At 41.6% G+C, this 144179-nt stretch overlaps 9 protein-coding genes across 20 annotated transcripts; 3 read left to right on the top strand and 6 right to left on the bottom strand.

Moving 5' to 3' along the window:
• Positions 1–37050: 37050 nt before the first annotated feature.
• Positions 37051–46077, top strand: trpc2a (transient receptor potential cation channel subfamily C member 2a). Its single transcript, XM_010892865.3, has 13 exons — positions 37051–37065; positions 37317–38009; positions 38760–38951; positions 39049–39213; positions 39291–39465; positions 39713–39913; positions 40066–40228; positions 40372–40464; positions 40562–40754; positions 40857–40984; positions 41078–41147; positions 45332–45464; positions 45773–46077. Exons 1-13 carry the CDS (start codon positions 37051–37053, stop codon positions 46051–46053), a joined length of 2502 nt encoding a protein of 833 aa, XP_010891167.2. The 3' UTR covers positions 46054–46077.
• LOC105023562 (protein sel-1 homolog 3) lies at positions 46064–54191 on the bottom strand. Of its 2 annotated transcripts, none has more exons than XM_020055128.2 (23): positions 53816–54191; positions 53237–53714; positions 52987–53113; positions 52738–52859; positions 52228–52343; positions 52052–52113; positions 51758–51890; positions 51552–51678; positions 51306–51446; positions 50993–51228; positions 50696–50875; positions 50452–50571; positions 50195–50335; positions 49986–50048; positions 49724–49897; positions 49487–49614; positions 49312–49395; positions 48193–48283; positions 47989–48076; positions 47790–47899; positions 47558–47685; positions 47339–47444; positions 46064–47253 (listed from the first exon to the last, which is right to left on the bottom strand). In XM_020055128.2, the coding sequence occupies exons 1-23, from the start codon at positions 53867–53869 to the stop codon at positions 47161–47163; spliced, it is 3102 nt and encodes a 1033-aa protein (XP_019910687.2). In that variant the 5' UTR covers positions 53870–54191; the 3' UTR covers positions 46064–47160. The 2 variants fall into 2 exon arrangements, with proteins under 2 accessions (XP_019910687.2, XP_010891169.3); XM_010892867.4 differs by having other exon boundaries at positions 46065–47253; positions 50993–51204.
• Positions 54192–54600: 409 nt separating this feature from the next.
• On the bottom strand, positions 54601–89343 carry stim1a (stromal interaction molecule 1a). 4 transcript variants are annotated; one of them, XM_034291605.1, is made up of 15 exons: positions 88781–89343; positions 88558–88666; positions 87014–87137; positions 78608–78738; positions 74637–74751; positions 72969–73080; positions 72755–72870; positions 69645–69822; positions 63963–64140; positions 62869–63036; positions 62203–62303; positions 61847–62079; positions 59691–59765; positions 58809–58872; positions 54601–57739 (listed from the first exon to the last, which is right to left on the bottom strand). In XM_034291605.1, the coding sequence occupies exons 3-15, from the start codon at positions 87123–87125 to the stop codon at positions 57214–57216; spliced, it is 2109 nt and encodes a 702-aa protein (XP_034147496.1). In that variant the 5' UTR covers positions 87126–87137; positions 88558–88666; positions 88781–89343; the 3' UTR covers positions 54601–57213. The 4 variants fall into 4 exon arrangements, with proteins under 4 accessions (XP_034147496.1, XP_028978145.2, XP_034147499.1 ...); XM_029122312.2 differs by having other exon boundaries at positions 88558–89343; XM_034291608.1 differs by lacking the exon at positions 88558–88666.
• A 2372-nt stretch (positions 89344–91715) lies between these two features.
• Positions 91716–94937, top strand: LOC105023557 (rho-related GTP-binding protein RhoG). The gene is made up of 2 exons (XM_010892860.3): positions 91716–92082; positions 93180–94937. The coding sequence occupies exon 2, from the start codon at positions 93211–93213 to the stop codon at positions 93784–93786; it is 576 nt and encodes a 191-aa protein (XP_010891162.1). The 5' UTR covers positions 91716–92082; positions 93180–93210; the 3' UTR covers positions 93787–94937.
• A 555-nt stretch (positions 94938–95492) lies between these two features.
• LOC105023556 (post-GPI attachment to proteins factor 2) lies at positions 95493–106362 on the bottom strand. Of its 5 annotated transcripts, none has more exons than XM_010892859.3 (6): positions 106326–106362; positions 104622–104808; positions 104288–104537; positions 103966–104072; positions 101858–101966; positions 95493–96923 (listed from the first exon to the last, which is right to left on the bottom strand). In XM_010892859.3, the coding sequence occupies exons 2-6, from the start codon at positions 104799–104801 to the stop codon at positions 96793–96795; spliced, it is 777 nt and encodes a 258-aa protein (XP_010891161.1). In that variant the 5' UTR covers positions 104802–104808; positions 106326–106362; the 3' UTR covers positions 95493–96792. The 5 variants fall into 5 exon arrangements, 4 of the variants coding, with proteins under 4 accessions (XP_010891161.1, XP_034148804.1, XP_019905255.1 ...); XM_034292913.1 differs by having other exon boundaries at positions 104622–104792; positions 106326–106348; XM_020049696.2 differs by lacking the exon at positions 106326–106362 and adding an exon at positions 105103–106307 and having other exon boundaries at positions 104622–104792.
• A 409-nt stretch (positions 106363–106771) lies between these two features.
• On the top strand, positions 106772–114164 carry chrna10a (cholinergic receptor, nicotinic, alpha 10a). Of its 4 annotated transcripts, XM_010892854.4 has the most exons (6): positions 106772–106958; positions 109363–109508; positions 109596–109750; positions 110268–110514; positions 112513–112798; positions 112943–114164. In XM_010892854.4, the coding sequence occupies exons 1-6, from the start codon at positions 106898–106900 to the stop codon at positions 113668–113670; spliced, it is 1623 nt and encodes a 540-aa protein (XP_010891156.1). In that variant the 5' UTR covers positions 106772–106897; the 3' UTR covers positions 113671–114164. The 4 variants fall into 4 exon arrangements, with proteins under 4 accessions (XP_010891156.1, XP_034145079.1, XP_010891157.1 ...); XM_034289188.1 differs by lacking the exons at positions 109363–109508; positions 109596–109750 and having other exon boundaries at positions 106886–106958; XM_010892855.4 differs by lacking the exons at positions 106772–106958; positions 109596–109750 and having other exon boundaries at positions 109449–109508.
• Positions 114165–115469: 1305 nt separating this feature from the next.
• LOC105023578 (olfactory receptor 2AT4-like) lies at positions 115470–120351 on the bottom strand. The gene is made up of 3 exons (XM_034293429.1): positions 120326–120351; positions 120058–120215; positions 115470–116395 (listed from the first exon to the last, which is right to left on the bottom strand). Exons 1-3 carry the CDS (start codon positions 120349–120351, stop codon positions 115470–115472), a joined length of 1110 nt encoding a protein of 369 aa, XP_034149320.1.
• Positions 120352–120545: 194 nt separating this feature from the next.
• On the bottom strand, positions 120546–128053 carry LOC117594740 (putative olfactory receptor 10D4). The gene is made up of 4 exons (XM_034293426.1): positions 128008–128053; positions 124381–125151; positions 121129–121262; positions 120546–120746 (listed from the first exon to the last, which is right to left on the bottom strand). Exons 1-4 carry the CDS (start codon positions 128051–128053, stop codon positions 120546–120548), a joined length of 1152 nt encoding a protein of 383 aa, XP_034149317.1.
• Positions 128054–140232: 12179 nt separating this feature from the next.
• Positions 140233–141174, bottom strand: LOC114839506 (putative olfactory receptor 10D4). Its single transcript, XM_034293421.1, has one exon. It carries the CDS (start codon positions 141172–141174, stop codon positions 140233–140235), a length of 942 nt encoding a protein of 313 aa, XP_034149312.1.
• Positions 141175–144179: the final 3005 nt, after the last annotated feature.

Raw genomic sequence — 144179 nt, 5'->3', positions numbered from 1 at the left:
AAGCTCAGTGCGGCGGAGAAGAATTACAACGTGGGTGATCGTGAGCTGTTGGCCGTGGTTCGAGCCCTGTTAGTGTGGCTGCACTGGTTAGAGTGGGCCACCGAAACCTGGAGTACATGCAGGTAGCGAAGAGGCTGACCCCTCACCAGGCAAGGTGGGCTACGTTCTTCACCCGGTTTGTTTTTACTCTCAAATACAGGCCGGGGAGCAAGAACATCAGGGCCAACGCGCTGTCCCGTCAGCATGACACGGAGGAGAGGCCAGTGGATGAGGCTCCCGTGCTGCTGGCGTCGTGCATCGTAGCGCCGGTGGTGTGGGACTTGGACGCGGACATCGCTCGAGCACAGCGTGACGAGCCCTCTCCGCCCGCGTGCCCTGAGGGTCGCACGTATGTGCCAGCGTCTGTCCATGACCGACTCATCTACTGGGCGCACACATCTCCCTCCTCCGGTCATCCTGGTATCGGGCCAACGGTGCGTGCCCTGGCTGGTAAGTACTGGTGGCCCACTTTAGCCAAGGGTGTATACGTCTCTTCCTGCTCAGTGTGCACCCAGAGTAAGGTACCCCGACATCTACCTATGGGTAAGTTGCACCCCTTACCCATTCCACAACGACCATGGTCCCACCTGTCCGTCAATTTCCTGACTGATCTCCCCCCTTCACAGGGCCATACCACCATCCTGGTCAGAGCCAGACTGGTACCTCTGCGGTGGACGACTGGTTCCGGCGGGCAGCGGACAGCGAGCCGGAAGAGAGCCTGCACAGCCTCCCACCTTCGCTGACCGCCACCGCAGGGAGGCCCCGGTGTATCGTCCGGGCGACCGGGTCTGGCTCTTGTCCTGCCCTACCGGAAGCTGGGCCCATGGTTTGTGGGGCCCTTTAAAGTCCTGAGGAGAGTCAACAAGGTGACATATTGGTTACGCCTTCCCCTTGACTACCGTATTAACCCCTCATGTGTCTCTCCTCAGGTCGGTGGTGACTGGTCCCCTTCAAGGGTGTGAGGTGCAGGAGGTCCCTCCCCCCCCTCTGGACATCGAGGGGGCCCTGACGTACTCCGTCCGCTCCATCGACTCGAGGCGCCGGGCAGTACCTCTTTGAGTGGGAGGGATCTGGAGGAACAGAGCTGGGTTCCGGTGAGGGACGTCCTGGCTCCCGCCCACCTCCGCGACTTCCATTGCCGTCGCCCTGCTCCACGACCCCAGGGTTGGCCCCGGGGCCGCGCGTCGGGTTGGGGGGGTACTGTGACGACTGCGCCCTCTGCTGCCTCTCCTACCCCTGCAGCAGGCAGGCTCCAGCGGTCGATGTCACCGGTCTTCTAACACCACCGCCCATCTCATTTATTCATTTCACTTGTTGTCTTGTTTAGCGCACCTGGTCCTCATTCTAATCATTCCCCCCAGTATATATGTTCCCTCTGCTTCCCCTGTCTTTGTGTGTTATTGTCTCGCCTGCTAAGAGCATTGTTGGGCTACGCCATTTTTTGAATGATTAAATAATCGTCAATAGTACGGCTTCATCTTCCTGCTCCTCATTTCCACTCGAGCCTGACAGGTGCCTTCTATTCAAAACCTGAAGGCCTAGCCAATGAGCGTTGAGCACAGCTAGATAAATTCTACCAAGACACTACCAAAGAAAAATTCTGATTAGATATTTTTTTTCACTTGGATATTAACTTCTTTTTCCAACATTAACTGAAGAAATTCAATATGGAGATCATTTCAATTAAGACAAAAAAGGTTCAGTCAATGAAAACAAAACTGCAAATTAAAATATAATAAACAATTCAGATTTATATCTATTCTTAGGCCCTCTCTGAGGGTGTAGAGGGCCCTGATGGTTCTCCACTGTGATCTCATAGCTAAAGTTGTTTTGGACATTATGATTAGGTAGCTGTTGAGAACATTTTGATAACATGCCACATAGAAGACATAACTATAAAAGTTCATACTATTTATTAAGCATTGTCACATATTTTACATAAGCTAGGCTAGGTAAAATTACCCTTGCCATAACGTTGTGCCTCTTGTGGTTGGGGCCGGAAAACTGCTGTTTGTTTGAAAATAGCATGTGGTTTCAAAACACATTGTGTTGATATATCTCCACTCATCAGCTCGGTCTGAATATCACTCTAGTAATCTTCCAATGTGAAATGCTGAGTACTTTATGCTGTATATACAGGTGCTGGTCATAAAATTAGAATATAATCAAAAAGTTGATTTATTTCAGTAATTCCATTCAAAAAGTGAAACTTGTTATTATATTCATTCATTACACACAGACTGATACACTCACCTAAAGGATTAATTGGAACACCTGTTCAATTTCTCATTAATGCAATTATCTAATCAACCAATCACATGGCAGTTGATTCAATGCATTTAGGGGTGTGGTCCTGGTCAAGACAATCTCCTGAACTCCAAACTGAATGTCAGAATTGGGAAAGAAAGGTGATTTAAGCAATTTTGAGCGTGGCATGGTTGTTGGTGCCAGACGGGCCGGTCTGAGTATTTCACAGTCTGCTCAGTTACTGGGATTTTCACGCACAACCATTTCTAGGGTTTACAAAGAATGGTGTGAAAAGGGAAAAACATCCAGTATGCGGCAGTCCTGTGGGCGAAAATGCCTTGTTGATGCTAGAGGTCAGAGGAGAATGGGCCGACTGATTCAAGCTGATAGAAGAGCAACTTTGACTGAAATAACCACTTGTTACAACCGAGGTATGTAGCAAAGCATTTGTGAAGCCACAACACGCACAACCTTGAGGCGGATGGGCTACAATAGCAGAAGACCCCACCGGGTACCACTCATCTCCACTACAAATAGGAAAAAGAGGCTACAATTTGCACAAGCTCACCAAAATTGGACAGTTGAAGACTGGAAGAATGTTGCCTGGTCTGATGAGTCTCGATTTCTGTTGAGACATTCAGATGGTAGAGTCAGAATTTGGCGTAAACAGAATGAGAACATGGATCCATCATGCCTTGTTACCACTGTGCAGGTTGGTGGTGGTGGTGTAATGGTGGGGGGATGTTTTCTTGGCACACATTAGGCCCCTTAGTGCCAATTGGGCATCGTTTAAATGCTACGGCCTACCTGAGCATTGTTTCTGACCGTGTCCATCCCTTTATGACCACCATGTATCCATCCTCTGATGGTTACTTCCAGCAGGATAATGCACCATGTCACAAAGCTCAAATCATTTCAAATTGGTTTCTTGAACAATGAGTTCCCTGTACTGAAATGGCCCCCACAGTCACCAGATCTCAACCTAATAGAGCATCTTTGGGATGTGGTGGAACGGGAGCATCGTGCCCTGGATGTGCATCCCACACATCTCCATCAACTGCAAGATACTATCCTATCAATACGGGCCAACATTTCTAAAGAATGCTTTCAGCACCTTGTTGAATCAATGCCACGTAGAATTAAGGCAGTTCTGAAGGCGAAAGGGGGTCAAACACAGTATTAGTATGGTGTTCCTAATAATCCTTTAGATGAGTGTATATTTCAAATGTTTATTTCTTTTAATTATGATGATTATAACTGACAACTAATTAAAATCCCAAATTCAGTATCTCAGAAAATTAGAATATTACTTAAGACCAATACATAAAACTGATTTTTAGAAATGTTGGCCAACTGAAAAGTATGAACATGAAAAGTATGAGCATGTACAGCACTCAATACTTAGTTGGGGCTCCTTTTGCCTGAATTACTGCAGCAATGCGGCGTGGCATGGAGTCGATCAGTCTGTGGCACTGCTCAGGTGTTATGAGAGCCCAGGTTGCTCTGATAGTGGCCTTCAGCTCTTCTGCCTTGTTGGGTCTGGCGTATCACATCTTCCTCTTCACAATACCCCATAGATTTTCTATAGGGTTAAGGTCAGGCGAGATTGCTGGCCAATTAAGAACAGGGATACCATGGTCCTTAAACCAGGTACTGGTAGCTTTGGCACTGTGTGCAGGTGCCAAGTCCTGTTGGAAAATGAAATCTGGTCAGTTTATCTCCATAAAGTTGGTCAGCAGCAGGAGGCATGAAGTGCTCTAAAACTTCCTGGTAGACGGCTGCGTTGACCTTGGACCTCAGAAAACACAGTGGACCAATACCAGCAGATGACATGGCACCCCAAACCATCTCTGACTGTGGAAACTTTACACTGAACTTCAAGCAACGTGGATTCTGTGCCTCTCCTCTCTTCCTCCAGACTCTGGGACCTTGATTTCCAAAGGAAATGCTCAATTTACTTTCATCAGAGAACATAACTTTGGACCACTCAACAACAGTCCAGTCCTTTTTGTCTTTAGCCCAGGCAGGACGCTCCTGACGCTGTGTCTTGTTCAAGAGTGGCTTGACACAAGGAATGCGACAGCTGAAACCCATGTCTTGCATATGTCTGGGCATGGTGGTTCTTGAAGCACTGACTCCAGCTGCAGTCCACTCTTTGTGAATCTCCCCCACATTTTTGAATGGGTTTTGTTTCACAATCCTCTTCAGGTTGCGGTTATCCCTATTGCTTCGCCTCTCTATTAATGTGCTTGGACACAGAGCTCTGTGAACAGCCAGCCTCTTTAGCTATAACCTTTTGTGTCTTGCACTCCTTGTGCAAGGTGTCAATGGTCGTCTTTTGGACAGCTGTCAAGTCAGCAGTCTTCCCCATGATTGTGATGCCTACAGAACTAGACTGAGAGACCATTTAAAGGCCTTTGTAGCTGTTTTGGGTTAATTAGCTGATTAGAGTGTGGCACCAGGTGTCTTCAATATTGAACCTTTAAACAATATTCTAATTTTCTGAGATACTGAATTTGGGGTTTTCATTAGTTGTCAGTTATAATCATCAAAATTAAAAGAAATAACACTTGAAATATATCAGTCTGTGTGGAATTAATGTATACATTATACAAGTTTCACTTTTTGAATGCAATTACAGAAATAAATCAATTTTGTGATGATATTCTAATTTTATGACCAGCACCTGTATAAATACATTTTATTTTTCCCTTTGTAAAGGCTTGGTGAAGTTGGGAATGTGTGTGTGTGTGGGTGAGGTGCCAGCTCTGACAATAACTACATCGACAGTGATACTGTAATCCCTCTGTCATTGCTGAGAAGCTACCATACCCATCTGAGTGTTTGCTACAAATGGACTGGATTACCCAGTTCCCTTAGACGACAAACAGATGTCACAGTACACCTACGCTGTCAATTCCACTAGACAGGTGGGAATTGCTCTCCAATCTGTAGTAAATCAGGTGTTGAGAGTGCATTACATTGAGACAAGCCTATAGGGGGGAAAAACCTGTGCGTTCTGTATTGTCAGACTCATTGGAGGGGTGAAAAAATGGTATCGTTAGAAGACGCTTGGCCACAGTGATTTCACTCCTCACGTTTTAATTGATTCCATCCATCAATTTCACTGCCTACCAAAACGCATGTCTAATCGCAGCTCCACGCTTTCTGGGAAAGGATTTCAGTACTAGAAAATCTGGGAATGTGCAGCCTTCACATCCATGCTTCCAATCCTGTAGGATCCCTTTGCCTCATAGAGCTTGTGGTCCGTTTGTCCATCACCCAAGCCCTGGTCCTCTACATCTCTGTTTCTATCTGACGTCTGCACAACCAGCAACTGGTGTACAGTACCCAAGCCAGAACTCAAGAGATACAAGGGACAGTCCAGCTCAGCTCATGTCCACATCCAAGGCAATGACACACACTTGACCATTGTAACAACTAGAGACTATACATTGCTCTATATGAGGCTGATTAGTCCACTGCTCTTGCATCACCGACAATGTTGGCAGCCCAAACTTCTAAGACAGCTCAGAGAGAAGATAGGAGTGGGAGAGGTGCCAGAACTGGGTTTGGTAAATGAGGGCGTGGCATGCCCCAATGCCAGTCCTGAAAACCTTAACGGAGCTCACCATTTGCAGTCTTGGCTCTTGACAGAAGGGGGAATCTCAACAAAGATAATGACACTATTAACAACTCTGCTCGTATCTCATGAGCCATCGCAATCTGTGAGACTGAGCACAGGCCAAGAAATGTGTGGCATAGTCCTCCGCCCCCCCCCCCCCCCCCACCCCCATTTTTCTGTTTGGCTCAACGTGGCATAAAGGAAAGGCTAATTAAACAATCATTGTACAGCAGGCCCATGGAGTCCCCATCCCCCGTCCTATTGACTTTGTCACAGCGCTCATCCTCTCTCCACAACAAAGCCCCTCGTCTAATGCCAGGCTGGGAGAAGGGTCTTTGTCACACACTGTTTGTCCTCCTATCTCTCCCTCTCTTCTCTCCCGGTGGGAGGAGGGAGTCAACATCAAGGCACACAGTGCAGAACACACGGAGAGACCGAAGAGGAGTTCATTTGCCATTTAGATTGAGTTCAGCCTCACGCTGAGCATAACGTGTCTGATTGTTATTGTGAATAGCACCTGCAAGATAGGGTGTCACCATTTGGAATCATGCCTCCAAGAAGAAAGATGATCAATCTCTTCATAAAGTTTCAGAGCCAGCCAAATGGAACTAGAAATGGCAGCTGTTTGATTCTAATGAGTACCTGTGAAAAAAACAAGCCGGATTTGACAGATTGTCTCCTTGAGGAGGGTACAACAGACACTGATGATAGGAAACAGAGATACAAGTCATTGTAAGATCAAAGGAATGTCAGTTTGGTAAAAATATATTTGTTTAAATGCAACTCAAATGAATTAATAGTTTTGCTTTATTTTATCAGTTGGGACCTCCTTGGCTTATGACTTTAGTGAGACCACGCCCACCTTCATATACCAGTAACCACACCAACCTTCATGTACCAGTAACCATACACATCTTCATATACCAGTAACCACACCAACCTTCATGTACCAGTAACCATACACATCTTTATGTACCAGTAACCACACCCACCGTCATGTACCAGTAACCATACACATCTTCATGTACCAGTAACCACACCCACCGTCATGTACCAGTAACCATACCCATCTTTATGTACCAGTAACCACACCCACCGTCATGTACCAGTAACCATACACATCTTCATGTACCAGTAACCACACCCACCTTCATGTACCAGTAACTACATACATCTTCAAGTACCAGTGACCTCATGAATTTTCATGTACCAGTAACCACACCCACCTTTATGTACCAGTGACCACATCATCATGTATCAGCGACCACAAACAATATTCATGAACAAGTGACCTCACAAATCATAATGTACCAGTAACCACACCCACCTTCATGTACCAGCAACCACACACATCTTCATGTACCAGTGACCTCATGAATCTTCATGTACCAGTTACCACATCTTCATCTACCAGTGACCACACACATCTTCATGTACAAGTAACCTCACAAATCTTCCGGTACAGGTAACCACACCCATCGTCATGTCCCAGTAACTAAACACATCTTCATGTACCAGTAACCATACACATCTTCATGTACCAGCAACCACACACATCTTCATGTACCAGTGACCTCACAAATCTTCATGTACCAGTAACCACACCCACCTTCATATACCAGCAACCACACACATCTTCATGTACCAGTGACCTCACAAATCTTCATGTACCAGTAACCACACCCACCTTCATATACCAGCAACCACACACATCTTCAAGTACCAGTGACAACATCAACCCTAATGTAGCATTGAATACACTCACCATCCTTTACCACTTATCACACCCATCCTTATGTACCAGTTACCACACCCACCCTCATGTACCAGTGACCGCAAAGCAACTTGCACATTTTTCCACTTCACCATTGAGCACGTTGCGAACACACCCAGTCTCCTCCATTGTACATGTGAAAGTGCCAAGCATCAACAGAGGAAAGGACGCAGAGGGAAAAACAGAGGGGCGGTCGCTCAGTCACACCATTCAGGATGGATGTTTCCCATCATGCAGCTCAATCAGCCGCTCAATGATTCATTTCACAGACACTTGGGTAATTATAGGAGTCTGCTCTTCACCTCCAGAATGAATCTGTGTGTGCATGGGAGGGGGGGTGTATGGGGAGCAGGAGATGGAGAGTGACAAGTGACTGAGTAAATGAAGAACATAAAAGACTGATTGAGGAAAGCAGAGACAGAGAAAAGTAAGGCGGGAGAAGATTGAGAAGGTAATGTTTTAAGACGCATTCTCTCAGCTGGCTTCAACTGTCATGCATAAGGGAAACCAGAATTACCAGTTGTCCTGAAATGAAGAGGACCTACTGTTTGTGTGACCTCATTGAAATAATAACAAAACAAGACTAATGTGAGAAATTAAACAAAAGAGAAAATAATCAGCAGAGGGAAAACATAAGGGACAGGGATTAAGACAGAGTGAAAGAAAGATTGTAGGGAAAATGAGAAGGAGAGAAGTGCTTTCAGGAGATAGAAAAGGGAGGAAGAACTGTAGACCGATACTACTGTATGTGAGAGAACTGGAGGGCCAAAGTCATGGCAGGAGTACAAGCGCCCCCTGTTGGCCAAGCAAACACTAAACAGATCTGTTCCCCTTCAGCATTCTAGTGCTTCACCAAGGCTGACAGAGCACACACAACCATAAAAAACACAGACTATATTTTCCCCTTTCAGGATAGCATTCCAACCTAGCTGACATTTAATAGATAACATTTGGTTCTCTCAACATTTTGGTTCTCTCATATTGAAAAAGGACCACATTGAAAAAGGAGAACAAAAATTATAATAGGATTTCATCACATTTTCACAAACTCTGCAGTTGTCAATATGGTCAATGAAAATGTGTAAGGGAACTGAATATTGATTAGGACAACAAACATCTGTTTTTGTGTGGCATAGCCTTCCTGCATATTGCAGAATTAAGCAGTGGCTAGGAGAGTGAAAAAGCAACAATACCAAAGAGTGCACATTGATTTTGTCGTGATTGTTGGTGCGCAGGTGAAATATTCACAGTGGAGGCTTGTTATAGCGTATCAGTTTGAGCTGGCTGGCAAATTCAGTTCACTCAACTGTTTAGCCAATGCGTCATGCTACCACAGAACGAATCATCACAGCCTCAACACACACACTGTAAGAGCAGACTTATATTTATGTTACATTCACCAGCCATAGGGCTGCAATGCGCTCCGACCAACATGGAAGCACATCTGCAGTCTGTGGACCTGCGCATCTTTCCCAAAATGCACCTTCAGATGACACTTTCACAGAAGTAGAAAACCCCCAACACCATTAAACATTTTGGAAGTGTGTTTTAGGCTGGGGAGTCTATGTAAATAATAGCCAAGAGAGTAATTAAACCACGTTTCTCTTCCTGCACCCATGCCTTGTCTTCATCTATCACTCCGCCAGTGTTGTGACTATGCAGAGATGCAACGCTTTGTCGTAGACATTCCGAGGCTGCGGTAAGCAGGTGCCGGGCCCTTGTGACAAGCGCAATTTATGGGCTGCTCCCGAGCAGGAGAACGCATTCAATAATGTGCTGGGAAGATTAATCCATCCCCCACACAGGGCCGGGCAGACGGCACGGGGCACAGAGACAGAGGTAATTTACACATGCAGGTAGCCCAACTCAGCACTTAGAGCAGTCAAAGCTGTAAAACGCCTTTTTATTAGTAGTTCTAATCCATTTAATTACAGTTTAAACTTTCCAGTCTGACATTGTCACTAATTAAATACAAGGGACTGGGAATGTAACCCATGTCCTTTTAAGTGTGGGAGTGGGATAACTTTAGGTTTGCAAGCCAAGGTTGAGTCACCTCGCTGTCCAAGTCACCTCCTTGTACATAGTTTCTGTGCGAGCTCAGCTCTGAGCTAAATGGGCCTCCCCGGGCCCGGATCCACCTTCGGTGGGACCAGAACAATCAGCCAATTATATTCCTGAGCCTTGGGCCACGTGAGACACAATGGCAAATATCAAAATGCTGCATGCCCCAGCATGACACCTGCACAGCAGTTCACCAAAACAAAGCATTGAAAAGAGAAGATTCTCCAGCATGGATGTTTCTAGAATACAGAATTGTGAGCTTTGGAAATGGGAAGCAGGAGGAAACATTTATAAATATAATCGAAGTGTTTGAGATGTTTTAACACCTTTGTTCCGAGGAGGTTTCACCTTAGGGAAAGATTCACCCCGAAACTTAATTTTGGTATTTGTTTCATTAGTACGCGTGACTATACAGTCCCAAAATGCAAGTATCATTTCATAATAGTATTGCTGAAATGTAAATCAAGACTGAAGAATGTTTTTGTAAATAAATGTATTGTGTTTAAGTTCTATTAACATTTGTCACCATTAGTACTTTTTAAGTCACATCTGTAACTGCTTAATGTGATGAGCCAGTTCAGTCGTGCTGCTATGTTGTCCTTTAGATGTCTTTGTCTAAACATGTTTGTGACCTGCTGTATTGTTTTTCATATTTGACTATGTTTTTATCATTATTGCTGTCATGCATTGTCATCATGCTCTATTGTCTGTATTTTCTTTTGTAGTTTAGTGGCGTCTCTCTATGTGCTTGATTGTAATGTCTCTTTTAATACTGTTCTATTGCCATGTGTCTTGTATTTAATTTAATCCCAGAGCCCATTCCCTACAGGAGTCTTTTTCTGCCTCCTGCCAGACAATATGTTCTGAATTGAATTGTTTGGTAAAATAAAAGCAAAAAAATTTACAATTATTATTATAGCAACTGTTTCATTTCTAGATTATAAAGCCATTAATAGGCTGATGTTGTAGGGACCCAATATATCAGAATGGAACCATTTGCCTTACCTGGGACTTCTTCTATAGCTGCAAAAATATAAACACATGGCAGAAATGGCATTTAAACTGTCTTATTAACTATATCAGATAACAACAACAGTCATGCATGGCATAATGTATAAAATGACTTAACCTAAAATATTATGTTTTAAATAGTGCTGTTAAACAATTAAAATAATTGATCGTGATTCATCGCATTATCTTCTGTAGTTAATCGCAACTATAGAATGTATTAAAATTTTGACCATAATACACACTTTTTTGTTTGTTTAGAAAGCAGTGCATTATGGTAAAGACATACTCTATTTTATTGCAAACAATGGACTGTGCTTGACTTGGAATTTTATTGCAAATTATGGACAGTGTTTGACTTGGAATTAAATGAATGCAAGTTGTCAATGCCCTTCATTTAGTTTAATATACATACAATGACAGTCCATAAATAGAATGTTGCCATCTCATATTGTTTTCTTGATTAACACACCAAGGACAATATCTGCTACGTTAGGCTACTTTATAAAACACATATCAGCCCTCTTATCTGGACAGCTACATGTTGTGCAGGCATTTAACCTATTGAATAACACCTAAGCTGGTCAAGGTATTGTCCTTTGATGTTTAGACTGAAATGTGATTAGAATGGGGTTCAAGTGGGTGCCTGTAAACATTAGATTTCCTGAAAGATGTTAGCCACAACCAAATACTTCATGAAGAATCTCTATAACATTTTTCCCAAATTGGTAGGCTACTTGAATAGGCAATGGCATAAGGTAGTCATGGTGGCTAGAAATTGTATAAATAAACATTACATCAGGGTACATCTGTAACTCATGCAGAGCACAGTTCTTTGCTAATTCCACTATGAGAATAGGCTTTGTTGGAAACATTAATTCTTAGATTAGAAAAAATAATCAATAATGACAACTTACCATGGTACAAGCAAAGTGTTAGCAGGTGGATTCATGCAACAGAGCTAGGGGAGCCATGGCTAGTATTCCTGTTTGATGGGTTTTAGTAGTGAGACTCGGGTGCGGGACGCAAGAAGAGATATTCCCATTTCCTCACATCCATTGCACAAACGGATGTGCAGCCTAACTAACGCATTTTTAGGCTGTTGTTGGTCAAGTCAACCGCCAATAAAGTTACTGGTAAACAATAAATGCGTGATAGTTGGGCGATCCTGTCAGCTCCCGCTAAAGTCAAGTTCTTACTGAAGGGTAACGAGGCTAAAAAATTATGACGTTAACGCGTTAACTTTGACAGCCCTAGTTTTTAATAATTAATTCATTTTAGAGTACGTTATCCGTAACGTTATTCAAGAAATTGTTGCTTGCATTAGCTGAATCTTACTTGTTAACTAGCCCTTTTTTTTCAGAAAATGAAAAATATATGGTTTCTTCTTTACATGGTAGAGTTTTAACTTGCATTTGTGGATGCAGCGACATACTGTGTTCACAGACACTAGTTTTCAGAAGTGTTCCTGAGCCCATGCAGTGACTTCCACTACAGAATTGTGTCTGGTTTTAAAGCAGTCCCACCTGAGGGCCCAAAGATCAAGGCCATCCAATATTGTTTTTTGGCCTTGTCCCTTGTATACAGAGATTTCACAGGCATTTATGAATCTTTTAAAGATATTATATACTGTAGATGATGAGATCCCCAAAATCTTAGCAATTTTACATTGAGAAACTTAAATTGTTGCACTACTTGACCACACAGTCTTTCACAGAGTGGTGAACCCCTCCCCATCCTCACTTCTGACAGACCAATCCTCAATGGAAGGATCTTTTTACACCCCATCATATTACTGACCTGTTGCCAATTGACCTAATTAGTTGTGTGATATAACACCAGGTTAAGTTATTTAGTATTTCACTTTTCCAGTCTTTTGTTGCCGTCCAGTCTTTTGTTGCCTTTTGAAATGCGTTGCTGGCATCAAATTCAAAGGGGGCATATAACACTATTAATTTTTCTTAAACCAAATATTTATTTCTGAACTCTTCCTAAGTTAAAACATTAGCATTTTGTTGTTGAAAAATAAATATGAATTTGTTTGCGTCGCATTATTTGAGGTCTTAAAACAATGCATATTTATGTGGTTATTTTGACTGGTTGTTATTTTCTACAAATAAATACTCTAAATAACAAAATTTTTATTTGGGAATAATTTTGTCAGTAGTTTACAGAATAAAACAAAACTGTTCATTTTACTCAAACACATACCCATGAAGAGTAAAACCAGAGAAACTGATAATTTTGCAGTGGTCTCTTAATTATTTCCAGAGCTGTATATTGCAATAAACAATGTCTCAGTTTCAACATTTGATATGTTGTCTTTTTACTATTTTCTATTGAATACAAGGGTTTAAATGATTTGCACATCATTTGCATTCTGTTTTTATTTAAAGTTCATGCAATGTCACAGCTTATTTGGATGCAGGGTTGTACAGTATATGTATCTGTCTGTGTGGTAATACAATTCAGGGAACAAGGAACTTTTCTGTGCTTTTTTCTGTGCAGTTTTGTTCTGGATAAGTTTAGCCATGCATGGCTTCCAATGGCACTGGGTCACTAGTGTTTATTGGTGATGTGACAGAAGACAGAAGCACCTGGATGAATTCTGAAGTGTACAGGGATATATTGTCTCCTCAGATTCAGCCAAATTCAGCAAAGTTGATTCGACAGCGCTTCACTTTACAGATGGACAATGACCCAAAACATACTGCAAAAGCAACCCTGGAGTTTTTTTAAAGCAAAGATGTGGTAAATTCATCATGGGCATCCTGACTGCAGCTACACAGCCCCATATGTAACAAACTGAGATGCACTTTGTGTTCTGACACCTTTCTATCAGTACCAACATTAACTTTTTCAGCAATTTGAACTACAGTAGCTTGTTTGTTGGATCAGACCACACGGGCCAGCCTTCGTTCCCCACCTGCATCAATGAGCCTTGGCCGTCCTTGACCCTGGTTCACCGCTTTTCATTCCTTGGACCACTTTTGATAGTTACTGACCACTGCAGACCGGGAACATCCCACACGGGCTGTCGTTTTGGACATGCTCTGACCCAGTCGTCTAGCCATCACAATTTGGCCCTTGTCAAAAGTCGCAAAGATCCTTATGCTTGCCCATTTTTCCTGCTTCTAACACATCAAATTTGAGGACAGAATGTTCATTTGCTGCCTAATATATCCCACCCACTGACAGGTGACATGATAGCAAGATTAGCAGTGTTATTCATTCACTTCACCAGTGGTCATAATGTTATGGCTGATGGGGGTATAGTGGGGGAAAATCCCACATACACCCAGTAATAATAAAATCATCATTGTCACCTACAATATGGACACTTAAAACGTGTGTCCATATTGTACACACACACACATACACACAAACGTACACACACACACACACACACATACAAACACGCACACACACATGCACACGTGCGCACAAACACACCTGAAGAATCCTCCTGGGGAAAAGTGGATGCAAATTGGTCTTCATCCTCTGACAACATTTAGGAAGACACCTGTGTGGCTGAGGAGGTGGATGGCTCCTCATCCAGGCCAGTGCCAGAGGGTGCTCCAAAATATTTCAGAAGTGACCCTGAATTTGCATTGAAATACATTAAATGAGTCTGACACCCTAAATACATTTATTTTACTGTTAAATATGCATATTATTATGAACAATTTATCAAACTTTCTGGATACAAACATGAACCATACAACCGCCTTGGCTAATTCTAGGCATAAGACACCCCAAACAACTCAATATATAGCATAGTACAGATTCTTAAGTTAGCCTACAGCATTGGAAATTCCCCATACTGAACTCAGGACCTAGTCAATACAATCGTACCTTAATGATGTCACCTCAATGAAATTTAACCAAGTTAATAATGTGCTAGTTAGGTTGTAATCGTTGTGCTGCAGGCTACACACATAATCATGATGAAACTGTGTGAAATTATATCCAATGTTATGTTAGCTAGTTGGACAGAAAACAGAAAAATGTCACCCTATGTGTAATAGCATAGCAAGCAACATAGGCTAAAAAACCTAAGTGTTGTATTAGCCTATTTTATTAGGCTACATGCATAATATTATACTCATAAAGAGATGACATAGCTGCATACCTTTTTCTTTAGTGCGTTTGTCCTCTTCTTCCTTCTTTTTCCTAAACCCTGCACCTGATTGCTTAGACCTTTTCTTATCCATTTGTGTAGTAGTGATGTGCAGTTCGCAAACGATTCGTTCATTATGAGCAAATCTTTTTAGTGACTCAGGACTTGCAAGTCCTTTTTTCTAGTGACTTGTTCAATTGTATTGTTCATTTTAACGTTTGACAGTGGATTTTTACAACACGATCACTTGCTTCATACCCTGTTCTCCAGCCCAGTTCTCCGATCAACGTCTATGTACATTCGCAGAGAAAAATGTATTATGGCGGGAACATCATAAAGACATGTTTATAACTGATAATTGAACGCAGACTATACTAATTGATATAGGTAGTTGATTACTGATCTCATGGAAAAGAAACTGATGAAAACAAGCATGGAGCCGCTTCCTTTGGCCAAGTTAAAAAGGCTTGTGAACGACTGACTCGTTCAGTTTTATCGTTCAATTGAACAGTGTTTCATTCATTTAAATGACTGGCAGTGGAGTTCTACCCATCCACGGAATATGCTGTTTGTTTTAAGTTCACAAATAAAAATAGAGCTTGCATTACTGACTAAACTGAACAGAATAGTTTTAGCAGTTGCTTGTAAAAATTTAACTCTCAAAGAAACATCTTGCTGTCTGTTGCTATCTGCAATAGCAAGTGAAATGATTGCCTCTCTCCTCTCTTTAGAGTTCCTGTCATTAGGTGACTTAAATTGGGATAGGCTAACCCCCTTCTGCTTCAGCTGGACATTTAAGTCATTTTAAAATTGTACAGGCCCCCACTATGTTCAACCCCAAGTCTATAAATAATGCTACTCTTATTATCACTAATCACATTTATTGATTGGATCGGCAACAGTGCTTCAGTTAAAAACCTCCCTCATATTGTTGTCAAACGTCTGTTAAAAACCTTTAATGGGTAGACCTGCATACACCACCTGGCATCTTTACAATGTTCTAGAATCACCTTAATTTTACTAATTGCATTAGTACTGTACAAAGTTAGAGGTGCGCTATCCCTTCTGTTCAGGATGCCAGGTACTGTTCTAAAAACTCTTTCCTCATAGATTTTTATAAACCAGCCCCACAAAAAAAGCTTGCCAATAAAGTGCTACAGCCCCCGGTTTACCTGTGAATTGTTTGAGCTGATCTAGCGTAAAACATTTGCTCTGGTGCATAGCTACAGTCTGTTTAAGCACTTCTGATAGGTAACTTCAGAGAAACAAGGGATCAGCGCACTCCATCAAAAAGGAAAGCAAAGGCAAGGTTTTGACAGCACTCAAATCTGAGAACACAGACAGCACCGACAAAGACAGAATATTTAAGATCTTCAAATGTAGCTTTCTCAGGGCGGGCCACACATTTTAATCTGGCCACTTGCCACTACTGGTGGCCCAGTCCCCTGGAGAATTCTCCCTCAGTGCACCAAATGTTTATCCATTAAGCCAGTGCGGGTGAAAACAGTGTAGAAAAGCAGCAAAATCTGGACCCTTACACATAAGCTGGGCTCAATGCTTTGGGATCTTTTTTTTCTCTCTGCCTCTCATCCTAATTAATAATCAGCAAGCTAGTATTAATCGAAGATGAGTAGTAGCTCTCTAACCATGTACTTACTGGAATTATTGTATGCTTGTTGTGTTTAGATAACAACAGAACAACCGTTTATATCAGTTCATAAGAAATGACATTCATAGGAAGTCATGTTCTATCAAAGCTTGTGACTAATTAGCCAATGAGCTTACAGTACTCTGTTGAATTCTGGGTAGTTACACTCCAATATAAATGAGTGTGTATGACAAAATTTTTACTCTGAAATTCTGAACTGTTCACCGTAAAGACAAATTTGCTGCATTATTCAAATAAATGCTAAATCAATTTTCTCACCTGATTTTCAAACAGGTTGTCTATTATTTAATTACTATACAAACAGCTGATATTTAACATACTGTGTCACATGAGAGCCAGCTCATTACACCTCTTGCTGTAGGTAAAGGAGTTCCACAAGCTTTGATTCATGGGCCAGCCCGATTCTCTGTGTATATAAATACTTTTGCACTTGCAGCAGGTAACTCCCTTATCATCCCTCCACTAAGCTCTTTAAAATAGAAATTACAAAATGTATAATGTAGCTCTTCAATCAGAGCCTACTTAACCCTCCTTGCCCGGTTAAACATCCTCACCCAAATGGTTTTGAGTCTATCTATGTTCAAATCTGTGCTTAATCTGTTAAAATATATGTGAATCTACAATACCAGTCAGGTTTGGACACACCTACCCATTCACATTAAAAGTTAAACAACAAAAAATATAGTGAAGCGAGTACAGACCAACTCTGCTATTATCATATGTGAACTATTTTGAAAGTAATTTCTTCATTCATTAGTTTTGTATTCTTGTGTTTGTGCCTACAGCGTGGGAATCTACAGTATGAAATGTAATCTTTTTTGGTTCCCACATCTGTTAATTCATAGTTTTTATGCCTTTGCAATTATTATTCAAAATAAAAAATACCCTTGAATAAGGAGGTGTGTCAATGTTTGACTGGAACTCTACAGTATATGTTTCTACCTAGCTCTGTTCTTATCCATCCTACTAGCCATTTGTGTTTTGCTTTTGATATGATTCTATATCCAAACAGGCTTCATTGTGGTTGTCCTATATTAGGACTACCAAAAGTGCCTCAACAATGACTGGATGATTATCTTATATGATTTTTGTCAACAGAAGCAAAATGCATCAATGAAACGCTACAGGGGGCAACACATCATACTCTTCATTTTGTCCAGACGGCATTACAAACATGGTATAAACATACTGAGACCAAACAGAGTTGAGCTGGTTCCTTCTCACTGATGATTGTACCAGAAGGACATGTTATACATATATATATATATATATATTTTTTTTTTTTTTTTTTAAATGCCCTATTTTTGGAGACGCTTGTAGCCATATGTATACATGCCGCAGGTCTGTAGCATAATATGTTTAATTTCAAACATGACTCCTGGCTGGCATGCTGCTGGCTCAGGAACATTATGGCTCTGAGATCCAGATCAATCAATCCATTTTATTTATAAAGCCCTTTTTACAACAGCAGTTGTCATAAAGTGCTTTTACAGAGACACCTGGCCTTAAACCTCAAGGAGCAAACAACAGTAGTGTTGAATTTCAGTGGCTAGAAAAAACTCCCTAAGAAGGCTGAATTTTAGGAAGAAACCTAGAGAGGACCCAGGCTCAGAGGGGTGACCAGTCCTCTTCTGGCTGTACCGGGTGAGATATTAAGAGTCCAGTTGGAATAATTAATAAATGTATCTGGGCTAAATCCAGAGTCTATTTAAAATTAGACTAGGTCAGAAGTATGACCAGATGGGCAAGGACAGGGACAGCAACGGGCCCCCCAAACCAGGTACTCCACAGGTGTGGACCAGGACCTCATGTCCTCCTAAAGTTTCAAACGGGAGAAGACTGGGAAAATTCAGAAAATGCATTAATCATATCAACAACGATTTACAGTGGAGAAGGAGAACTTTGTGGGGAAGGAGAACTGACCCTACTCCCCCAGCACAATAGTATAGCAGCATAAGACCTAGGAACTGAGACGAGGGGGTCCGGCGACACTGTGGCCCTACCTGGGGGAGGCCCCGGACAGGGCCCAACAGGCAGGAAATCAATCCACCCACATTGCCAGGCATCAACCAAAGGTACACCCACCAACCGCAACCATCCTGAATTAGGGCAGAGTATTGCCAGCAGAGTACAGACCAAGTGTACAGACAGAGTACAGCACCAGCGTGCAACAGAGAGACAACAACAAGCCGGAGATTCTTCCCCTGAAAGACATTGGAGGGAGGACATCCCAGTGGCGACGAGAACCCACCTGGCAAGACAGCAAGGGTGGACAGTATCAAGCCTACTGGTCACCTTCACGCCCCTGGGCCAGGCTACACCTAATTATAAACTGTGCTGTAGAGATGAGTTTTTAGTATACACTTGAAAGTTTGCACTGAGTTTGCATTTCTAACATTAATTGGCAGATCATTCCACAGTAGTGGAGCTCTATGAGAAAAGGCCCTGCCTCTGGCTGGAAGATGTCTTCTGTCTGTATGGACAAGAGGTAGGGTGTCCTTTATATAGGTGTGGCTGGTGGGTTTCTGTTCATGTACTGTAGTCACTCGTTCTTCAGGGTGACATTTGAGCGCAGGAACTTTCCACCAGATGCATCACAGTCTCATCAAGTGTTACAGGCCTCAGATTAATGGGCCGGGCAGCTGATTATGCAGAGATGTACATCAACCTGCCTGGCTGCCTGCTGTTCTGCCTGCCTGTCAATACTCCGCCCAGACTCTCGAGCCTCCTACACAGTGTCTGAAATACTGTGTAGATCTTGTTAATGTTGTGAATGACTATTTTAATGGAACATTTACGTAGGCGCACAAAGGCCAATTATCAGCAACCATCAGTCCTTATCTGTTCCACTGGCACGTTGTGTTTGCTAATCCAGGTTTATCAATTTAAAGGCTAATTGATCATTAGAACACCCTTTTATTATGTTAGCACTGCTAAAAACTGCTGTGTGCACTGTAGCTTACTGTAGTAGAGTTTTCAATTATTAACTACCTGTGCAATATCATTTTTCTGGATGGTTTTAGTCTGAGTTTAAACTGCAACGGTTAACAAAGATGACAGGTTATTACAGAATAGTCAGACTCAAGCTAGCGTGTGGTAACACATAGGGTGGTTCCATTACCATGCTAACCTCCTAGCCCTAAAAGTATGTAATCCGAGATACTTTTGCTTAAATTCAGTTCACAATGTTTTTGGGGAGAAATGTATCAAAATACCACTAATTTGTTACTAGGAATACATGCATTTTATAGAAAACATTACAGTGCATCCTCATTCGTTATTTGTGTTTTCTGGTGTATATGCATCAAACAATAGGTCTCACCATTGCTAACAGAATCGTATAGGTAACACTGTTGTCCACTTTCCCCAGAGTTGGTGACGCATGTTGCAGACTTGGACTCAAGTCAACAATAAATGTACTTGTGACTTGACTTGTGATCTGTTAAAAGGACTTAAGACTTGACTTGGACTTGTAGTCACTGGATTCGTGACTAGGAATGTAAATATAGAATAACTAAAACTAAGGAAAAAACCTGCCTTCACGCTTTGTTCTCGTCTGGTAGCTCAAGTGATTACATTTGAAAGTCATCTAGGTAACATTAGCGATAGTGCATCTGTTCCCTTCATAATAGTATTTGGCAACAAAGATAAATGATACTTTGCTGTCAAGAATTGGGTCTGTTTCTAATCTTTGCCAACTAATTAGTTACAGTAGCTAATATCTAGCCAACACATAACCATACAGAACACAAAGAGCTGTTAGCTCATGGCTAACCTAAGTAAAAAAGGCTAAATAATGCCCAATAGATAGAATAGGCCGGCCCTATTCTCAACATGATCATATTTAAATTAAACATTCAATGTTACAATTATGTATTAGTGTACTAAATGATCAACTGCTGATTTAAAATAGCCCATAAAATTATAGAAATACCCCACAGATTAACATCTATATTTATAAAAAATTAAAAACAGAAAAAGAGGTCAAAACAGAGATCGCACAAACAGGTAAAAAGATAGATAAAAGATTAAAAAGGATCAATTGATAACAAAATGTTAGATAACCACAGGGTATGATGAAAACCTAAAAAAGATAGAACAAAGACACAGTAACTCAATATATTGTAGCTCTTTTTTGTTTTTTTCAACTTCTGGTTACTGTCCATGGTAAATCAACTGTGATTTAGTAGTCCAAAAATTATGGAAGATTACCTGGCTTGACCATACTGTAAGTCTGAAACTGTTTTGTTACATGCAATATGCTTTATAGACTTTGCTGAACGGATGTTCCTCTCAGGTTTTTTGATGAAACGAACGTGTGGTTGAATTGATTCTGCCACTGTGTGACTGTCTGTGTCTGCCTCATATATCACGGAGACATAAACTAATGGCTTAGAGCAAAACAACACCATTTTACATTAGACCTATACAACATTTTCCTGGCTTAGCTACCCCAGTGGTTTTACCCACCCACTGTCACAGTTATGGGTGGTCCATTTTCTGTGTGGAAAAAGACAATGCAGAGGGTGGAGGGGCTTTTGTTCGTGACTGAGGACGGCACAGAGGAAGTCCTCACCTCCAGAGAGAGGGGAGAAAAGGAGGGGTTGGCGAGGAGAAAGAGCAGGCCTGGATTTCTCTCAAGGGAGGCCAGGCTCACACACAGGCACACAATGCGGGGGTCAGAGAGCACGCTGGGGCTTTTCTTGTGTAATTGTAGCATTTCCCTCAGGATGGGTCAAATCACAGCAACATGTTTCATCATAGCTTGCCGTGTTTATTTTGCAGAGGGAGATGTGATCTCCAATCGCTGTCAAAACATTAAATTAATCTGGGTTTTTGTGCTTGCTCAGGAGGAATCCAAGCTCTTAAGTAAAATACAGATTACTATATATATATAAATATATATATATATATATATATATATATATATATATATATATATATATATATACATACACACACACTCATTTGGATTTACACCAAACACATCCTTTCAGAAATGTTAGCTATTTAAACAACAGAGGTCAAAAGTATAATAATTTGTTCAATAAAACCAGCGCTATCTACATAATAACGTTTCCCCTTCAGTTCATGAGGAGAAAGACGAGGCAGAGGACATGAACTCACGATATTCACTTACAGCAGGAGATCCTGTAAAGCATCTCAGCCAGTTCTCCTCCCTTTACATGGAAACACAGAGCATCATCATTCCTACTGAAAGGAGGCGACGGCAGAGCTGGAAGCATGGGCTCTGTGCTAATGGGCCATGCCCTTTGTTGACAGTCAGTGTCGGGTTGCGGGGCTGTGAGGCTTCGGATAGTGTCCACTGGGGCTTCCCGGCCGTGCTGGACCATGTAAGAGCCATGCTGTTTATGGCCCTCCATAATGTTTCATGAGCCCCTCTATGTCCGGACATGAGGGGGAGAGAGGGAGGGAACCCCTGCTCGGAGACAGGTTTGAGCCCCGCCCCTCCAGTGCACGCCATAGCCATGGAAGTCTGATCGGCGGAAGCAAGCAATTTACCTGCCGTATTTTGGCTGGTTGACAACAAGGTCATCTAAATGAGGAGGCACCCAGGCATACCAAATGAACAGTCTAAATAGTGATTCTCATAAAACGCCTCACTGAAGTTATTTGTGGCTGAGCATTGCGGCGCCCCCCGCCGTGTTATGCCCTTCTTGTGTTTGACTGCAACAGCCCAACCATGCACGGCCATGATAAATCTTTGACGACTTTACTAGAACACAGTGTCTCACAGTCCCACAAGACTAACTGGAACCGGCAAACAACAGACATGAGGTAAACAGAACAACCCCTTCCTCACCGCCTAATGCTGAATCTTTGGATGTTTTCATTTCACAGAAACTTTCATTATGCTTAAAGAAGTGTCATTCTGGTGAAGTTGCCTGTAAGTATTGTGAATACAATAAAATATTCAAGAGCAATGCATCCTGAACCTGGCATTCAGTTTCATCAGTCATGACAACAGGCAAACCCTAGGATATTAAAACAACTCTTCGGCGCAGATCTTGACAATAGAGGGTGATGTTCATCACAAAGCAATAGTGCCATCTAGTGCAGTGTGGGTGTTACTTCACCACGCACTATGAATCCTCTACTATGAATTCCACCACTCCCCCATTAAGGGAAATAAATTAAACCAAGCACTCAGACCATGGACACAGTCTATAATTTAACATCTTGGGATTTATAGAGCAAAGGTATCTAGGAAATCTCCAGCAGTTACAACCAGCCAAATAAAAAAGAAAGATATTTCTTATTGGTGAAAAGTGCAGGTCAGTTCAGTGTTGATCATGTTCATCAGACAGACAAGATCTGTCATTATCTGACGTGATCTGTTGTGAAACTCAATTTAACACGCTATCATAGCCTTAACAAGAAGCACTTGAAAACACGGCACACACAAGTCAATGAGAGACTCCAGCTGTTATGTCCCACAAATCCCACAAGGGGGCCTCAGTTACGAGTGTTTCTCCATTTAAACACCCATATTGCCAGGTACATTCAACCTCAGTTATTGAGATTGACTCACTGAGAGATAATAACAATCTTCAGTATCACTGCAGTGTTCACCTTTTCAGAAAAAAAGGTAGACGTGTATTTGTGAGTCAAACCTACTGTATGAACAGTCCCAAGTGATCATAACACAGGTTTGGATGAGTGACTATGAGACACTCTCTAATGTATGTAGTCTATTGCCAACCATAATGACTCTCTCAATGTCAGAGATAGAAGTCTCTGACAACATCCACTGAGTGAATGTAAAACACTACACCTAATAGAATCAGCTTGGCCATCAAACTGCACTTTATGACACCGGGCTTGGAAACATTAGTGTCTTCATTGCCAGGCTGCTCCGTTACTCACAGATTCAATATCCATTTATTCTTGGTAATAAAAAAATCAATCTGCATGGTGGTTGGCTGGCTTCCACAGGCTTGTAGAAAAAGTAGAACAATATGCAATTTGCAAGGGGTTCTATTTAGATTTTTTCAAAGAACACCCTGTATATGGTTCTGCCTAGAAGCAATCTTCAAAAAGTAATCACAGAACCCTTTATTTAGCCTATAAAATGCTGGGTATCTGTAAAAGCACTTTGTGCCAACTGCTAATGTAAAAAGGGCTTTATAACATAAATTTGATTGATTAATGTTTAGTCCAGTTTTACCCTAACAAAGGGGTTTGAGGAAACTAAGATTTTGGGACATCCCAAGGGGCTGGACCATACCCTCCCTGCTGGTCATGTGACATCAACCTCGAGGGAAGTATAGATGAACGGTCTCGACTAAGGCAGTCCACTATGCCCCAACCTGTGGGACTACACAGAGAAGCCACAGCACGCTGGCGATTGTGCTGCCTGAGGCTTGATAATGTTAGGATTTCTCCGGAGAATTCATCATCCTCTATTGAGTTAATATGACTCATGGCTCCAGCAACGGGCCCTGACCCCCTACCCCTTCAAAAGAGAAAAATAGGATTTAGGGTTAGATGTATAGCGTCTATGAAGCCACCCGGGACACAAAGACTTTGAAGAATATCTCTGTGACGTTCATTTCTCAAAAGCACTCCTCTTTACAAATTGACCCGCGCCGTCTATTGGATGTTGGTCCTGCATTTTTTACTCATGTTTGTTTTGAAATGCTATTGCTCAGCAGCTCCCCTCTCTAATATCAATCAGCCATCCATTTCTTTCTCGGAGATAAAGAAAAAACACCTAATGGACAATCCCAGGCATTCTCAATGATGAATCCTGAAAAATCATCTGAAGATGAGATACTGCAGGGAGGTTAAAACGGAGGCTATGATCGCCAGCCAACAATTGCCATATCAACCAGGGGAATAAAATGTCTGAACATCCACTCACAGAAGACTTCCCCTATAAATATACTCGGAGGGCTATTAGGGAATCACAATTTCAGACCTTTTCAGGTTGAAAATAACTGTCAGTTCTGCCTGAAATTTTTGTTTTTGCTCTCAGACATTAAAGGAGAACAATAGAAAATGTATCTGACTTAGTGGTCTCTCACAGTACACCTGTCCCCCTCCCTGCATACAGCCCTGTGGAATACGGGAAACACACACAAAAAAAGACATCTTCTGTCACAGATAATGTCTTGTGTAATGTCATGTTACTATGTGGTATGTGGTATGTTTGCTGTGACAGAACATCTATATATTTGTGTACATGCTGTTTTCTACAAAATTATATTTAGGACTTCCACTGTGTGAAAATGTTTACCATTTTGACAGACAGTCCAACACGAAGATTTAGGCACATATCTTTTTTTTAAACTGCCATTGTTTCCCTTTATAGTGAATGTCGAAACATCACAGCAATGATCACAGTAAATGGTCACAGTCATATACCACCACACCCCGCCAAAGCAGTATTTTCTGCTGGCCTGACATAGTGTCACTCTCAGTCTCCCTTCTCATCAGCAGTCGGTTCACCTTGACGATGTGCCATACCCCGGGGCGGAACAGGAAGTAAAGAAGGCACAGAGGCTTAAGGGAAGCAGCGAAGCTAATAACCAGATGGCACGGCTGCCAGAAGCCAAGGAGAATCCCCACTGCCAGTCGGAACAGGAATAACAATGCCACCACACAGCACACAGCTCAGAACTGTGCTTTTCCACACTCACTTTGATGAAAATGTGTAACAAGGTCGATATAAAAAAAATGTAAGCATATTTTTTTATGTAATTTACTGCCCCCCCAGTCTAGTTTGGGATGTTGCTGACCAACGTGTCTGGGAGCCCCACATGGCAATATTGTCCGATCGTCACCTCCTTTCTAAACCAGCAAATATGTGTGTCTCTTAAGCAGGGACTTCCTTTACTCATTGCACTCCAACGACTCTCTTAGACTGCCTTGGACACCAGCAAAAGCTGCCTTGTTTCAGTCGAGTGAGCTTGTCCTTAGGTGCTGATGTGACGGACTTCCTGGTTGAATGTCCAGTTGTTTATGACATTTGCTGGTTTAGAACAGGTCTCAGGTGGCTGACAAATTGTTCCATTCTAGCCTGTAGTAGTGTAATAACTATGGTTGTGGATACTAGGTACAGATGGCTATAATAATATTTGGAATTATGTTTAGAAGACATTTAAAATAAGTTAAATGTAAAACTTTTGAATTTCCAACAAATGTCAGTTACAAAAATTATGATAATGCATTTTCAGTAAGAGCCTGTTCGGGAGGAATTTTACTTCAGCACTACTTTGGGATGAAATAATTTAAAATGCTAGGACTGCTGATCTGGGTAAGCCTCTAGAACATTATGTCACTCAAACAGGGTGGTAATGCAAGCTTTAGGAGCCTAAGACACCCAGAGAAAAGATACAAACATTTTCTTACTATAGATATGAGTTATTTCCATTACATATTCACACAGTGATTTATTAGTTAAATACTGATGAAGTAGGAACTCATTGCAAACAGACCATTCAGAAACAGGAACAGATATTCTGGACGGATAAAGTTGACAGGAGCATCCAACCCATTCCCTAAAAGTGTTGAGTTCTCACTAAGTCATCAGCAACCAGTCTCTGGAGACCTCCAACTCACCTAGACAGTATAACCAGCTTGAGAGACAGAAGCCCTGCCTCGTAAGGTGTCGTAAATAAGATGCAGCTGTTGCCTCCAGCACACCTGAGACATACAGTACTGTGTTTGTGTGTCTGCGTGTGTGTGTGTTGGTGCTCAGTACGTGGCTGTTGGTACCGGGGAAAGAGCACATCTGTCAGGGCAGCTGTCTTTAGCGCAGTGAGTTGCCGGAGTGTGTCAGATAGATTAATCACATCACACACAGAGCAAGGAGACCCACATTCTACACACAAACTATATTTCCATCCAGTTTGTAGGCAAGTAAAATCATGTTGGCTTAGTGTTATTTTGGATTTTACCATTTTGTGGCAGGATTTTTTGATTTTATAAAATGTATTATACGTGAACTGGCCGTGAAAATGTGCAGAAATATTGATCATATTGAAACATAATCTTGGATTCACAGAAGGGTTAGGCCTATGTAGTCCTCCCATTAAAAGAAGTATGCAGTTATGCTATTAGAGTAAAAAATAAAAAGTAAAAAGACAGAACAACAGCCCCTACACAGCACTGCCTGTACATCACGCTAATGGACATATTCACTGTACATTATAGCTGGATTTTATTGTATAAGCCGAAATAATTTGATTAAATGTCGCCACCACTGAGGGACAGGGATTCGTCTCCGTAATCCTTCGAAGACAACGCTTCAGTTTCTACTTCAAAGGCCGCGTAATCGGTAGCCCAAATTAGTTTTTGCAAATGAATCCCACCCTTGTGACCAAAACTTTGCCCACAGAGGTTGATCACATGTACTCCGCGAGCTCAGCTCCTGACATCGTAGTCTAGCAGAAACAGAAAACGCCAACAGAATACTGGAGCCCAGGCAAAGTTATGTCTATGAATGTAATACGATGAATGTACAACGTGTTTTTACATCAGTATTGGTTGGTGGCCAAGATGTAAAGTCCCTTTGAGTGCATTGATAAATAACTCAGGCCTGTTATCTGCCGGATCCACTAGGAACCTTCAGGGAACGAGGCGATATAGCAAGTGAGAAAGAAGTGTTTCTAGTGCTAGCGGAAATGCAGCATTTTCTAAGGCAAGAGCAAGAGCTTTCATCGCTTACAAGGTTACTGCACGTCTAAGAGGTGAATCCCTAAAAGCTTTGGATTCAACCCTTTCAGGCAGACAGAAGGAGAAGGACCATTGTCACTATGAAGTTTGGCTGGGGTGATTTTGTCCTATCCGACAACACTAGAGGTAATTATCGGGCTTTAGGTTGATGTCCGAAATGACTATTGGCCAGAGAAGGATTTGGTCATCGTAATCCTTTTTCCAAGGGTGCCGAGAGTTCAACAAAGCCACGGGAAGCGAGCCGGACAAGGTAACCAAGATGGATCTGTATAATGCCGTTGGTCCACCAGGCAGCTGCTCCAGCCACTTCAGACGGTGGGATCCATGAGGCTGTTGTTTCGGGAAGAACACAGCTGTCCCTGAACATCCCAGGGGAAGGTCACAAGTCTCATGCCATGTTGTGTCTTCAGATATGACACACCATATCATGCCTGACGATCAGTACAAGACATCCAGAAAAGTCAGAGAATTGAATGAGTGTTTTTTGGCGTATTAACCTCACAGATGGCAGGACAATAAAGGCCTATAACATTATGTGGTGTTTGCCTACCGTCTTCCTGACTCTTTCAGTCCTATTTGCTGCATTAAAAAAAAAAACATTAGAGGCGCGTTTAACATTATATGGCCTTGTCTCTGCCACCCAGACTCAAGCATTCACAGCAATCAACCTTTTGACAAAAGGTTGATTGCTATGAATGATTCTGATCGCTATGCGATCAGTTTGAGCCACAGACATCCCTCCTCTAACAAAGTTTAACAACAAGATTATGGCGCTTTCTTTTTTATCCGGTTGGGCTGGGAATAGCACATTAACCTTATCATGTATGTTATGCTCATGTATAAAATTAAACACAACGATTTGCTTGTGATTTGATATTTCAAACATACTGCTCACAAAATGTCTGCAGCAGTGGAATAAGGAAGATAGAGATGCTCAGAACATGTTGGTAAACCATTAAACAAAGACGACAGAGAACAAGCAGGCATTTGGTGCAGGTGCAGCCCTTAACCTCTAGCCAGCACTAACCACTGAAGATTAGATTAATATTAATGTCTGACAGAATGCCTGTGTTTCCTTATAATATCATTTTCGATGTTTTGTTGCAAAGAGTATGAATAAACGGCATTGGACGTATGATTGCCTCATCCTGCACGTCCAAACCTATGTGTCTAGGGTTTGAAAGGTCTGCCCCCTCCCCCTGGCTCCCTCCATCGTCCCCGCCTGGCCTCCTCTCTCTGGCTGGTATATTTTTCTCTGGCATGTGCCACGGGTGAGTCCCATTAATCAGGCCTCATTGTATGAGAGCTGAATGTTAAAACGCTAACTCCTCACTGCTATTCAACATTAACCTTGTAGCTAGCTGCTTCCTATCCATCTGCACCCCCGTCCACCCCCACCTCATACACACACCTCCCGCAAACTTGGCAATTATTTGGCGCGCGTGCACGCGGGACTGTGTGTGTGATTTTTGTTCATTCACCAGTTAGTGTGGCAGTTCCCAGCATGCTATAAATAAGATTGGCCACAGGGAGAGGTGGGAGCCAGTGGAAGATTCTGACAACATAGGGCACAGTGGCCTTGTCTCCCCGGGGTATGCACATTCATCTGGACCCAAAATCAGCACAGCGTACATGACATCCACGTAAAAAAAAAAAACAAGCACCCAATTACTCCATGCGGTATCTGACCATTACCCCAGGAAGACGCCTGGGTAATGAACCAACAACATTCCGTGACTGAAGACACATTCAAGTTTCTGCAGGAAAGCGGGACAACTGCCAGTGTCCACGTGGAGCCGTGTGGGATTAACGGCGAATGTAATCAGAGTTTTACCTTGACCCTGGGCCTCCGTTGTCTGGAAGCAGAGGAGCAGGAGGAGTTGAAGGACGGGGAGCGGCAGGCCCACTGAAGGACATTTACGTCCCACACTGCCCGGACTGAGGGCCATCGCACCATTGGATTCTGGAAAGGAGAAGGACCAGGAACTGAGACCATAAAGAGCAGAACGCCCCCAAAACACATGATGGGTCGTGCACTTAGTTCAGATGTATAAAAGACATACCATCAATTTCTGGTAGTCATGTCACAAGACAAACCATAAGGTCACCTGTCTAACAAAAAGCAATAAATCCTTTAGACATTGTCAATGGTAACGGTTCTAGTTGGCCCTGAAATATGACAAGGCAAATTAATTCAATATATTTTGAAATCTATAAAACAGTTACAAAAAAGAGCTAAAACATCCTGTAGTCCTGTTATCGCTGGTTAATTGCTCCTGAGGAGACAGTCTGCCATGTGAGACGATACCTAGCCAAGCCTGTTTTAATTCATTGAGTGTAGCGCTGCTAAATAGTCTTTGGCCCAAATGAACCAATCATTAAACACAACGCTTTTATGAACCAACAATTCATCAAATCTTAACGATACATTTGTAACCGTGCATTTCTAGGTTGAAACTTATAGTGCTACAATTATACTTAATGAAGTAGTATTTCTTTATGATCTGGGTGGGACAAAATGTCAGCATATGAACTGCGGAACAAGGAAAAAGCTTGGAATAATGATCTACACTGAATAAGCTAAAAAAGTACTGAACACAAGCAAAACAAGTTTAGACAGTAGATGAACTTTCCCATACAGGCTTAAGTAACACCTAAACGGTCCGGCTTGAGTGCCTGGTTAATGGGAAATAAGACAGTCATCTACCATGTAAAGAGAAACTGTCAAAGGAACACCCCCACAGATAGAAAATCAATTTTCATTTCTAACCAAGGCCTTGTTCGAAGAGGAAGCAGAGGAACTTAACAACCTGACATTTATAAAAAGGACGCTGCCATTTTTCTTCCGGAACTTGCTGAGCTATGTTTTAGTGTTTCTTTGTGGGAATAAAAATGAGCAGTTCTGTGGCTGTGAAACGATGTAAAGACGTGTTGAAAGTGTGCATACATCTATTACAATACCTCAGGCATCTGGGTGAGAGAAATACTGTTTTTCATCTCTATCGAATCCATTCGGAGGAGAGAGATGTTACCGTAGCCCCACTCCCTCACCTGACTGTACTGGCATCCAGAGCTGACACTGGCTTCAGTCTGGTACCAGAACCTAGCCTTTAGCATTCCAAAAGAGCCCAGGCCAGTCCAACACCAATACCGCTAAGTGCCATCAGTCACTCAGACGTCTTACAACAAGCATCCAAAGGATGGAGGAAAATCAATAGCTGTACACTTACATCTCAGACATTTGTTTTCCCATCTAGACACCCCTGAGAGAGATTCATTATCAAGGAAGTGCAATCATTTGCATGCACACCTTCACGATGCCAAACAACACAGTGTTGTTCCAAGGGCAGGATCAGTTCATTCCAGCCTATGCAGAACAGAAGCTCTTCACCTCGAATGGGAGATGTCAAATGCCATCATTTCTCGTCATTGAAATGTCCAGTCATTGCCGGTGAGTGACAGTGTAATTGTCGTTTGATAGGTCAGACAATGTTCAGTTCCACTTCAGAAAGTGAAATGACATTCTCCAAGGTCATCTGCGTGGCGCTAACTCCAGTAATAGAGTATTCAAGAGGAAGTAAGGGACACATCACCAGGACAAAGTGGAGTTCTGGGATCTTAACAAGTTGGTAACCCACTTAGGCCTACTCAATATCTGGTAATGGAATTCTAAAGTGTAGTGCTTTTTAGTATTTATATAATGGAACTGAACAAACAAACAACCATTATGATCCCGTTTTAGCATTCACACATTGCACATCGCCCTTTATCGGTATACGAATAAATCTTCCACGAAGAGACAGTCACTTTTAATTCAGAGGGCAGAGTGGATGGTCAGCGGGATGAGGCTGGACAGAGGCCCCTGTGGAACCAGCCAGGTGGGTTACATCGGTCGGTATGGTAGTACTCAGCCTTCCAGTCTCTTGGAAGATCAACGTATCACAACAAATTAATGCAGCAGCCTGCTAGAGATTACTCCGCCACAGCCCACTTGAAATGGCCCAGCATCATCTGGGACAGCAAGGCTACACAAACAGAAGGATAGGATTACCTTTGTTCTGCTTTTTTAGGAACTGGGAACTGCTAAAAAGAGTGCTTTTTGAGGTCCCAAGTCCACAGTAGCGATGTTAGGGTCCTACTGTGGTCTTGGGTATGGCACAGACAGACCTGCTGTTGGACGTGCTGTCAAAAAGCAATTATGCAGAGGCCACACTGTGCCACAGAGGGGGAAAAAAGGAAAAGCAACTCAACTGAGCTCTGTGCAAAGCATACCGCTGTCACTCTGAGCAAACAATTCATCAAGCTGTCTCACATCTTGTGCCGAAGCACACAATGCCATCATTAAACTATGCAGTAGGGGGTCTGATATATATATATACAGCTTTTAATGGGTAATATAGTCTTAAATCCCATATGGCTTTCTCAGTGAGTAGACTGAAAAGTGCTCTCACTCTCAGCATCAGTATGTAACATTTTACATTGACACCAAATTCAACCTATCTGTACAAAAACGCAATACGGCTATTGATTGTGTAACTGACCTATTAACAGCAAAGAAAACCCATGCAGCTTTTTATCTTACTGTATGAATTGCATGGTAATGCTGAGATATAACATATTGATATACAGTCAAACAATTTGAAAGAACATTTTCTGAAAATGGTATGAAATGGTCGATCCTAAACACGTTGGCAAGCATGAAAATGAGAACCCAAAACATTGCAGAACTGGATGATAATGCCACAAACAGAAAAACTCAAGCATCTAGCAAAATATCTCACACAAAGTACTAATCCTCAACTGGGCACTTCTTCAATAAATCAATATCTAATTCGAGAGGGAAGAAGTGGCTTTTGGGGACGGACAGAGATCCTCTGGCACTGCAACCCTTTGGACATTTCTCCTCCTACACCTGTCCAAAGAGGGTGAACTCTCCACTGGGTAGAGTGGCACACAGAACACTCTCATAAACACACACACTCTGACATGCACACCTTTATCTTACCTGTATCGGTGGGCTCCGTTGTGACACAGCACTCACTCTCACCTCTCTATCCCACAAGACAGAGAGACAGGACTTGCGTTCTGCCCGACAGAGCTTAGAGTTCCTTCTCTCTGCTTCCCTTCCACACACACACATGCACACACAACTGGCAAAGTGCGCCTACTGCCAAAGTACAGCCCATCTGCAAAGAACGAGGGAGGGAGGTAGCGAGAGGGAAAGATGAAGGAGGAGAAGGAGAGGGAAGAATGAGAGGGAGAGAGATTGCCTCGATAATGCAGATTGTCATAGGAGAGTTGCATTCCTGGTAATCCAATATGAGTGCAGTAAAAGCCTGTGTCTTCTCACCAGACTTAATTAAACTAATTTGATTCTACACTCCCTCCATGTAACTGCTTGGCCTTTTAACCATTCATTTATTCAAACGTGGTTTCCCCAGCTCCTGATCACAATTAACCTCCCTGATGTGGTGTTAATGGGAGATATAGTCAAATTATTTATCCAAAAGATCACTGTGCAAATAAAGCTAACATGTGGCACATTACATCATATTGGACAAGAATGTGGATGCCCTGAAAACCAAATCATCCTATATGCATCTTTATGAGTGGTGCTTAGTCACCACCATGACAGATGTGGAGTGGGCCCAGGAGTTTGTTTCAAAACATGTAACACTCACTGAAATACACAGTAATCACAGGATATTGTTGCAGTATTGCTGTACTACGGCTGAACCTGTTGCTGGTTTTTTCTGTAGTCAATATTTCTCTATGACATGGCAAATGTGTCCTGCTGGAGCTGTAAATTGTTAGCGCAGGACAAAAGTAGCGTGATTGCTACAAGCACATGTTTTTTTCTATTATGGTATATTATCAGCAGATTTATAAAGTGAATGAAATGGATACCTGTCAAAGGCTGATGTAGCACCTCTCATTTGAATTGCAAAAGGTAGCGCAGCTCAGCCCAGCCGGCGCTTGGGCTTCCTCGAGGTGCTCTGGAAAGTCCCCTGGAGTCCATCAGCGTAATTAATATGCCGCGCTCCGGAAGACATGCGGTGTACTTCTCAAAATTAGGCCAGAAAAAATTGTCAGAAGGTCACAGTCAATTGATTAATATGGCAGCTGAAGGAAAAAAGGTTTTACCTTCTGTTCAACAGCAAGACAGCTAACCATTCATTTGGTGTCAGAAATGGTAATCCTCAGGAAAGCATTGGTGGGTTTTCTTCCAATTCACAGGGTTTCATTTGAGTAATCCACTGATGTGGGTAAACCAAACTCAAAATGTGGAACTTTCATTTTGACAGAGTTGTAAAATACAGTGCGTCGTTTCTCAAGTGTCTCTCAGTCCTCAGTATCTACGCTGCAGTAGTTTATGCACGGGGGTTTGGGGAAGTTGGTCCAGCCTGGTTTATTTTGACTTATTTTATTGTATATCCGGTTGAATCTTAAGAATGCTCCCTCTAATTCTTCTGTTGTCCTGTTGGATCTTACTGATCCAGTGTCGGTTCTAGGCATAAGCAATACAAGCGGTCACTTAGGGCCTCTGACAACTAAGGGAGAGGGGGCCCGTAATCAAATTCTCCTTAGGGCCCCCTAAAGGCCAGAGCTGGCATTGACTGCCTCATATGATCTGGCCTCCCAACTGAAATGGTTTGGGATGAGTTGGACCACAGAGTGAAGGAAAAGCAGCCAACTAGTTCTCAGCATACGTGGAAACTCCTTCAAGACAGTACAAAAAGCATTTCAGGTGACTACCTTATAAAAATTGTTGAGAGAATGCCAAGAGCTGTCATCAAGGCAAGGGTGGTTATTTTCATGAATCTAAAATATGAATACATTTTGAGTTTTTCAGTCATTTTTTTGTTATTACATGATTCCATATCTATTACTTTTGACAGATTCACTATAATTTCACAATTTGGAAACTAGTAAAAATTAAGAAATACACTTCAATGAGTATGTGTCGAGTACTGTACTGTATATACGTTTTGTACAACCAGAAACAATATGGATTTACACCACAAACACAACCCCTTTGAAATTCAGGCTGATGGAGATTTTATATCTATCTTGCCCTCAATCCTGGCAACAATGTTTCCTATATCTAGCGAAAGAAAAGCATGCCCATAACAGGATGGGTTTCTCAGGAAAATCAGCTTTGCACCACATGTATAGCTTTGCATTTTGGAAAAAAAGCGCAATTTCACTATCATACGACCAGATAATGTATCTTCTACATAGAATATGGCTAAGAATTGTGGAACCCTTGGGAAATAGTTGATATTTTAATAGTTGACATTCTGGCCATAGAACTGAATAGTTAATTCAGAGTTAACATTACATTGGTGGATCTGGAAATGGCTGATTTTCTATGGAATATATATATACAGTCATACAGAGGCCCTTTATCAGCAAAGATTAGTCCTGTGTTGCAATAGCATGTTGTGTTTGCTAATCCAAGTTTATCATTTAAGGCTAACTGATCGTTAGAAAACCCTGCACGGTTGTGCTGATTAAAGATACAATAAAGCTGGCCTTCATCAGACTGCTTCAGTATCTGGAGCATCAGTGTTTGTGGGTTTGATTACAAGCTCTAAGAGGCCAGTAACAAACATATTTCTTCTAAAACTCTGCAGTCTATTCGGTGCAAGAAATTACAGAAGATCTTGTGAAACGGTGTGTACTACTTCCTTCACAGAACAGTGCAAACTGGCTCTAACCAGAATAAAAAGGAGTGGGAGGCTCAGGTGCACAACTGAGCAAGAGGACAAATACATTAGAGTGTCTTGTTTGAGAAACAGACGCCTCACAGGTCCTCAACTACCTGCAAAACATAAGTCTCAACGTCAACAGTGAAGAGGCGACTCCGGGATGCTGGCCTGCTAGGAATCTGTCTTTTTAATGTAATTTTTTATCTATAAAAACATAGCCAACAAGGAATTTGAACATTTACTATTTTAACACAAAATCTGTGTTAAAATAGGCACCCATTAATAATGTTGTATGTTTCGGGACTATGATGTATTGTTGACAAAATTACCGATCAGTCGGGATTGAATTTACTGTTTGGAAGTGCACATATCCCTCATAGCCTTTGTCTGTTAGCATCACAGCAATAGACGGGGCATTATATCAAAGTTTATTAAGCTTAAAGGGATAGTTGACCTTACACTGTAAACAGCCTATGGACATAGTATCACAGGAATAGATGCTTTGGTTTTGTTACCTGGCCATTAGTAATAGCATTTCTGTCACAAATACCATCCAAGACCAGCAACCTGTATTAGCATGGATTCATGTCAAACCTTGTCCACTGACTGCTTACAGGGTAAGGACACTGATGTGCAATTTTGTTATTTGAGTGAACCATCCCTTTAATAGAAGTCTTTCCTCTTGGATCAGTCGTTTTTCAAAGTAACTGAAAACAAGATTTCTAAAAACATAGTCGTTATGGTGGTATTGATTATTTTACAACTTCTTTCAGAGCCATTTCCTAAATTGAAGGACAGGTTGAAAATGTGAAGTATTGGACCTCTAGGACAGGATTTAAAAATTCACTCACTTTCAGACTAATCTTGTTTCCAGGCACGTCCGCTCTGCACAATATCCTGGAGACGAGGTTACCTACAGACTAATTGAACACAGCTTACAATGGGGTTTCCAAACCACCTCTTTGCGCAAGGTTTTTATTTTTCAACTAGATCATTTATTGTATCAGTTGTGCTAGTTTAGCGTGAAATGTCTTGGAGAGGACTGATTAAAACATTGGGAAACAATGGCCTATAACACATCACACAAGCACTCCAAATATTGTATTAAGAGCTCTGCTGTGATTCCATTGGCTGAATTCTCCAGGTCTTATCAAGGGCAATTCGTTTTATTTTTTTTTAACATTTTACATTGTCACAAAGTGCTTATACAGACTATTAATTCCACCAAAATATAACTGTAGACATTTTTAATACATACCACACTTTTTCTTCAAAACAAAGTGAAAATGTAAATTAAAGACCAATCTCTGATTTGAAATGTTATGAATGTAAAATAATTCAGGTCAGGTAAAGATATTTGATCAGATTTGTGAAAGGTCTGGACTGGGCGTAATTGGTGTGGCATTAATGTTCCTTTCGCAGAGATTTCACCTTGTTCTTGATAATCTTTAGGTAACCTGTTTTTTAGCTTGTTTTTTAATAATGGAATGTGAAGTCACATTGGTGCCAGTGTGGGTCCTCATTAGGCAGTGAGCACTTTCCTGAACTGAGGGAAAGGGGAATGATTCCAACTCGGTAAGTAGTTTGGCAGAGAATCCAACTGTATAGAAGTGTAAAATTCAATATCAGCTTTTAAGTTAACAATAAATCATTCCTCTAGGCAGGCCAATTTATTCATGGCCACATGCCCTTTGTATGTTAAGTGCATACATTGTTGATGATGTGGAATTAGCAGCTACACCAATTCCCAGGATTGAGTTTGGAAGTGAAATTATAAATTATATCTTTTTAGAAAGTGAGACCAAATAGGCCCAGGCTGTGGATGTTCTTTTCAACACAATGAGGCGCTGTGATAATGGATTAACGCCTCCTGGGAGGTCCTTATTAATTCTTCTGTGCTCAAGTGGAAATTGCTGGTGTTGATTTCTCTTTACAGGAGAGAAGGTGAAGGCAGAGGCAGGAAGTACCAGAGCCAAATAGTCTCTTTTGAACAAATAAAACGTGTCATTGTATGTTCTGGGACATACATTACACATTTTTGATGAGAGATCTCAACAAAAATAATTTGATTTGCAGTTTCCCTTGCTAACCATCATGGATAAAAATACGGTAAGACTTTTTCTATGCTCAGAAAATGTTGGGCTGTTTTATGTAAAGGAACAATTTGGGTTGACAGTGAATGTTTGAATTACTGATATAATCTGATATATACAGCAAGCTTTCAATATTATACAAAGAATATCTACAGTGCAGTATCTCATATTAAGATCCATTCAGTAGACTGCATATGAAAGCATTTTTAAGCATTTTGGCCAATTGAATGTAATTACTGTACATTAAAACGTGATATTGCCTCTCAGTCTGAAAAATGGCAGGCAATTGTGAACAAAAAACAACATTTCCCTTCGGAGCTGACAGCAGCTATTCAGGAGGACAAATCAGTTCTGGTGGGCAGCCTGCTATCCACGGGGGATGGCATTATCCGCCAACTGGATGAAGCTGAGGACCGTCTGTGGAGAGAAGCTCTGAACCTTTCCATCCGCCTGGGTAGCGAGGACACCTTCTCCACCCTGATGCTGGCTGTCAAGTTTGACTTCAGGCAGATTCACGAGGCGCTGCTGGTGGCTGTGGACACCAACCAGCCCTGGGTGGTCAAGAGGCTATTGGACAGGTTGGATCAGGAAAAGGGTAACAAGATGGATGTTCGCTCCTTCTCCATGGCCATATTTGACCACTCCATTGATGATTCTCAGTTTGCCCCCGGCGTGACCCCGCTGACGCTGGCCTGTCAGAAAGACCTGTATGAGATTGTCACCATGCTGACTACGAGAGGCCATGCCATCCCACTGCCACACTCCATCTCCTGTACCTGCTTGGAGTGTCGCAATGGGAGGCAGTATGATCTGCTGAAGTTCTCCCTGTCGCGTATCAACACCTACCGGGGACTTGCCAGCCGAGCATACCTCTCCATTGCAACAGAGGATCCCATGCTCAGTGCCTTCCGCCTCAGCCGCGAGCTCTGTAAGCTCTCCAAGAAGGAGCCTGAGTTCAAGGTATGAGGGGTTTCATGGTAAAAGTAAAAATATACAGGACTACTCTAAAAAGTTTGGACACACAGCCATTCAAGAGAAGTGTCCATATTTTTGACTGGTCTTACACATACAGGTGTATCTCCAAAAAGTTTGAATATCATGGGAAAGTATTTTTTTCCCCATAATTCAAATAAAAAGGTAACACTTTTTTAAAATGCAGCTGTATATGTAATTGTAGAAAACATATTTGAATTGATTCAGTATATGATTAACATTGCTTTTGGAACCAAATCAACTAATTTCTTTGTTTATTTTTGTTATATCATGTCTTAATTGACATGTGTTTATATGAAACATAATTTATGATTATTAGAATAAATGCTTTTAATGCTTTGAATCTTTTAATATTACATGCAATTGGAAATGATTGAAATACAATTTTCAAAGCAGTATGGTGGTTTAAATTTGCACACAACCTATGGTGAAGGTAGCTTCACCATATAGTGGCTGGGCAATGTGGGCATGGAAGCTCTAGGTACAGCAACAAACACTTCTTTTGACCACACACATACACAAAGTTTTTATTTCTTATGGATGAGCTGGGAGCACGTACAACATGTTGTATAGCCTACCTCAGGCAGAAAGGTAACATCGAACTTAGAGGTCTTATAATTACTAAAATCCAGTACATGATTAAAATGACTAAACAGTGAGGCTGTGGAATAATTGTAAGTTGAAAATCTTCACAATGAAGAACAATGTGTTCTTCAGCCTCAGTACCTGGGCCTGGAGGAGCTGTGTCAGGAGTTTGCAGTGGAGATGCTGGCCATGTGTCGGAACCAGAGTGAGGTCTCAACAATCCTGAACAACTGTGATGGAGATGAGCTGGATGAACAGACCTTTGAGGAGGGGATCCCAACCCTGTCTCGCCTGCGCCTGGCAGTGAATTACAATCAGAAACTGGTAGCGCTCTCTCCTCTACCAACTATTTCACGCTCCAACTAAATTATCCTCCTACTAAAAATGTTTACAACATGTACACTTTTTTCACTTCTACAAGTTTGTGACTCATCCAATATGCCAACAAGTGCTGTCGTCTATTTGGTGTGGAAACATCCCTGGGTGGAGGGGCGGCAAAACCCGTGGCAAACTCATGGTGTCTCTTGGGATCTTCTTCACCATGCCCTTTCTGTGTTTAATCTACTGGACAGCTCCAAAATCTAAGGTGAGCTGAGACAACCTAAAAATGAATTTCCTGACTGTTGCTTTCCAGGTGTGTTCTAAGGATTCTTTTCATTGCAGATTGGAAAGACTTTGAAGATACCAGTCATCAAATTCCTGTTGCACTCTTCCTCCTACCTTTGGTTTATAATTACTCTTCTGACGGAGTCAATCTTCATGGATCTGTATCGGCAGGAGTTTGCATCTCGCCAACAAAACCTCCTCCACAACTCTGTCCATATGATCTGGGTGGTCGGTAGGTCTAGTTGTTGTTGTTAATTTTGCATATGTATTGGAAGAGAAAGCCTTTTCTTAAACACACCTTCACATGCTAACAATGAAAATGTAACCCTAAGCCTAGACTTGGACTAAGATGGCGAGCTTGGTGGAAATGTTACGTTGGATACATTTTGAGTCTAGAAGTAGGGTTGATCTGCATCTGGGAAACTGGCCTTGAATGTTTACCATTGCGATATGGACATAACACTATCCTGCCCCAATAGGTTTCTTCTGGGGTGAATGTAAATGTGTGTGGTCTGAGGGTCTGAGGGGTTATTTCCGTGACTGGTGGAACGTTCTTGACATGATGGCGCTCAGCCTGTACCTAGCCTCCTTCGCTCTAAGAATCCTCATCTTGGCAGTCAGTCACTTTGTTTGTCAGGACCAAAACCGAGTTAAGGAGTGTGCCTACTTTACTCAAACAGGTGAGCCGTTTCAACAGCACATTGGTACTAAAATCTGGCCACAGCAAAATTCATACAACTTAATATCCTGTTACTTTGCTGTCTCTTATCCCATATCATCCTGGATCAAACCTCAATGGATCTTCATGTATGTATTCCCTGGTTTACTGCAGTACGTGATGAATGGTGGCAGGAAGACCCTCAGCTCATCTCAGAGATTCTGTTTGCAGTCACCAGCATGCTGAGCTTCACCCGCCTGGCCTACATCCTACCTACACATGAGTCTCTGGGGACATTGCAGATCTCCATTGGGAAAATGATTGACGACATGGCAAGGTAAGATATCGCCAGAAATCCTCTAGTCAGGACCCAGTATGATGTATTTGGAGATGATGTTACATAAGGTAATGATCAATCATCAAAATGAATATCTAATTAAAATATCTAAAATGCAACACCTGTTCACTGTTTCCCATTAGGTTTATGTTTGTCTTGATGATCATTGGAACAGCTTTTCTCTGTGGGCTTAATAATATCTACGTGCCGTATGTTACATCCCCATATCTTGGGCGGTAAGTCCACGTTCTAAGCTTCTAACCCAAAGCTTATGCCCAAAAATTTACAAAACTTTGTTAAATCTTTCATGTAACACCTTTCCTTTGGTTTTAGCTTCAATGACACCTTCAACTTTCTCTTCTGGACCATGTTTGGTATGGCTAATAAAGGCTATGTGGACATGCCAGAGTTTGTTCTGGCTGAGTTTGTAGGCAGGGTCCTGTACGGGGTCTATACTCTCATCATTGTCATTGTACTGCTCAACATGCTCATCGCCATGATAACAAACTCGTTTCAAAAAATTGAGGTAAGACAAATCTGTCAGTCATATCGACACACAGGCACAGCTGGCTAATAGTAGACCGTATGGATGTTTCTTCTTAAATGCTATCATTTTTATTCCGGTCAGGATGATGCTGATGTTGAATGGAAGTTTGCTCGTTCAAAGCTTTACTTAAGTTACTTCAGAGAGGGCTCCACTGTACCAGTACCCTTCAACCTCATCCCCTCTCCAAAGGCCTTGTTCTACATATTAAGGTAGGACAGGCTACTGACGGACACTTCTCTTCATCGCTTTATCATTATTGGTCATCAAGCCATTTAACAAATGTTTGTTTCTCCTTGTAACAGGGGCCTTTTCTATTGTTGCAACCCAGAACAAAAGAAAAATGAACCAGACTATCCCCCCATTGGCTCCGTGGTGGGTAATATAGACATTTAATCAAACTGACAACAGAAATAATTGGACACTGACACAAGTTTTGTTAGTTTGTCTGTTTACCAAAGTATCTTCAAGTTACAGTTAAATAATTCATATGGGCTTAAAGTGCAGTCTCTCAGCTTCAATTTGAGGGTATTCACAAGTGATTGGACAATTGACTCAAAAGCTGTTTCATGGACAGGTGTGGGCTATTCCTTTCTTATTACTTCATCAATTAAGCAGGTGAAAGGTCTGGAGTTGATTCCAGGTGTGGCATTAAAATTTGGAAGCTGTTGCTGTGAACCCACAACATGTGGTCAAAGGAGCTCTCAATGCAAGTGAAACAGCCCCTCCTCAGGCTGCAAAATAATGCATCAGAGAGATAGCAGGAACATTAGGAGTGACCAAATCAAGTTTGGTACATTCTGAGAAAAAAAGAATGCACCAGTGAGCTCTTAAAGACAAAAAAGCCTGGACAGTGGTGGATGATTGTAGGATCCTTTCCATGGTAAAGAAAAACCCCTTCACAACATCCAGCCAAGTGAAGAACACTTTCCAGTAGGTAGGCATATCATTATTCAAGTCTACCATAAAGAGAAGACTTCACAAGAGCAAATACAGAGGGTTCACCACAAGGCGAAAACCATTCAAAGGCCTCAAGAATAGAAAGAACAGATTATACTAGCCAAAAAACATCAAAAAAGCCAGCCCAGTTCTGGGAAAGTATTCTTTGGACAGATGAAACTAAGATCAACCTGTACCAAAATGATGGAAAGAAAAAAGTATGAAGAAGGCTTGGAACGGCTCATGATCTGAAGCATACCACATCATCTGTAAAACACGGTGGATAAAGCAGTGTGATGGCACTGTGTCACTAGTGTTTACTGATAATGTGACAGGAAACAAAAGCAGCCGGATGAAATTTGAAATGTATAGTGATATATTGTCTGCTCAAATTCTGCCAAATTCAGTAAAGTTGATTGGCCGGCGCTTCACTTTACAGGTGGACAATGACCCAAAGCATACTGTGAAAGCAACCCAGTAGTTTTTTAAGGCAAAGAAGTGGAATATTCGGCAAATGGCTGACTCAATCACCTGATCTCAACCCGATCTAGCATCCATTTCACTCACTAAATTTAAGGCAGAAAGACCCACAAACAAACAACATCTGAAGACAGCTGCAGTAAAGGCCTAGCAAAGCATCACAGAGGAGGAAACCCAGCGTTTGGTGATGTCCATGTTTTCCAGACTTCAAGCAGTCATTGCCTGCAAATGACACTCGACAAGTATTAAAAATGAAAATTCTATTTATGATTGTGTTAATTTGTCCAATTACATTTGAGCCCCTGAAAAAAAGTGGACAGTGAATGAAAATGGTTGCAACTCCTAAACGATTTATATGATATTTTTGTTCAACCCCTTAAATTTTAATTAAGTCTGCACTTCAGTTGCATCTCTGTTGTTTCATTTCAATTTCATTGTGGTGGCATAGAGCCAAATTATGAATATTGTGTCAGTGTCCAAATATTTCTGGACCTAACTGTATATACTAGGGCTGTCAAAGTTAACGCATGTGGATAATGTAAAATACTTAATGCCTTACATTTTTCATTTTTGAGCCTCAGAGACATTCATAGTTAGAGCTTGACTTCGGCCAGTACGGTATGTTTGCAGAGTGCAAGTCGGGGGTGTTACTTAACATGGATGTCCCTGAATATTAAGTTACACCCACAGAATATAAGGTCACGCCCACTGATGTTCAATATTGGTCAGTTTGGGGACATCCTGGGTAGTTTAGAAAGCTGCTGAGTGCAGTTATAATACAGAGACATGCATGCATACACATGCAGTCATACTTGCTATGCTTGCCATGGTCAATTTTTAAGTGGCCCTTGCTTGGTAATGTGATAGAGGGGCATCATTATGAGGTTGATGGTTGAGAATGCTGCTTATTGCAGTTACAATGTACACTTAAATCACACATCGTGTCTCAATGAACAAAATATATTAAAGATCAAAATATTTACTGTGCATTATGTAATTTGTTGAGAACAAAATGACAAAAAAATTGATGGAAACCAAAATCACCAACCGATTTAGGGCTGGATTCAAAATCTAAGTAAACAACTGAAATCACAGGCTGTTCCAACTTGCGTGAATTTCATCACGGCACCTCATAACGTGACTCAGTAGTTCATGTTTTATTTATCAAATCAGCGTCATCCTTTACCATTGGCTAGTTGGTGGAGGTCAGTCCAACCCATCATAGATATGCCTCCCCAGACCATCACTGAACCACCACAAACCGGTTATGCTGGATGATGTTGCAGGCAGCATAATGTTCACCACGGCATCTCCAGACTCTTTCACATCTGTCACATGTGCTCAGTGTGAACCTGCTCTCATCTGTGAAGAGAACGGGGTGCCAATAGTGGACCTACCAATTCTGGTGTTCTTTGGTGAATGCCAATCAAGCTGCACGGTGCTGGGCTGTGAGCACAGGTCCCACTAGAGGACGTTGGGCCCTCATGCCACCCTCGTGGAATTTGTTTCTGACAGTTTGATCAGATATATGTACACCAGTAGCCCACTGGTGTTCACTTTACAGGACTCTGGCAGTGGTCCTCCTGTTCCTCCTCGAACAAAGGAGCAGATACCGGTCCTGCTGCTGGGTTGATTACCTTCTACGGCCCTGTTCAGCTCTTCTCGTGTAACGGCCTGTCTCCTGGTATCTCTTCCATGTTCTTGAAACTGTACTTGGAGACACAGCAAACCTTCTTGCAATGGTACACATGGATGTGCCATCCTGGATGAGCTGGACTGGTGGTGCAACCTGAATGGGCTGCAGGTAAACTAGCAAAATGCAAAACTAGAGAAGAATCAGTCAGGAAGGATAGGGAAAGAGAAATTGTCTGTGTCCATCACCTGCAAAACCATTCCTTTTTCAGGGTTTTCTTGCTGTTGCCTCTCCAGTGCATCTGTTGTCACTTTCATTTACACCTAAACAGGTGACATTTATTCACAATCGCTCATGCTTCCTAACTGGACATATTTGAGCAGTGTAACTGATTTGATCTCTACATGGTACAAAGTGAAACTTGACACACTTTTGCACATGTTTGTAAAGGATTACCATTTATGCATTTTCCATAGATTCAACATATTACACAAATGAACATGCTGTGTAAGGTACACCTATGTACAACTTATTCTGTGTCAGCTAAACTGTTTTGAAGGTCCTTTGCAGAGACCTGCGTGTTCTGCTGTGTAGATCTGACCAGTTGTCATGCAGATCATTGTGATTCTTCTTCTTCCTTTGACTTGCATTGTTCAATTTAACAGCAATGTTCCAGAAAGTTGAAATTGGTAAATGGAAGTGTTGAATTTTCTATAGCCTGTTGTGGAAAGATTCACATTTCATATTGTACCAGTCAGGGCAACATCTGTTAACAGAAATTAATTTATCCAGGGCTGCCTGAAACTGATGTGGTTATGGACTTAAAACATTGTTGGAAGTAATACAAAAGTTTGGGATTGATTATCCGATCATTTTTCCCCTATCTTCAAGTTAATTCAATAGCATAAATTACTAGTAAAACAGGTGCACATTCTAAAATGTTGATTGATCGCGATTAACTACAGACGATTATGCAATTAATTTGATTATAAATTTGACTACTCCTCAACAAAATTCTATCTCAGAGGTTTACCAAGCATTTCTTGGACTTCTTGGCTTGGTTTTTGCTCTGACATGCACTGTGAGGTGTTGAATATCATATCGACAACTCTGCGCCTTTCTAAATCATATCCAATCATTTGAATTTGCCACAGGTGTACTCAAATCAGGTTCTATCCTTGATCATCTCAAGGATTATCAAATGACACAGAATGCATTTGAGCTCGACTTGGACTGTCATCGCAAAGAATCTGAATTTGTATGTACACTTTCATTTTCAATATATAAAAACACGTTTTCGCCTTGGCATATTGTGGTACTGGGTGTAGATTGAAGGCAATATATACAAGTATATTCAATACATAATTAATTAGGTTCATTACTCAACAAAATGTGGAGAAAGTGAAGGAGTCTGAATACTTTCCGAAAGGCACAATATATATATTTTTATTCAGACTCATACCACCAGCCAAGGCTGTTGACGGCTTTTCTGTCTTTTCCCTTCCAGTCTAACAGTACAACAAACACCAGTGGAGCGGAAGGGGAGGATCAGGCGCCATATCGTCTGCAGGTGGTCAAAGTGCTGGTTCAGCGTTACATAGAAGCAGCCCGCCGGGAGTTTAAAGAAGCAAAACGCAAAGGTGAAAGCACTGAATGTGGCCAAAGTCCTGTGGAAGTAACGTGACCTAGTCAGAACACCTAGTGCTATGTTTCTACAGCTCCAGAAAAAATGAAGAGACCACTGCACCTTTTTCTTTCCTTTCCAAAAAAGATGAAAAGGAAAAATTTTGAGTGAGGAGCAGGAGCGTTCAATTTGCAGTGGTCTCTTAAATTTTAACTCTTCTGTTCCTCGCTCAAAACCTTCCTTTTCAACTTTTTTGGAAAGGAAAGGAAAAGGTGCAGTGGTCTGGAGCTGTATATCTCATGGGTGTGTTTTTCTATTGAACAGATGTAGGAAACAGGATCACTGAGCTGAACAGGGTGATGGGGAGTCTTCATTCTGACACAAAGCAGTTCCATCAGAACCTGCTGCACAGAAAAGCCTTCGCTTTAAACAGCCATGGAGGCAACTTCCTGGGCAAGTACATCACAGGAGCAAAGAATAAATTCAAGAACTTTGATAAAAACGAGTCGATGCAGATTATCCGTGCTCCATTCCAAGTCACTATGCACCTCAGGGAGGGGGTGAAGAAAGAGGAAGGGATGAAGGAGGAGAAGAAAGAGGAGTGACAGCCCCAGAGGTGTTAACTGAGGAAATCGCCCACCCCCAAACAACAATGAGAGCTCCCCAGGCATCAGTGCCATGGTGAGCAGGAGTTCCTGGGGAGCGATACTGGGAGTAACAGCACACAGAGCAGTGGAGGAAAACAACACTGTGTAATAATGTTTTCACTCAGCCTTAGTTACAGAGCGCTGGCCAAAAACTGTATAACTTGCTGTAAAGGCTACAAAACAGCCATGCTTTTTTATCGTGTTAGTTGTCATAGTCAAACCTGGGTAACTTTACAAAAACACGTGTTGACTAATTATACATTTAATGAAAATATGGAAATGAGCAAAAACATCTACTGGTTGATTAAGTGAACAAAATAATTGCTCAGATAACCTGATCCTTAGGATAATTTAGTATTACATTTGCTGTGCCTTATGCATGAAAAAAAAATTGCCCATAAAATAAGTACAGTACTGTGGCGTCTGCTAATGAGCGGATGGCAAGAGAATAAATGACATCTTATTGTGACATTACCACATTGTAACAGGAAGCACACAAAATTGTTCTGCCATCATCTCTTGACTCAGTCATTTCGTCTTTCAATTAAAAGATTGACTGTGCTTTCCAGGCTCCAGGGTGTCAGTACAGGTTGCAGCTTGCTGTGTGCCTGCTGTTTGTGCCAGGCAAACTAAACCCCATGGGCCTTACCAGACACTCATTACCAGTGACCCAGAAGCCTCAATGAGCCTGTGAAGGGACTCCGCCTGGAACACCATGGACTTACAGTCAGTCCTAATACAATCCTTTTGGAGCAGAATTTGAATTGGGCAAATTATTTCACTTTATTATACTGCTCAATCATAAAAAAAAATTCATAAGGTTAATAGGAATGATTTAAGATGTTCACTGAGAGTCAAAAGTTTGGATACAGTTACCCATTTGCTAAGTGTGTCCAAACCTTTTAGGACCTTTTTGCTTTTTAATATCAGACGAAACAAAGACAGAAATGTTATGTCAGCTATTAAACAGACTCAATAAATGAGACCTGGGTTAAAGTGCTTTGTGTGAGTAGTTCCCAGTACAGCCGAGTCATGGTCCTCTTAGAGCTGATGGACTTCCTGGCCCTAGTGATGAAAAGACATGATGCCACAACTCCTGATAATACTCAGGATGATAAAAACGATTGGTGGAACTGCCACAGCCACAATTCCAGAGACCTGAGGAATGAAGAGCCCAATATGAACAAACACCAGAAGCACACACGGGCAAACCAATTGGGCCAGGGGTTCGTACACCACGCACCTTGATGGTGGCACCGTAGTCCGTCTGGAAAGACTGCAGATAGGCACTGAATATGGCAAGGCTGCAGGGCAAGTATGAATCTGTGGTGTCGTTCGAGTCTCTGCACCTGTGGTAATGTACAGGAGTTGTACAGTCAGAATGACCTAGCCAATTGACCGTAATAAACTCTAACCCCCTCAGGGTCGGATGCGTGGCATTTTACCGTCCGACAGGACATACCGGCGGTAAAGGGCAGCCGCCAGCTCGGTTTTATCTGCCATGTAATGCTGCGTCAGACCCAGTCCAGACAGCACGTACAGCGGTAACGTCTGCTCCTCTTGAACAAGGACGCCAAGACTGTACCAGCCCTGTAAGGGAAAACCGTGTGGACACACACCCGAGGGTGGAAGAGGGTTACCCGGGTCGGGGTTCACATGACGGGCAGATGAGGCGGACGGCGCAGTGGGCATACCTGTGGGTCATCCCTTAGTGCCGCTTGTTTGTACATTTCTGCGGCTGCCGCAACATCCCTTCGCCTCGACTCACGTCCTTCACGGAGCAGGTCACCCATCCGGATCAGGGCTGGATTGGGGGAAGACCACAGGGGTTCTCATCTACCTTGGGGGCAACGGGAGGGTCAACGCAGACGGTTCACGTCGGAGACAACTTACCGTAAGGATCCGGTTCCTGGGTCTGAACCGTCAGGTTGTAGTATCGCTTCATACACCGGGCGGCAAACATGGCATCCAGAAAACCTCCCTTTGGAAAAGGTCGGTTAGAATAAGGCGCTTTTGCCACACGCCGACGTCGCACGGTAATTAAGCACTTATTTACAACCGCTGACTGTGTAAACAGGTTTCACCGATCCGACTCACCGGATTTTGTTCACATAAATACGCCACGTTGAACTGGGCGACGGCAAATCCAGACTCAGCCGCCATCAGGAAATGTAATAATGCCATTAAGCTGTAAAATAAGAGAGTGACTTTAACCCAACCACAGTCGTGTCAAGTTACGAAGGGTTCCAACCAGGGAACTTCACCTGGTCTCAGAATTTAAATACCTTGGGGTAGTCCTTGATTCAACACTCTGCTTCAAAAGTCATGTAAAAAAAGTAGCAAAGGTTGTCAAATTTAATCTTCTAAATTTTTGGCACATTAATAATTTAACTATGGGTGCTGCTAAAACATATTTTTATTCAATGATTATTTCTCATTTTGATTACTGTTTGACTACCTGGTCTCTTGCCTGCCCCACAACACTTAAAACCATAGAAAGCCTTTATAAAAAGGCATTAAAAACATTAGATAAAAAACCGCTATCCCACCACCACTGTCAAGTTTTAAAAAAACATAGACTATTGAATTTTCTAAATATGATTAATTTAAAAATGGCCTGTTTGATATACAAGGTCCTTCACTCCCTCGCTCCGCCACCTCTGAAGGACTTTATTAAATCTAAAGAAAATTCTTTGAGGATCACGCGAGCCTCTACCAGAGGAGACTTGATAATACCTCACAGGTGTACCACCTTCGGTCAGACGGTCCTGTCTGTCCGGGGTGGGAACCTGTGGAATAGTCTTCCTCTAACATTAAGAGAATGTACTACATATAGCTCTTTTAAAGTCCAGTTGAAGAAATGGCTATGGGAAAATCAAAGTTGCACACATTAGTATATGTTTTATCCTTTTTTAAATTGTTTTACTTTGTAATGTGTATATGGATTAGTGTTTGTGAAGTTGAATGTAGTTTTGTGTGAATATTGTATATAGGATTTAGCAAATTTATGAACTGACTGTAGATGTAAATTTTATTTTGCAATGTTTTTGTGAGCTGTGTGATCTTAGCTCGTGGGACTACGGATGGAAATTAGCCCTTGGCTATAATCCGGCATTTTTACATGCATGTACTCCATGTCTTGTTCATTAACATGCACTGTCCCAATCAAATAAAAGTAAAAAAAACAAAAAAAAAAACAACAACAGAGATGGTCACCTGTCTCCTCGGAAATAAGAATCCAGAGCATTCCTCAGGACCATTCCCAGGTGTCCATTGTGCTCGGCAGCCCACTTTGCCCATCTGGGGTAAAAGGAGAGACTGGTCGGCAAGTGAGGACAAAGTGAAACTTAAAAACAGCCAAAACAAAAGCATGAATAATTGAGTGACTTACAACACGGCATCCGCAGGGCGCCTACTGACTTGGCCGGGAATCCCAGTGGTCCACATGTTAGCCAGTTGAATGGAACCATCCACATTTCCTCTCTGGGCAGACTTAAGATAGTAAGTATAGGCTGTGAACTAAGGAAAGACAAAAGAGTTTATTATTTAAAGCAAGTATATTAGATCACGCTCTGTGCCAAGAAGTTTCTACGGGAATCGCCCTGGGCATATTAACAGTTGACCCGACCTTGTCTGCCGCTTTCCCAGGATACAGGCCTTCGGAGTACATGACACCCAGATTCATTGCAGCATCTGAGCTGCCTTGTTTATCAGCCAGTTCCCAAAGCTCCACTGCCTGCTTGTAGTCTTTCTCAAACTGTTCATAGTACCAGGCGAGGGCATTGATTGCTGGGGTAAAACCCTACGGAAGAGAATACCATGATGGTCTCTGACAAAGCTCCATGGCATCGTGGTCATTCCATACACGCGACAGCTACATCTTGACTAACCTGCTTTACCGCTTTCTTCAGGAAACTGACAGCCTTTGGGACGTCTTTCTTCACTCCTTGACCCTTTAAAGTAAAATAATGAATTCCCACAACAGAAAAACATTGTTGCTGGTCCTAGCCGACAATTGGGTATTTAAAAATTGGACTAAAAAGAGAGAGTTCAAAAAGAACAAATCGTTCGCAAACTCCACATCAGTACTGAGGCAGACCTGCATGAGGACTATGGCATAGTCATACATGGACACTGGGTCCCCCAGGCGGACAGCGCCTCTCTCGTAGTGTCTGACAGCAGTCTGGATGTCTGGAGACACACCCTGCTGGCCCCAGAACAACATTCTGGCCACTGCTTGCTGGGGGGGGGAGCATTTCAATGGTTATTAAGGTCTATTTTGCGCAGAAGACTTCTTGTGGTTATGTTATATGCTCAAAATATATCAATAAATCAGATGCCCGCAGGGCATAGCACCTCGGCGTCTGCAGCTCCGTTCCGGGCCTGGAGTTTTAACCAGTGGAAGATGTCATGGTTTTCATTTGTTTGGAGCCTCAGCACCTCCTCGTTGTTCAGGTAAATATGCTCCACAAATTTCTACAGTTCAGACATAAATGATGTAATTCAGTACTAGCAACTTCCAGACTCATTAAATCAGATGTTTTTGGATTTTACAATAAATGTACAGGCGGAGATTAATTCAAGCCGGACAAAGCAGTACCTGCTGGGGAGATGGGCGTTGCCGGTCGACAGAGGTCTGCTTGGCAATGTTAGAGTAGTAGGCATAGGCCAGGTCAATGTCTGGGGGGAAGCCATGCTCACCTAGCCAGTGCAGGTGCCCAAGACGCAGCAGGGCCAGTCTCCAGTCCTTCTGGGCTGAAAGCAGAGACATGAGCCATGCCTGGAGGACGTGGGGAAGACGAGACATGCAGAGTTTAAATGGGGAGGTTTTTCCTGGCCCGAGTCACTAGTGAAGACGCGCAAGTTCTCCCACTCACTCACTCACTCACCCACCCACCTTATTGGGCTGTCTCTCCACGCCCAGACCTGAGCTGTAGAGCACTGACGACAAGTGTAAAGCTCTGTTGTTCCCCAGACAGCCAGCTTGCAGCAAATGGGGCATTATCCTTCTAACCACTCCAGTTGATCCGCTGTTTGCCCCACTCATCTTACGCACAGACAAGGAGTACAGAGTCCTGCCCACTGATGCTAGATCTACCTTCCTGCTGTCTGAGTATACATTTAAACATACAACTGTGAGAGAACATTTGTCAGATTTGAATGAAATTATTGTGTTAAGTGGTGTAGAAAAACATAAGACCAGCTCTTACCACGCTTCGAGGCCAGGATCTCGGCCAACCTTAATGCATATACTCTTTTATGGGCTGCAGGTGCCTCCCAAGACATACACTGGTGCGTTACAACTAGAAGATCTTTAAAAGTCCATCCAGGATAAGCAACCATACAGTTCTCTAGAAAACAAAAGTTCTCTCATTTCGGACGAAGACACAAGAGTTGCACGCTAGAGGATATTTAATACACCATCATGCCATCTAGTGGAAATTAAAGGTCATTACCTTTCTCTCTGGCTCTCTGTAAATATCCATTCAATTTGACTTGAAGCTCCAACTGAAACTCTTGACAGGATTGTAGCCATCCGGTCAAATTTAGACCCCTAATATGCTCTGGAACGATGACTTCAGACTGTGGGAGAAAAGGGAATACAGGTGTAATATGTTATGTTTAACTAATGGGTTTTAGATGTTTCTGTTCATGGACTTACCGGGCTAACGGCGGGTATTCTGTTACGATAGTACACCAATGGTCCGTAATACCCTTCAATTCCTTCTGTAAATTGACCTCCACCAATCACAAAGTAACCATCGGTATCATCCATGTATAAGGAATCACTGAACCTGTAACAGTTCAACATTAAAAATGGATGTGTTTATATACTGTACGTGCAAAACATTTAAGCAGAATCACTATTTCACCTCAGTTTGTCATTAAATTCCAAGATTGAAAGCGTGTGATTTTAATGACATGGGGAAAAATGCGTCCTTAATCTCTTCCTTACATGCGTTTTGCAGTATGAAACAAACGTTGCTGCCCATATATGCACACCATGTTGATATCCACCTAAAACAAATCCAAAAGAGAGTGGCGTTATTGTTGCAGTAGTATTCTGGTTTGACTGATGGTTTGAGGTTGACACTAATTTCCTTTGTACTATGGGTTTGTGTTATTACTGACCGTTCTGCCACGCAGCTCTACGTTAATGTGGCACCATCGACTGAGCGGCACATAGAATGGACTGAGGAACGCTGAAGACATCCCAGACTCCCAATGCATCTGGACATGCAACTGGCCTATAGAAAGGGAGGGGGTGGAAGAACAAGCTAAAGGTTAGGTACCAGGCTCATTCACTGGGACATCTAATCCATATCATCATGCATTTTGTGATAAATGCACTAAATGTGGCACATATGTATGAACATTTGACACTGAGAAAAATAGACAGAAAAAGGTTGAGTTATGATGCCATGACATATTAGCACAATACTACTAATAATTATGAAGTATAGTTTTCAGATACTTTGAAAACTGTCTGCCTCACCACCCGAGAGCCAAATCTGGGGAGACTCCATATCAAGTTTCTTTCAGGGTACATTAATTTACATACTGACTTTGGTTCTCTTATCACAAAATACATGAGCTTAGCCACCCTAAAAAGTGAGAACAGAAGGTACTGTCTGACTTTACCTGAACTCGTAAGAAACAAAGTGGGTGTGGCATAGTTGTTTTCTGAATCTATATGGTGAAAGATAGAACATACATCTTTCTGGCAGTGATGGTTTAGGAATACCCAGATGGAGAATGTACACCTAGCCACAATAGAGAAAAAAGGTGAAAATGGCATACTATATTAATATAATCCTCCATTAATATCCACCAACATCAAATCCACGACTATCGGAGCACACATACAGAACAGATTAATACTGGCCTTACCATGGAAAAGAAATAGATTTTTGCCGTAACTGCTCCAGGACCTTGCTGCTAAATGAAGTAATGGTTTTGGTGATGCCAAAGTTCTCTCCAGTTGAAGCATACATGGAGGACAGCAAACACACAGTCTCTAAATGGGGAATTATTTTGTATACAAATTAGAAATGCTAGGATGTAAAAAGGTCTACACAATGTTTGTCATAGTTAATAGCGTAAATATATAGGACACCAAATACTGAGATATCTTAATTACCTTGTTCCAAGGGGCATTGTGAGACGGAGGTCCTGTCGGTTAGCCATAGCATTTGTGTAGCCCAAGCCGGGCAGAGCTGATGATGCTTCAGCGGGCGACTGAGTGGTGGTGTGGGATGAAAGATGACCACATCAGTGGCCTGAGCTGACCTGTAACTGTCCTCAGATCCATCCTTGCTGACTGAGGCACGCAGCATTCCACTGAGTACCCACTGAGAGTCCGGGAAAACCCAGTCGGGCCGGTACACCAACCAGTCAGGGAGGCTCATAAGCAGAGTCCTAAGCCGATCCAGACCTGGCTTACAACGCCAATGCCTCTGGAATACCCTAGAAGTTAGTCCAGTGTCATAAGACAGCAGGCACTCCACCCGCACCACAGCCGGTTTGGAACAGGAGTACAACACTTTCAAGGAGTAGCCAGACACAGGTATGGCTGGAGGATTCAGGAACAGTACATTGTCGTCTAAACACCAAACCATCTGTTTGTACGGAACAGAAAAGCCAGCAAGATGCTATGTTAATCTAAAGTATAGCCACATAACTTGACAGGAATTATGAGAATCCATCAAACATATCCTACCTGCAAACTGAGGTGAAACAATAAATACCACTTATCCAGGTTACGTTTGCTCATTGTCCAAGAAAGGTCTGTTAATTTAAGACAGTAAATTAAAAATATGTTTAAGTGCCTTCATTCTGAGAAGTACACAATAGAGATAGATGTTACCAGTAAAAATGCAAATAAAGCAAGCATTGCCAAATATAATAAAGACCAAGATGCATTTCAGTGACTAGAACCCGGACAGATATCCTGTTCTGTCCACAGGTACTTAAGTAAATATTGAAATGCTCATTCAGCTCCACCTGTTAAAATTACTCATTTAGATGTCACATGATGAAAAGATAAACAGTATTGTTTGATAGGCAGGTGTAGTCAAAAAAGCTCAAACTTAATGGCAAATTTCATGGGGAACGCTAAAATGTACACACCTCATGTTACACTTATGGGAGAAGTAGTTCACTACCTACAGTACAATCTACCATATATTAATATGAAATGTATTTCACTGTGAATAATCACTCTTTCCAGTCCAATGACACTAGAAAGTGTCATTTATATCCTATTAAAACATAACTATTTTCAGTTAGAATTAAGTCTGATGCCAAAAAAATAAAACTATCGCCAACTTCACAAAAACGTCCTTTAGTAAAACACTACAAAAACAATGCCAGGCTATAAACCACCAAGCCACTGCAAAATTGTATTAAAATCTTTAAGACCAAACCGCTCGTATTTCTACCACTGCGATGAGAATTGCAGTGCCACCCTTCCCCCCTTTTCACAGCAACACAAAGAAAAAAGTATTTTCATTCAAAATAGTTTATTGCTATCATGCAGGAGTGCCGTAGGTTTAGAGAGAACATCACAGAAAATGCAAAATTAGGTTTCATTTTTTACTTTGTACAAATATATGTATTCATAAATAGAAGCTCAAAAGGGGAAGCCAGGAGTTGGAGGGGTGGATGGGGCGGGGTCATAATGCTCAAGTGGATCTCCTCAAGCCCGTTATTGATGTTACAGCTGTGGACATGCATCAAGAACAACATAGTGCAGTATACTGGCACGCAGAGACCTACACGCACACACGCGCGTGCGTGCGTACATTACAGTTTCATCGTGCAAAAGAGGTACAAATCACACTTTTCAAAAGTACCAGTAGGAAGTTAATGTTTTCAACTGCTAAAAGAAAACATTTCATTTTCACCCATACCATCAATCACACTGTGTGGGGCCTGCATTGGGGGCTGATGGTGTCATTTGCAGCGCTGCTGTGTGTATATTCATACAGAGAGCAGGCTAATCGTTTAGGAATGCAGTGCCATCGCTTTGTATGCCATGTGTGCTCTCTCCAAAATAATTAACAGTAAGTGAGTTAATTACACTGACCTGTAGATAACATTCCTGTTACTGTGTGCTTGACAATATACTATGTGAGCTAAGGTAAAGAGACCCATTTACAATAAAAGAAGAAGCAAACACCAATCCGAAATGCTCTACACACAACTGGAAGGCTAGAGGTATATGAATGCACCCTATGACTCCGTGCTTGAAACTTTGTTGGTGACAGAATGTTAAATTGATCATCCATTTTTGTTTGGGGTCCCCAGATATAAACTGAAGGCAGTGCTACTCATTCTAAAGCTGCCTTTAAATGTTCAACATACAGAACATAGAGCTGTTGAAAAGAATAAAGGCCTCTGACCTGAGTCTTTGGTTTGGCACTTAAAAGATAAGCTTCTCCAGAAATCTACTCCCAGCCCTCATAAGGATTCCTGTGATCCCTCCTAAAACAGTTACAAAGTAGACTGATATGAAGTTTAGCATATTTTGAAGTTCACTCCAATAAACATTTACAGTGACACAAATTCCATATTCTTTAAGTAGTCAATATAACAGCAATATCTTGATAAATTGTCATTATATTAAAGGACTTCAGTCAGGAACTATTACGTTTTGTTCGAATACATAGACGGCATATTTTGTCAAGGCTGCGCGTGTTCTCGGTTTTCAATCAAGTTAGAACCTCTGCTGGCAACGGTGCAATACCCCAGGACAATGTTTGCCTGCTGTGTGTGTGACTGGTCCTGCCATTACACTCAGGGGTTAAATTGGGATATAAAGTATCCTATCCACCTACAGAAAATAGCCCAATATTGATTGGTCCATATTAATCAGTCAGCAATGCTATATAGCAATAAGCATACTAAACTTACAAGAGCACATATCATAGTGTTTATTAACACTCTTCTGTAATCGACAGACAGGCAGTATATGACATTTCTGTTGATGGACTTACTATGATTAAGCCAAAGGCTCTCTCTTAACGATGCACTAGAGATTTTGTCATTTCTCCAAATAGTCGTGAAAGTGGTGCTTATGAGCCAAAAAGGGTCCCCTTTTTTGTATACTACATCATAAAGTAATACATCAAATATTGATATTTGTGTGTTTGTGTAACTCATATGCTACAAACCCAAATGATAACTTATCATCCCCAACTGGTCTGCTTAAGATTCCCGGAATGCATTTTTAAGATGTGTCCTGTGAAGTGACTTAGCATGCATGATTTGCTGTTTGTAGGATTCACCATTTGAATATGCCTTGAGAGGAATGTTTTTTCCCAAAATAGCATGCGACATGCTGAAAAATGTAATAGCTAAGCTAAACTGTATGCTACTATGGGCTTGTCGGACCCCGCTGTGGGTTATTTAAGCCTGTTGTCTCAGAAACAGAGCATGGAATTGGACCCAGCCCAATTTAACCCCTGGTTTTACAGCTAACACTGACATGTAAGACCGCGTATTAGCACAATTGACTCGGGAGGTTTTGAGTTGTTGTTCAGCCCTTTTCAGCCCCCCCCTCACCATTGACCAACACTGGCTACCATAAGCCACTACCTTTAAACGCTATATGTCCATCTGACACAATCTTTTGTCAAAATAAACACAAAGAGGTCGGGGATTAACAGAAAACAACAGCCAAGTTTACGTGTTGTCTAAGCAGAATAGAGTCAAGATCCAAGCAAACATCTAGGAGCATTCAGAGAAGATCAGTCAAACAAAGTTGAATCCATGCAAAACTGTAAAACAAATAAATCCACGCTAGACTCCCATTTCCCTTTGAGACACTGGCACCTTCTCCTGCAGAATAAATAGGGCTTTACATTCCAATATACAATCCCACCCATTCCCAACATATCATTCAACAAAAAAAAAAGGCGAAAAACTATATAATCAAATAGCTGGTTGCTTCCACAATTCCTCAGAAAAAGTACCTACAAAACCATGTAAAAGGCAAAGATTTGCACTTTCGTCTGTGACCAGTGAATAACCCCGAACTTTTCCAAAACGATAACGATAATAATAAAGAGAAGCAGCTTTGACAGCTCTTTGAACAGTCTTTAAAAGCCCTTGTTATCATTTCTTCTGTTTTTTGAAGATCTTAAAGGTATGTTTCTTGCGGCTGGCGATGGAGTCCGTGTCTTCTCCCGTGGAGCCGCTGTCTTCCTCGAGGGGGCTCTTCTTGGAGGACAGCTGGGGGATGCGACTGTTAACCTTGGCCCCTGCAGCCCCCGGCTGTCCCCCGGTGGGGGACGGGGTGTCAGCATCAGTGGAGTTGGGACTGAGGGAGCGTGAAGACTCAGACATGGACAGCCCAACGTCTGTCTCCCCGTGGCTGGACGACTTGTCGACGCCGTACACCTTCTTCATCAGAATGGGGCTGTCTGGCATCGGCTCGGCCTGGACCCCCCCGTCGTGGACGCGGTTCCCCCCGTTAGGGGTGTGGGCATGCGTGAGGGGCTCATCGTAGGTAGAACGGATGGGGGGGCCGTGCAGGAGGGAGGTGGGTTTAACCGGGTGGCCCTTGGAGCTGTAGGCCGACAGTCGATCACCAATCTGGGAGAGGGACAGCGAGGAGTCGGAGTCGGAGCGGTTCAGTTCCCTGCGGATGAATGGAAGTCAGTCAGTGGAGGAAGACTGAGGGACAGTGAGGCCCCGCCCAGAGACAATCTGTCCACCCCCAAGGCGCTTTCAAAAGATCAAAACAACTGGACCGATTCTGCCCACTGATGGATGATGTGGCATTTCCACCACTAGGTGGAACACATACACCTTTGCAGACTTAAGAACTAGAAGGTAAAGCCTTTTGGGGTGCCAATGTGTTTGAAGGCTAGGGATCTTCTCTGGACTGGGTCTGACTAAATGGTGATACAAGCACTACATGCAGGAGATGATGTATACGCCAGTAAAGCCAAGGACACTGTGTGCAATACTCGGAAACAGCAGCTCCACTCCCGTTAAGACGGCAAACAGGAAGGGTTGTGGAGTTATCAGGACATACCAGTTTAGGGAGTGGAGTACAAAATATCAAATATTAAAAGATCACAATGAGTCAGCCGAGCAGATTTTTAAATAAGAAGTAGAAAATAATGTATGAAAGTGTTAGATGATGAAAAAAGGTTTTGTCAAATGGATTATAGTCTGATGAAAATACATCAGATAAAATCACAGCAACTGCAATTCAAAAATCAAAACGTTTTCAACTAAAAACATACATTAGATCGTAAGTAGTTTTAAACATTAGATCGTAAGTAGTTTTTAACATTAGATCGTAAGTAGTTTTTAACATTAGATCGTAAGTAGGGTTTTTGTATGTGGGGGGGGCACACAATCATGAGGTGCCGGATGAGCGAGCAGGGGGGTACCCAAAGCTGCTGCTGCGCCTGAAGTCTGGGATGGTGTCCATGGGCTGGAAATGAGACGAGGGATGTACGTGGGAGGAGTGAGGAGCGGAGCCGTGTAAAGACGTGGAGGACGAGTGGAAGTGGGAGGAGTGGGGCTGACGGCGCGGCAGGGGCGGGGAGAAGGAGGAGAAGAAGACAGAGGGGTGCGAGGCAGTCGAGGACAGGGGAGGCAGGGGGAGAGCCTCGAACTGTCCGAAGGACTGGCTGCGCGACTGGCGGAGGTTGGACCTAGACGTGGGGGGGTGGGAACCCTCCCCCTCTACCAACCTCTGGGAGCCCAGGGCCAACTGGGAGTCCAGGTGACGCTGACGCAGCGACATCATGCTTGGAGCTGCGGACAACACAGAAAAACAGAGAGATTAACAACCCCTCTCTGATTCAACCATATAGACAGGATGGAATCAGACGACGGGGGTTGGTGGGGGGGTCTGGCAGAAGACTCAGGTGTTCATGTTTCCAGTTCAGTAGTGCACTAGTGTTCGTTTTGTGTTGAACATCTCAATACTTTATTAGTGTTGACCTGTGTTACACGGCTCAGTCGCGTACTGGGGTTGACTTCTGTACGGAGCACCTCAGGGCTGTTGGTTTGGTCAAAGAAGCAAGTGATTGACACAGCCGATGGAATGTTGAAACACCTGGGCCTTAGTTGTGCCATAGATGAAAACCACAGGAGGAATTAGAAAGAGGGGGGGAAAGGAGGAAAGGCACAGCCTACAATTGAAAGCCCATAAGTTTAGCTGGTGTTTGCCAGGGGTTTTTGCAGAGAGTGTAAAAAGGAAATATTTCACCTTAATCCACCCAACCCACTTTAAGCCAAAACACTTATTAAATCAGTAAAATCAGACAGTGCCCATTAAGACATTGGAGTAAACACCATTAGATACTGGGGAGTGAAACAAGAAGAGCTTGGGGAAGGGGAAGAGGGGGACGAAGCTGAGGGAGAAGACTGTATCGGACAGCTGTACGGCCAGGGCTAAGTGGACCTTTTCTCTGGCCATGCCCATCTACCGGCCCTGCCCCAGAGAGTGTAACGGCGTGTGCACTGACGGGCTTCAACGGGTGGCGGGGGGTTTAAGCGGAGAGAGGATAAAGAGGAACAGGGAGAGTCCGGGGGTCAGGGAAGAGGGCATTAGTAGCTAACAGGCCAACCAGAGTTCTTCCACAGGGACTGGCTGTCCACGGACCACGGATCACTCCCTCGCTGATCCTTCAGCCATGGTGGGTCTGGGGTTTGACCCCAGCAGCCAAAGACCGAAAGGGAAGGCGTTGGGGGGGGGGAGAGAGAGGGGGGGGGGTGTGGGAGGAGGGGAACGTGTTATTATTGTGGATCAGAAGGCCGCAGTGAGAGAGGACTACAAGTAGACTGCATTACTAGAGCTCAGCTTACCCCTGCAGTTAGTATCAGATCTTCTCTCTGGGGCTGTTATGATGTTCATAACTCAAACACTGCCCGGGAGAGCTACATTAGATCTGGATAACAGGACACCATAACACACGCTAATTTACTTTCCATGATACTATTGTGTTATAACAAAATCATGAATTCAGGCTAAAACAAGGCCAGGAGAATTAGAACTGGAGCATGTCGTTCACATCGTAACGCCTTTCAGAAATCATATCGGTATTAAAAGCCATGACATAATTCTCCATTTAAAAAAAGAACCATACTCCTAAGTTACCAAAACCAGTTGAGAAATGTGTGCCCACAAGGAAATTATTATTATACAGCCCTTCAACCTTCTTCCTGGAAACCTACCCTCTTGTAGGTTTTGACTCCAACCCCGATTGTAATGTAACCCGATTTGGCTTATCAACCAGCAAATTATTAACATCAGGTGTGCTAAATTAGGGTTGGAACAAAAACTCTTAGCACTCCACGAACAGGACTTGGGAGTCCCAACCTAAAACAATAGAAAGTCAGGCTCTATGAAAGTACACAAAACTATGCAGCACTAAACATGAATGCAGGCACTATTGTGACTTCCTCTTCTCTAAATATAGAGCTAAAGCCTGCTAAAGCTTCTTGGGGTATTAGAAGACCGTGGCCTTTGGTAGAAGGTACTATTACTTCAAGTTGAGCTGCAACTTCAGCTATGTCGGGCACATTCCAATGGACATATTAGGAGACAACAGCTAAGAATAGATCAGCACAAAGAGTTGGTGTCATGAAGGATTTCTTCAAAAGTTCATTTTCCACAGCATGGGATATCAGCACAGTGCACATGGTTGTCCTCACCACAGAAAGGACCATCGTGATATCATATCAAAGAAACACAAACAGCCAAAAAGGATGGAAATAAACCAACTGAAAACACGCAGAAAAACCCCAAGATTAAAATACAATTCATGAGGCAAGCTCCATAAATATGTGGATGAAGACACCATTGCTGCTTCGGCTCTGTTCTTCAGCACTTAGGACTTGAAATGATACAACCAAAATGGCTTTGAATGGCTGACTGTCAGCTTTAAATTTATTTCATCCACACAGGCTAACATATTCAATATTAATATAAGTTTTAGCACATTATGTAGTTGTTGGAGGCATTTGCAGTTTCCTGACTATTTAGTGTGCAATAGAGAGTAATGTCATTTTAGAGTTAACTGTATTGCAAATTATATTTCTGAACGCTTCAACATTAATGTAGATGCTACTATGATAAAAGCTTGATGAGCATAAAGCTTAATGAGTAGTGAGCTATGGTGATCGAGAAAGTTAAAGGCAAAGATTGTACTCATCATTGTGAATAATAGTGTGTGGGCATCATATTTACGCCTCTGACTTTCTCACATAATTCACGATTCATTCAGGTTTGTGTAATCATGGTAGGGTCCACAAAAGCATTTCCATTTGAGCAATTCAGCAGACGCTCTTCACCAGAGCAACTTACAATTCTATATTCTTCTCTGATAAGTTGGAAATGGAAAGAAATCTTGTCTTTGCATCACATGTTCATTCTGAATCTGTTTCCTAAAATATAGGACTATGTGCAAAATGTGCTGTCACTTGTAAACAGTTCAATTAATTTGAAAGAAAACAAAGTCTGAAATGTGGCAAAACTTCAGAGACATTTCAGACACAGTCAAAACAAGAAATAAAACCTGTGACTGGCCCACTTTGAACCACATGGTATGTACAAATTTGCAAACACATAACACTCAATTACAGAAATGCCCTGAAAGATCATATATATGGCTGTACCCTAATATTCATTTGAGCGTTGACATTTGGATTTTCCCAGAAGGCCCCTTGGTGTGTTTAGGGGTTCTTTTGCTAGTGGGGCCGAGGGAGTCGGTCAAGTCCTTACATTGTAGAGTCCCGGGCGCTATGATGTCCTCGTCCATGTCGTCCATGTCGTCCGACATTAGGAAATGCTGGGGCGTCGCCCGGCCGCCCATGAGGCTGGGGTCAATGTTCAGGGTGGAGGCGAGGGAGGACAGACCAGGGTTGTTGACAATGGTGAACCCAGTGAGGATCTCAATCTGCTGCCAGCGGTGCAACCTCTCTCTCAGGGCAGCCGTCACCTCACCCAGGGCTTGCCTGAATGGGGCGGGCACAGACAACGAAGATGAGCCCGGAGCACAACGAGCGCACGGAAAGACAACCAAGCAAAAGACATACAGGCTTGACGACAAATGGCAACGCGCAGACCGTTAAACTCACTTGGCGGTCAGAATTTGGTGATCAACGTTATCCAGACAGGAACTGTGGGCCACGTGGAACGTCCCGAAGATGGTGTTCCTTTTCTTCTTTATCTTCTCGGCCTACAGACACACACGGACGGACACACACGGACGGACACACGGACGGACGGACACACGGACGGACACACACACAGACACACACGGACGGACACACACACAGACACACACGGACGGACACACACACAGACACACACGGACGGACACACACACAGACACACACGGACGGACACACACACAGACACACACGGACGGACACACACACAGACACACACGGACGGACACACACACAGACACACACGGACGGACGGACACACAGACACACACGGACGGACGGACACACAGACACACACGGACGGACGGACACACACGGACGGACACACAGACACACACGGACGGACACACAGACACACACGGACGGACACACAGACACACACGGACGGACACACAGACACACACGGACGGACACACAGACACACAGACACACAGACACACAGACACACAGACACACAGACACACAGACACACAGACAGGATAAAACTTTATTCCCAGATTGTCTAACACCACCCTCTTAAAGGGTCCAGTGGTCAACTGACAAGGTCAGGAACATATCGCCGTGGCGTCTCACCCCTTCTTTGGCCACCAGTAGCTGCCTCTCAGCGTTCTGCTTCTTGATGTTGTAATACTGCACCTCCACTTCGTGGGTGAGCTGCAGCCACTTCTGGAGGGATTCCGGCGGGGACCAGCTGCAGCGAGACTCCAGCTCCTTCTCTGCCTTCTTCAGGGCCATGCGTACCTGTGGAGCACCACACATAGTAAGAGGGCGGCCTCGAAGACGGCAACGAGCGTGCGCGCGCGTGTGTCACACTGCGACAGATCTTTCTGCAACGGGGGGGGGGGGGGGGGGGGGGGGGGGGGGGTAAAAGCCAGGACACTGCTTTGTCTCCTGACAGCCTTACTTTGAGCTGGGCCGAATTATTTCAGCTGATACAGGCTGACAGGCCTTAGGACACATTTTAGGACATGACAGTATGGCTTTTTCCTGGGACCTAACGACAGACAAAAGTAACTTTCTAAATCCTCCTTAAAACAAGGCCACGGTTGTATTGCACTACAGGCCCTGAAGCTGTAAATCTAATCGGTATGTCATTCCGAGACAGATTCGACACATTTTGGCAGCTTGTGTGTGAAAACGGATGAAGAATGTTAATGCACTTTTGATGTAAAAAATATTATGAAAAATTCAGCACGCAGTCCCTTTCAAGGAATCAGGCATATTATCCTGCAGATAGAACAGGGTGCTTTCTGAGGCCTATTTAGCAGATTCAACTCCGCATAATCTAGACAGGTCACTTCAGAAATGAGGAGTGACTCTGGCTTCCTCCAGCTGACTGCACCGTGTTCTCACCAGATCACAGCGATACGAGTCGACTGACAACAGAGCATGCTGTGGGAGCCACCTGCTCGGCCGGCCTGCGTGGGCAGACCCCGGCTTGTTCTCCTGCCAATCTCCCATTGAGCCTAGAACTGAGTGGGCGTAATGCCGATCTGCATCTGACACATGGAAACCAATAGCAGCCTCTGGAATATGGAGCGGTTAACAGGGTTTTAGTGGGTTGGTGTCTCCTCTCAGGCTTTACTCTTATAGGGCTGTTACTGGCCTCAACCTTGACAAGTAACCCCCCTCCCACCCCCCTTCTCCAAAGTGGTACAGTCCAGTACCTGGTCTAGCTCCTCCTCTGCGTATTTCTGCCTACTCAGCTCGTTCTCTGTTCCCTCGCGGAGCCCCTTGAGCCGCTGGGCCTCCTGCTTGGCACAGTTGATCTCATCCCGGAGCTTCTGCTCCAGGTTCACCTTCTCCACCTCCACTGTGCGGTGCTCCTCCTGGGCTATCTGCAGCCTGAGGGGAGCAGGAGGGACGGGGAGGAAAGAGAGGAAAGAGAGAGAAGAGATCGTAGGGGGAAATAGTTAAACAGACAATGAAATGCATTAAATGTTATCAGCAAGGACGGGAGGTTTTTCACATGACCTGACCAGGAATCATTTGTAATCATTGACTCAGCAAACAAAAGAAGAGCCTGTTTCTTTTTACTACCAGAAGGAAGGGAGAGACTTGCATGCCTGCATTGTCCTCAAACAACCTGGATTTGTTTTTCAGGGACAGTGTTTATATTTTACATTCAAAGGGACTAGAGCAGGGGTATTAAAACCCATGCCCTACAAGGTCCAGAGGCGGCTGGTTTTCTGTTCTGTCTCATCATTCACTACACCCGCCTGGTGACCCAGGTCTAAATCAGTCACCGATTACTGGGAACATAGTACTTCACAATGGTTTTTTTCATTAGGAGAGGGGAACAATCAGCCAACTGGAAGCTTGGGATGATCCGATGGCCATGATAATATGAGGGACAGACTGGAAATCTAAGCAGGACACGTGGTTACTGTTAACAGCACAGGACTGAGGGCACCCATATAACTTCCCATCAGAAAAACAGCATCCTACGCGGGACAACGTCCCCATCGCTGCACTCGGTCACTGGGATTTGATCTTCACAAGAGGGGAAAACACCCCCTAACTGGGCAGCCAACACTACTTCCAGTAGCATCTGGTCCCCCATCCAGGGACTGACCAGGGCCAAACCCTGCGTAGATTCAGAGGCAAGCCAGCAGCGGGATGCAGTGTGCTATGCTGCTGGCCAAACAGTCACTACACCAGACTTAGCTAGATGGCTAATGTTCTTAAGGGCAGTCTGCGGGTAACATCCATATTCAACACGAAGGCGGTGTTAAAACTGGTACAGTACTGGAAGACACTGCTGCTTTCAAACTATCTTTAAATGAAACAGTTGAACTCAAATGTGCAGTTTCAAAGTTGTTCAGCGAAACAGAAGAGGATGGATTACAGTTAAGCAGCTGCTCTATAAACTGAGCCACAATGCAAGCCCTTGAGCAGTAAGTATGCAAGTCTATTATGATGGAGCAAGTTGGATCAATTGTGTGCAGACAGAAATGACAGCTAAGGTTTAGAGGGCAAAGGGCCTCTGGCAGCTGTCAGGACATGGCCAGACCGGGGAATGGGGGCACAGCGCTGAAGCAGCGCCCAATAACGGGCGGTTTGTGTTAGGATTACAACGCTTCCATTCTCCCACGGCAGAACATGCTGCAGTATCAAAGTGGACACATGGTCTATTAGTGCCTCAGACATGACTATATAAAGACCAATACTGAGGCCATTTGTGGGACTACTGGCTTTGTCATCAGCGACATGCTGGGCTAGAATCGCTTCACGTCCTGCTGTCCTGTGAGTAGACGAATGTTTAAGGAGAAGGGCCCCACAGGGACCGATATAGGACTGGAGCTGAAACATTTCATAGACTGTTAGGCAATGTTTTAAAGACAGCACAACATACGTTTACAAGATTATCAGCGTTTGATCAAAACAGACACCATGAACAGCATTCCAGTACCTTAAAGGAATTTGAATCCATTACGTTTACGCAAGAGAGGGGGAAAAAGTATCTATCCATGTCTGACAACGGACTTTACAGGAAGTGAGGTGAATTTGAGAGGCGGAAGGAAAGAAAGGCGGTGTGATGCTGTTCTCCACCACCAGAGAGCAGCCTCTTCTTTAGAGGAGTTAGAGGCGGTGGCAGAGGGCTGTAGTCGTGCCGGTGACGGGCGGGGGGGACGACGAGGACGACGAGGACGACACACGGGTGCTGAGGAAATGTTGACAGCGGGCCCTCCCACTAACGCTCTCAACCCTGACCTCTGTCAATCGCCGACTAGCTCCGGCAGGACACACCCGGCACGGCACTCCACAGAGAAAAGCCCTCCGACTCCAGGCCGGGCCACACCCACCATAGGGTTCAACAAAGGACTTCACCACCAACCAGCCAACAACACCATCTATTTGCAACACTCGCAGCGCTGGCTAGGTATCTTGGGGGTGGTTTTAGATTTGAATGAATGGCATCTTCGCCGGGTGATGCTCGATTTAAATCAATATCCTTTATGAGCAATGGGAGCAAGGGCACTGGTGCTGTACTGTGGAAGGCTGCACCCAAACAGATGAATGTCAAAGGCCAAAGATAAAGACGTTTGAAGGCCATACCCATCATGGTTGTCATTAAATGTTCCAAACCAGAATGAGAGATGTCCAATATGTCTCTCGACCAATGTGCGGAAGATATCCTGGATTATCTTTCTACCAGCTGCTATCTGGCCACACTTTCAAGGCAGCTCCTGCGGTCAGATCAAGTGTCCCAGCCTGCAACTCAATCCAGTTTTAACAGCTTGGGGACAGGAAGAGGAAAGGAGACCGCTCGCCCAGGAGCTGTATTTCACCCGGCTGTTTGCTTTGGGTGACTTTTACAACAAAGGCCGGTGCTAGGCATGACCTATACACACTTTACACATGTCTGCTCTACCGCCAATCCCATGTGGTTGGAGGCGTGTGGCAAACTGAGTCACCACTAAACAGGAACATTTAATGACATGGGTGCCGGATATGGTCTTCAAACATCATCTTTGCCCTTTGACATTCATCTATGTGGGTGTCCTTTCTTCCACATTACATTGCCGCAGCCCATATTTGGTCTAACAGAACAACATGCAAACTTAGTGAATTTAACACTGAGCTGGGTTCACAGCACTACTTGGGTGACAGAGGGCGGGGTTTGGCATGAGCAGGAAGCAGCCGCAACAGAACAATGTGAAGCAAACATTTCACACTGCCGAGTTGGTTACAAAATAGCTTGTGGTTGAGACATGCCAATATTTAGCAATTTCTATATGAATCAAATTCACTGTGCTGCCTCAAAAGCAGGCATTTCAATGGAAATGTCAATGCTAATATTTTAGAACCAACTCCTAAACAAAGAAACAGTATTCATGTCAGTCAGCTGTTGTAATGTTCTTCTCATTGGGTTCTAAAAGAGGTGGATGATCCATTTTAATACAGTGCATGTGACCCAACTAGGCATTGGTTCCCCTTATCTGAATACCACAGCAGCAGTGGGTGATTTAATCCTAGACAACATAATTTCATGGCGCAAGGAATGGCAGAGATGTCCCACCATCACAGCACCGCTAACCGCTACGTCCAACTGACTGGATGTTACATGAACTGCCTGGGGAGAGGGACGTCCAAAGCCCAGGAAAATCCCACCTAGCAAGGGTCTGGGAAACGCATTCAGAATCTCTGACCTCCCAGCAGCCAGGACATCTGGTGGTGCCTCTTTACAGGGGAGATGGGGAAACCTACGTCAAGGACACTCACCGCACGAGTAGGAGTCGCTAAGTTGTTGTGGGAACGCGAGGCGGCGTGTGTGTATGAGTCAGCATGACGGAGCCGTAGCCCAGCGGAAGGTTGTGAAATGAATCCATCTCCAACCAGCCGCCATATTCAGTGGAGGCCATGCAGGCATCTGGACAGTCAGTCTGCCTGCCTGTCAGGGGAATGAGTTTGACCCTCCAGGCTTGTCACCCTGCCATGGAATGGCCAACGAGCACCGTTTCCACGGACACCCTACACCGAGACCCAAGACATACTTTTCCTTTTCTCTGTCGCCACCCGCTAACGTTTCTCTGTCGCCACCCGCATGTGTGCACGCACGCACGCACGCAAGAACAAGAGGGTTTTTATAGGACTCGACAGAGACTGACGTGGTAATTAACAAGGCAGCAGAGAGGAGGAAGTGGAGGTGCTCTCGTCCATTTTAACCCATTTGGAGAAACCAATGAAAGACTGTACTGAGTGTTGTTGCCAGGTCTGTACACAGAACAATCAGAAATAGGGTTCATTGAGTTGAGCCTCAGAGAAAGGACTCAATATCTTTCTTGTGTTCTAGTGTAAAAACGTCAATAATATCGGGGGAACTGACCATTTCAGGCCAGTTTTCTGATATGTTATGAAACAGAAAAAAAAGCTGCCCTCCCTCCCTATTTGGACACAAAATGTCCCTATCACAACAACATTAATGAACAGGATGATTCATTATTTGAAGAACAGAATAATATGACTGAGCTGCAAACATGCTAGAGCCACAATCCACACCACCAAAAACAACATGGATGGTGCTACGAAATGACAGCGGATAATAGACGGGTTGGTTGGTTAGCAACACCGGGGCAAAACAAACAGGGTGGTTTAGTTGGTTGACAACAAGGGAACTATATTTAGTCTCCAAACACATATTGGAAACAAATACATTTGCTAAATGAGCAGATACGGTCTCAAATAACTAGTTGCAGATGTAAGCTCGTACGCTAGAAATCTGTTTGCCATACTATCACAGAGCTGTCAGCATTAAAGCAGTACAAAACATCTCGGAGACCAAAAGTTTGAAGACATGATGTCAGAGGGACAATAGGGGTCTTTCCTCTCTCTTTTCTGTCCCAGTGACTGAGAGCAGTGAAAGGGGCGTTGCCCTGAGTAGGGGGACGTCTTTAGGATGGGAACATAAACAGGTGTGGTCACTAAAGACCCATTGCACCCTGAATATTTTTATTTTTTAAATCACCTACAAATGTAAATCAGGACAGAAACCGGTTTTATCTATTGATGAGGCATTGTTCAGTCCATCAGTATCTCTCTCTGATGAGTATGGTTAATGACTGCTATAGCTGGAGAATGCCTCTTATGACCAGAAACAGTAGACATTATTCCCAACCAGATGAATACACCCTCTACAAAAAGGCAACTGTGACTTTTACTCAACGACTTGACAACCCACACTGGTTGAGGGTTAACTTCCATGCAATTGCTTCTACACTGAATTCATTCCCCTTCATGGTATCCAGATTTTCTCTCATTCCCTTGGTTTTCCACACGGTTTTGCTCTGGATGAGAGCGTCAGCTAACTGATAAAATTTAAGGATGTGTAAAAGGAGTCACGAAACCAGTAAAAAAAAAATTTAATTAGCTAAAACTCTTTGCTTTACAAGAAAAAAGAGAAATTACATCCAGCCCCCCACCAGCTTTGCCAGAACACTCAAACACTCAAACATTTTAACCCATTTGGAGAAACCAATGAAAGACTGTACTGAGTGTTGTTGCCAGGTCTGTACACAGAACAATCAGAAATAGGGTTCATTGAGTTGAGCCTCAGAGAAAGGACTCAATATCTTTCTGAACCTTTAATCCGCACAATTGTTTGCTATTTATTTCAATCTGAGACTCTTTCCACTACAGTGATTTAGCTGACTTAAGTGAGAAGCGTTGTGCAGAACAACAGCTTCTGCAATCGGATCCTCTTGCACCAACCAGAGTACCCACAGATGTTTTTACAGTTTGCACGTCCTTGGCGGTGTTTAGAACCAAACTCCTTGTGCTGAAAGAACATTCAGTCACGTGGCAAGGGGCAGGGTAGCCAGCGGACAGTGACAGAGACATCGACTCACTTCTTCTGAAGATCAATCAGGCTCTGTTCAGCCCTCTGCAGGCCATCCAGGTCGGTGATCATCTTCTTCATGTGCTCCTTGGAGTAGCGATTCTGGATGTAGGCGAACCAGCAGCCACCTATGCCGATCACTATGGAGACCACCAACATGAAGTCCTTCAGGTGGTTGTGTTTGGTCACTGGAGGGGCAGAAGGAGTTATGTTAAAGAACAGAGTGAGTGCGCTAACAAACAACACAGCAGCCTTGGTCTCGCCCCCATCAGGCCCCTCAGGTGAGAATCTCGGCTTAGAGGTGTGAACGATCTCTGCCATAATGTCGCCATCTTAAGGGACTCAGAACAACCCCATTCCACAATGTCACAGTCAGATGCCAGAGAGCCATGGAAACCTGAGAAATTGAACCGCAATGGGTTTAAAAACATGATCCATCATCATAAAACACTGTCTCTTAAAGCTGTGAAGGACAGCGTCCGCAGGGGCGCAAAAGGGATAAGGTCAGAGCAAAAACAACACTTGGTTCCTGGAGTGAGGCAGTAGAGGAAGTGGAGCCGAGTGTCAGATAAATCCTGGGCCTGGCAGGGCTCTCTATACAACCTCCCAGAGGGCCAGCATGCCAACTAACAAGCCTTCCACACTTGACTAAGCTGTCATGAATGGAACAAAGACCTCCCTTTGCATCACTGAAGAAAAGACCCTCCTCATTCACTCCCTTTGATTTCACCAACGTGGAGTAATGATGTAGTGCTGGGCTGCTCATTAGGGGCAGCAACCTTACCTGCCCCTCAGTCACGCGGCCGTGCCTTCAGTATACTGTCCAGTGGAACGGGGTGGGGGGGTGTCGGACTAGAACACGGTACTAGGAGGGCCGAGCTCAGCTGTTCTGGGTCCACAGTAGACCCCTCTGGCCAGTCATCCATCACCCACCACAGGAAAACTGCCACCATTGGTGTTGTCATCATGACATTTCCATACGGCGTCCTCATGTGCAGGTTTGCCACGGGTCCGCAGAATTTGAATTTGACTCGAAAAACGACGGCAGATTCATTTAGAAGCCCCGGGCTCAACTTTAACACTACATTGTAAGGTTGTACTCTCGTTACGGTGTCATTACAATCATTCACATTTGACACAGTGTAATAGAATCAGTTCCATGCACAAGCATGCTGGCAATTTTACACGTGCTGCACTGCCGCCTTGCAAGAATGCTGAAAAGGAAGTCCAAAAGGACACGCTAAAGATGTTTAATTAACCAATGAATAGGGCATGACTTGGCACGAAAATGAGCCTTAAACAGGCCCGTGAAATGGGTCCACTTTGGTAAATGTGTCAACCATTGAGACCAGTATCCAGCTCTGATAGGACCTAGTGGGAAGTGTCTTAAAATGCTGTTGCCAAGGCCAACCTGTGATTTAGGTCAGCAGGAGCGTTGTGGCTTCCTGGCTGGGGCTGTCATGTCCAGACCCCCCCCTGACACCGTTCCAGCAGAGGCTCTTTGGTAAACACACAATGACAAACGCCAGACACAGACTCCAGTTTTCCGGCTGATGCTCCAAACTCCTTATAAAACAACCTGAATTCTGCTCAGTTTCCGGCCCTGGCCGTTTCAAGTGCCACACTTTCATGTCCCTCCTCCAGACGCATAGTGTGCGTCGCACTCTCATCCTCTAATATGCCCACCAGACAGGACTTCCAGGCCAGAGGACACATTGACATCTCGGTTAACCTGCATAACCTGGTCATGGATTCTCTAGAATACCATTTACTTTAAATAGACAAAAAAACATGTCCTAACCAGGCGCTAATTATTACTGAGTTTCTGCAATGTGGTAAAGCGGCTTGACGTGAGAAAAAGCAGAACTAGCAAGTTGTGGTTACATGATCTATCATCCCGCCGTTAGTCCAGGGCCTTGTTAAGCCGGAAAAAGCACAGAACTAGGCTCCTGTTACCTTCGCTATCTCTCAGTGAAACGCAGCAGCCTGAAGGTGCATTACATTTTACAAACCTTCGCCAGGCTGCAGGGCTAGAGGGAGCACCGGGGAGCCTACCCGGAACATGCGCAGATCTGCTAGCGAGGGTCTACACAAACAACTTCAGCCTCACCCTGAGTCCATAACAACAACTGTGTTAAAAAAGACCACCAAGGACACCAGACCCTAAATGGCCAAGGCCATCACCCTCATCCCGGAAACCCCTGACCCAGTCCAGAGAGGTTCCACTATTCATTCCTCCATCGCAGAGGTTGCAGATTCTTATCGATCCCAAGCTAAACCTCAGTGACCAGGCAACTCTGAACATGGACGGAGTTTAGGTCGTCCCTGTAAACAGCCAAGTCACTGTTGCTGATATCATTTTGTATTAATTCTGTCATTCCTTTCCATGGGATCTCTCCAGTCCCAGGAGGCTGACACTATTTCAGAGGCTGATAGGACACTCATTGCGCCGCTTCACTACATTCAGTTTGTCGCGCCCTGTTCTACTGGAATGGGTGCATGTGGGAACCTGCAAAGTCAACAGACCAGGTGGTTTCCTGTAGTGGGCGGGGTGCTGAGAGAGTGTGGGAAAGGATGGTGCATTTGTTTGTCTCAGCGCCAGAGAGGAGTGCCTAGAATACCGATCAGCTCCGTCGGGTTACCTCTCCCTGTATCTGCTCAGCCTGGCTTTAGGTACGACACACAGAGCACCTAAAAGCCTTTCCTAAAGTGTAGACCCCTATGAAAGTGAGAATATTGTTAGTTATCAAAAGGCATTGTGGCAGAAATGGATTACAACACACAATGGATCAACAGTTCTTTGTGATTCAGGAAGAAGGCTTATTGAAGCTAAATTACTAAATCACTGAACTAAACCCAAAAGACGAATGGCATGATATAGGAAAGTGCAGATTGGAACAGATCTCCCAGCACTAAAAAGTTTCTGCTCAAGACTAATGAGCAGAGGTGGGAGGGTTTTTGACCATCCCCTAATCTCCATTAGGAAAGACCAAGAACACGTTTCCATTCACAAACAGTCCCTCCACTATCCAACTTAAATCTTCACTATGAGTCGGGCTGAAAGATAAACATGGTTAACAAATTGTGTAATGCCAATATAAAAATAGATTCTCTACTTACTGGGAGGGGCGCCGAACAGCACGGTGTCCAGGGCCTTGAGCTGTAACTTCTGGACGTGGCTGCGATCCAGTATCTTCAGGATGGACATGGTCAGAGTGGTGTTCTTCACGGCCAGCCTACGAGAAAAAGATGGTCAAGGTCGCCGGCGAGACGCTACATTCACACGAACAGAGAGGGTTGCTCGCAAGGGGCCGCGTGGATAACCAATACTTACCGGGGCATGACACTCCCATTGAACTGCATCTTGCTGAAGGCCTCCTGATACTGGGGCAGCTCCACGTAGCCAATGAGCCACTTCACCACTTCGTCCACGGTCCAGTTGTACACTACAAAAACACAGCCAGGAGTGTTACCGCCACAGAGCCCTTTCTGACGGGCCTTCGCCGGTGGCCTGCCAACACACACACACACACACACACACACACACACACACACACACACACACACACACACACACACACACACACACACACACACACACACACACACACACACACACACACACACACACACACACACACACACACACACACACTCTGCCATTCTGCTTAATATTGGAGGGGCGTCGTGGTGAGATGGAGCGCTTCCCGGTAAAAAAAACACTTTGACGTATCCTCTGTCATAACACACTTACGCCGGATCACACGCTGGCAATCGGTCAATAAAAGCTAGAGTAAAGGGAGACAGGACTGGCAGGGAGTCAGCAGGGTAGGTGTAGGGCCGTCCGACCAGCTGAGTTAATGGGCTTCTGCAAGCTGCCGACATGAGCACTGTTCTCTGGCTGCCAGCCAAGGGTGCCCCCCCCCATGCAGGGAAGACTGCAACTTGGCCCTGAGGAGTATCAGAACTGGGGTGAGCGATGAGGGGAAGGAAAGAGGAGAAGGGGAAGGGGAAAATGAGTGAAAGATGGGAGGGGGCGGAACACGAGGGATTAAGCGAGAGGGAGACAGTGGGACCAAGAAGTGGAGCGGGAGACAGTGGGACCAAGAAGTGGAGCGGGAGACAGTGGGACCAAGAAGTGGAGCGGGAGACAGTGGGACCAAGAAGTGGAGCGGGAGACAGTGGGACCAAGAAGTGGAGCGGGAGACAGTGGGACCAAGAAGTGGAGCGGGAGACAGTGGGACCAAGAAGTGGAGCGGGAGACAGTGGGACCAAGAAGTGGAGCGGGAGACAGTGGGACCAAGAAGTGGAGCGGGAGACAGTGGGACCAAGAAGTGGAGCGGGAGACAGTGGGACCAAGAAGTGGAGCGGGAGACAGTGGGACCAAGAAGTGGAGCGGGAGACAGTGGGACCAAGAAGTGGAGCGGGAGACAGTGGGACCAAGAAGTGGAGCGGGAGACAGTGGGACCAAGAAGTGGAGCGGGAGACAGTGGGACCAAGAAGTGGAGCGGGAGACAGTAGGACCAAGAAGTGGAGCGGGAGATGAAGGTGGGACCACTGAGGGGTGTACAATAGCGTGACATCAGAGTTGACATCACAAGGGTTATCCCAGGAGGACAAGTGGATGTCGATGATAAATCAGTGGTTGTGGTTGTTCTTCGTGAGGTGAGGACAGGTCTAGTGATGACTCTTCGCCAGGAGGCTTGACCTACTTAGTGGCTGACACTGCAATGCTGACAGACAAACTGATAAGTTTGACTGCTCTGGTTGACGCTGGCAAGGCCGGTCTGATGGACGGCGTGGCTGAGCAAAAACTCACATGCTTTTAAGCTCACCGCCTTAACTCTAAAACACAGCGCAAATTACATATAGTCAAGGAAAGCCAAGTGTTCTTAGGTACAACAGTCCAGCAGGCTTGTTGTTAATTCAGCTGCCTACTAGCATGCAGAGACAGGAGAAGCTCAAATAACAGTACAGTGGTGGGTGAGTGTAGCTCCTGTACCTTCAGAACTCTTCCATGTATTCCACAGGTCTTCCACACTGATGAACTGGTCGTCCCCGTGGAAACTGTTGTGCTTAGCCTTGGGATCGTGGTAGTTCAGGTCCTCCCTCAGGAACTGGATGTAGCCAGCATTATATACATATTAGACATATAGAAAGAGGGAGAGACATTGTTAAAGAGAAAGAGCAAGACATATAATCACTTTCATCAAGGCTGATTTAGACTTATTTAGAGATAGTGAAGTGCAAGCTACCCAGGCAAGGTTAACACTAAAAGTGACCCAAACAAATTATTATGGCCATTCTGTTTGTAGCTGTCCATCAAAATACTACTTGCAATTCTCCAGCCTTTCTACCAATGCATGTTTCTGTCCTAACCAGGTCCCAATCCACTAAGCCATCTTAATGAGAACTTCCCTGTCTGAAAGTGGCACCTATTTAATTGATGCCAATGAATTTGGTTAATAAAAATAATAATGATCCTTAGATGATAGCTGTGGATAAAATATATTAAGTTTAACACACAGTGGCTGACTAGAAAGCTAGAAAGAAGTATGAATCACCTATCTAACCAAATGGCAGCCTCTGCTCCGGGAGATCTCCCAGCCTGCAAATCGAGATGGAGCAATAAAAAAATCCAGAGAGACCAATCCAGATGATATACTCCCTGTTGCCATCTAGGCTGGGTGTTTTTAGCTGGCTAAATAAATAAAATGTCTAGCTCCCAAAACGGTCACGTTGTTGCTGATTTATATTCACTGCCCTCAGTAGCTTAATTGCATTGACATTCCCAGCCTTATTAGATGAGTTTGTGTCCAAAATATTGAATAATTTAAATCAAAACAGTGCATAAAGTCTAATGGCCAGAGGCAGCAAATGTACTGGCATAATTTATAACCTGATACCCATTTCACATCCAAGCAGTATGTTCTTACTTGTTAATTAAACTAATCCTTCTATTAAACTCTAATGTTCATTGATCTCTAGTTGTTTTCTGCCATCAATGCCTCAAATAAAACATTTTTAAAACCTCAAAGAATTCCATAGCATTAACACAATGATGGTTTGTTTGCTTCAAATCTGCAAAGTAGTTAAAGGGTATTCACAGCAAAATCTTCACTTTTACTGAACTTGACATTTGACACTGATGCGGTTATCATTAGTATCACCAAAGTATGACAAACTGATATCATTGCTATGTCTGTAGAGCCTTAAATCTGAAATTCCAATCAGTGAATCCCTCAGTTTTTATTTTACTTGGAAGACCTGATGTCATGTGGTCCCCTCTTTCCCACGGCCATTAAGTTAATGATCCTTGAGGATCATTGTATTGCAGCAAGATTAAAATGGCTGTGCATACACTTTATAAAGCTGCCAGTTCCACAGGTAATAATTATATCTCCTTTTTCTGACAATTATTTTTCTTTTAAACTATCATTTAAGAAAAGGTTGGTCTTTTATTAAAAAATTCCACAGCATCATTGGAGCAAGTAAATGAAGCATTTTTATTGCACTCGATAAAAGATTCCCAAATCTGTGCAACTGTACTCTCATTTGATTGGATTTCAAACAGACAGCTAAACTTACTAGGCTGAAAACTAGGCTCCCATCCTTTACGGTGAGATTCTGCAGTCTTGTTTTACAGCCTTGATACATGATCAGTGTTCATGACAACCTGTATTAGGGTAACCAGCGCGGAACTAATGGAACAGTCCGGAAATTATTCACAAAATAATTTAACTACAATTATTCACACCAAATACTCTGAGAGGGTGCAATAAGCCCATGGCCTTTCAGGACAGAATAACAACAAACAGACATTGTCTGTTCCTGTGAATGATGCTCTATTGGCCTAAGAACATGTTATGGAAAGTACAAACTTATAACACCCTTGAATGGGGGCAAACCATCTGACCAATCACTGAAAGGTTACTAAAGCTTATCCCGGAGCTGTCCTTAAGCAAGAGAGTTAAGCCTCATTGGTGTGTTAGGAACTGTGTCAATGAGCATTCACTTAAGACAACAATACAGTAAAAACACCACCAACGGGTGGAAGGGCAGGGAGATAAAACAATACAGATACAAATCTCTCGCCTACTCTTGTTGAATTCGCTTCATAGACACAGCCCCAGCTGCAGTAATGTCATTTAATGTAGCCAGACACAATCTAATTAAGGCATCGTTGAAACCATCCTACCCCTGTTTTGCTACTACAGTCTTAAAAGCTAAACTTAACACAATATTTAGCAAATTAACCTTTGGCACGTCGCTTGCACTGCCTGAAGGACAAACACCTGATTGTCTATAAAGTAGAGGTACAACCGGAAGTGTCTTTGAGATAGAGTTTGTATGAACAAGAGGCGACATGTACTGCGATACTGTCCAATAATCACATTGAATAGCTCTCTCCCTTGACTCCCGCATGCTTAACTATAGTCACCACTATATGAAAACGCTGATTTCTTAAACTATCAACGATGTTCTCAATATCTTCCAGCCCAAGGTAAACAATAGATCTAATTTGGATTTTGGCACCAAGTCAGCCCTAATTTTCCATTAAATAACCATGCTGCTTGCACAATCACAAGCCTGCTAGAAATAGCAGCAGGCGGACAAGAAATATCCACCATCATAGATCAGACAAAGCCTGTGCTGGAATGTGAAGCTAACTGAAAGCCACTAGCTTTTGAAATCCCTGAATACATCCATCTTCCTACAACCGTCCAGTGTTCCAGCTCCGACTCTGAACTTTACACAAACGCTTCAATCTTCTGAGCCCACTGGAAGTCATGGAGAACATTAAGTGTCTCTGGTTCCCTTAAGCAACAACATACCAGCACAGCGGCAGGGCTTGGATAACATTAGGTTTTCATCCATCTCCTCAGCTCAGCCGTTGAGAGGAATTGTAGCTTGGCTGCTGAACGACACACGCCCCCACAGAGAACAGCACATAGAACATGGGCGCAGAACCAGCCACACTCGTCAGTCTCCTTTTCCACATCTCAGTGTGAGATGTATGCACTAACCGAACTCGAAAGTCTACAGAAACACTTCAAATCAGACAAGAAATTAATGCAGTTTCTTTGAGGCTACAGCCAGATAGGAGTTTGTGTTTTTAACGTGCTTTTTGGTTGCGTCATGGGGTTTTCTTAATCTCAGCTCGTCAGAAAGAACATATTTTTTCCCCCAAGAAGCGACTAGGCAGCAGAGTTGCTATGGTCAGCGAGCTCACTTTTCGGGGGGGGGGGGGGGCTCCCACAGTTTCAGATCTGAGCTAGGACTAAAACAAGAGCTGTGTGTTACATTCGCACACAGGCTGCTTGAGGGACACCTGCAGAGCCAGTGCCTCATCCTTCTCCTGGCTCTACTCAGACGCTACGGAAGGATCCTGTAGCAGAGAGCATTCTGAGGTAGCAATGAGGTAACTGAGGTTGACTGTGGATGCACTGTGAGAGAAGCCATCTGTGGGAAGGGGAGAGCGGGACACACCAGTGTTGTATTACCCTGACCTCTCTCTGGCATCTTTTGTACTGCCCAGTATTCCATGTCACACTATGCCGAGACAAGAAGCGGCTTAGGACAATGGTTATACAGTGAGCGGAGTTGAAGTCCACACCCTCCCAATAAAGTGATTTAATCTTCAATGCTGCTGGAACAGTTGGATTGGTTTATTACAGTTTGGGTAAATTTGGGTAAGTCCCTTCAGATCCCAGTGGTATAACAAGAAAAAGGAAGAGTAAAAAGTCCACCATTTTCTTTAGTTGGAAAGTATAGACTGTCATTTCTAGGCAGCCATTTACTAAAGTAACCCTCTCTGGCCATCTCGGGAAGAAATCCCAGCATGGAATGACTGATACTTTGAGGACTCACATATATTGATACCATCCAGTGCGGAAACTATGTCCTCTCCAACACCACACACAACAAAGACCTTGTATCTACCCAAGTAAAAGAGGACTTGATGGAACTCACCCCGTCCGTCTCGGACACGTCCACATTGCCATTGGCATCGTCGTCCATCTGCTTGTGGATACTGCGGATCGACTCAAAGCTGAGGATGGTGTTCTCATCATGGCAATGTGGCTCGTCGATGCGACACAGCTCTGTGGGGGAAAAGAAGAGTTGTACTCATAGCAGTATGCCTTGTATGAGTGTCAGCTTGTAAAACCTCAGCAAATGGGACAATAAACAGCTAAATTATTTTGTCTGCTGCGAAAACCATGCAGAGCCAATAAGCTTAAATCCTCTTAAACCGAGGAAATGACCAGCAGAAAACCAAGCTTCTCAGTTCTCGAAAGCTAGCTAGCTAAATTCTTTGTTAGTTCTTCAATTAAGCTATCCAGTAGTAGCAAGCAGGCATATTGAGCAAGTTACCCATGTTACCTAAATCTGCTTATCAAGTTACCATGGAGTGCAAAGAGTTGGCTTCAGTATAGTTACGTGTTTGCAAGGGAATCAAATATCGGTAAATAACAAACACAGGAACAATTGAATGCAACTTTCTGAAGAATCAACAAGAATGTCCCCATTCTGTGTGCATTCTATTTTTTATTAAGACTACAAAGACCAAAGGACTCGCTTCAGGCTAAAATCACATTACATTCATATCCATTATGTTACATTTTATGTCATTGTTTACTTAGAAACACGTAAGGCTTTGCTTTTGTAGCAATACATATTGCCCCCCCCCCCCCCCCATTTCCTTGCCTTCAGCTAGTAAACAATGAACATGTTTGAAACAAACAGCAAGTGGACACTAGAAATAATTTAAGAGTCAAGTGTTCTTGCAACATATAATGGGTGAGGTACAAACAAAGTCTGAGGCTCTCCATTATTGTCAGGTGTGTCTCTGTCCTGGCCTGGCTGCCATGCCTGTCATGTCACCACAGCTGTAAGCAGCAAGTCCAGCGTTTAGAACGTTGGGCCAGTAACAGAAAGTTTTGATTCCAATTCTCTAACTGACAAGGTGATCTGTCAATATGCCAATTTCCACAGGGTTGCTGTCAATAAAATCTGATTTCATGCCACTCAGGAAGAAAATGTGAAGTTGACAGGGTGAATAAAGTATAAATAGACCTTTTTCACTCTACAATTCTCTACAAGGCGTTTACAATCCAATGTTAGTGGGCAAGTTGGCGTGATCAATGACCAAAGTGATCTTACTTACACATCTTTGTCCATTTTGAAAGCAAAAGAAATGTTCGACTAAGATGCCACACAGTTTTCAACTAGAGAAGTTGTGTTCAGTTACCCTTTTACAAAACCTAGCAATAGGCTATTAATAGCCAGACTGTGTCCAGCTGTATGGTAACAGTGGAGGGTGGTGAGGGTAGGAGTTCTCTTTCAACAGGGTAACCTGAGCGTTGCCTACAGTCAAAGTAACATGATGACGCAGCAGCACCCAACTGCAAATTTCAAAGGGAAGTACAATGGCAGTGTGGGGGAAGTCAAAAACCAGGGGAAGATGGGCCTACATCCTCATGAATCATTATTCATGACTAGGCCTAACAATTTTTCTTAGTGGACTAGGGACAACAGCCTAGTACTAGGTCTAACTCCGAACAGGTTATTTTAGTGCAACGAAAACAAATGAAGGGCTTGAGAATGTGCAAAGAAGCCCAGATCTGCTGCTATTCATATACGTTGGCATACAGTACTCCTGCTGTGGTCATAGGAGCCTGGTTACTAACATTTGTCGGCATGCTAAGGGCACTTTAGACCTCAGAAAAGCCATATCAGGTTTCTGTGAACAGATCACTTACCAGAAGAAATTAAGTGCAACCTTTAAAGACCGGAACGTAGGTGACCCTCACCCACCCTTGCCAATTCAACAGGGCTTGACCTCAAAAACCCAAGTGTCTCTGTTGCAGCACAGTGAGAGTGGAGTGGATCATCATTCAAAAGGTTGAGACATTAACATATAGACAATCACCTCTAAACGTCGAGCTAAGCTTCTGTATTCTTTCATTTCAGTTGTTTGAAAGAGTGTGTCTGTTGAGGCCTGCAGTCTTCCCCAATCTCTTGGGGGGATTTAAAAACCTCTGCAGCAGATCACGGATAAGGTTTGGGCTTCCACTCACAGAAAAACCTTGTTTGGCCGGAGCTAGTGTGCAGACATTCTTGGCTGTGTGAAGGAGCACGACTGGGGCAGCCTCCCATCTTCAGAAATTTGAAACGTAGCCAAGTGTCATTTGAGAGCATGTCGATACTCAAAAGTTAAAGATAAGACTCAAGACAAAAGAATGTATCAAGATGACTTGGCGTGATGTTTTTTAGCACATTTTATGTCAGACAGGCATCTTCCTGTGTGGTGTAGTCCATCAAAAGCAGACTCACAGGGGTGGGTGGTGTATACACTTCCTGCCTGCTTTCCTATTCTCTGAGCAATGTCTCTACAGTATGTCAAAAGCAAGGCCAATAACCTATGCCAACTGGCCCCTGCCAAGTGCAATATGCAAGAGAAGGCATAGGAGAGCCCAGCATAGCAGACAGTCAAGAGCTTCTCTGGTGTGAGACTTGCTGCGGAGACATTGTTAACACAGACTTAGATATAAGCCAATTACGGCAGGAAGGCTACAAAACTGAATATACATAAAGCTGTTGCATCACAGCAGAAGGCAGAAGGCTAACGGGTAAATGATTAGGCCTAAACACGACTAGATCCACAAAATCCAACATTAACTCCCGCTCCCACCGGTCAATAGTTAGCACTGGTGTCGGAGACATCATATGGGTTACCTACAGTCATATCCCTGAGCATGTGAGCCAAATGTCAGCCTTACAGACAAAGAGGCAAAAAAATGTGTCTCTGTTATAGCGATGGCTGATAAGAATGCAGATGCATATTTTGAGTTTTTACAAACATGTACAGAATGTTTTTACAATACAAATCTGACAGGTTTTTATGCCAGACCATAGCCTGTGTGTTAAAAGAGCTTTGACCATCAATGCCTGCATAAAAGGATTTGTGCAGAGGAGTTTCACTATTAAATGTTTTTTCCATGATGGCAGATCATTCATGGTAGACCTTATGGGTCACGGCGGCACCAGAGCACCTTGGGGAGAGGGTGTTTAACTACTAGTTAAAGCGCCACCATGGGGCCAATGACCAAACATTCAGAAACACCAGATCTCTATGGCAAGACATATCATTCACAAAAAAAAAAAACATTTTGTCTTAGACGACAAGTGAGATACATGTATATACAGTGCGAACAGAGAGTAATCCACAGTAACCCCCCCCCCCCAAAAAAAATAAATGAAAATGAACAAAAGCTCAGGTAGGCTACAACAAGCTGCTATTCCTTCAGCTGCCTTTGTCACATTGTCAGCAGCTACATGTTAAAACATGATAACATTCTCCTTTTCAATACAAACACACACAGAGGCAGCAAACAGAATGTGCTCCTACTGCACTGCAGCAGAAGGTGGGGTGGAGCATTTCTGATCAAAAAGACTAGTTCTTCCATAACTAGGCTAAAGGCTCCAGCTGCAATATAAGGCAGCAAATCTTAAATACAATTTATAGTGATAGTTGGACACAATGAGCAACTGAACAAGTAGCTTGAGCTAAAAGACCTACTACTTTTATACAATAACAATGCATTTGTAAAAAGAAAATCCACACCCTGGCCAACATGACCCACATAAAAAAAGAAATCCATTTGAGGTCAACCTGTTACTTAATTCAACAATCTAACATGAGAAACCTGGCCCGGGGCCTAATCGACCCACGCATGGCAGTGCACTGCTAGTCTATTAGATAGGCTATGACTCGAGAGTGTCTTGGTTGAAAAGGGACTTTATAGGTAGTTGTATTTAAGTGGTTCTACATTTCCGAGCTCCAGGTAACCTAGTGCTTGTTCAGTAAACACTCCCTGATGAGAAAAGAATACAGTTTAGCATCTGTCAGCAGCTCACGCACACGCATGCACACGACTCATTTCATTTGCAAACTTACTGGGGCTGAAGAATAGATATTTACATAAGACTATATTTTGACAAGCTTTAGGTTGTAACCTTCTACTTGTCTGCCTGTAATATGCAATTTTGAAAAAAACTACAAAAATCACAATATACATTAGAAAATCTGGCACGATAATAGCAATATATATTTATTAAAAGAGATTCTGGCATTTCAATGAAAACAATGATGTAATGAGTTGGAAAATATATTTTCACAATATTGTTTTCATAAAAGCATATCCAAAAATGTACGGTGGGGAGAACAAGTATTTGATACACTGCCGAGTTTGCAGGTTTTCCTACTTACAAAGCATGTAGAAGTCTGTAATTTTTATCATAGGTACTCTTCAACTGTGAGTGATGGAATCTAAAACAAAAATCCAGAAAATCACATTGTATGATTTAAGTAAGTAATTTGTATTTTATTGCATGACATAAGTATTTGAAAAGCAGAACTTAAAATTTGGTACAGAAACCTTTGTTTGCAATTACAGAGATCATACGTTTCCTGTAGTTCTTGACCAGATTTGCACACACTGCAGCAGGGATTTTGGCCCACTCCTCCATACAGACCTTCAGGTTTCGGGGCTGTCGCTGGGAAATACGGACTTTCAGCTCCCTCCAAAGATTTTCTATTGGGTTAAGGTCTGGAGACTGGCTAGGCCACTCCAGGACCTTGAAATGCTTCTTATGTAGCCACTCCTTAGTTGCCCGGGCTGTGTGTTTCGGGTCGTTGTCATGCTGGAAGACCCAGCCACGACCAATCTTCAATGCTCTTACTGAGGGAAGGAGATTGTTGGCAAAGATCTTGCGATACATGGCCCCATCCATCCTCCCCTCAATACAGTGCAGTAGTCCCCGTTGCAGAAAAGCATTCCCAAAGAATGATGTTTCCGCCTCCATGCTTCACGGTTGGGATGGTGTTCTTGGGGTTGTACTCATCCTTCTTCTTCCTCCAAACACGGCGAGTGGAGTTTAGACCAAAAAGCTCTATTTTTGTCTCATCAGACCAGATGACCTTCTCCCATTCTTCCTCTGGATCATCCAGATGGTCAATGGCAAACTTCAGACGGGCCTGGACATGCGCTGGCTTGAGCAGGGGGACCTTGCGTGTGCTGCAGGATTTTAATCCATGACGGCATAGTGTGTTGTACAAATAATTGTGATTAACAATTTTGTTTTGTAAATTGTATGCCTCTATTAGTGTAAGACTAATAATATTGTACGCCTACAAATATGTGATTGATCCAGAGATGGTTCTTCAGATTTGTGGTGTTTGCGCTAGAGAGCCACTTTTCTGGTGCTAATCTGGTAATTCACCTCGTCGAAATTATTGGGCACACCTCTTTCATTTAGCTTAAAACCTAAATGTTCCCAGGGCGGTGCAGTTGTGTTTTTCTTTGGAACTACCACTAAATCAATGTTGTTAACGATTGCTCTTCACAAAAAGCAACCGCAAAGCAATGACAATTACATTTTCCTGCGCATTGTGATAGCTCACCTCTCCCTCTGCTGCAAATAATATACCCTAGTTATTTGAAATAGCCTTCCTCACGTAGTAAAACTTGTTTCAATGCTCAGTTAATGCAGTATAATAAATGTACAAGGATGATTAATTTCATTTTCAAAAATGAATATGCAATGCGACAACATATAGTTCTAGCCAATGCATTTTAATGTGCATTATCTATTTAAAAATATGGATGGAAGTGACAAAAGTGGTTTAGGATGGAAATGACAAAAGTAGACAATATTAGTAAAAACATCTTACACACACTTGAGTGTTTGTTTTCTTTTGTCGATCAGAGTTGATACGACAAATACGCAACTGAAACATGTTGATCTATTAAATAATAAAAGTTGCGAAATTACATAACAGGGCATTGGTGCAAAATAATTCTAAACTAGGTTTAAACATACTGAAACTAAGAAGCAAGTACGTTGCAGTAAAAGATCTGCGCCTATAAACTTCCATAGAGCTGTCTCTGCTGCACGCATGCACTGGACATCCAAACTGATAGCAACTGACATCATTTGTACGGTATTTGTTGAGACGTTTCCAACATTGGTGTAAAAATCCCTTATTCAGCTTAAAATAATCAAAATATCACACAAAAAGATTGTGGTCATAAATATAATTGCAATCTTGCTCAAATAATCACCATCAGGCAATTCCGTAATAATTGCGACATCCGTCGTTGTAAGGATACAAAAAAGCATAAGCCACATTAGGAAAATAAATGTTGATCTGGGAAAAGAACTTAGAAATGAGTCTGATTAGCAATGTTTCTGTAACACGAAAGACTTATATAAAATTAAAATCCCCTCTGGACTCATGATCAACATATCAATGTTTGGGAGTTAACTTTTTGGAAGACGTTTTGGACAAAGCCTGTTTACCTAACACAAGACAATACTCTAGAAAACACTTTTTGGTTATGCAAATGTAACTAACCAATCATATTAAGTTTGGAAAGCAATCAGTAAAACAAGAAATGCATGAACCACTTAAAATACAGCCAAATTATGGCATTTTCAGGTGGGCGTGGCATGAGCCTTGCTGTGGACAGACTGCAGATACTCTGCACCACTAAATTTCACTGCCAGTGTAATAACCGTTTCCTGTCCTGGCTCCAGGATTCACAACAAGTCTTACTGTAGCATGCAATAGCTTGTGTAATACTCTTCCGGCTGCAAGCCTCTCATACAAAAATGCTAGGTGATAACAGTTGTTCATGAATTACAGACAGTGAGCACAGACACTTGCCTATACATTATGTACCTAGCTGGATCACTAAACATCATACTAAAAATAGGTCCAGCAAACAATTCAATCCTCTTTAATGTTTTACCACAAAGTTTTTATTAGAGATTGCTAATTGTGACAGATGACATGCTGTATGACTCCATGAATTGGCCTTGGTCCAATTCAGCAAAAGCCTTTTATGCATAATGTCAAATCAAAACACCTATTAAATAGATGCAATGTTACTAGAAGTGGTTAAGAATTACTTACACATGTGAGGACAGAAAATGGCCTTTGGACAGGAAGCATGGCTACACATGATAGGCCTAAATGACAAGTTCAACATCTACATTGTTCACGTCATCCCTGTTTAAACCTTGATCATATTAGTATTGGCTGGCACTTAACTCTTGCAGTCTGTATGAACATAAGATGGTACCTGACAAAGACAGCCAAAAGGGAACAGGAAAGGAGGGATTCTGATAAGACTGGCCATTCTCATCAAAGATAGAATTCTAACAATTGCTCAAAATAAATTATTCTTGAATCACTGAGATCAGAATCTGTACTTCGGCATTACAGAGATTAATTTGTCGGGCAAGTTGAGGGCACAATGCAAAAAATGCAGTGGTCAGAATCACCAGTAAACAGTCCACGTAACATAAAAACATTTAAAAAACAAAATGGCTAAGTAATTTATCTGTGATAGGTTCAGAGTTGTTCTACTCACTGACTAAATGGCGTATGCATGCAATCTCTTCAGTTCAGAAAGGCTGTGTGGCTACCCACACTGAAATCTAATGGTTCAAAAATGGTGTAGGGCCAGAAAGTGGCATTAACTGTGAATAAGCCTTAAGAACCAGGCTTTGTAGAATACGGGTTGGTGTCTGGACTACAGTTCAAGTGACACACAGTTATGTTCTTAATAGTTGAAATAGCATAGAGTTTTTGCATTGACATGCCTTTATAGACCTTGAAGACATGAGATGGTTGTAATGTTTATTTGGGAGATGTTTTGAAGCATTTATTTTGTTTGTCCAGGCACTGTAGAATATGGTTAGTGCACGCAACTAGACAAGCCAACTGTAATAAGAACTGAGGATGATGACACCCAGAAATGAGTTTTGTAACTCATTTCTCCACAGACATGCTAAAAACTGGTTTCATGCCAATCCCCCATTAAACCACTTACAAAAAAGGATCTATTTCAGCCTAATACTAACAATAAATGAACTGGCTAGGGCTAGCCTACCAGATGAAATTAGACTCCTAAAAGCACTGGCTGCATAATAAATCTAACTACAACAAGTAGTTAGCGTGATATTTTGTTTAAACTATTCAGTTTTGTTGTTTCAAACCAATCGCAACAATCTTACTGATGGTCGGTGAAAGACTAGGTTGAATTGTCAATAGACTTCCAGACTTGACTGCCATGATCACGAGCAAAGAGCTTAATGAAGAATGCATACCTAAACTATTCTCAGCGTGGCTGCATTTAGAGCCGGCACAATTTCTAAATACAGCAATAGTACACAAAGCTTCAGTGCACTGAAAATGCTACAAAAGTCTACAATGTGACCAATTTTCATCTCCTTGTGTATCTGGAATGCGGGCTAGATGACCGTAGGTGTTTTGGAAGATCTGGGTCTTTCTGAATAAGAACTTACCCGACAGACCATTATCAATATGATGGGGGTCTGAGCTGGTTTGGACCATCCAATTTTCCCTCAGCAGGCATATGCATACAACCCACAAGGACAATGATTTGCTGAAATCCATAACGGAAGCTTGCTGGAAAGAGTGTGGAGAGGGATTGTTTGAGTTAATACTTACAAATAACTCTGTCTGGTGATTGAACTAGTAAACTTCAGGTTTGAAATTCCAAACCAATGGTTTAAATCATAACTTAATTGTATGCTTATCTAAACAGTCTACAATGTGTTATATAAAATCATCTCAAATTCAGAGATTTACAAGCTAACTACTGTCAGACAAATAAAACTGTCAGCCTGAATCTGGTTCTAGTTTAGAGGAGTCGCTCAGTAATAGGAGGTCCCATAGGCTGGCCGCAACCATTACAGGCAGACAATTTAGGTTTTCACAAAGTAAAAGTGGTTTGTGCATGCTAACTGTTTCATAACAATTAACATCATAATTAGACTTGCAAAAAAACTTGGCATGTTTCGCGAGATCAATCAATTATTTGCATCCCATTAGCTGGAAATCAATAACACAATATCATAGCAGTGAAACCTAGCTAAATAATAGTCATCGGACACGACCTTGCACTTGCTGTTAGAACATTAGCCTTTTGGTCAGCAATGTGCTATCCATCTGATTAGGCCTGTGTGGAAATGGATTGCAAAACGTACATCAATTAGGATGCAGCAAGATGTTAAGAATCCATACTGTTTTGGAATTCTACTGCCATTGTGGTCTTCTACTGCCTTTGTCGTCTTGTTAAGCTAGGTGGTTACAAAACAGCAAGCATTTTGGAATACATGTTGTGTTGAACATCAAGGGGCTTGTTAACCTTTATTGTGCCTTTCGGAATGACTGTACTGGCTTAGCAGCTTAGAATCAGAGGACGTCAAAAAAACAGAAGAATTTAAAAACTACACAGAATACAAACTTCTCAGTGCAGCATATTGGTATAATATGTTTACTTCAATGTGGACTATTCATGAAAGTAGGTATGTTTTGCAAGCCATATCTCACACCCCGTCTGTGCTAATCAGAAAGATAGTCTAAACCCAATACAAAAGTACTGTACTTAAAGCAAGTGCAAGGTCAGATCTGCTGGCCAGTAAAAGTCTGTCAACCAATAATCATTGAGGGAAAAAATGACAGCTGAAAAGCGTGAAAAATAGGATAAGCCAGTCACTTTTTCAACTCAGAGGTTCTCAAACCTCTTTATGTTGTACCCCTGAATCTTTCTTACCTGAACCAACTAGTCTAGGGCTTGATGATCAGCTTGACAAGTTGATTCAGGTAGGTAGTTTTGAAAAACATAATACATGGAAAGGCTGGGGATCTAAACGGCTGGTTAAACAGCTATCATTATCAAAACAAACATGACAGCTGCTGAGAGTTCGAAAGACCGGCTAGAATGGCCTTGATAATCTGGTCAGTCGTTCCATGATTTTCTATCCACCTAACAAAATTTAGCTATATAGAAAGTACAACGTTAAATACAGTTCACATTAGTTACCTTTCAACACGTTTGCATTGGGTGTTCTTCTTTATTACAACTCTTGTGGTAACCGTATATTCAAAGCCGTGTCATCAATCGTAGGTCCAAACTCCAAAGAGAAACACTTCTGTACTCCATGAATGAAACGTTTAGCTGGCTCGCTAGCTAACGAGTTGGATTTAAAACTTGCACAACTACTGTCATATGATTTTCCGCTGTTTAGCCAGCCAATATTACTTACATTGCTATGAAGGAAGAAAGGCGCAGACAATTCAAGGTCCGAAGCGATGTGGTCAGGTAGAACTGCGTTTATACAAGCAGCGCAATACAGATTTTTTCTTCTGATGCGTGTAAATGCTCTGGGGGAAAAAAATCAGAAAAGGTCTGCCTGTGTAAACGCAGGCTTTAAAAAACGCAGCCTTAATACTGGCACACACAGGGATAAAGATAGCTACAGTAGCTAGCTAGCTAACGTTATGGTCCAGGCCGCTTCTTCAGATGGCTCAACGCGGCATTAGCCCAGCAGGCTTCCTTCAGACCAGCAATAGTAGCTAGCTAGCAAGCAAGCTGTCTACACCGATAATCGCGGCACATTAACTAGCTACAATGACAGAACCCGAGTTACTTAACAAACACGTCCTGTAACGTTAACACACTAGATAAAATACGCTCGGGCAAAAACGTTACGTTGCAGACGATTTTCTAGGAAAAGGTTAAACTCCTGGCTTTGCAGTTCTTTGCAGAGTTTCTACAGTATCTCAAACCTGTCTGTACTGTCTTTTTACTGCGCTGTGAATTGTGAAGCAGACAAGAACAATTTAATACTTCCCGGTCACGGAATTTTTTATACTTCAGAATAAGAGTCGGGTCAGTTTGCGGGGATCAACTTGACCTGTCTGTAATATTGGTGTAAAGGTCGGGTGTCCGCATATTTTTGGCAATATGGTGTATGTGCACTGTTAGACACAACATATATTTGATTCTGCTGGAATAAACATGAAAAATACTGCCTTCAGCCATTTTATTGAATGTTACTTAGTTAAGATATTGTCTTGGATGTGTGCTCTTAGTGTGAATGACATAATGTGATCTACAGGTACATTTTGCCTGTACTGTACTTGAATATCACAACCTCTACTCCCAAGCTCCACCACAACCCTCTGGCATGACTACACTGGTTGACACAACATCCTTTAGGTTCTGCTAATAAATATGAACATTCAAGATATGGGCTACACATGATAAAAAATGTTGGTTAAATTATCCAGTTTTTTAGACAACTGCTATGTATCATCATTTCAACTCAGCTCCATGGTAGATCTTTTCTCCCTGGCTGTCTGATCTCACCATCTGGTCCTGCTAAAATGGAGCACAGAATATAACATAAACAGCTTGATCTAGACTGATTCCTGCAGAACCTAATAGCAATGTTTGATCTATAAAATCCACATTAGGTTGAAATGTCAATTGCAACTATCTATTAGGGAGCTACATGTAACATTAGCTAACTTTTCAAGAGATGGACTACTAGCTATATCTTGCAGTGTCTCATAGATAGCTAGCTGTGGCACTCAATTTGTCTTTGCATGGAAAAAAATGCCTGTATGTCTAATTTAAGTCTCTTCTTGGCTGGTGTCCCCTCAGTGCTTGCTGTGAGTGGAATGAACAAAGAGTTAATGTGTTAGATGTTTGCTAACTAACAAAATGATAGCTAGCAAGCTGTAATATTAATTTTGCAACTGTAGTTATTATATAACAGTTGTTGCAAACTACACTTAACATGGTTGCCGTTTAAAAGAAGTCTCTGATAGATTAGGTAATTATCTACCTCATTCATAAATTATGGGAGGTAGTTAGCTTGAGGTAAAGTCAGCTAGATTACCAAACTTTAATGACCCAGGTATCACTTTTGCTAGTATCAACGACAGCCTCCACTCTACTTCAGTAACTATCTCCACGCACATGACCTTTCCAGCAACTACCTCAAAGCAAAGGACCTGCGCATGTTCCAAAAGCTTAAAAAAAAAGTCTTAATTACGAATTACGATCCTGCCTTCGCACTGCCTAAAGCAATGTTGAGCTTCTCTTATGATACTGTTTTTAATAAAAAGTGTGTTTGTGGGGAGGGGACATATGAATCAAAAGGTGCTTCAACAAAGTATTAGTTTAAGGGAGAGCACACTATCTTTGTCTCATTCTTTTACATCACAAAAACCTGGCATTTTAACAGGTGTGTGTAGACTTTTTATATCCACTGTATGCCTGTAGAGGTCTGTAATTTTTATCATAGGTACTCTTCAACTGTGAGTGACGGAATCTAAAACAAAAATCCAGAAAATCACATTGTATGATTTAAGTAATTAATTTTTATTTTATTGCATGACATAAGTATTTGAAAAGCAGAACTTAATATTTGGTACATAAACCTTTGTTTGCAGTTACAGAGATCATACGTTTCCTGTAGATCAGCTATTTGTGTAATATGAATAGAGTGCCTGGACACAGCACAAAAGTGTCTGAAGAAGCCTGTTCTCATGTACTTATATCAATAAGAAACTTTTATTTTTAAAAGGAAAACCAGAGCCATATAGAATAGCATTATGGAGACTGCATTCCCCTGCTGTCACATGTATCAACCTATGGTTGTGTACCAAAGTAAACGACTGTCAATAGAGTATCCCCAGTCTTTGGTCATGTGATCATACATCATCTTGATGAACCCGGTCCCACCCATTGGACAATCACTTCAAGGCTTCTATCCTACTCTATGGTCACATTCTTATTGTTGCTTGATGTTGCTGAGTAGACATCACCCAGATGTTGATTTAAGCGTTGCAACTCACAAGGGCTGTCCCCTCATGACTACCGGAAGGTTGTTATTACATATCAAAAGAAAGAATTATTCGGTCTGCCAAGTCCATTCTTCAATTTGATCAATATAACACGGCAGTTTGAGCGCCATTATTGTTGCACCTGTGGTGTCGTTTATACTGTCTATATTTACGCCGGATTACAAAAAGAAAACAGTAGAGCACATAATTTCAGCACAATTTAGCTCCAGTATGCCACCTTGAGGATACGCGACGCAAGCGAGGCTAAAACCGAAAAAGGAGGGGAGACGTGATTTTGAGTGGGGTGTGGTGCGGGTGGATTCTTCTGATGGAGTTACCCATTCAGAACAGATACCCGCTTCTGATACTACTATCATTTGTGATCATATGCCAATTATAAAAATGAAATACTCCGTTTTAAAACGACGTGGTTTGTACTGTAATACCGTTATGTTAAAAAGGCAATTCGTTTTGTAACAACTTGATAAGAACTGCATGTCAAAAATCGAATGTGCTGTCAGCGACGTCTATTTAAATCAATAGCTCAAGCATGTCGAGTAGACAAACTTCCTCACACGCTATTAGTTCTCGAGCGTGCTTCCTCTTCAGAGAACACACTCACCTCTTCCACTATCTACGCTGTTTGACTTCTTGACGCTGTTGGACATTAAAGTCGCATGTTTATATAATCCCTTTGAAGATACTATGTTTGGTGAGTTTAATTTGTTGACAATTAGTTTTTCTTCTGAATTTAATAATGTACTACTGTATTAAGCTTGCTAAGAAGAACAATGTAATAACCTTACGGAAGTTAGGTGAGGTAACAACCGTTATAATGTCGGTAGGCTCTTTTGTAGACTTATCAAAACTCAGTTGGAAAGCAGTTAAAATACAAAAATGCAATAGGCCTATTTCAACCGTACAGTTATTTTGTTTCATTTTACTCAGTTGAAGAAAATAACTTGCTATTGTCGTCATTTTTTCTCTTTAAGTAGGATGATAAAAAAACGTTAGGCCTTCTGTAATATGCTCGTGTCATGCGAATGTCTGCTACGTCGTTGGATGTAGCCAGAACGAATTATAGGAGCATGTTGGGTTAAGTGCCTTGCTCAAGAGCACATCAACTTATTTTCCAGTTTAGGGATTCAAAAACGCAACCTTTTGGTTACTGGTCCAATACTAACCTGAAGGCTATCTGCTATCCCTAGTCCTTATTTATTGCTAGCCCTGAAAATGAAAGAAGAGTACATGATCAGTATGACATGTCTTGGTTTGTGTCATAAATTCCCATGTCTAATCAGTGGATGATTCAAAAATGTGTGTTACGGCATGTTAAGCATAAAAAGTTTATAGAATTTGATTAACTATCTCCTATCCGCGGAGCAGTACATTTCACTGCATCCAGTGTCTATCCCTGGAGACTGGATGAGCTGTAGTGTGTTCACATTTTCTTCAACATTCTCACAATGAATTAGAATGACTGCATTTATTTCATACTATATGTACCTAAATATTGTACTATGTGTATTTGCCCTGGATTTATGCTGTACACCACAGGCCTTCTGTTCTGTGCCTACAGTATTAATGAATTAGACCCACAGATAGTGTGGGAATGAAAACCAACAGATAGACATAGACTGATACAAAAAGATTGTGATAATGGGGGTGTGAGTGAAGCATTCATATCTGATACAGTGTGACAGAATTTAAACCACAAACCTCACTTTTCATTTTTGGTGTGATACCGTTTGACCCTCTCTTTTTGCTCAAAGTGCATCATGTGAATGTCTCACTCTTGCTCGCATCTAGGTTTCTGAGGGGGTGAAGCGGTCAGATCAGAATGCAGAGCATCAAGTGTGTTGTGGTAGGAGACGGCGCAGTGGGAAAGACCTGCCTCCTCATCTCCTACACCACCAACGCCTTCCCTAAGGAGTACATCCCCACTGTGTTTGATAACTATAGTGCCCAGGTGACTGTGGACAACAGGACTATAAGCCTCAACCTGTGGGACACGGCAGGCCAGGAGGAGTACGACCGCCTGCGCACCCTCTCCTATCCACAGACCAACGTGTTCGTCATCTGCTTCTCCATCGCCAGCCCACCGTCCTTCGAGAATGTCAAGCACAAGTGGCACCCTGAGGTAACCCACCATTGCCCAAATACGCCCATCCTGCTGGTGGGCACCAAGAAAGACCTGCGTAACGACCCGGAGGTGCTGAAGAAGCTGAAGGATCAGAACCAGACAACCATCACCCAACAGCAGGGCGCCGCCCTGGCCAGGCAGATCCATGCCATAAAGTATCTGGAATGCTCAGCGCTGAACCAAGACGGAATCAAAGAGGTGTTTGCTGAGGGCGTGCGAGCCTATCTCAACCCGCAACCGGTTACCACCAAGAAACCCTGTGTTATATTGTAGTAGATGTGCAATCACTGCAGCAAATCCAATAGAACGATATTAATTAATTTAATGTATAAACCATTGGAGTTGATGTAATTGTGAAATGTGTATTTGTTGTACTGCCCATAAGAAACACTGCAAGATCAGGACTACCCTGAGAAGGGGTTCGTTGGAGTGCATGGGAGGCAGAGGCATTGGTTCAACAGGCATGCCTCAAAACTCATCTGCGACTTCAATAAGTAGGCGAAAGGTCCATGGTAAAATGATGTGCTTAAATAACTTTGAGAATCTTTGCTTTATATGCATTATTTTGCCCTCTTCCTTTAAAGAATTTGACATGCAATACCTGAGACGTGATGGGGAGATTATTTTATTTGACCGTGTTTTCCTATGCTAATTTTGGCAGGTATGGCATTTAGATATGTATTTTAAACAATATGTGTAAAAAGATTTTTCCATTATTTTTTTATTATAATTATTTTTCCAATGTACAGTATGGTGGGTTTGCAAAGCTGTGATAGAAGTATATTTAGACCATCAGTTTTATAGCGGGGTACCTTGCATGACTAACAAGCCACCATGTTGGTTCACTTTGCTTAAATGTGTTAAATGCTGGACACAAAAGAGGAAATGCAGATAGGGGTTTCTGATAACGCATGCATATGCTGATTTTCCTATCGAGGTTATTAGTCAGTGTGTGAGAATGCGTAAAAGAGAGAGAGAGATCAAAAAAGGGAACCTGGCACTAACTTCCCTCTGAAAGTCCATAGCTTGCTAACTATTTTGCTTAATTTGGGGTTCTGGGAGTTTTTCAATGTTGTGTAACTGTGTTAAGTCTCACAAGCCTCCACAGTGCATGCTTTCAAATAGAGTGGTTGAAGAGTAAAATCTGTTATTTCTTTGCTTGCAGCTATCACTGACAAACCAAGGACCATAAAACGTACGCTAACTATAATATTTGGCAACAGTTCTATTTAGGGGATTGTGGCTGCTGTTCTTTGACTGTGAGGCAGTGGGGTATGTCAAATATGTTGACATATTGGATGCTGTTACTGCTAACAACATATATTTGACAAAATTCTGATTTCCAGTTCATAATCCATGTATTATATTTTTTTATTCTGCTCACCCTCGCCCCCTAGCCTAAAAATAAATATGATTATAACCCATTTAAGTCTGTGTGTGTATTTGTGTGCATTCCATTTTTTTTATTCTGCCCACCCCTGCCCCCTACCCTAAAAATAAATAGGTAATGCACACAAATACACACACAGACATAAATGGGTTATAATCCTAGCATAGATGTAATGGATAGGTACCAACGCTCTTTAGCCTGCTAATGTAAATTATGTGTTTGTATTTATATTTACATGTTTTAACCTATTAATGTGTGCTTTCTGATGTTGGTTGCTCGATGTAACCCAGTTGTTCGAATTGTTCTTAACATTTATATAAATAAAGAACAATTTCAACGACTGGGTTATCAGTTGTAACCAAAACGTGCCAGCATAATTACTATGAAAAAGATGTAAATATAAAGAAACACAGCATATGTGTGGGAGCATATGTTGTTGTTTGTTCCATTTAAGCTTATAATCGATCTAACGTCTGCAGTGTCCATAGAACTAATCAGACAAAATACTGGGTCTCGTCTGTAGTGACCAAAACACAACAAAGCAAAACTTCACTAATAAACATATAAATATAAATGAAAACACTTATACTGTTATTTTGTGTTTATTGGCAACCATAAAAGCGGTATCAACGCCTCAGTAAATATTGCCGTTAATCGCTTTCTAAATGTCCTTTTTCATCATCATTAGGTGTCCCATATTTTTCTCTAGAAGACATCCTGTTCGGTATATCAGGAATTATTGTCCATACTAGAACCCACTTTAAGTATTCTGCAATATATAATGCAAAATATCTTGATTATTATCACAAGCAAAAGCAGATACGTGTGTCTGGAACAGAAACCCATTGATCAAAGTATACAAATAAATTACTTGCAAGATACTTCAAAAATACAAATACAGTTTCCATAGAATCATGGGAAGTGAAAACCAGCATGACAAACATTGATGCAGTCCCATATTTGCCTGAGACTATTTGGAAGTGAAATGATCCACCTGGAGTTGTGAAAGATAAACGGTCATCTGTTGCCCAAACATTATCTCTCCCACACTTCAAACCTCTGGACTAATTTGACAGTGAAATAAGGCCTTAGTAGCTCTCCCTGCTGGACAATAGATGCCTCTTTGAGTGACTACATTGAGAGTTCAACAGTACCGTATAGTTACAAAATGTATTATTGCTTGATGCAACACCACCTTGTAGTCACGTCTGTCTCTCTCCCATCCCTTCTTTTAAAATGAGGAAGTACATGTATTTGTAACTTCCGTATTTAGGTTGTGGACCTCTAACTGACAGTTAGGTAATGGTAAGCATGCGCAGCTTAAGAGTGGACTGTACTTAACAGTTACTGTATATGATAATGTTTATAGGCAAAATAAATAAGACACAGTACATATTCACTCATTCATTTCTCTGAGAATAACTTACATTATTATTGTTAATCCTTATCTGCTGCTGCAAGACATTAAACTACCTTTTGGCAAAGAAATGAACAACTCACTATATTTAATCATACAGTATATAAGCACATCATTGTCAAAAGTCAACATTTACCAACTGACAAGTACAACAATGTAGACATATGAGCATGACTAAAGAATGGACAAACTCAAGTCAGTTGGTCAATTTAGCCTTAGTGGGTCATTTATCTTTCAGTATATTAAACACCAAAGTTATTCAAATAAATGTTAGTGCAGAACAATAAGGTTGACTTCCAGGTCGCACAGTCCAGATAAATAAAGTGAGTATTTAAGTAACTGTAAATGACATCCACCATCATGTGCATATATGGAAAAATGTTCTCTCTTCCTGCTCCTCTGCAACAATATCCTCTCCGCTAGGTATGTTCTGAGTGGTTGAACACCTGTCACCTGGTCTTCTGTTGCCCAGTCAGAAGTCTTTATACTCCTCTGGGGAGATGACAACCATCTCCCTGCTCTTGAAGTCCCAGAAGGCAGTTAGGTGGAAGGCCATGTTGGAAAACACCACGCAGTACTCAAAGAGGGCGAAAAATGTGTAACCTTGGGTGGTGAGGGAAGACAGGAGACTGTTATGAACACATCAACAGTATTAAATGAAAACAGCCTTTTATGCAATATTATCTATAAAATAGTTTGAATCTCTTTGACATTGTAATTAAAGCCCTATACATGTTCAGTACATTACTGGTAATGCTGTTCTCTGACGTATATACTCTCCCTGAAGCTTGAGGGGACAGTTCAAAATGTAATGGGCGGAGGGGACTGTCAAACTCAAGGTGTCATTAAAAAAAGGACCACAAATAACAATAAATGTAGCAACACTTCAAAAATCAATATCAACTTTACCACCATATAGTAGATATACAGGGTTTGAATGTGGACGTTTCATCTCTGATAATCAGAAAATAGCAGAGATGTGTGCTAAAAACATAATGAGATCAATCATATCAGTGAAGCATGCAAGAAAGGGAGGGAGAAATTCAGAAGCAGATAGACAATCAAAGTTATGGGGATGGGCTGCAATTAGCATACTCTCAGCCAACAGCATGAATAGAAAAAATAAACTTGTGTAAGATGATCTGAACATATGCAGACACTTTTTCAATGTTTAGTGAAAGACATGCTGGAGGCCAGATAGAAGCTTGGCTCCAGAGCAACTCTTGAAATCATGTTTCTTGAATAGGATGAATAGTTTAACCACTACTTCTTTTCACCCAAGCGTTCCGCACAAGCCGCACAAGCCCTGAAAAGTGAAGCTAAAACGTCTCGATCGCCCCCTGGTGAGTGGTCCTAGTATAGGTCATAAACCCCGCCTCCCTATGTTATTCAATGGGACGCGAGACCAATTAAACAATTAAATTACCCTTCAAATCTTTTTTCCGAAGCTGGTTTCTGTCATTTACTGTAGTTTGTATCACGCTAATGTAAATTCAAGAGTTTGTTTTTAAAATAAGTTGGTTTTTAGTTTGTTATTTACTGCTCTAAAAACGGTGGTGTGACTTTGTGATTGACAGCTGTAAATGACAGCTATCTGAGCCGAGGAGCCACTGAAGCGCCAACAGGCTTTTTTCGCGATCTTCGGAGGACTAAGGAGATTGGAGCTTTAAATTTAATCTCTAAATTTCTATAATTGATATAAATTCACATGGACATAATGGGTTGTTCTGCAGTAGATTGTGCTAACCGATCTGGCATTTCCAATTGATCTTTGAATTTTTTTCGGAAAGTTAAATTTATAAGCTATTTAATTAGTAAATAAATGTAATGGGCTAGCTAACGTTAGCTAAAAGACAACAAGCCTCGTTAATAGCCATGTTAATAGCTAGCAGGTGATCGTTAGCTAGAAGTTACCAATTATTTTTGTATTAGGCCTATTCTAAATTAAGGTTAAACATGATGTAAGTTAGGCTATAACATATCATCTAGGTTTAACAAGCAAAGGTTGTACTGTACTTGGACTTGATTGAACTCTGTTTAAATGTGTGGTTAGTAGGCTACTTGTATTTACCTTATTTTAATGAGGTTGGAGTGGAACGGAGCAGACAGAGTTCACAGGAGCAGGACTCCACTTCCAAAACAGTGCAGCGTGTGCTTGCGATTGATTACGGTATGCGCATTCTGCGAGGGAGAGTGAGGGCGGGGCACAGGGGTGGGGCCGTTGATTTCGCGGCTTTACGGCTTTACTTCCTGCTCGCTACTGCGCATAACTACTGCGCAGAACTGGTCCCAAGATCGCTATCTGCGCAGACGCAAGTCCAAGATGTCAGCGCCATATCGGGACACTGGCGGCTTCAGTTTTCACCAATGGAAAAGAGCGAAGGGGCGTCTTTTTTTACAGTCTATGTTTTCACCACTACATCACTTCAACCATGGTTTTGCAACCCAAAAATAACAATGGCATTGCATCCCTTACATACATATATAAATATTGTGTCAGACAGTAGACGGGGCAGTTCTAGTGATTTGGAGGCCTGAGACACATACCCCCCCACCACACTAAGTCACACCCTGTGATGTCCAGTTCTTGGTAATGTCTCTGTTGTGCAATATTTTATCCACTTGATGATGACTGTCTTTACTGTGTTCCATGGTATATCTAATGCTTTGAAAATTATTTTGTACCCTTCTCCTGACTGATATCTTTCAACAATGAGTTCCCTCTGATGCTTTGGAAGCTCTCTGCGGACCATGGCTTTGCTCTGAGATACAACTAAGAAAATCCTACTAGAACAGCTGAACTTTATTTGTGATTAATCAGAGTCACTTTAAATGATGGCAGGTGTGTAATGACTTCTATTTTACATGAGTTTGAATGTGATTGGTTAATTCTGGACACAGCGGTTGTGCACACTTATGCAACCAGGTTATTGTAAGGTTTTCATTTGTCATTTTTTCATTTTTATTTTTCAATTGGATTGTTCACATTATAGGTCACATTAAAAGTTAAAAAAAGTTCTGACATGATTTATCTTTGTCTCATTCTTTTACATGAAAAGAACCTGGCATTTTAACAGGGGTGTGTAGACTTTTTATATCCATTGTATGCCTTTTTGCTATTATACCAATTATACCAAATATCAATGCAATTAAAGCAGTAAAAAGTTGGGATGCACCGATATCGGCAAGCAATATTGATTTAAATGTGTCCGGTTATTTCAGAACGATTGTGCTTTTGTCTGAATAGGCGTCCAATATGCTCCAGTAATTTTTATAATACATATACACTCACCTAAAGGATTATTAGGAACACCATACTAATACTTTGTTTGACCCCCTTTCGCCTTCAGAACTGCCTTAATTCTATGTGGCATTGATTCAACAAGATGCTAAAAGCATTCTTTAGCAATGTTGGCCCATATTGATAGGATAGCATCTTGCAGTTGATGGAGATTTGTGGGATGCACATCCAGGGCACGAAGCTCCCATTGCACCACATCCCAAAGATGCTCTATTGGGTTGAGGTCTGGTGACTGTGGGGGCCATTTCAGTACAGTGAACTCATTGTCATGTTCAAGAAACCAATTTGAAATGATTCGAGCTTTGTGACATGGTGCATTATCCTGCTGGAAGTAGCCATCAGAGGATGGGTACATAGTGGTCATAAAGGGATGGACATGGTCAGAAACAATGCTCAGGTAGGCTCTGGCATTTAAACAATGCCCAATTGGCACTAAGGGGCCTAAAGTGTGCCAAGAAAACATTCCCCACACCATTATACCACCACCACCAGCCTGCACAGTGGTAACAAGGCATGATGAATCCATGTTCTCATTCTGTTTACGCCAAATTCTGACTCTACCATCTGAATGTCTCAACAGAAATCGAGACTCATCAGACCAGGCAACATTCTTCCAGTCTTCAACTGTCCAATTTTGGTGAGCTTGTGCAAATTGTAGCCTCTTTTTCCTATTTGTAGTGGAGATGAGTGGTACCCAGTGGGGTCTTCTGCTGTTGTAGCCCATCCGCCTCAAGGTTTTGCGTGTTGTGGCTTCACAAATGCTTTGCTGCATACCTCAGTTGTAACGAGTGGTTATTTCAGTCAAAGTTGCTCTTCTATCAGCTTGAATCAGTCGGCCCATTCTCCTCTGACCTCTAGCATCAACAAGGCATTTTCGCCCCACAGGACTGCCGCATACTGGATGTTTTTCCCTTTTCACACCATTCTTTGTAAACCCTAGAAATGGTTGTGCGTGACAATCACAGTAACTGAGCAGATTGTGAAATACTCAGACCAGGCCCGTCTGGCACCAACAACCATGCCACGCTCAAAATTGCTTAAATCACCTTTCTTTCCCAATCTGACATTCAGTTTGGAGTTCAGGAGATTGTCTTGACCAGGACCACACCCCTAATTAGATAATTGCATTAATGAGAAATTGAACAGGTGTTCCTAATTATCCTTAAGGTGAGTGTATATATATATATTTTTATTTTTAATTTTTCAATATAATAATTATTATAAGTAATGTGTCCAATTGTTGTATTGTTATTCATTTTTCTCTGTTGCACTGTGGTTGCACTATTTATTTTCTTTATTTATATCCAGGCATCATATATTCTTTACATTTTACATTCAGTATCAGGCTTATCTTTGTCTTTAAAAAAATATATATTTTTATATGATTTAATTTACATTTGTTGAAATTAGAATCATGCTATAAAGCAACAATTCTTATTTAGTTCATGCCTGGTTACACAGATAAAGAAATGTAAAAACATCTATATCGGCATTGACATCAGTTATTTTTGTTATATGAAGTGCCTGGACACAGCACAAAATGATGGCAGGTGTGTAAGGAATTCTATTTAACATGAGTTTGAATGTGATTGGTTAATTCTGAACACAGCCACATCCCCAGTTATAAGAGGGTGTGCACACTTATGCAACCAGGTTATTGTAAGGTTTTTATTTTTCATTTACCCCCCCCCCGAAGATTTCAGTTTGTTTTTCAATTGAATTGTTCACATTATAGGTCACATTAGTGGAAAAGGTTCTGACATGATTTATCTTTGTCTCATTCTTTTACATCACAATAACCTGGGATTTTAACAGGGGTGTGTAGACTTTTTATATGCACTGTATGTTCAGTTCTACATTAGAATAATTAGTTTTGTCTCCACCGTCCAGTAAAACAACTGTTTGAATGCACTGAGGGTGATCTGCACATTTGTAACACTATTGTTCAAGAACTGTATCAACCATAAAGTGGGTCGTTAACCAAAAGTTTATAATGTGAAAAATGCCAGAAGAATCAGTCAGTCAAACTTTAAAAACGTAAACAATTTGTAAAATAATTCTTCGTTGAAAACTTAAAAAATAGTATGTACTAGTATAATGATTTACCATGGTACTTTCTTGTTTTTTGGTCACCACCACAGCACAAAAATACCACAGTATCCACTCCATGAAAGTACCATAGTATTTTTGGAATTGTACTACTATATTCCATTATTCTAAAGGATAGTATACTTACTTCCAGTTTCACAGAACATGTTGTGTTTCCAATAAAAGTAAGCAGCCAAGCAGCAGAAAGCTATGTTGAGGACCAAGCAACGAATCTTCCAGTGGTAAGACTTTCCATCCTGTGAGTGAGAAAATAAAGAAATACAGGGAAACTTGTAATAATGTGTACAGTGAATTTATTGTCTTCTCTTCCTAGGCCCTAATTTCCAAAACCTTACATTTAAAATGAAAAAATACAATAAGGTTGTAGATTCTCAACTTTAATTTGAGCCTATTTGTGTAAATATTGGTATCACCAAATAGAAATGACAAAACATGTACTACATAGTGTCCCTATTTTTTTGCGATAGATTAATATGAATTAATATTAAGTTAAAATAACTTTATTTGGAAACTTGAAATTGTCTACTTTATTAGTTGTGTAACAATAAACATATTTTTTTATTATGACAATGAGGAAAATACTCATGAACAATAAATGAAATATGTACTAATAGTTAACCTGTAAGTACCATATATGCAACAACTATATATTTTATTGAAAAACAATATGACGTATAAATACAGTACGTATACAGTGCATATACACATTTTTTATGACACGTAAAGGACAAACGTAATGGTGAAGGCCTTTAAGTATTTGATGATGATGCCCCTGGATGATATAAACCTCTCCCATGCTTGAGGAACAATAGGCTCACCCCCACTCTGTGTTCACGTCAGTGAACACCTGGAGATGTTCTTTTGGTGAAGGAATTTGATGTACGAGAAGATTTTAGGCCCTCTGAGCAAATCTCTTCTAATGACACAAGCATTTAGTATGGTCGGTGTACAAACAGAACTAGTTTCAGCCACATCCTTCCCCAAAGACTATTTATACCGCATGTAGATCACAGGCAGCATGTCTCAAGCAAGAGCATTTCCTCATCTACTGGCCCCACCCAAAAAAGCTCACAGTAACTAATGATTAGAAACATAATTTCTAACTACTAACAAATGGCAATGGCCAATAGCAGAAAATGTATAATTAATATTACTTTCAGACTGGATTTTTTGCACTGAGTTGTACTTTGCACTTTAATGTTAAATCCTTGTAGGCAGATTTGCATCATCTCTGTAAAACTCTGTAATGATTGGTTCACCCAAGTAAGCATTGTGAGTAGGACCTCAGGGTTACAGCGTGAAAAAGTGTAGTGCCTGACAAAGTTACACAGCATTAGGCCATCATGCCTTTCAGATGCCTTTCATTAAGAAGAAAAGGTTTTCAAGTAATTCACGGCATGGTCAGATTGGTCAGACTAAAATGTACCACAGATAACAACATGTAGTGTTATCTCTAAATGATTCCCAGCAGCCCTTGTATACTTATGACATAAGCGACTACACTCTATCATTATCTGTGTGTTGTATGCATCTGTTTGAGTGTGTGCATGTTTCATGATGAATATGAATGATTACACTGCCAGTGACTTGTGTGTATAGCGGAGGGGTGTGGTGGTCAAAGCCTCAGACTAGGTCAGGAAGCTGCAGTTCCTCTGGGACAGAGGCCCAGGCCCTGCCAAAATAAACATAGCCAGGGGCTTCCTCCAAGTTTGACTCAACTGGACCTCAGTAACGCCCTGTAACACTGATCAGTTCGAGATCATAAAACAGTTGTTCCCCAAATCACAGGGTAATAGTTCTCTCTGTCCATTACCTCATAGTGATGTGAAATGTGTTTTTCCTTAAATGGTTGTTGAAGGCACGCCCTGTTGACCAACTCAAAATGGTGGATGCCTTCAATGGCAATGTAAGAATACGTTTCTCCCCAGTTATGTCCGTCTTTGTGAATGGACAGAGCTTTCAAATGAACTTGACAATGCTGTCTTATTTAGGCTGCAGTATTCGACATTTTCCTCTAGATGGCTCTAGTGTCACCTTTTTAAAACGGCAGAAAACCCTTCATTGAATTAAAAAGAAAACTGTAATTACAGGAACAATATTCTGCCTGCTTCACCACAAAACAAGATCATGAGAAATGGCAAGCAATTTCAAAACAGTTTCATGTATTCAGGTGAATGAGCAACTTTCTTACCTGCAGCATGCCTTCAGGGCTAAAGGTAAGGAGCAATGCCTTACCTCAGGAATCTGCGAATACTTCTTTATAACCAACCACAGCCGACAGGTTAACATCATGTGTATAAAAGAACTAGCAACAAACAGGACAAAACCTTCCTTATGGACAACTATTGGACAAAGGAGGAAATAAAAGAACACAGGTACAACTTAATTAGCCATAACAGTCAGCCATAACAATTTGAAATCAAAACTGAATAACCTAATGTGGAAGATATTATGATATTGAGCAGAATATAAAACCCCAAATTTAAATATAAAACCCCAACATAAACAATATTCAGCAGACCCAAAGCTAACTAAAGTATTGTCAAATGTCACTCACTGTATGTCTCACTGGATGACACGTAGGTAAGAAGCAAGACGCCAAAATTCTCAGTGATGGCACACATGAAGTTGAGGCAGCTGAGGAGCCACTCTTGAAACCTTGTGGAAAAGTGGCCCTTGTAGAAGTTAAAATAAACCACTGCCACTAGGAACCTAGGAGCAGAGTGTAGGCCAATGCAGAACCTCCAGATATGGCATTCTGGGCTCAGGCTTATTGAGGCGCTAATGGAAGGTAGATAATTGGGAACCTAAAACCAGAGACAAGAAATTCAGACCAAACTAAAACACAGTCATTAGCATTCAACTATGTTATGTAACAAGGACATGATCACCTTGCAGTGAGTATCAGTGGAGTCCTCAAAATGGAACACAGAGGAGATGAAGATACAGGTTGTTAAACCAAGCAGGGGCAGACTGACGGTGCCCACAACACAAGAGGTGAACGATAGTCTGATGAGAGGCTTCTCATGACCTGGGATATGTGGTCCCTGCAGCATCCTAGACTGGGACATCAGGGTCCTGTTCAAAATAAGCTTTTTACTGTGACCATGTGCACATAACAAGATAAGAAATACTGTTGGAATCTTCATTCAATAGGTTTGAGTGATTATTTGTGTTGCTGTTTTCAGTGACATAAGCTACTGTGTTTGACCAGGAAACCATATATGAAAATTATCTGAATATCATTCCATACCTGGAACAGCTAGGTCATTTTACAGTTAGCTTTCTATTATTCTAAGACTGCTGTCTGTGCTACATGTGCATGCATGCATATGCATCGTCGCATAGGTTACTGAATATAATCAGATTTACCTTGATAAGGTTATTTGGTATCCACTATAATTCAGTAGCTTATCTCTGCGGTGAAGTTAGCTTTATATTCAAGATTCGGGCTTTTAACGTAAATACCTCATCAACGAAATCTTCCAGAAAGAAACATATTACATTTTCCAAATCTGCTCACGATTGCGAACAAGCAACACACCTTGTTTTTCCATTTCGGTTTCATATTTATCTTTCAGAGTCGAAAAGAACGCGATTTTTTTTTACTACCACGCGAGGGTTAAGGCACTGTTTTAAAAGTGCACCATTATCTGGTCATGTTTATAAAAACGTCAGTTGTTAATGTAAATGTCAATAGCGCGTATTAAATAACCAATCAATATATCTTAGAGACAACTGCTCTACCATCAACATCCTTCAGTTTTAAAATGTTCCCAAAAAAATCCATAAACATTGTCAAATTGCTCAGATTATCAGTTGGTTATTATCAGGTTATTGGTTGGTTATCAGTTTTATCAATTTGTTATTTCTAACTTGTATTGGGTCCGAGCTATTGACATTTCTCTTAATTAAAATGTCTTCGATAATATGAATTTCCTAAATGATAATATTGATTGATATTCATGGTAGGGCTTTTGTCCCTGAACGCTGTATCAGCTGGTCTATTACAAAAGTTTCATTGGGTCTGAAGTACAGACCTTTACTTTAATAACATGCGTTAAAAGTATTTTTACCTTGACGTTTTTAATGATACAAAACAATAATAATGTAAATGGTAGGGCTCCGAATTCTGAGCTTTGTAGTTTTTTTGTTGCAATGCATTCGGCGTTTGTCAGTAAAAACAACGTTCATTATGCACTTTTAACACACTCCCTTAACTGAGAATAGATGGAGAATCCGCCATAGACATGACTGTAATGTCGTCTTTTGAAAATTGAACGCAACAGAGAAAACATGGAGTGTTACTTGTTCGCTATTGTCAGCATAATCAGAATATGTAATTGCTGTCTTGCTGGCCGGTTTTGTTGATGAGGTATTGACGATCAAAGTCCGAATCTTGAATATTAAGCTAACTTCACCGCAGTTAGCTTATATCTATGTTTTATGCCGAGTACAATTGAAAAACTAAGCATCAAAACGATGCCTTCAATCCAAACCGAATCTTCCTCCAGTTGCCATATAACCTAATAAGAATAATATATTAAAGAGATCGGTTAAAAACGTATTATAACCGAGAAAGCAATGTAGCTTACTGTCTCAGCAGTGAACGGGTGCAGGGGGAGGCGAGGGAGGCGGGGAGTAGCCTATCAAAATATTGTGTTCGCATCAAGACCCAATACTATTACGTGATTTCTCTAAACTAAAACATGATTGGTACCTCAAGTATATTGATGAACTGGGAGAAACTGTTTGAATTGACATATATGGCAATTAACACCTTAAGAGCTGTGGTGATCACGCACATCGCCAAGATCTCTACCGGATTAAGCTCAACGCCACGAATGATTTAGTGTTAACGCGATTATTGTTGATATACACTCCGACATGACATAAAATACATTTAAAAAAAACGATGTAATAACCATTCAAAGAATATTGTAGAATTTACTCTTACGATAACCGACAGCCTGAAATGCTAGTTATTTAAACTTGGGTCACCCACTCAGGCGATCATCCGCCCCGCCTCTAAGTCTAGCATTTTACATCGACCACACTTACAGTATACAATCAGTCTACTGATTTCCATGCCGGGGACCTTGTCATTCAATTCATAATTCGGCGTTATTTTGATCGATATAAATGTAGACTTTCCTGAAAAAGCAAGATGAAACTTTGTGGAATTGGAGCTATTCTGGCTTTCATTCTCTGCTTGAATATAATTCCAGGTATGCTATAGTTTTATCTGTTAACTATGCATAGATGAAAGTGCTAAACCTAAAATGGTAAATTTTACTTACAATCTATTCACTTAATTTTGCTAATGTTGTATTTTGAAAAAATACAATAATCTTATTGCAATGTGTTCCACTCTTTACATCATTGAAATGGTCAGGTGAATGATTTTATTACTGATTTAGAATAGTTAATTTATTATGCATGTATATGGCTGTTATTGGATTTGTATTACATTAATTACATTATGTTACAATATAGAGTTCCCTTAATAATGAAATCTGCAGAATTTTGCTATGCCCAATGTCCCAGTTGGATTGGGATTAATCTATCCCCCATGGCAGTTGAAGGCAGGATACAGGAATTATCAGTTGTTAGGGATTGTCTGGCATACTATAATCCTGTGGCCATTTTTTGCATCCCTCTTCAAAGGCTTTATTTAAGTGAACTAGGTTAACATCTGGCTCATCCACATCCACTGAGAACAGTTGCTTCTGGCACTGTTATGAAAAAAACTACATTTGTCATTACTTCCTATTATGAGCCTCTGGAAAACAAAAAAACACTTATTGTATATCCTAAAATAATTTAAAAAATAGATCAAAGAATGGTGAATATTTAGTATACAATAGTATATAGTGAAAACTAATGCAAGTATTTTTATTCTGTAAAAAATCATTAAAAAAGCATAGCTCTAAGCATAAAGTAAGCATAATTTATTTATTTGAAATAATACACCAGTTGAATGTACACAGGAGGCAGCAGCATAGATGTGAGGACATCTACAACCATTGGCCAAAATTACAGTCTGGATTCTTCACAGAAGGTGCTGAAAAAATCATTAGGGACATGCTGACTCGAAAGCTTCTTGCAGAACCTGCAATTCACCTGTTCCATCTTATCCCAAAGGTGCTCTATATTTGATAAGGATTGTGCAGCACTTGGCCACTCTGGAAGTATCCATTTGAAAACAGGTAGACTGGCCATAAAGAGATGAACATGGTCAGCAACAATGCTTATGTACGCTGTGTCATTCAAATTATGTTCAATTAGTTATTAAGGCGTCTAATTTGTGGAAAAGAAAACATTCCCCACACATAACAAATGGATGCATCCATGGATTAATGAGGTTTGTGCGTATGTAAGACGATTAGATGCACTCAGGTTATAAGCCAGAGGTTGAGGGTTGGCCAAACATAATGAAATATAGCCCCCATTTTCACTCTACTGCCGACAATGATTGGCTATTCCAAAATGTGGTTAGGGTTCAAATTGTGTAAGCAATAACATACACTGCTCAAGAAAATGTAGGGAACACTGAAATCACACATTGGGTCTCGATGAATGAAATATATTAAAGTTCAAAATCTTTACTGTACATTGTTTAATTTATTGAACACAAAATGATGTATAAAACGGTCAGTAAAAACCAAAACCACCAACCGATTGAAACTCACACCAAAAATCAAAGTAAACAACGGAAATCACATGCTTTTCCAACTTGTGTGAATTTCATCACGGCAACTCATAATGAGACTCAGTAGTGTGCATGGCCCCCACGTGTCTGTATGCACCCCCGAAAAAGGCCGGGCATACTCTTGATGAGACAAAGGAAGATGTCCCGGGGAATCTCCTTCCAGACCTGGATCTGGGCATCAGTGGACAGTCTGTGGCGCTACTCGGTGGCATCGGATGCACCGATACATAACATGCCAGAGGTTCATGAATGCCAATCGAACTTCACAGGGCTGGGCTATGAGCACAGGTCCCACTAGAGGACTCTCATGGAGTCTGTTTCTGACAGTTTGGTCATAAACATGCACCCCAGTAGCCCGCTAGAGGTTATTTTGTAGTGCTCAGGCAGTGATCCTCCTCCTGCATTTATTCGGCCTGGTCCAACTTTCCTCGTATAACGGCCAGTCTCCTGGTATCTCCTCCATGCTCCTGAGACTGTCCTGGGAGACACAGCAAACTTTCTTGCGATGGCAGGTATGGATGTGCCATCCTGTAGGAGCTGGACTACCTATGCAAACTGAATGGGCCACAGGTACCACCTCATGCTACCAGTGTGAGGTGGATAGGGACACTAGCAAAACACAAAACTAGAGAAGAATCAGTCAGGAAGCATAAGGAGAGAGCCACCACCTGCAAAACCATTCCCTTTTCAGGGTTGTCTTGCTGTTGCCTCTCCAGTGCACCTGTTGTCACTTTCATTTGCACCGAAACAGGTGACATTGATTCACAATCACTTATGCTTCCTAACAGGTCAGATTGATATCCCTGTAGTTTAATGGACTTGGTGTTATACTGTGATGATTACGTTTTCCCTTAATTCGTTTGAGCAGCGTATTTGTAAAATCATAAAATATTTGTATTCCTCTCTATGAACCGTACCAGTCTGTTGGAGTGCTCATGGCAGATATGCCCAGAAGCTGCTGACTGATTTGTTCACAAACTACACCAGTGCCCTGAGACCTGTAGATGACACAGAAAACATCCTTAATGTCACCTTGCAGATCACGCTCTCACAGATCATTGACATGGTAACATTACTATATTTATTCCAGCAAAACTTTATTTTTATAATGTCCCAAAAATGCATATTTTTAAATATGTTGCCTCTATTGCAGGATGAGCGTAACCAGATTCTGACAGCATATTTATGGATACGACAGGTGTGGATAGACTCCTACCTCACATGGAATAAAGATGATTATGATGGACTTGATACCATCCGCATACCTAGTAGTTATGTATGGAGACCTGATATAGTCCTATATAACAAGTAGGTCGGATTGGTATTGGGTTAATCGAAGAAATCTCTTATTCCCACTATTTGTTCCACATGTCAACTTGAAGGCACAAGCGGAACACTCCTTGAAGACATTTATTCATGGGAGTGTTCTGGTTATTTTCAGCTTTTTCTACACCAGTGTTACTGGGAATCTGTGAAATTCAAGGAAATAAATAGTGTATAGAGTACTACATGGTTACAAAACGCAGAAACAAAGACAAGGTGGTCAATGAAGAGCAACACTTTCCACAAGGTCTCTCTTCGACCATTGGTTTTCTTGTGCATTTCCCTTATGTTGACATGCTTTTCCATTCTTTTATTTTTTCTTACCATTGACCTTATGATATTTACATTATTAGAGTTTTCATATGAATGGACATCAGCTTCGATATAACTATAAACCAATATTGCTAACACATCTAGACTAATTCCTAACTGCATGGTGCAATCAACTGCTGTACTGTTTTGGCTGTCTCTCCCAGCTGTGATCTTTCTGCATATATTTCAGTGCGGATAGCCATTTCACAGGCTCCATGGACACTAATGTAGTTATCCGCCATGACGGTCAGATCATGTGGGATTCCCCGGCCATCACCAAGAGCTCCTGTAAAGTCGACGTATCCTTCTTCCCCTTCGACGCCCAGCAGTGCAGGTTCACATATGGCTCATGGACATACAACGGTAACCAGATGGATCTCCAGAACGCCATGGAACAAGCTGATCTGGCAGACCTGGTGGAGAATGTGGAATGGGAGGTGAATTCATAAATGTTACTGTCTACCATTTTACACACTTCTAACACATTACTTTAAAGTGCAATTAACTGTGTACTTTTATAGTAACAAGAACCAGATTTCAAAACACTTAACAGGTGGTATTTGTGGTCTGTAATTACAGAAGTGTAACAATTAATTATGGTTGCCATGGTCAGGTCATTTATTTTTATTAATCTGGTGCAATTCTTACATGGAGCAAAAATAATAATAATAACTGTAGTAACAAAATAGTAGTTACATGATCACATTACTTCATGTTAATTGTTACAGAATTAACCATTAGACATTTGGCACAAAAAATATGGAATGTTATTCCACTATAGTTTGTTCTACTTTGTAACTAATGTTTTGTAATAACATGTCAACTGTCTATTACCATGTTTAAACCTATACCAAAATGTGACCTTGTTACATGTAAATAACTACAAATCCACACGCATCATCAACGACCGGAAATTCTAAATGTTTGTTTATTTCTACACTATGACCTTGCTTTGAGGTGTAAACTAAGAATGTTATAAATCCATTGGATATATGTTAATATAATGTAGCATGTTATCTAAATGCCACCAACTGATATTTATTATTTCAGAATTAATCATGTTCCACCTTCCACTTGCAACATTTCACTGGGCTGGAATTTGAGCGAATTAAATAATTAACACAATAATTGTTATGTTACAATTTTATAATTATATATTATGTTTTTGGATCTCCATATTTTTATCGTAATCCATTGGATAATTTGTCAATATATACATATTTCTGAGCTAGTCAGTAAAAATAAACTATAAATGGTAAAAATGGTAACATTTTTGATATGTTTTTAATTGAAGAAAATGTACTCCTCCCATCCTCTTGGGTTGAATGGTTTTGACCAATTCACACTCCACTAGACAACTTCGGATTCACTGCAGCAATTTAGATAATGCATTGGTAAGGCTAGCTAGCCTGGGAAATGCACTTTACACAAACTCATCAGCATTGAGTATACACTGAGTATACACAGTTGGTCAGCCTTCAAACAGCAATCAGTGCAATATGCAACACATGTAGAGACCTTCTGCTTTCTAAACCATGGGTTTGGCTAAAAGCCTTGCCTATGATTAAATAGTCCTATTTTCTACCCCTCTATACAGCCAGTAGGCAAAGGTAATGCATTAATAATTTTTATTGACTAGATCACATTTAACAGCAAAATTCCTAGCTGGGTAAAATGACTGAAAGTCTTTGATTTGGACATTTACATTGAGTTAGTATTGTGATTCATCACAGCTTCTGTGGTGTTATTGCTACAGTGCAGGTTCTCACCCAAAATCAACTTCCAGGTAAACATATTAAATGTAAATCTTTGGGAGTTCCTGCCAGAGTCCTGCCTAAAAATAAAAATCGATGACAAACTTAATTTAGTCTCCATTGTTCTCCATCACTCAGTTACATAACAAACTGGACAGAGCCTTTGTGTTGATTTAGGATCATGTTTTTTTTTTTGGTTCAACTTTTTATTTTGTACTTTTATTACTTATTACTTTTTTACAACTTTTATTTTGATATGCTACATAGAGTATACACATTTTTTTGTTGTTTCCATGAAAATAAAATGCAATAAAAAAATAATAATAACAAAAATGTTACTAAAGTCCTGCCCACAAGGCGTACTTCGAATGGAATTATGTGCTGTGCGCAATACCCATGTGGCTAGTATAGTCCATAATCACTGAAACACACAGCATATCCACCAGGGATCACAACCATTTCCGTAACACTTTTGTAATTACAGGCACCAAGTCCAACCACTTACAAAATTATTCAGTTTACAAGTTGTTACTGTATTACTAACAACAATACTTGTTAAATGAAATCACACATGTAATAACCCAGTCATGAGGACCCCTTCAAAGCAAATGTTACCAGAAATAATTAAAAAAATCATAATACAGGCAACTAACCTACTTTCATACTGTTCCTCTTTGTCAGGTGCTGGGGATGCCTGCCAAGAGGAACATCGTTCTCTATGGCTGCTGCGCTGATCCTTACCCTGATGTGACCTACACCCTCCAACTTAAAAGGAAGGCTTCCTTCTATGTGTTCAATCTACTCATCCCTTGTGTGATGATCTCCTTCCTGGCCCCTCTGGGCTTCTACCTGCCGGCTGACTCTGGGGAAAAGGTGTCCCTGGGAGTCACTGTCATGCTGGCTCTGACCGTGTTTCAGCTTCTCGTCGCTGAAATCATGCCTCCGTCAGAGAACGTGCCACTTATTGGTGAGGGTAATGATTTAGCTGGGGATGAACATATGCTGTAGTATATTTGAAGTAGTAGTGGAACAAGTTAAGGTGATGTCGTTGCCATTTAATGGTAAGGTAAAATAATGCAATCTGTGTATTGCTCTTTTAATGTCCCCCTAGGAAAGTACTACATAGCTACCATGACCATGATAACGGCCTCCACGGCACTGACCATCTTCATCATGAACATCCATCACTGTGGCCCAGACGCCAAGCCCGTTCCCAAATGGGCTAAGATCTTCATTCTCCAGTACATGGCTAGGGTGTGCTTTGTGTATGAAGTAGGGGAGAACTGCATGTCTTTCCAACCTGAGAATCAGGACTCTCCACCACCACCTTCGCCTCCACCCCAGAGGAGCAACAACTGCACCATGAATGGAGAGGCTGTCCGAGAGGAATTGATGCTGAAACTGGAAAGTGGTCAAGGCGGCATGACCCCGAAAATAACTGAGGAGAACGAAGATCAGTTAAAGAGCCCCACCGGCTCTATGGAGGGGATCCCCACCAACCAGAACAGCGCCTGGAACAACGGCATGTTCATGACAATTGGCTGTGGAAACTCACCAGGTGCTGATGTCTCCAGGAGGAGCAGAAAGGGAGGTGTGAGCGACGGGGTGGAAGGGAGAAGCGGAACAGAAGAGGCGTGTAAGACCCAATGCATCTCTGAGCAGCAGCAACTCCTGTGGAATATTGGGTACATTGCTAACTACTACAGAGATACGAGAGCCACAGCGAAAAGGACTGGGGAGTGGAAGAAGGTGGCAAAAGTGTTAGACCGCTTCTTCATGTGGATCTTTTTCATCATGGTGTTTTCAATGAGCCTGCTCATCATGGGGAAAGCCGTCTAATTTCAGAGCTGTGTTTATTAGGTATGGAGAAAACATGTTGAAATGAACGAGGCATTATCTGGAACAGTGTATAAAACTGATATCTGTTTTGGTCCTATTTTAATTTCCACAAGTATTCATTAATGATTCTAAACCTTTTTCATCTGTATTTGTTATACATCATTTTAGTTTTATTCTTGTCATATTTGTATTGTGCACATTCATTTCAATGTGGAAAATGGAAATAACAATAACATGGATGAATAGGAAATATTTGAAGTAGTTTGATTTAATTATTTAAAATGAAACATTAATATCCATTCTGATACCAAATAACAAAAATGGCAATAGTAACACGGCCATCTCAGTCACTGACAGTCATGTTGTTAGCTACAAACATGGTTGCAATGCATATATTGTATACATTGCAAACATGTTGTGCATACGCTGAACTTTTTGCCCCCATTTATCACAAGCTGAACTCAAAGATCTAAGACATTCTCCTTGTACCCAAAAGGCCTATTTCTCTCAAATATTGTTCACAAATCTGTCTACATCTGTGTTAGTGAGCACTTCTCCTTTGTCGAGATAATCCACCCACCTCACAGGTGTGGCATATCAAGATGCTGATTAGACAGCATGATTATTGCCAGGTGTGCAATAATCAAAAAAGCATGCATATGAGCTTCCCTGAGACAATTTCTGACAGTTTGTGCAGAAATTCTTAGGTTATGCAAACCAATTGTTACAGCAGCTGTCCGGGTGGCTGGTCTCAGACGATCTTGGAGGTGAAGATGCTAAATGTGGAGGTCCTGGGCTTGTGTGGTTAAACGTGGTATATGGTTGTGAGGCCAGTTGGATGTACTGCCAAATTCTCTGAAATGCCTTTGGAGACGGCTTATGGTAGAGAAATGAACATTAAATTCACAGGCAACAGCTCTGGTGGACATTCCTGCAGTCAGCATGCCAATTGCACGCTTCCTCAAAACTTGCAACATCTGTGGCATTGTGCTGTGTGGTTGAACTGCACATTTCAGAGTGGCCTTTTATTGTGGTCAGCCTAAGGCACACCTGTGCAATAATCATGCTGTCTAATCAGCATCTTGACATGCGTGGATTATCTCGACAAAGGAGAAGTGCTCACTTATACAGATTTACACAGATTAGTGAACAATATTTGAGAGAAATATTGCCTTTTGTGTACATAGAGAACGTCTCAGATATTTGAGTTCAGCTCATGATAAATGGGGGCAAAAACAAAAGTGTTGCGTTTATAATTTTGTTCAGTGTATACTATATATATATATATATAGGATATTGCCTGTTTGATTGCAGCATTCATGTCATCAATGCCAATTCATTTGATTGACCCAAGAGATTTGGTTAACTGTATGACATTAAATAAATAGAACATCAAGTGAGATAAGTCTCCCCTGTGAAAATAATTGGACTCTTTTCTACTTTGTGAAACTGTAAATTAAAGAGGGTAACTGTTCACTGTAATTGTGTACAGGAAATTGTACTGAATTCTCAACATTTCACTCTGGACACCAGACATTTGCTCTATGAGCCCAAAAATTAAGAAAACATTGATCACTAACTATGAGCGGTTATGTAAGATTCTTTGCTTGTAGTGAATTTAATTGTATCTCTTGTGTGGTGCCGTGTTGTGCCAACTTGTATTCCCTGCAGATCTTACCTGTCTCTTCCACAGAGAAAGAGTTAATTAGATCCAATCAGGCACCCAGCAAATCTCTTGACAAATTACTGCTTTTTGTATAGCTTTAGTGTTTATCATCACAACAAAACAACTGTCCTTGTTATTCACCATAAGAGCCAACTTTACCAGAACAGAGCTTTCGCAGAGCTGCCTTTATCTCTTCGTTTCTAAGACTGTACAGGATAGGATTCATAACAGGGGTCAGAAAACTGTTTACAATAGATATTAAGATGAGAACATTACAGTGAACACGTTCATATTTAGCACTGATGTAGATGCAGGAGTGAATGAAGTAGAAGGTGAGGACAATAATGAGATGTGAGGAGCAGGTAGAAAAAGCTTTCATACGTCCCTCTGAAGACACAATCTTGCAGACAGCAACAATGATTCTGTAGTAGGACCAAACAATGACAGTTAATGGCAAATAGATTGCTATGAAAGCACAGATAATACCCACATCAATAAGAATGGTTGTATCCCAACAGGACAGCGAGACTACAGGAGGATGGTCACAGAACCAGAAATGTATCTTATTGCTACAGTAGGGCATTTGTGATGCATAAATTACACTGAAAGCAGGTAAACAAAGTCCAACGACCCATGCTGCTGTAGCCAGTAGAGCACATACTCTCTTAGTAATAATGCTGCTGTAGAGCAAAGGATTACATATGGCGACATAACGGTCATAGGCCATGAAACACAGCAGAAGAACTTCCACAGTTTGAAATGACAAGTACACATACATCTGAAAGAAACACGCTGAGTAAGAGATAGTTACATCATTCCACAAACACACTGATATCATCTTAGGGAGAACACTGGTTGTGATTCCTATGTCTATGAGAGACAAGTTGCTGAGGAAAATGTACATGGCAGTGTGTAGCTTGGGGTCTGTCACCACTAGGGTAAAAATGATCAGGTTTCCAATTAGGACCATCAGGTAGACCACCAGTAGTAAGACGGCAAGCTCAAGGTAGAATTTGTTCAGCCCTCTTTCACCCCCAACGAAGAGGAAGTGAGTCACAACTGTCACATTGGGTTGAAGACAAGAGTCATCTGGTGGTCAAAGAAGATGACATACATTTCTTTAGAAAGGCAGAAATATTCAACAATGTAATGTAGTTGTCTTTATACAACACACTTACTTTCTATGTTTTGAAAGTTGTATTCAGAGCATTTAAGATGTTGACACGCCAGGTTTGAAAATGATTTCGACGGTTTCTGTAAAAAGACTAATTAAAGACATACTACATACTGTAATCATTCATTGACACTACATTCAACACAAACATTTCAAAATGATTAATTACCAGTGATAAATTGAATGAACTGAGAACTGTTTCTGAGAAAAGAAATACAAGAGACAACCATGTTAGTAGTGTAAATTTCATTTACACTACATTCAACAAACAATTTAGAAATATTATAGTCATTGATACAAACTATGATTTGACTAATGGTAATGAATAAACAGAATAGCACAGATGATTTGATATACCTACCATCCTAACACTTACTTGTCTCTGTAGTGTTCACAAGGCAAAGTAGCAGTTGGTGCATATGATTCACATAGAATATAATAAAAGTAATACAACAATTCACTTAACAAATCTTTATTCGCAGAAGAAAATTAAAAGATCTAACCCCTGATTTTGTCTTCTCTATTTTCTATTTTCTCTATTTAGGTGTTGATGTAGATTTGGTCTGTGCTCCATATGTTTAGTTTTTGTCAACTCAGCTATTTTATAGCTCTCCAGCAGTTCTCATGGGCTTGTAATTACCTCATGTAACGGCAAGCTCTCTTCTAGTTTACAAGAAAGTTGATTTCCTGGGATTATTCTATGGAAACAGTAATTATTTCCAAACTAGCCTTAATAGATAATACATTCATGACATTTAGGTTGTACTAAAACCATAAATTACATTATTGTTTTAGCACTGTCTTTGACAGTGAACTTTGTTAAAGATAATGAAGTGTCAGGTTCTGTTAAAGCCACCCAGAATATTCATGACAAATTAAGCTAGAAGTTTTCTTCTACTACGTTGATCTTCCGGAGGGGTCATCAAAGTACCCTGTATACTAACATGTAACTTCTGATGATAATGGCCTTGCAGCCAGCTCTTATCACCAAGTAGTGACTGGTAAATTCAGAGATTGCACGTTACATCACAATACTGTTTCAAATGTTCCTTTTGGGCCTGATGTCCAACTGAGAATTCTCATCAATGCTTCCTGAGTTGGAACTGATGAAGATTGGGTCTGAAGTCCATTACTAAGGCTTGAAAACACCATGCCACCTCTAAAGAACGCAACAAATATTAAGTAAAGAGTTGGTTGTCGTTTTTAAGTCATTAAAGGTATTATACATGCTGCATAATGCTAAGTAGCTAGTTACATTTTAGCTTGATGGAATTTGATGATATTTGGAATATATACCCATCAAAGTAAATTTGATTATATGATGATGATGTTAGCACCGTTGTGTTCTACTAAATATTAGACTATATTAGCAATGTTGTCATATTTCCAGACCCCTATAATGTAATTATATCATCGATAGAATGTTAGTGACCATGGAAAAAATATAAATTCACAGAGGTCCAATCCATGAATGTAGTCAACTCAGGATGTATTGGCACCCTTGATTATATTGAGCAAACAAGAATGCTAAATATACACATATAATCAGGAAATGTATTGATGCCTGTAACCTGTTCCTGTTTTCCTGGGGTATAAATATGAGGTTGCACGAATGCAAAATCACTTTGTAATCCATCACTATAAGTAAAACCAAACCACCTTCAGCTGAAAGGAGACAGACGGTTGTTGACCTACACAGATCAGGGAAAGGATATTAAATACATAATCAGTTGAAAATACCACTAAGCGCAGTGAAAACATTTCAGAAGTCTGGAACAATTGCAAATTTGCCAAGAAGAGGGCACATGCATATTGCCCCCTATGCATGGTGAGGAAGATGGTGAATGAGGCAAATAAGAAGAAACCAAGGATCACAGAACTGCACTGTCTGGTTGGATCTTGTGGTTATCAAACTCAGAATCAACTTTTAGGCTCCACCATGTCCATGTCAACAAGCTCTTTAGAAGGGTTGCCAAAAATGTGCCCTTACAGAGCCCATACCACAAATAGCAGTGCCTGAACTTTGCCAAATGTTATTGGAACTACAGTTATATATTGGGATCAGATGAGACAAATATGAACTATTGGCCATTGGCATGTTTGGCGAAAAAAGTCAACTTCATACAAGAAATAATGCTCAACATGCACAGTAAAATATGGTGGTGGATCATTGATGTTTTGACCTCTTTTGATACTACTACTCCAGGAGCTCTAGTTAAGAACAATTTATATTTTTGCCCAAAACCTGTTAGCCTCTTCCAGGGGATTAACTCTTGGCTATGGCCACAAGATAATCACCACAAACATATATCAAAATCAATACAGAAATGGGTGTGGGACCAATGGCAGACGTTTCTAATTCCAATGAAAAATAAGTCATTCACAACATTCACATTGTCTAGAAAGACATCTGGAGCTCAAGGAAGAGATTTTTTGAAATATTTTATGTATTAGCATTTGCTTATGAAAAAGATAAAGATTAGACAATGTGGTTCGGTTTTTGTTTGAAGAACACATTTTCTTTGCATTTATGATGTTGACATCTGTAGGTCAAAATGTAGACCTTATTTCTGGACCAAGTTGTATTCTGTATATCGTCTCTCCTGTATTTCTCAGGGGCTTCTAGTAAGGAGCTTCCTGTCTTGTAGTCTGAAGCTCTCTGCTAGTTTACAAAATAATTGGTTTCCTGGGATTCTTCTGGTGAAAGGTGTTTCATACAAGATTAATAATATAGCCAAGCATGCTTGCCTAGGTTGGTAATACATTGATGGAAGTAAGGGTAAATGAGAGCAGAGTTAAAATACATCATCATTTATAATTCTTGTGCTGCACTTCCTGTAGTGCTTCACCGAGTATGCTTATTACTGGATCACAGATTCTACTTTATTTTGTGCAAATGAATCCCAAACCACATATGTTGTGTATTGTTAAATTATGCGATTTCATGACAGCATCACATTTTGTTTCATGTTTCTGCATTTATTCTGCATAAGTCCTGAGTTTGGACTCATGTCAACTACAAAACTCCCAATGCTTTCTCTAGACAGGCTCAGGCTGGCTTTTTACCCACAGTGGCTGGCTAGAAAATGTACGTATCCGCACCCTGTACATATTTTACAACCCTGTTTCCAAAATAGTTGGGATGCTGTTATAATTTCAGAGAAGGTCTTGCTTAGTTCAGAAAGATAATGCCAAACCACAATCTGCACATATTACAACAGCATGGCTCCATAGTAAAAGAGTATTTGTTCTAAACTGGCTTGCCTGCAGTCTAGACCTGTCACCCATTGACAACATTTGGCGCATTATGAAATGAAAAATACGACACTGTTGAGCAGCTAAAATCCTATATAAAGCAAGAATGAGAATACATACAGTACTGTGCAGATCAGCTTCAACACCTCGTTGCATCCCAGCCTGTTTCAAGTAATTTGAGTGCCTTGTGCTGTCCCACCTCAAGACCATTACCAACCCTCCACTAGACCCACAACAGTTTGCCTACAGAGCCAACAGGTCAGAGCCAACAGGTCATTGTAACTAACCTGACCCACCACCGTGGTGTCATCTGAAAACTTGATGATGGTGTTGGAACTGTGTACAGGAAAGCAGTCATTGGTGACAAGGGAGTACAGGAGCGGCCTCAACACACAGCCTTGTGGAACACCAGTGTTCAGGATAAAGGTGGACGAGGTGATGTAGTCTAACCTGGCAGACGGGGGTTAAACTATTAGTTAGGAAGTCCAAAGTTCAGTTACAGAGAGGGGTGACAACTTGAAAATGTCAGTAAAGACCTCGGCCAGCTGCCGAGCCCCTACTTTGAACACACGCCCGTGGATGCCATCAGAACTTGTATGCATTCACCTTGTTCAGTATAAACGACACATCTGCGGCGGGATATATGAGGGGGAGTTCAGCTCTGATGGGTGGCACTTTGTTGTCCCTGTCGAAGCATGCGTAGAATCTGTTTAACTCGTCAGTAAAGGAGATGTCTCTGGCTGTGGGAGCAGGGTTCTTTGGCCAGTAATCCGTGATGGCTTAGATGCCTTGCCACATGCGTCGGGATTCGGAGTTGTTGTTGAAGTGCTCCTCAATCCTCAGTTTGTAGTTATTTTCTGCCATCTTGATGGCCCTTTTCAGGTTGGCCCTGGATGTGCTGTAGGCCTCCACAACGCCGGATCTGAAAGCAGTTTTGTGTGCCTTTGGCAGCTGTTGGAAGTCTCTGTTCATCCACAGGTTCTGGTTGGGGAAGGTCATTATTAGTTTATGGGTGGTGACATTGTTGATGCAGATGTTGATGTAATCCAGAACGGAGGAAGCATATGTTTCAATGTCCGTATGGGAGTCCAGTGTGGGTTGAGTGGCAAACCTACTCCAGTCTGTGTGTTGAAACTGGCGCTGAAGAAGTGAGGAACTGAACAACAGCACTCTTAGAAAGAAAGCACAGCAGAGGATCTACTTCTTCCGGCAGCTGAAAAAGTTCAACCTGCCAACGACTATGATGGTGCACTATACACTGCCATCATAGAGTCCATACTGCCCTCTTCAATTACCGTCTGGTGGAGAGGGTGAGAGAGTGGTTGATTAGCTGCAATCTGCCATCTCTGCATGACCTACACACCTCCATGATGCGAAGGCGAGCGGCAATGATTGGGCCCTCACACCCAGGAAATTGAATATTCAGAGCTCTCGCCTCTGGTAGAAGGTTGAGGTCTATCAGGATCAAAACCTCTTGCCACAAGAACAGCTTCTTTCCTACAACAGTAGACCTCATGAACATGGTCCCTGGAACCAAACTGACTATATCTCGCTGCCCACAAACACACACAACCCTCAACTGGACAAATCTATAATCCCTCCCCACAAACACACACAACCCTCAACTGGACAAATCTATAATCCCTCCCCACAAACACACACAACCCTCAACTGGACAAATCTATAATCCCTCCCCACAAACACACACAACCCTCAACTGGACAAATCTATAATCCCTCCCCACAAACACTCACAACCCTCAACTGGATAAATCTATAACCTGTCCCCACATACACACACAGCCCTCAACTGGAAAAAATCTTGCATCTTACATATACTTTTTAGTTATTTCTTAGTAATATATTAATGGACAGTCTACTATTTTATGCTCAGTCCACTGTTCTTATTAGTTTTTATTTTCCTTATTCCTTTTTGTATTAATTGTTGCACCAATGTCCAGAACAAATTCCTTGTTTGTTGTGAAACTTACATGGCAATAAAACTCTTTCTAATACTGATTCTGATTTCAGTTTTGTTAATAGAAGAGGTGAAGCAATACAGTCATAAACATGATCTTTTTTTAAATGTGCTGCTGGTATCAAATTCAAAACGGACATATATTTGATATGTTGTCTTTGTACTATTTCTTATAAATACAGGGATAAATGATTTGCACATCATTGGATTCTGTTTTTCTTAACATTTTACACTGTGTCCCAACAGTTTTGGAAACAGGATTGTACCATGTGAAGCAGTTGTACAATTTATATGGAACGAGAACAAACCTATCATGTTCAACTCATCAAGATTGAATTTTTTGCTCAAATCTGTCATGACAATGCACAACCAGTAACACCCACTATAAATCAGTATTTATTTAGCTCTTTCTTACATTAAATGCTTTTTAAAGTGCTTGAAAGGTGAAGTGGATAAAAAGATTTACCATCAAAGTCATGATTCAGAGTAAAAAAAATGCATTTAGGCGAAACAATATAAAATACTAAAATAGTATAAAAACAATGATTTGACAGTGCAATGCATTTGAATAAGAATGCATAAAAACAATTGTAAAATACATTTGAAATAGCACAACTTAAGACAACATTTAAAAAGCAGGACTTGGTTGAATACATTCTCATATTTTCATCTCCTGCAGAAATGTTGGATCTCTTTAGATTGTATTCAACTCCTTGTCATCCATGTCATGTACCCAGACTGAGGGCCAGTCCACTTCTGGCTGTGCTGGGTGGAGAATATAAGAGTACTGTACATAACCTTTTTTGCATGTTCAGATGAAAAACAGATAAATACATCTGGGCTGTGTCTAGAGTCGTTAAACAGAATCAAAGTTAGCTGCATAACAATGTGGACAAGGACAGATTAAATCAGGTGGGGGGTGGGCATTGGTAGCAGGTTAAACAGGACACCAGAAAAGTTAGAGAGCACTCCTTGGATTCAAAAGGAAACCTGAGCATACTTTGTAGACTAAACCAGTGCAAGGTAAACAGTCGCCAAGCACAATAACATAGCAGCGTAATACTAGAAGCGGAGAAAGTGGGGTCCAGAGAAGGTAACATCAGCCAATCAGACATGAAGTAACTCCACCCACTTTGACAAGCATCAGACCAAAAGAGCCACCAACCAACCGTAACCACACTGGAAGAGGGCTGAGTATAGCCAAAGACTTCAATCCCATTACACTAAGAAAGAGAACAAGAGAAAGTCAATGGCATTGGTAAGAGAACACCCCAGTGGAGAGGGGAGTCTACCAGGAAAAGTCAGCAAACGTGGCTTGTAAATCCAGTGCCTTTCTGTTCGCCTTCACACCCCTGGGCCAGACTAGATTTAATCATAGACTTTGCTGTATCTTCTAAGTATCTACTAAACATATGAGTCTTAAGTAGATACTTAAAAGTTGAGTTGGAGTCTCACCTTAATGGGCAGGTCATTCTACAGTAGACAAAGTAGCTTCTATTTAAATGTATTTTGTATATTCATCAAGAGATCAGGGTTTGGGGTAACTCAGGAGTTGTTACAGAAGTCACAAAGTGCTTTTACAGACAGCCAGCCTGAAACCTCAGACAAGTGTTTTTTTATTTGTTGCAATGCAGCTTTTCTGGATCTGGAAGCACAGTTTCAAGGTCACATCAGCAACTGAATTATTATACAAACCCTTGTCTTAGCAGCATTGTCTTGTACATACTTTTACCAATGCATGTGGGAAAAATATATTATTTCTAAGTCAACCTCAAACATGTCAACATTAGTTTTTGCTTGCAGTGGAATTTATTACAATTTGATTGTTATTATATTTTCAGATTCAAATTTACCAATTCATTAATACAGTTGGCATATGGTTGTTATTGAATAACTTTATTCGAGTTTAAAGGATGTATCCATTAAATGTTTATTTCTGAAAGTGTAATCAAGACCATAACCAGCAAAAGATGACCAGGTTTGTGCAGATCTCAATTAAAACCCACAACCCCCCATTTATCTGTTATTCTGAAAACAGGTTTATGCTGAAGTCCAGTGGTCGAAACATATGTACAAATGATGGAGTTGATACAATATCACAAACAAACACACATACCGCCAAACACACCAGCTACAGTTCATCAAAATGGAACTGGTGATGACACAAGAGTTTAATAGGTATTTAGGGAAATGTATTCTCTGTATACTAAAGGAGACAATTTAACAACTGTATCTGAAATTCAACAGAAACAAACCTGATCACTATACTTATTAGATGTTGTTTAAGAAAATGTAATTGTAGCTGTTGTGTGTTGCCCTGCTGTCTCAACTCGAATTCCCAACAGTCTTAACTCTCTTCTCCACATATAAATTATTTGATCCACTCAGACACCCAGCAGGTTCTTGACAAATTATTGTAATTTGTATATTCTTACCAAGTGTTAAATCCCATTGCATTTAAAATGTCCCTGTTATTCACCATAAGACCCAACTTTACCAAAGCATAGTTTCCTCAGAGCTGCCTTTATCTCTTTGTTTCTGAAACTGTAGACTATAGGATTCATACTATTAGTCAGAAAGCAGTTCAATACAGATATCAATATGAGAACATTACAGTGAACATTTTTAAATTTGGTACTGATGTAGATGCAGGAGGGAGCGATGTAGAAGATGAGGACGATAGTGAGATGTGAGCTGCAGGTGGAAAAGGCTTTCCTACGTCCCTCTGAAGATGAAATCTTGGAAATAGCAACAATAATTCTGGAGTACGACCAAATAATGACAGTGAACGGGAAGTAGAGAGATATGAAAGCACAGATAATACCCACATTCATAAAAAATGTTGTGTCTAAACAGGAAAGTGAAACTACAGGAGGATGGTCACAGAACCAAAAATTTATCTTGTTGCTACAAAAGGGCAATTGTGACGCTGAAATGACAGCATATGCTGGTAAACAGAGTCCAATTGTCCATGCTGCTGTAGCCAGTAAAAAACATGCTTTCTTATTGATAATGGTGTTGTAGCGCAAAGGATGGCAGATGGCGACATAACGGTCATAGGCCATGACACACAGCAGAAAGCTCTCTGTGCATTCCAATGACAAATGCACATACATCTGGATAAAACATGCTGAGTAAGAGATAGTTACATCATTCCACAAACACACTGATATCATCTTAGGGAGAACACTGGTTGTGATTCCTATGTCTATGAGAGACAAGTTGCTGAGGAAAATGTACATGGCAGTGTGTAGCTTTGGGTCTGTCACCACTAGGGTAAAAATGATGAGGTTTCCAATCAGGATCATCAGGTAGACCACCAGTAGTAAGATTGCCAGTGCTGGGTAGAATTTGTTCAGCCCGCTTTCACCCCCAATAAAGATGAATTCAGTCACAACATTCAAATTGGCTTGAAGACAAGAGTCATCTGGAGATTAAATACAATTATATTCCCAGATGCTCAATTTCTTAAAAAATTGTTTGGGGGAGAAAAACAGAATTACAAGACAATGCAATGTGGTTTGACTTTATAGAATTCACTTACTTTCTATGTTCAGAAAGCTGCTTTCAGAGCATTTATGATGTTGACACGCCAGGTTTGGAGATTATTTGGATGGTTTCTGTAAAAAGACTAATTAAAGACATTATATACTGTAACCATTCATCTACACTACATTCAACATAGACATTTAGAGTTATTAATTACCATTGATACATAGGATGATTTGAGTAATCATATTAAACACCAATAAACATCACAAGACTTACCAGTCTGTGTTTTGTACTCACAGTAATGCAGCAGGAGATCGAAATGATTCAGAATTTTGAGAAACAAATGTTGGGCATCAATGATTCACAAACAAATAATGAAAATACATTCACAGTAAATGGAAAATTTCACACAAAAAAACACCTGACGGTGGCTGATAGTATATAGTTTGTCTCAGTTTAGTCGGTAGGTCACAATGTGTACTCTGGACCAAATGTTGTGTTTCTCTTGTCTTCTGTATTTTATAGCCTCACTGCAGATCTCAGGGGCTTCTAGTCACCTCTAACTACAAGCTCCCTGCTAGTTTACCACATAGTTTCCTGGGATCATTCTTTGAAATCAGGGATTCATACAACAATAATTACTTCCAAGCATGTCTGCCTTAATTGATTAAATGTCAGTGACATTAATGGTTAATGCTTGCTAAATTTAAATAAAATATTTTTTTAATACTCAATTTATGATGTGAAAAATGTGGTTTTACAGAAAAAAATAGACAATTATCTACAAACATAATGTATTTCAAATTCACAAAGTATGACTTGATTTTTTGGACCGCGTAAGCGAAGCCAGCCAAGAAGAGTGAATGTCTCTTACTGAGTGAGTGATTGACCTGAATTCAAATCTTGACACAGTCAAAGCAAATTATGCATTAGGCTTTATGTCCAGCTAGATAAAAACTTTGCTGGCTACAACCTTCACTAGCTGCGTTATAGTAAGCCCAAAATAAAACTCTTTACATTGTGACTATATCTGGTGGATTTTCTAGGTACGCATCTATGCATGATTTTTGGGGAAATATAGGCTAGATAAAACAAACCTGGGCAGTAAAAGAGTAGGGGTTATCACGATTCTCTTGTCTTTTCACTTGAAGAAAAAGTCAGTTATCGTCACCTAAGCCTTGAAAGCAATGAAATCTCAATGGACAAAAATTGGCAGTACAATGGGTCGTACTGACGAGCTTTAAACGTGGCACTGTGATAGGATGCCCCTTTTGACAAAAGGCAGTTCATGACATTTCTGCCCGACTAGATCTGTCCCAGTCAACTGTAAGTGCAATAATTGTGAATTGGAAGCATCTAGCAGCAACAACTGCCCAGTCATGAAGTTGTAGACCACGCAAACTCATAGAGCATAATGTGTAAAAATCTGCTATCATCTGTTTCATCACTCACCACAGTTCCAAACTGCCTCTGGAAGCAACATCAGGACAAGAACTATGTGTCTAGAGCTTCATGAAATGGGTTTCCATGGCCGAGCAGCTGTACAAAAGAATTGCATCAACATTCGCTATGTCAAGCGTCGCCACCACTGGACTCTGGAACAGTAGAAATGTGTTCAGTAGAGTGATGAATCACACTTCTTCACTTCACTTCACTATCTGACAATCTGACAGATGAAACATGGTGTGGCAGATGCCAGTAGAATACTACCTACCAAAATGCATTGGTTGTGGAGGGATAAAGGTTGGGGGCTGTGTTTCAGGGTTTGGACTAGGCCCCTTCATTCCAATGAAGTGTAATCTTAATGCTACTGGATTCAAAAACATTTTAGAAAATTGGGTGCTTCAAACTTTGTGGCAACAGTTTGGGGAAGGCCTTTTCCTGTTCCAGCATGACTGTGCCACTGTGCACAAAGCAGGGTCCATAAAGACATGGTTTGATGAGGTTGGTGTGGAGAAACTCAAGTGGCCTGGATGGAGCCCTGACCTTAACACTGTAGAACACCATGATGAATTACGGCGATTGCAAATCAGGACTTCTCGTCTGACATCAGTGCCTGACCTCACAAATGCTCATTTGGCCTAAATGGCAAAAGATTCCAACAGAGACACTCCAACTTCTTGGGGAAAGCCTTCCCAGAAGAGTGGCAGCTGTTATAGTAGCAGAGGGGTGGGGCAACTTAAAATTCCAAAGTCCAACAAGCTCATACGGGTATGATGGTTGGTTGTCCACATACTTTTGGTCATTTATTGTTTACATACACTGATGAGACAAAACATCATGGCTCTATTGGTCCTCCACGAGCCTTCAAGTCCTGTCAGTTGTGAGGTGTAGCTGCCGTGAATCTTTTTGGTCCAAGACAATCTCATAGATACTCAATCAGATTGAGATCTGGGGAATTTGGAGGCCAGGGCAACACGTTGAACTTTTCAAAAGGTCCCTTAAACCATTCCTGAACAATGTGTGCAGTGTGGCAAGGTGCATTATCCTGCTGAACGACGTCACTGCCATCATGGAATACCCTCACCATGAAGAGGTGTACCTGGTCTGAAACAATGTTTACGTAGGTGGCACGTGTCAAGTTTACATCCACATGAATGCCTGTACCCAGGGTTTCCCAGCCGAACATTGCCTAGACGGACACACTCCCTCTACCGGCCTGTCATCTTCCTGCAGTGCATCCTGGTGCCATCACTTCCCCAGGTAAATGGTGCACACGTACACAGCCGTCCACATGATGTAAAAGAAAATGGGATTCCTCAGACAAGGTGACCTTCTTCCACCACTCCAAGGTCCAGTTCCAACGCTCTCGTGCCCATTGTAGGTGCTGAACAAAGTTATTTGCGTCACCTGTGAGTAGTCATACGTTTTTGGCTCATCAGTGTATACACGACCAGTCAAATGTTTTAGAACATCCTAGTATTTCCATATTTCCATATTTTTTTATAGAAATTCACATAGTTTAATGAGTTAATGTACTATTAAAATAAAGCATAGAACAAATAAACAATTTGAGACAAAACATATATCATGAAATAGTTTTGTTCAACAAAATTTTATACATTTTCTGTAACTTTTTACACCTTTTGCAGACAGCTGAACATACTTGTGACATTCATTCTACAATGAAAATTCAATATGGTTTGGACGTTTCTTCCTAACACTGTTGCAGATGTTCCCACAAATGTGTTGCACTTGTCCTGTAGGTTGCTTTGCTTTCCCCCTTATGCCTAGATCATCCCAAGCTGGCTTGATGGGGTTTAAGTCTTGAGACTGTGTTGGCCATTCCTTGATTTGAAGCCTACCGTCTGGAGTAAAATTATCAAATATTACTGGAGTAATGTCATCAAATATTTTCTTTCTAGTAAAGATTCTAGCAGCCATGTTTAGCACTGATTGATGTTTATTTATTGTGTTATCAGTGCAAATGGAGAGAAGAGCATTGCAATAGTGTAACATTGATGAAACAGAAGCATGAAATAGCTTTTCTGCATCTTTTTCAGTAAAAAGTATCTGATCATTGCAATGTTTCTGCAGATTAAGTCACTTGAAAAATCTTAAATGTTTGAATAAATGAGAGATCAGGGTCACTGGTAACTCAGGGGTCGTAACAGTTTCACAAAGTGCTTTTACAGATACCCAGCCTGAAACCTCAGACAAGTGTTTTTTGAGTTTGTTTCTCCTTGTAATGCAGCTTTTGTGGATCGGGACGCACAGTTTCGAATCATAAACATGGAAGAACTTAATAATGCTAATTCCTGTGTGAATAATGACTCTATAGACCTTCAACAACAACTCAGGTTAACCAGAATTTCACAAGAATATGAATCTATGTTGAACTATTCCAATAAGTCAATGTATGCTAAAGAAGTTATTCAGTACAAACAAATCGGAAAGTCCATCAACAATTTCTAGGTCTCAGCATCTACGGTTGATATTCAACAAACATATGTTTTAGAAGCAATGAGTTGTACATCATTTTAACAATGTAGCTTAGTTGTGGGAGGAATGTACAAATTCAAAGCTTATGTCTAAGTTAACCTCAAACACATCAACCTTAGTTTTTGCTTACAGTGGAATATATTACAATTAGATTTTTATCATATTCTCAGATTCATATTTAACAATTCATTAATAAAATTCACATATGATTGTATATTGAATAACGTTATTGGAGTTTAAAAGGATTTTATGTATTCTTTAAATGTTTATTTCTGAAACTGTAATCAAGTCCATAACCAGCAAAAAAGTCCTAACCTGCAATCTCCTTTAGACCCAGCGACCCCCCATATATCTGTTGTTCTGAAAACAGGTTTATATTGTGGTCCAGAAATGTTTACAAAAGATGGAGATAATACAACATCATACACAAACACACACATATGCTTCATAACAAGAACCTTTAGGAACTCCGGTTACATCAAAACGTAACTGGTGAAGACACAAGAGTATAATAGGTGTTTAGGGAAAGACATGTCTACTGTATTAAATGAGACAATTTAACAACTATATCTGATATTGAATAGACACAAACATGATCACTTTAATAATTAGATGTTCTTCAAGAACATTTAATTGTAGCTGTTGTGTGTTGCCCTGTTGTCTCAACTTGAATTCCCTACTGTCTTACCTCTCTTTTCCACAGAGAAATTGTTTCTGCTCAGAAACCTAGCAATCCCTTGACAAATTAAGACAATTTGTAAAGCTTCAATGTATATATTTACAAAGTGTTCATTCCCATAGCAGTTAAAATGTGCTTGTTATTCATCATAAGACCCAACTTTACTAAAGCATAGTTTCCTCAGAGCTGCCTTTATCTCTTTGTTTCTAAAACTGTAGACTATAGGATTCATACTATTAGTCAGAAAGCAGTTGAATATAGATATCAAGATGAGAACATTACAGTGAACATTTTTAAATTTGGTACTGATGTAGATGCAGGAGGGAGCGATGTAGAAGATGAGGACGATAGTGAGATGTGAGCTGCAGGTGGAAAAGGCTTTCCTACGTCCCTCTGAAGACGAAATCTTGGAAATAGCGAAAATAATTCTGGAATACGACCATATAATAACAGTAAACGGGAGGTACATAGCTATGAAAGCACAGATAATACCCACATTCATCAAAAATGTTGTGTCCAAACAGGAAAGTGAAACTACAGGAGGATGGTCGCAGAACCAAAACTTGATCTTGTTGCTACAAAAGGGCAATTGTGATGCTGAAATGACAACATATGCAGGTAAACAGAGTCCACATGTCCATGCTGCTGTAGCCAGTAAAAAACACGCTTTCTTATTGATAATGGTGTTGTAGCGCAAAGGATGGCAGATGGCGACATAACGGTCATAGGCCATGACACACAGCAGAAAGCTCTCTGTTGATTCCAATGACAAATGCACATACATCTGGATAAAACATGCTGAGTAAGAGATAGTTACATCATTCCACAAACACACTGATATCATCTTAGGGAGAACACTGGTTGTAATTCCTATGTCTATGAGAGACAAGTTGCTGAGGAAAATGTACATGGCAGTGTGTAGCTTTGGGTCTGTCACCACTAGGGTAAAAATGATGAGGTTTCCAATCAGGATCATCGGGTAGACCACCAGAAGTAAGATTGCCAGTGCTGGGTAGAATTTGTTCAGCCCGCTTTCACCCCCAATAAAGAGGAATTCAGTCACAACATTCAAATTGTCTTGAAGACAAGAGTCATCTGGAGATGAAATACAATTATTTTCCCAGATGCTCAATTTCTTCAGAAATTTTTTGGGGGAGAAAAACAGAAATACAAGACTATGCAATGTGGTTTGACTTTATAGAATTCACTTACTTTCTATGTTCAGAAAGCTGCTTTCAGAGCTCTTATGATGTTGACACGCCAGGTTTGGAGATTATTTGGACAGTTTCTGTAAAAAGACTAATTAAAGACATTATATACTGTAATCATTCATCTACACTACATTCAACATAGACATTAAGAGTTAATAATTACCATTGATACATAGGATGATTTGAGTAATCATATTAAACACCACAACACTTACCAATCTGTGTATTGTACTCACAGTAATGCAGCAGGAGGGAGAAATTATTCAGAATTTTGAGAAACAAAAGTTGGGCATCAATGATTCACAAACAAATAACAAAAATACATTCCCAGTAATTGGAAAATTTAACACACAAAAAAAACCTGATGGTGGCTGATAGTATATAGTTTGTCTCAGTTTAGTCGGTAGGTCACAATGTGTACTCTGGACCAAATGTTGTGTTTCTCTTGTCTTCTGTATTTTATAGCCTCACTGCAGTTCTCAGGGGCTTCTAGTCACCTCTAACTACAAGCTCCCTGCTAGTTTACCACATAGTTTCCTGGGATCATTCTATGAAATCAGGGTTTCATACAACAGTAATTACTTCCAAGCTTGCCTGCCTTAATTGGTAATATGTCAGTGACATTAATGGTTAATGACAGCAGAGCTAAAATAAATTACTTTTTTGGGTTATACTTTATTTTGAGAGTCCCAAAGGACTATCAGTAACATTTTAACAAACCATTTATAAACCCCTACCCTAACCTTAACCTTTATCCTAACCTTAACCTCAACCCTTATTCTAAACCTTCCTCTCTACCTAACCCTACCTTAGCAAAACATCCAGTATGCGGTAGTCATCTGGGCGAAAATGCCTTGTTGATGCTAAAGATTAGAGGAGAATGGGCCGACTGATTCAAGCTGATAGAAGAGCAACTTTGACTGAAATAACCACTTGTAACAACCGAGGTATCCAGCAAAGCATTTGTGAAGCCACAACACGCACAACCTTGAGGCGGATGGGCTACAACAGCAGAAGATCCCACCGGGTACCACTCATCTCAAATACAAATAGGAAAAAGAGGCTACAATTTGCACGAGCTCACCAAGATTGGACAGTTGAAGACTTGAAGAATGTTGCCTGGTCTGATGAGTCTCGATTTCTGTTGAGACATTCAGATGGTAGAGTCAGAATTTGGCGTAAACAGAATGAGAACATGGATCCATCATGCCTTGTTACCACTGTGCAGGCTGGTGGTGGTGCAATGGTGTGGGGGATGTTTTCTTGGCACACTTTAGGCCCCTTAGTGTCAATTGGGCATTGTTTAAATGCCACGGCCTACCTGAGGATTGTTTCTGACCAAGTCCATCCTTTTATGACCATCATGTACCCATCCTCTGATGGCTACTTCCAGCAGGATAATGCACCATGTCACAAAGCTTGAATCATTTCAAATTGGTTTCTTGAACAGGACATTGAGTTCACTGTACTGAAATGGCCCCCACAGTCACCAGATCTCAACCCAATAAAGGTCTTTGGGATGCGGTGGAACGGGAGCTTCGTGCCCTGGATGTGCATCCCACAAATCTCCATCAACTGCAAGATGCTATCCTATCAATATGGGCCGTTTCTAAAGAATGCTTTCAGCACCTTGTTGAATCAAAGCCACGTAGAATTAAGGCAGTTCTGAAGGCGAAAGGGGGTCAAACACAGTATTAGTATGGTGTTCCTAATAATCCTTTAGGTGAGTATACATATATAATGCATTTCAATTTCACAAAGTATTACTTTTTTTGTCGGACTAGGCAAGAGTGAATGTCTCTTACTTAGTGAGTGAGCGATGGACCTAAATTCAAATCTTGACACAATCAAAGTAAATTATGCATTAGGCTTTGTTAAGCCCAAAATAAAACTGTTCATGGTTATATTGCGACTATTTCTGTTGGATTTTCGAAGTATGCATCCGTGCATGCTTTTTGGGTCCGGATAGACAAAAACTTCACTGGCTACAACAATCAGTAGCTACGTTATAGTAAGCCTAAAATAAAACTCTTTACATTGCGACTATTTCTTGTGGATTTTCTAAGTACGCATCCATGAATTATTTTTGGGGTAATATAGGCTAGATAAAACAAACCTGGGCAGTAAAAGAGTAGGGGTTACCACGATTCTCAGTTCTCTTCACCTAAGTCATGAAAGCAATGTAATCTCAATGGACAAAAGTTGGCAGTACAATGGGTCGTACTGCCGAGATCAGGGACTTTAAACGTGGCACCGTGATAGGATGCCCCCTTTGACAAAAGACAGTTCATGAAATGTCTGCCCTACTAGATCTGTCCCAGACAACTGTAAGTTCAATAATTGAGAATTGTGAATTGGAAGCATCTAGCAGCAACAACAGCCCAGTCATGAAGCGGTAGACCATGGAAAATCTGCTATCATCTGTTGCATCACTCACTACAGAATTCCAAACTGTCTCTGGAAGCAACATCAGCACAAGAAGTGTCTAGAGCTTCACGAAATGAGTTTCCATGGCCGAGCAGCTGTACGAAAGAATCTCATGTCACGACTCCCGGGACTCAGGACAGAGGTAGGATCCACTGACAGGTCTTTCTTGTGAGTAGGGAACAAGGGGGGTTGGTAACCATATAGATTCTGAAATGGGGACATACCTGTGGTTGGTGGGAAGCATGGGCCCATTTCAACACTGTTGGATGGAGGGCATCGTGAACGTATAGGAGGCCAGGAGGTATGTTACCGGGGGCCAGGGTTGTTCTTAAGGGCTGCTCTTATGTCCTCCTCCTCCTTCCAGGTGATGGTACCGATGACCCACTGGCTGGGGATGATGGTGTCAGGTGTTCGGGAAACAAACTCCTCCTTGTCGTAAACCCAGGATAGGGCGTCGGGTTTCCCATTCTTGGAACCGTGCCTGAAGGTTATGGAAAAAGAAAAACCTGCAAAAACAATGCCCATCTGGCTTGTCGGGAGTTGAGGCCTTTTGCCGTCCTGATGTATTCTAGATTTTTGTGATCCGTTCAAACAATGAAGGGATGTTCAGCCCCCTCCAGCCAGTGATGCCATTCCTCTAGGGCAGCCTTGACTGCCAGCAACTCCCAGTTACCGACGTCATAGTTCCTCTCCGCAGGTGGAATTTCTTACGGGTCTCCACGCTTGGCCAATTTAGGACAGCAGTGACTTTGGTGGTGTCCATCTTGATCTTGCCCTCCTCAACGATGAAGCCCAAAAAGGAGGAGGAACGGGTGTGAAAAAGGCACTTCTCCGCCTTGACAAACAGCCGGTTCTCCCATAGGCATTGTAACACCTGTCTAACATGGTGGACATGGGTGGCTAGTTCAGGAGAAAAAATAAGAATGTCATCCAGATATGCAAACACAAACTGTCCAAGAAAATCCTGCAAGACATCGTTAACAAACTGTTGAAAAACAGCAGGGGCGTTTGTGAGGCCAAACGGCATAACGAGGTACTCGAATTGACCCAAAGGGGTGTTAAAACCTGTTAGCCACTTGTCACCCTCCTTCATCCGTATAAGGTGGTAGGCGTTCCTTAGATCCAGCTTGGTAAAGACAGTAGACCCCTGTAGAGAAACGAAGGCTGAGTTCATTAATGGCAGATTATATATTTTTTGACTGTGATATCGTTAAGACCTCGCAAATCTATACATGGACGGAGTCCCCCATCTTTCTTTCCCACAAAGACAAACCCTCCTCCCAGAGGTGATGAAGAAGGGCGAATAAGGACAGCTGACAAGGACGCATTAATGTAGTTCGAGCACCTCACACTCGAAAACGTAAACAGACTTGGATAATAACTGTATAGAGCAGTCATACGGACGGTGGGGTGGTAGTTCTAGGGTATGGTCTTTACTGAATACCTCCTCCAAATCGTGATACTCAGAGGGCACAGCGGACAAGTCTACAGGGGGCTGTCTCTTGGTTTTGGCGGTGGCCAGGGAACAGGCTGACGTCAGACACAAGGCCTGTCGATAACAGGATTGTGCTTAACAAGCCACGTGTGCCCTAATATAACAGGGTTTTGAGGCGATGAAATAACGAGGAATGCAATGGACTCTAAATGGTTACCAGATAGCTGTAAGCAGATAGGCTGTGTCTTAATGGTGATATGGGAAATGAGTCATCCGTTTATGTTCCGAGCATCAATGCTTTTCGTCAGAGTGCATGTCTGTAATCCTAATTGGTGAACGAGCTCTTGATCGATAAAGCTATCGTCAGCCCCAGAGTCAAGTAAGGCATGACATGGAGTGGATTGTCCGGTATAGTGGATTATGGCAGGAAATGTTGTTCGTGGTCTGGAGGGCCCTGATGTATCGTGGCTCGCTAGGATGGTCCCTACTTCCTGCGAGCCCAGTCGTTTCCCAGTCTAACAGTACAAGATGATAAAAAATGACCCGATTCCCCACAATATAAACAGCTTTTATTTTCAGCTTCGGTAAGGAGAGACCGGCCGAGTTGCATGGGTTCTGGCTCGAGTACAGTGGAGTGAGGTGTAGACGGCGTCCGGTTGGTACTCACAGCACTCTGATAAACTCCGGATGAGAGAACAGGTGGATGGGAGCGGCTCTCTGTCTGTCGTCTCTCTCTCTTGCATTCTCTCATGCGGTTGTCAACATGGATAGCCAGATCAATGAGGGCATCTAAGGAGTCTGGCTCCGTCTTTTACAGCATCCGACAGCCCATTTTGGAACGCTGCCTGAAGTGCGTCGACATCACAGCCGCTGTATACAGCTAGGGTATGGAAGGAGATCGAGTAGTCTGCAACGCTGTTAGCACCCTGTTTGATGTTCAACAAACGTCTGGAAGCCTGTTTACCAACAGTGGAGTGGTCAAATACTTTTTTCATCTCCTTAGTGAATGAAGCGTATGACTCACCTCCTAGCTCCAACTTCTCCCAAACGGCAGCAGCCCACCTCAATGCCTCTCCTCCGAGCAGGCTGATAACGAAGGCAATCTAAGATCTCTCTGTGGCGTAGGTATGGGGCTGCGGATCGAAAACCAAGCCATATTGCAACAAAAAGTTGCGACAACCCTCCACTTTCCCTTCAGACCTTTCTGGAGAAGATACCCAGGGTTCCCGGACAACATCAAGTCAGGGTGAGGGTTGAGCAGGAGCGACTGGTGCTGGAGGAGCGGGAACGGGAGGAGCGGGTGTACTAAACTGTTGTCTCATTGATGCCAGGTCGGTTGACAGATCCCGGAGTGTTGATATGATCTCCTGGAGGGCAGTACTGTGAGAACCCAATAGTGCCCTTTGGTGGGACACGGCTTGACGTACGGCCGGATTATTCTTTCATAACTCCCGGGACTCAGGACAGAGGTAGGATCCAAAAGCAACAGAGCGGGGAGTCAGTCCAGGCGAAGGTCGATAACGGGAAGGCAGATAGGTGATCCAGGTAGTTGGGAGGAAGGTGCAGGACTGGTCTCGGAACAAGGGTCTGGAAATGAACTGAAAAAACACGGTGAGCAGAAGATAACAAAAACAGGATACTCGGGGGAATTCGGATGGCTTGCTTATTTAAGTAGAGAACACTATAATAATTATGTGGCTGTTCAATAATCCGGAAGGAACTGAAAGCAGACCTCTCCCATTTTTAGTGTAGACACGTGCAGGTGCTAAGGATCAGTGGTGCAGGGGTGCCTTCAGGGAGTGCCGGGAACAAGGAGACTGGTACTCGGGGAGATGTCACGACAGACAAACATAGAAACTAACAAAACGCACACATAAGGAACCAGAGGCAGGGAGAGACATAAAAAGGAAACGGAAAAACACGCCCCGAAGGGCTAAGGAAGGCTGAGTCCTGACATTGCATCAACATTCGCTATGCCAAGCGTCGCCACCACTGGACTCTGGAACAGTGGAAATGTGTTCAGTAGAGTGATGAATCACACTTCTTCACTTCACTTCACTATCTAACAATCTGACAGAGGAAACATGGTGTGGCAGATGCCACGAGAATTGCATTGGTGGAGGAGGGATATAGGTTGGGGGCAGTGTTTCAGGGTTTGGACTAGGCCCCTTCATTCCAATGAAGTGTAATCTTAATGCTACTGGATTCAAAGACATTTTAGAAAATTGGGTGCTTCAAACTTTGTGGCAACAGTTTGGGGAAGGCCCTTTCCTGTTCCAGCATGACTGTCTCCCGTGTACAAAGCGGAGTCCATAAAGACATTGATGAGGTTGGTGAGAAGAAACTCGAGTGGCCTGGACAGAGCCCTGACCTCAACCCTGTTGAACACCATTGGGATGAATTGGTGTGGCGATTGCAAACCAGGCCTTCTCGTCCGACATCAGTGCCTGACCTCAGAAATGCTCATTTGGCCTAATTGGCACAAATTCCAACAGAGACACTCCAATTTCTTGGGGAAAGCCTTCCCAGAATAGTGGCAGCTGTTATAGCTGCAGAGGGCTGGAGCAACTTAAAATGTGTGCCCATAGTTTTGGAATGGGATGTCAAACAAGATCATACGGGTATGATGGTTGGTGGTCCACATACTTTTGGTAATTTAGTGTATATATACACTGATGAGACAAAACATCATGGCACTATTAGTCCTCCACATGCCTTCAAGTCCTGTATGTTGTTAGGTGGAGTTGCGGTGAATCGGACTTGTTGGTCCAAGACAATCTCACAGATACTCAATCAGATTGAGATCTGGGGAATTTGGAGGCCAGGGCAACACGTTGAACTTTTCAAAATGTCCCTTAAACCATTCCTGAACAATGTGTGCAGTGTGGCAAGGTGCATTATCCTGCTGAAAGACGTCACTGCCATCATGGAATACCCTCACCATGAAGAGGTGTACCTGGTCTGAAACCATGTTTATGTAAGTGGCACGTGTCAAGTTTACATCCACATGAATGCCTGTACCCAGGGTTTCCCAGCCGAACATTGCCTAGACGGACACACTCCCTCTACCTGCCTGTCATCTTCCTGCAGTGCATCCTGATGCCATCACTTCCCCAGGTAAATGGTACACATGTACACAGCCGTCCACATGATGTAAAAGAAAATGGGATTCATCAGACAAGGTGACCTTCTTCCACTACTTCAAGGTCCAGTTCCAACGCTCTCGTGCCCATTGTAGGTGCTAAACAAAGTTATTTGCGTCACCTGTGAGTAGTCATACGTTTTTGGCTCATCAGTGTATACACGACCAGTCAAATGTTTTAGAACACCTTAGTTTTTCTGTTTTTTTATTGAAATTCACATAGTTTAATGTGTTAATGTACTATTAAATTAAAGCATAGAACAAAAACCCATTTGAGACAAAACATGTATCATGGAATCGTTTTGTTTAACAAAATATTATCATCTTTTGACTTTACACCTTTTGCAGACATAACAGCTGAACACACTTGTGACATTCATTCTACAATTAAAATCCAATATGGTTTGGAAATGTATTCCCAACACTTGCAGAAGTTCCCACAAATGTGTTGCACTTGTCCTGTAGGTTGCTTTGCTTTCCCCCTTATGCCTAGATCATCCCAAGCTGGCTTGATGGGGTTTAAGTCTTGAGACTGTGCTGGCCATTCCATGATTTGAAGCCTACCGTCTGGAGTAAAATGATAAAATATTACTGAAGTAATGTCATCAAATATTTTCTTTCAAGTAAAGATTCTAGCAGCCATGTTTAGCACTGATTTATGTTTATTTATTGTGTTATCAATGCAAATGGAGAGAAGAGCATTGCAGTAGTTTAACATTGAAGAAACAGAAGCATGAATTAGCTTTTCTGCAATGTTTCTGAAGATTAAGTCACTCTTGAAAATATCTTATATGTTTGAAAAGTGAGAGATCAGGGTCATTGGTAACTCAGGGGTAATATTCTTTTTTTTTACAGATACCTAGCCGGAAACCAGCTGGGTATTTGTAGTGTTTTTTGAGTTTGTTTCTCATTGCAGTAAAGCTTTTGTGGATCGGGTCGCACAGTTTCGAAACATGAACATGGAAGATCCTAATAATGCTAATTCCTGGGTGAATAATGACTCTATAGGCCTTCAACAACAACTCTGGTTAACCAGAATTTTACCGTCATATGAATCTAGGTCAAACTATCCTTATAAGTCAATGCATGCTAAACAAGTTATTCAGTAATAAGAAATCCAAAAGTCCATCAACCATGTCTAGGGAACAACAGCTACTGCTGATATTCAACAAACATATGTCTTATCAGCAATGAGTTGTACATACTTTTAACAATGTAGCTTAGGTATGGGAGGAATGTACAAATTCAAAGCCTAAGTGTAAGTCAACTTCAAATGAATCAACATGAGTTTTTGCTTGATGTGGAATTTATTACAATTTGATTATCATATTCTCAGATTCACATTTACCAATTCATTAAGACAATTCATTAAGACAAATCACCTATGGTTGTTGTTGAATAACTTCATTGGAGTTCAAAAATTGTTTGTATTCTTTAAATGTTTATTTTTGAAATCAAGACCATAACCAGCTAAAGATGGCTAGGTTTGTGAAGATCTCCTTTAGACCCAGCAACCCCCCATTTATTTGTTGTTCTGGAAACAGGTTTATATTGAAGTCCAGTGGTACAGAAATATTTACAAAAGTTGGAGATAATACAACATCATAGACAAACACACATATAGGCTTCATAACAGGAACTTTTTGGAACTCCAGTTACATCAAAATGTAACTGGTGATGACACAAGAGTTTAATAGGTGTTTAGGGAAAGACATGTCTTCTGTAATAAATGAGACAATTTAAAAACTATATCTGATATTCAATAGAAACAAACCTGATCACTGTAATTATTCAATTTTGTTTAAGAAAATGTAATTGTAGCTGTTGTTCATTGGTCTGTTGTCTCAACTTGAATTCCCTACTGTCTTACCTCTCTTTTCCACAGTGAAATTATTTGTTTTCTCTCAGAAACCTAGCAGTCGATTGTCAAATGAATACAGTTTGTAAAGCTGTTATTCACCATAAGACCTAAGTTTTCCAAAGCACATGTAACACTTCAATTAAATGGACAAACATAACAGCAACAGCAACAATGATCCACAATGTGGGGAGCAGAGGGGAAACATATATACACATACAAATGATGACAATTGGGACCTGGTGTGGAAGATGGGAAACGTGACAGTCCGGGATGTGTTCATGAGATATTGGAACTTGAGAAATTATGGCACGGTGGCGCTGCTGCTCACCGCACCATGACAGCACAGTTTCCTCAGAGCTGCCTTTATGTCTTTGTTTCTGAAACTGTAGACTATAGGATTCATACTATTAGTCAGAAAGCAGTTGAATATAGATATCAAGATGAGAACATTACAGTGAACATTTTTAAATTTGGCACTGATGTAGATGCAGGAGGGAGCGATGTAGAAAATGAGGACGGTAGTGAGATGTGAGCTGCAGGTGGAAAAGGCTTTCATACGTCCCTCTGAAGATGAAATCTTGGAAATAGCTAAAATAATTCTGAAATACGACCATATAATGATAGTGAACGGGAAATAGATAGCTATGGAAGCACACATAATACCCACATTTATCAAAAATGTTGTGTCCAAACAGGAAAGTGAAACTACAGGAGGATGGTCACAGAACCAAAAATTGATTCTGTTGCTACAAAAGGGCAATTGTGATGTTAAAATGACAACATATGCAGGTAAACAGAGTCCACATGTCCATGCTGCTGTAGCCAGTAAAAAACACACGTTCTTATTGATAATGGTGTTGTAGCGCAAAGGATGGCAGATGGCGACATAACGGTCATAGGCCATGACACACAGCAGAAAGCTCTCTGTTGATTCCAATGACAAGTACACATACATCTGGATGAAACACGCTGAGTAAGAGATAGTTACATCATTCCACAAACACACTGATATCATCTTAGGGAGAACATTGGTTGTGATTCCTATGTCTATGAGAGACAAGTTGCTGAGGAAAATGTACATGGCAGTGTGTAGTTTGGGGTCTGTCACCACTAGGGTCAAAATTATGAGGTTTCCAATGAGGATCATCAGGTAGACCACCAGGAGTAAGATTGCTAGTGCTGGGTAGAATTTGTTCAGCCCGCTTTCACCCCCAATAAAGAGGAATTCAGTCACCACATTCATATTGGCTTGAAGACAAGAGTCATCTGGAGATGAAATACAATTATTTTCCCAGATGCTCGATTTCTTGAAAAAATTTTGGGGGAGAAAAACAGATTTACAAGACTATGCAATGTGGTTTGACTTTATAGAATTCACTTACTTTCTATGTTCAGAAATCTGCTTTCAGAGCATTTAAGATGTTGACACGCCAGGTTTGGAGATTATTTGGACAGTTTCTGTAAAAAGTCTAATTAAAGACATTATATACTGTAATCATTCATCTACACTACATTCAACATAGACATTAAGAGTTAATAATTACCATTGATACATAGGATGATTTGAGTAATCACCAATAAACATCACAACACTTACCAGTCTGTGTATTGTACTCACAGTAATGCAGCAGGAGGGAGAAATTATTCAGAATTTTGAGAAACAAAAGCTGGGCATCAATGATTTACAAACAAATAACAAAAATACATTCACAGTAAATGAAAATTTCACAAAAAAAACACCTGATGTTGGCTGATAGTAATTGTATGTCTCAGTTTAGTCTGTAGGTCACATTGTGTATTTGATCTTTGGACCAAATGTTGGTTTCTCATGTCTTCTGTATTTTATAGCCCCACTGCAGTTCTCAGGGGCTTTTAATCACCTCTAACTACAACATAGTTTCCTGGGATCAGTCTATGAAATCAGGGTTTCATACAACAGTAATTATTTCCAAGCATGCCTGCCTTAATTGGTAATATGTCAGTGACATTTATGGTTAGTGACAGCAGAGTTAAAATAATTAAATATTTTGGGTTACACTTTATCTTGAGAGTCCCAAAGGTTTTTCTGTAGATGCTCAACAGATTATCTCCTAACTATCAGTAACATTTTAACAAACCATTTATTAACCCCAACCCTAACCTTAACCTATATCCTAACCTCAAACCTTATTCTAAACATTCCTCTAAACCAAACCCTAAACTTAACAAGCACTTGCTTATCAAGAGATAGTTTCTTGAACATTTGTTAAATTTAAATAAAATATTTTGTATTATGACTGATGGAGTTGACATGACGTGAATAATGACGTGAATAATGTTGGTTTTCAGAAAAAGATAGACATCTATCTACATACATGTATTTCTAATTCACAAATTATTACTTTTTTTTAAATAAACATGTTTTGTCCCAACTTTCAAGAATCAGTAACGGGAAGAGACACATGGAACAGATACAAAGGGTGTGTTCAGGGCCCTGGAGAGCATTTTATAAAAAATACTAGAAGGATGAGAGGAGAAGGTGAGGGAGAAATCAAACCATTAATTAAACACCTTCTTTGTGGAGGCGGCAAACATCTAGGGCGGCCTCCCGGTGGTGGTTTGGGAGCAGTGGGTGCCGGGAGTCAGAGCTCTAGCTGCTACTCCAGCACCCTCCATTCAGGTCATCTTACGCCATCTTTAACATTTGTTTTGTCCATCTATGTTATTTTTTGTTATTTTGGCCTCAGGTCCTAACTGCTCTCTGGGTGCCCTTAAGTACCTCCCCTGACAAGGTCCCGAGGTGGGCAGGGGCACTGCTGGTCCAGCTGGTAGCGTCTGGAATGTTCTGGAAGGTACCAGCTGTTGGTGCGACGCTGACATGTGGGGTGCAGGCGCATTTGCCCGACAACATACACTATATGCCCAAAGTATGTGGACAACCCCAGTAATTATTGAGTTCAGGAGTTTCAGTCACACACACTGCACACAGGTGCAGAAAATCCAGCACATTGCCATTCAATCTTAATAGACAAAAATTGGCAGTACAATGGGTCGTAGTGAAGGGCTCAGTGACTTTATACGTGGCACTGTGATAGGATGCCCCCTTTGACAAAAAGCAGTTCATTAAATTTCTGCTCTACTAGATCTGTCCCAGTGCAATAATTATAAGTGCAATAATTATGAAGTGGACGCATCTAGCAGCAACAACAGCCCAGTCATGAAGTGGAAGACCACGCAAACTCATAGAGCGGGACTGCTGAGTACTGAAGGTCATAATGTGTAAAAATCTGCTATCATCTGTTGCATCACTCACCACAGAGTTCCAAACTGCCTCTGGAAGCAACATCAGTTCAAGAACTGTGTGTCTTGAGCTTCACACCACTGGACTCTGGAACAGTGGAAATGTGTTCAGTGGAGTGATGAATCACACTTCTTCACTTCACTTCACTATCTCACAGTCTGACAGACGAAAATGGGTGTGTATAGTGCCTACTGTCATGTTTGGTGGAGGATAAATAATTATGAAGGTAAAACAGCGACATACGTTTTTTATAGTTCTAATTAGGTTGCACACTTGTAAAAAAAATATTTGCAAACTTGGAATTACTTTTGTAGTTGGAAAAATGTTTTGCACACTGGTGTTCCAGAATCTACTCAGATTGGTTAAAAGGTGAAAACGTAACGTCGTCATTTCATTGGTCAGAAAAGGCTATGGCCTGCCAATCCTCATGGGTATCTCCGCTTACAAACACTGTGAAACGTACTACCGCAGACTGTGATTTACAAAAAATGTAATATCACAGTTCTAGCTAAATATTAGTGACAAAACTCTGAGCGTCTGTATTTTATCCATTTTACAAGAGTTATTAATGAGTTGCATGATTCCAAATAACAAGTTAGTTACAATTATACACATTTCTATACAACTACAAAAGTAATTATACATTTGCAAATATTCTTTCCAATTAGAAAAAGTAATTCCAAATTTGCAAATATGTTTTACAAATATGCTAAATGTTTTTTCCAACTACAAAAGTAATTTTGCTCATATTTTTATTACAAAGTTTGCTCATATTTTTATTACAATTCTGCAGCCATTTTTACAACTAAAAACCCATGTCGCTGTTTTACCTTCATAGATAATCTGGGTCTGGGGCCGGGTTTCAGGGTTTCAGGGTTTGGACTAGACCCCATCATTTCAATGAAGTGTAATCTTAATGCTACAGGACGCAAAGACATTTTAGACAATTAGGTACTTCCAGTGGTGTA

This window comes from Esox lucius, chromosome 1 (genome assembly GCF_011004845.1).
Source record: "Esox lucius isolate fEsoLuc1 chromosome 1, fEsoLuc1.pri, whole genome shotgun sequence".
Lineage (NCBI taxonomy): Eukaryota > Metazoa > Chordata > Actinopteri > Esociformes > Esocidae > Esox > Esox lucius.
Note: the sequence above shows the minus strand (reverse complement) of the source record. Positions and strands in the feature narration are given on the sequence as shown.

Excerpts from the sequence above, each read along its gene's own strand:
- LOC105023578 (XM_034293429.1), bottom strand. The coding sequence starts at position 120,351 with ATGGCATCCACGGGCGTGTGTTCAAA. Across the intron at positions 120,216-120,325 it reads TCCACGGGCGTGTGTTCAAA|GTTAGACTACATCACCTCGT; the intron begins GTAGGGGCTCGG and ends CCCGTCTGCCAG. Across the intron at positions 116,396-120,057 it reads AGATGACACCACGGTGGTGG|TTGTGACTCACTTCCTCTTC; the intron begins GTCAGGTTAGTT and ends CCAATGTGACAG.
- LOC105023557 (XM_010892860.3), top strand. The coding sequence starts at position 93,211 with ATGCAGAGCATCAAGTGTGTTGTGGTAGGAGACGGCGCAGTGGGAAAG.
- stim1a (XM_029122312.2), bottom strand. The coding sequence starts at position 87,125 with ATGGATTTCAGCAAATCATTGTCCTTGTGGGTTGTATGCATATGCCTG. Across the intron at positions 63,037-63,962 it reads CAGAGGAGGAGCTAGACCAG|GTACGCATGGCCCTGAAGAA; the intron begins GTACTGGACTGT and ends GGTGCTCCACAG. Across the intron at positions 62,304-62,868 it reads TACTGGTGGCCAAAGAAGGG|GCCGAGAAGATAAAGAAGAA; the intron begins GTGAGACGCCAC and ends GTGTGTCTGTAG.
- LOC114839506 (XM_034293421.1), bottom strand. The coding sequence starts at position 141,174 with ATGAATGTGGTGACTGAATTCCTCTTTATTGGGGGTGAAAGCGGGCTG.
- chrna10a (XM_010892854.4), top strand. The coding sequence starts at position 106,898 with ATGAAACTTTGTGGAATTGGAGCTATTCTGGCTTTCATTCTCTGCTTG. Across the intron at positions 106,959-109,362 it reads CTGCTTGAATATAATTCCAG|TCTGTTGGAGTGCTCATGGC; the intron begins GTATGCTATAGT and ends GAACCGTACCAG. Across the intron at positions 112,799-112,942 it reads AGAGAACGTGCCACTTATTG|GAAAGTACTACATAGCTACC; the intron begins GTGAGGGTAATG and ends ATGTCCCCCTAG.
- trpc2a (XM_010892865.3), top strand. Across the intron at positions 40,985-41,077 it reads GCCTTGTTCTACATATTAAG|GGGCCTTTTCTATTGTTGCA; the intron begins GTAGGACAGGCT and ends TCCTTGTAACAG. Across the intron at positions 41,148-45,331 it reads ATCCCCCCATTGGCTCCGTG|TCTAACAGTACAACAAACAC; the intron begins GTGGGTAATATA and ends TTTCCCTTCCAG.
- LOC117594740 (XM_034293426.1), bottom strand. The coding sequence starts at position 128,053 with ATGGGCACGAGAGCGTTGGAACTGGACCTTGGAGTGGTGGAAGAAG. Across the intron at positions 125,152-128,007 it reads CCTTGGAGTGGTGGAAGAAG|CCAATTTGAATGTTGTGACT; the intron begins GTCACCTTGTCT and ends CTTGTCTTCAAG. Across the intron at positions 120,747-121,128 it reads CTCGCCTTCGCATCATGGAG|AACCTGTGGATGAACAGAGA; the intron begins GTGTGTAGGTCA and ends TTCCCCAACCAG.
- LOC105023556 (XM_010892859.3), bottom strand. The coding sequence starts at position 104,801 with ATGTCCCAGTCTAGGATGCTGCAGGGACCACATATCCCAGGTCATGAG. Across the intron at positions 101,967-103,965 it reads AGTATTCGCAGATTCCTGAG|GATGGAAAGTCTTACCACTG; the intron begins GTAAGGCATTGC and ends TCTCACTCACAG. Across the intron at positions 96,924-101,857 it reads CATGTTCTGTGAAACTGGAA|GTTACACATTTTTCGCCCTC; the intron begins GTAAGTATACTA and ends TCACCACCCAAG.
- LOC105023562 (XM_020055128.2), bottom strand. The coding sequence starts at position 53,869 with ATGAGCAAACGTAACCTGGATAAGTGGTATTTATTGTTTCACCTCAGT. Across the intron at positions 51,229-51,305 it reads GATCCTGGCCTCGAAGCGTG|TTGTATGTTTAAATGTATAC; the intron begins GTAAGAGCTGGT and ends GTTCTCTCACAG. Across the intron at positions 48,077-48,192 it reads ATTTATGTGAACAAAATCCG|GGAGGTTTTCTGGATGCCAT; the intron begins GTGAGTCGGATC and ends CCTTTTCCAAAG.